Source organism: Epinephelus fuscoguttatus, linkage group LG2 (assembly GCF_011397635.1).
Source record: "Epinephelus fuscoguttatus linkage group LG2, E.fuscoguttatus.final_Chr_v1".
Classification (NCBI taxonomy): domain Eukaryota; kingdom Metazoa; phylum Chordata; class Actinopteri; order Perciformes; family Serranidae; genus Epinephelus; species Epinephelus fuscoguttatus.
The window spans coordinates 31,813,597-31,931,085 of NC_064753.1; the positions used below are offsets into that span (position 1 = coordinate 31,813,597).

The 117,489-nt window shown below is 41.3% G+C and overlaps 1 protein-coding gene across 3 annotated transcripts; it reads right to left on the bottom strand.

Annotated features, from left to right (window-relative positions):
* Positions 1 to 10,034: 10,034 nt before the first annotated feature.
* Positions 10,035 to 54,996, bottom strand: acsf3 (acyl-CoA synthetase family member 3). Of its 3 annotated transcripts, none has more exons than XM_049601479.1 (10): positions 54,686 to 54,705; positions 51,576 to 52,371; positions 45,895 to 46,050; positions 41,529 to 41,683; positions 40,312 to 40,457; positions 32,562 to 32,659; positions 32,045 to 32,171; positions 16,433 to 16,567; positions 14,892 to 15,003; positions 10,037 to 12,304 (listed from the first exon to the last, which is right to left on the bottom strand). In XM_049601479.1, exons 2-10 carry the CDS (start codon positions 52,296 to 52,298, stop codon positions 12,190 to 12,192), a joined length of 1,767 nt encoding a protein of 588 aa, XP_049457436.1. In that variant the 5' UTR covers positions 52,299 to 52,371; positions 54,686 to 54,705; the 3' UTR covers positions 10,037 to 12,189. The 3 variants fall into 3 exon arrangements, with proteins under 3 accessions (XP_049457444.1, XP_049457436.1, XP_049457429.1); XM_049601472.1 differs by lacking the exon at positions 54,686 to 54,705 and adding an exon at positions 54,899 to 54,996 and having other exon boundaries at positions 10,038 to 12,304; XM_049601487.1 differs by lacking the exon at positions 54,686 to 54,705 and having other exon boundaries at positions 10,035 to 12,304; positions 51,576 to 52,339.
* Positions 54,997 to 117,489: the final 62,493 nt, after the last annotated feature.

A 117,489-nucleotide genomic window follows, 5' to 3' on the forward strand; every position in this document is an offset into this window, starting at 1 on the left:
TTTTTTATAAGCTTATACCTAGTTTTTTGATGCTATAAAATGGTTGTTTGACGTCATGATTAATGTGCTTGATCAGTGGCACTGCTTGCGACTGGTTGGGCATCAGGAACTCAGTACCACTGACACTGCTGCTGTGCAAACATTGTCTCCAAATGCTGTCACCAGTTTGGCTTCGTTTTTGTGCAGTGGGATGAAGCGAAGGCATGTTATCCATCTTTATATACAGTCACTGATCCAGAGCAGACCCTGTTGCATAGAAGAAATTTGTGTAGATGTAATTTTCAGAAGGCAGGTTTGAGACATGGCACAGAGCTGGTGTTAGCTGGTGATCAGGCCATGAAATTGGCAGTTTTTATATTGTCACTTTGCCTAACTCTGCCTCATTTACTTCAGTGTTACTAAATGATTTCCAACATATCTCTTCTTCTTAGCCTTTATCCCATTTCCCAAAATGGTTTCTGACATGTAAACATGTGACGTTGCACTTTTCAGATGATGTGAAGGGCAAAAGAAACATAATAACAGAATACATCCATGTCACAGAGATATGGTGAAGAAAGCTGGAAAGTATTTCCATTTTTAAAAAAGTCAAAGCTGCAATGGTTGCGGGTGACAACAGTGTTATTACGACCACAGTGAGTAGAATGGAATAAATTGTCCTTTTAACCAAAGGCAATCCTTCACAAATAACTAAAATGAATTCCATGACTGAGGTGAAATAAATTAATCAGTTTCATTACACATGCATTTGACCTTTAAAAAACATTAGTTAAATGTGTTTAAGAAAACGTCTCCTATAGCCATGTACCACGCAGAGTGGTGCAGATAGAATATTGATGTGTGTCAAACAAAACAGACTCAAACCAGTGTTTTGAGAGGATAAGCAGCACAAACTAAGAATGTGGTAATAACGCTGCACGAGCAGAGCAGGGCAGAGTAATGCTGCACATTTCTCCTCTCAGCTGCCACTTTAATGAGCAGACAAAATGGCCACCGTTGAATAATTAATATGCGGGTCCATTAACAAGGCATTAGAATGCATTCTATCTCTTATTGATTTTTTCCTGTCTTTTTTTTTTTTTTTTTTTAAGTTGAAAACTTTTACTCCATCCGTAGACCACTCTGCGTCCAGCGCTGGCGAGAGTGAAATATGGCTGCTGCTGTTTAAATGTCAGCTTTGTAATTACACATGGAGCCACGAGTTGGGCAATTCCGCGGCCTGAAGGCCTCTGATTTATGGTCAGGCACTGATGGCAACAGCACAGACACATACAGACAAAATGCATTCACACATAAAACATCACACAGACACACAACCAACCTAAAGTCAGATTACACCCTTTTTTATTTACTGTATTAAGTTAATGCTTTCATGTATAAACAGTAAACACAACAATGAGAACAGTTGATAGTAGACGTGTTTTAATTTATCTATTTTACTAAATGCATCGTACTTTTATTGTTATTTTATTAGACACTTTGTATACGCTTTTGAGAGTTTTTGAGACATCTCTGGCACACAAATTTCCTTCAGGATTATTAAGTTCTGTCTTATTTTATCTTAATATCATAAAACCATTTATATTTTCCTAACCCTGAAATGCATACCTCAGGTCTTGAGACACCCTAAACTACTAAAATGATGCATATATTATACATAAAGTGTTTTTATGTAAGAGTATCTTTTTTTGTGATTACTATGTGGACCAATTTTTGGTAAGTCACTGACACAGTGAATACAGTAGATTATGTGTAACATAGTGCAATATATAAATATTAAACATAAAAGGCTACATTAAAATACATTTTTTGGCATCTGAAACAAGTCTATCCTCTGAAGATTTTAAAGCATTGAACATTTCATTTGTTGCTATATCTGTGTTACTTATGTATTGTGACCATAGACTGTATGATCGATTATGGACGTAGCCACTGTGACATCACCTATTGGTTTGTGGACCCTGTTTTAAAGTCTTGTGTTTGGCATTTTGGGTGTCGACATCTTGGTTTTTTGAAGCTGGAAGTGACCATATTTGGACAATAGGGTGGAGATAAACCTAATGCTAACTGCTAGTTCAGTTAGTATGGTGCATTTACAGCTATGGTTAAATGTGATAATGAGAATGCTAATTATAATTTTTGCTAGCAAAAACTAGAACTAAAAAGATAAAAACAAAATGAATTCGCCAAAAAAACTGAACATCTGACTTCTTAGTGGGTCTTTTAGTACAACTAAATGCTGAAAAAGACTTTTTTAAGATGACCAAAACATTATAATTAACTTTCATAAACTGAAAACACACTGAAATGGTGTCATTTACGACTACACCTACATTAGTCTTTGAATCCAGGTTTATGCCATGAGTCCCTTACGTACTGATTTGTCGAATGGTACCCACCTGTCACTCAAGGTGGCATCACTCTAAATTATGCATAACTTTAAGCCTAAGTAAAATTCAAACAGGTGAAATCAGCTTCAGAGACCAAAAGAGTATTTTTGTACCAGGCGTTAAACATGTTTATCTCTACTGTACAGTTGGGCATTTTAACATGGGGGTATATGGGGATTGACTCGCTTTTGGTGCCAGCCTCATGTGGCCATTAGAAGAACTGCAGTTTTTGGCACTTCTGCGTTGGTGTCATTTTTTAGCCCTGGAGGTTGTCATTTGACCCTTAAGACCTGAGGTTTGTACTGCAGAAATTACTGGCAAAACACCCATGCTTTTAAGGGTTAAAAAACCCCGCCCACATCCTGTTAACATACTTTAAAAAACAAGTCAATTAATTGATTGAAAGAAAATCAATCGACGTCAATTTTGATGGACCATTAACTGTTAAAATCATCTATCAAGCAAAAGTGTCAAACCTAATCTTGTTGCAGCTTCTCTAATGTGAGGATTTGCTGCTTGCTATGTGTTAAATAACACTGTAAATTAAATGTAGGCCTATTTAGATTTTTGAAAGTCTGTCGGACAAACCGAGAAACGTGAAAAAGTGTGCCTTGACTCTGGGAAACTGAGATGGCCATTTTTCATAATTTTCGGACATTTTATAGACTAAACAATTAATCAATAAATTTAAAAGTGACGATGAAAATGATGGCCCTGCACACCTTTATCTTTGCCACTGCATCGATTCATAAACTGATAAGAGTGTCACTCCTCTTCTCAGTGTCTGTTAGGTGTGTATGAAGTGTGACCTCACCCCCCATTTCCTCCTCCTCCTCCACCTCCTCCTCCACCCAGGGCTTTTTGCTTAGCGGTCTAACACACTCCAGTGGCATGTGGGACACCCTGGCTCAATACACGCTCCCTTACGCTCTCCGCCCATCAGTCAGATTCTAGGCACAGATACCTACTGGGAAAACCAATCTATATCTGGACGAATGGAGGAGGAGAGGCGAGGCCAGATCAATGTACAGATATTGATACACGCAGCCATGCGAGGAGACTACACTCCTTCTGAACTCATTCTCTCTCTCACTGAAAAGATTAGGAATCGAGATGAACTGCTGAGTAAGGTGTGTGTGTGTGTGTGTGTGTGTGTGTGTGTGTGTGTGTGTGTGTAGATGACAAAAGAGACACTGTAACACCGGCAGATACTACAGATAGAGCGGGGAGAAAGCAGAGAGATGAAGGAGGGAGTGGAGATACGTAGTAGAGACACAGATTACCACCACAGAGCTCAGTAATGGTGTGAGGGGAGCACGTCAATAATAAATACCTCCCATTACACCACGGTGGACCGCTGCAGCGGGCTGTACAGCACGACACCTGCTGACTCCCTGATCTACCTCAAATTACACTGATGCTCTCACACTGAGCTTCTGTGGACTACAACATACACTGACTGCATCAAATACAGAGATATACAGCAGAGCTACGCACTAAATCACACACACGGCTGCAATGCTGATTTCATTTTACAGCACAGTACAGAGGCTGAGCGTCAGGATTTGATCCCCTCTGACGACTCCCTGTTGGGCTCTGGATTTTTTTTTTTAAGGCCCTCTCCCCTCCCTCCCTCCCTCTCTTCAAAGAGACGAGGCTTGACATCCAGGTGTTTTATAGTATTTGTGGCTCTGATCATCCATCAAGCCGATCGATCACTCTCCCAGCAGCTTTTATTAATGATCTTGTCAGCCAGCCCGCTCTCGGGTGCAGCCGCTTGTCCAGGATGATAGATCATTAGCTAGTCTGCCTGCTATTTATTCTCTCATGACCTTGTCTCTCTCCATTGTTGAGTGGGCCGAGTTATGAGAGCTAGAACATGATAATTCACTATTGATTCTGTATTTTTTTTTTTCCAAAAAAAGTTTTTTTTTGGCTTTGTTCAACTACAAAGACGCAGATGGAGGTGGAAGAAGCTATAAGGCATTTATATAAGTAAAAGTAACAATACTGCAATAAAGAAACCCCATTACAAGGTCTGCATTCATAATGTCACTAAAACAAAAGTCATTATGCAGAATGGTCCCTTTAGTGTCACATTAAAGGGGTAGTGTGTAGGAACCTCTTCACATCCAGATCCTCAGCTCCCTCTCCATCTCATCTCATCACCACCATTATCACCACCAGCGTCTAGACTCCATAGGGGGTGATCCCTAATCTACGATGTCTTTACCACCCTCCTGGAACAGATGACATCACGATGGGGTCTAATCGCCAAAGACTTTTTACATTTCTCAGACTTATGTGCACTTGTAAATAAATATAATTTTCTCTCAGAACCAGTCTCTCCTGTTTTATCTAAGTAAGCTCTCTTCAAAGCCAGACTCCACTGAGACAAACACTAATTTTACCTTGCTGAACACGGGAGCTGCTGGTCTACCCCTGCCTCGATCAGTTAGTGTGTTTGCGTTATTGTGTGACTTTAGTGTTTTAAACGGTTTGTTCAGATTCACTAAAGTCACACAATAACACAAACAAATAAATGATCGAGGCAGTGGTAGACGAGCAGCTCCCGTGTTCACTGAGTTAAAATGGCTGTTTTTGTCAATGGAGTCTGGTGGCTTTAAAGACAGCAGTATGACGAATTCAGTTCCCGTAAGACAGGGCTGTCCAACAGTGAAGTAAGTGGTGAAAATATTTAAAATTTAGTGAACACTTAAACTGATATCAATGTTTTTAGGTGGTGAGAACACGTTTTGCTGTTGCGTCTGTCCACAGCAAACACAGCTTAGCGTCTGTGGCTGTACTCCTGCCTGCCTCTCCCCGCTTTAAAATATCCAAACTATTCCTCTGGCCAAATCTAATCACTTCATATACTGCTGTGTAGTTTAATCTGTAACACTGCACTGTTCTCTATGGGAAATCTTAATCTAAAAAGTAACTGCCAGATAAATGTAGGTGGAGTGAAATGTACAAAATCACCCTTCGAAATGTACAAGTGTAGAGGTAACGTAGCATAAAGTGGAAATATTAGAGTGACATACCTTAAGTGGTGCTTAAGCATAGTAATTGAGTAAACTAAGTAAACCTATACTCAGTTACTTTCCACCACAGGACACAAAAGTGCTGCAGCAGAGTAAATATGCACAACACCTCGTTTCACCTTCATTTAAAAAACATGTTGTGGAACATCACAGAAAATGAGACAAACATAATCAACAGATAGCAGTGAGGGACAGACAGGAACAGAAAGGGAAAAAAGAGAGTGACAGACAGAGAAAGAGGGAAAAAGGTCAACAGAGAAAAAGGCAAAGAGAAAACAGAGAGCGAGTCAGCGGGAGATTCACAGGAACGAAGCCCGAGGCTGAGCCAGTGAGGTGTAAGTAGCTTTAGAATAAACATGAGCTCCATGTAAACAACAACCTGCCACTACAAGCATCGGTTACGCACCCACACGGACCTGGTGGGGTTCTGGATTCAATGATGTGTGTTTGTATGTGTGTGTGTGTGTGTGTGTGTGTGTGTTGTGTATACTCAGGGTGTCCCTGGGGCTGAAGAGCCTTGCCTGTCATCCCTCCATCACTCCTGTCTCTACCCACTTACATGCATAAAGCCTGTCATGTTGATCAAGAAGCTACGGGCCCGCAGCCTTTTGTGATTGTCAAAAGTGTGCACATGTGAATGTTTGACTGTATAATTGTAGCCTGATTTTCTGTTTGTGACTGCCATGTACAACAGAGCAGCAGAGTACGAGTACTCAGACACCACTGTGTTCCTTTGGCTCATTACTTCAGTCTGACCTGTTTATTATGCAGTCAGTGTTCAAAGAGAGGAGGGGGAGGGGGGGACTTCTTTCTCCTCCAGAATCATTCATGATGGACGGCTTTCATGTTCACAGCAGAATGACGAGCAGACTGAGACCTCTGTGGAGTCAGAGTGACAGAGGATGAGCTTCAAAGTGACGTACTGTACGCACAAGTCCAAATGCAAATCCTCAGAGTACAGGGAGCGCATCACTACAGTGCTGACCTCTCTGCACTGGCTGCAAGTTTAAATATTACATGTTAGTACATTTCTGAAATGATGTGTCCATATAGTAACCCAAGACTCCCAGCTGGCTAACCAGCATGGATTTTCTCAGGGCTTGACCTCACATGAAGAAAGACTGCATTTGCTGTCTGTGCACAGACCTGGACTTGAACAGCAATGGCTTGTGACTTCACTGGGACTTGACTTGACAATACTTGATACAGGTCAAATTTATTTGAATCAATCCAACAACACCCAGTCAAGCTGCAGGAGATAACCACAAAGAACTTAAATTACATTACTGAGAACCAGCTGTAAAAAAATTATACTAAAGGTAACCGACCCTTTACTAAGCCCCGCCCCGCCCACAGACGCGGACTGGCCAATCATAACGTAGCATCAGGCCAGCTCAGACCAGGGTCCGACAACAACACAGCTGTGCTCCATTGACTCTAATGCAATCATTTCAGATTTCCTTCATTTTCAGGCTGGTTTTGTGGATTTGGAGCTAAATGTTGTGCCTGGGGCACGTCGTGTATTAATGATACTCGTTACCTGGAGAGGTTGGAAAAAGATATACGTTTCTTCCCTGTTCCAAAACCAAAATCAAACCCTGAAAAGTGTAGGGTTAGCTAGCTAGCTACTGAAGATATAGCCTACTGAATGTATACACATGCTGCTTTTGCTTTTTAATGATTATAACAGTGAAAAAAAGACCAACCCTGCTGTACAGGAACCAGTGAAGGGAAGCAGGGAAACTTTGCTGATATTCAACCAGCTGTGTGTCATCACATTGTGTGCAGATGAAAGTTGTTTGACTTCCCTTAAAGATCGTGGTCCGGGTGCTGGCAGCAGCACAGGGGCGAAGCCAAACTCTGTTCATCTGCACACACTGCGATGCCACACAGCTGGTTCAGTATCAGCAAAGCTTCCCTTTATATTCATTGTCTTGTGTGGCGATGAGCAGTGATGTGGTGGTTCACTTTTACACTGTGATCTGTAGCCTATAGTTCGGCTTTAGCTTCTAACTATCTTTGTCTTTTTAACCTGTTGTTGCTGCTGAGTCAGTTTGACATCCTGGATATATCCTTCAAACACAGACTGTAGACCCCTCTGTCTGCTTCTCTCTGGAATCACTCTTTCATTTTTCCAAAAATATGATAATATTTCTTCAGGGAGTGCAGTTAGTTACAGTGTGGGCTCCATGCTTACTCCAACAGCTTGTCGGACCATCACGAAGGGGCGGGGCTTAGCGAACGGTCAACTGCATTCGTGTACTATGTCACGGTCAATAAGAAATGACTTGCAGTATGCAAAATGTGGAGGTTGAAAATTACAGATGGAGATGCAACAACTTTCAACAAACTTGTTTTCATAAATAAATACAGTTTAAAAAGTATTCATGATTTTTGTGAATTTAATATATTACTGTTCTGTAGTTAAAATGGCATTATATTTGGTGGAGAGCCCATGATGAATTGTTTAAGACTTGAAAGTCAAAGTTTAGGTATTGGGACTTAACTAGGGACTTGCTTACTTAGAGACTTACTTGCAACTTTCAAAACAATGACTTTGTCCTGTCTCTAATATTCACTAAAAATAATCAAACATTTGACATGAGATGATGATGAGATGACTGAGACAACTCACCATCAGATCAGGTCATCCAGTTCTTGGTTATAAAGCAAATATTCCCTAAAATGTAAAACTCTCAACAGCATCACTGGGTGTGGTGAGAAAGGTTCTGTTACACCTGTAACCACACGCAACGATGATGTTTAGGAGCACTTACACACCCTGGAGTAAACTTCTACATCTCTACAGAGTGGTGGGATGGTGTTAAGTTGCTCTTTAATTGCTTTTATCCTGCAGCACTTTGTAACTTTTGCTTAGAAATGTTCTACATAGATAGATAATTCATACCTGTCCTTGTGTTCTTTGTTCTTTTTACACCACTTAATTGACTGTCACTTGATGTCTGTCAGCCCTGAGACGAAGTTGCAAACTGTCAAGCATCTCTGTCTGCCCTCAACCAGGTGCAGCCTACGCTGGGACACGACTCTGTAAAGCGGGTAGAGAAAATGAATCGATGATTGAATGAACTGACATTCAATCAGTGTGCTTGATGTAATAAAAAAATCTCACTTTGAAATCTAATACTATTTCAATCCTTTGTTAGCTTGTGATGCCAGCTGGCTGCCGTTATAACCTAATGTGTCCTTCATCTGAACAGGAAGCTGAACTAGTCTAGGAAAGTGAATAAGTATTATCATGCGGGCAGGCTTACATTGCAAGTGAAACTGTGACAAAGCAATGACGCTAAAAAACAACAGACATTATAAACGATCCCGTCATCTCGTTTTCACATCACCTGCTTCTTTTAAACCTTTGCCATTCTGCTCAATGTCTCCAAGTGTCTCAAACACATAAACAACCTCACCGGTGTCCCCCATAACCCACCACCCTCCAGGACCCTGGGGCCCAATAAGCAGACATCTGCAGACAACCTCTTCCACCACGCTCCAGCAAACACAGGCAGAGAGTGTTTGAATGTGTGTGTGTGTGTGTGTGAGAGAGGGAGGTGGATGTAGTTCAAGGGCACGAGTACTCCATCAAGCTTGAGTCCAGGGAATAACCACCAGCTTCCCCTCCCCCCTTTCGTGCACCAGAGAGGCACTGGAACCAGTCCTGAGTGCCCCTCTAAACACACACACACCTACAGTAGAGTGTATCTATTACTGCACACTAGCTCTACTTCAGTTTTGATTTTGACCCTCTGCTGTTAGCCGCAGCCTCGGCGTGGCAGCCCCAGCCTTCCTGCCCCTGGCCCTGGCCGAATCCCAGCTCTGGCGTGGGTGGTTGGGTGGGGCGGCGGGGGGCTTTGGGGGCACTGAAGCTGTCCTCTGGTGCTCCTGCAGCCCTGCCTGCTCATCCATCCTAGCCTGCCAGCCCACAGATCGATAGCTCTGCTCTCTTAATCAGGTCTCTGGTGACTGTGGGCGGACAAGTGTGTGTATGTGTGTGTGGACAGGAGGTTGTATCGGCTGGGGGTTGCACTTGTGTTTCTTTCCATCTTCACTTCTCTGGCTGTTCATCATGACTGTTTATCTCAACCGTATTTTAGTGCCTTTCTTCTTTATCTCCAAATCCTTTACATATCACTTGCTCAAAACCCTACGCTGACTTCTTTCGACATCATTTCTGTCATCCCCTTCTATCAACTTTCTCGAGCCAGCTCTTGTTAAGGCTCCAATCTCTCTGACAGTCCTGCTTTATATTTTTTCTCCTCTCTGTGCCTTTTCTTTCATCTCTTCACGTGCTCTCTGCTATTCTGGCAGCACGCCAGGGCTCATTCAAAAGGAGTCTTCACAGTCAAGTTGGTCCCGGTGCCACTGCAATCTGTTTTGACTTGTGATGAAGACAGAAGAGGTGAAGTATTGGAGAAATGGAGATGAGAAAGGATGAGAGGTGAGAAGAGCGAGCGGAGCGAGAGGGTTAGTCAGATGGAGTGCGGGGCATCCAGCTGTGGTGTTGTGCCTTGCTGGAGAATCCGCCTTCAGGCTCTCATCGCACCTGTGTAACCACAGCTGCACAGACACACACACACACATGCACAGAGAAAACAAGTGTGACAACACTGTGGTTTATGAAGAAGTCGCAAACAAAAATAACTCCAAAACACTTTTTGATTTCTATTTTGTAAAACTTTTTTAATTTTCAGATAAACATTATGTGTTATTTCAAGTGCATCAGTGTGTGTGTACAATGCTGAGACTTCATATTAACACTGTGTTCTCACTGATCATAATTCAAAGTTTGTCATGTCTCCTGTTCTGCCACCACATTTGTCATTTTAGCTTGGGTGTAATTAACCATGATTCCAGACACCACACCTCTCTACAATCAAAAGTCATTCTGTATTCTCTGATCACACAATTTAAAAAATCTGAATATTCCAGTAAGAGTACTCCAAGCACTCTTCAGCAGTAGGAGCTGCTGCGTTGAAGTGTTTCTAATGGAACAGTTGAGTCCAGTTCGTGGTGCATGCAATTATTCATTAAAGCAGACTACACTACCTGATCCCGTCTCACTAAGGCACTTTGAACGATCGGTCCTATAATTCTTCTGGATGCAGACATTCCAAAAATAGAGATACTGACTTTGAATATCACATGTTTAGTCCCACTTCTATACTACTTACCATAGACTAGTGGTTCCCAACTGGTGGGTTGCAGTCCAAAATTGGGTTGCAGGTCCACTCTGAGTGTGCAATGGACTTGCAAATTTATCAAGTTTTTAAAAAACACACACTGTATTCTGAAGTACAGTGAATTTGCGGTACACAGCTTTCATTTTGAAGTGCCGTTTCCTGCTGCAGAGAGAGGGACTAACGGACAGCTACTAATTATGACGCTGAATATATTTATTTGTGTGGACCTTGAGCTAATTACTAAGGAGAAACCCGGACCCCGTAGCCGGACCAGTTGGAAACCACTGCCATAGACTGTATAATAGAAATGAATGACATGACAGGTCCCTTAAAGTGAAGTCAAAACAGCTTGACCCACCACTCTGTAGAGATGTAGAAACAGCTGCTGGCTGCAGTATAGATCATAAAGCCCGCCACCTCCATGTTAGCAGACAGGACATAGGCCAAGCTAAAATATTGAAGTACACGTTAAATAAAGTTTCCCAAAGATGGTTTCTTTGATTTAAGGTAGTTCTTATAATGCTGGTGTATATTTAAGAGTTCATTTTGCCGGTAAATGTGGTTATAGCCAGTTATTTGATGCCATAGAAACTGGGATGACATCATGACTGATGGCTGTGTGTGTCCGTCGGTGTGCTTGCAATCAGCGGCACTGCAAGCAATTCAATGACAAGAAGAAGAGAACTCAATACCACAAAGATGATGTCACCTGTACAGGATGGCAGTGGCCGTATCCGGGGTATTTTGGCTTCATTTTTGTACAGTGGGAAGTGGAGATGCTTTGTCCATCTTTATATACAGTCATTGTTCAATTGTATGAGGTGTGTACTGTATATAAATCTTTACAGTACCAGTGGCTGTCAAGTGACAGTCAACTCACTAAAATCTGCATTTACTTTGTTCTTTACGCTGTGGGACAAAAGTGTCCCATTAGCACACTCAAAGTTTTTAGTCAGCATACTGACTGTTTAGCATTTTAATTCTGTTATGTTTCCAGTGTGAACATACCACATATTCCAAACTTGCATTCAGTTTGTATTACAGAATTGAGGGACTACTACAACTGCAAAAAAGTGGGTCATATGGTGCACACCAATTAACAGTACTTGGCAGCATCTGAGATATGATATGTCCGTCACATCCATGTTGGTTAGTTTAAATTTTTACCACTATTTTTGATGCTACTTCTGATAATGTTGAGGTTTTCATGATAAATACAGTCAGGAACACATTTTGTGTCCTCTTGGTGGAGTGCTGTTACATCTTGTCTCAATAAGTTACGTATCAAAGTGATGATTTCCAGACCTGCCTTACACAGTAACTGATAAACAATGCTTGGCATAATTGGCATTCAGTGTAACAGAATTACCTTCGGAGCAGTGTTCGTAGTTGTGATTAAGTTACCTCAGAGGTTAAGTCATTTTCCATGAGGTGTTTTTCCATTACTTTGTGTTTCCTCTGTACACGTGTCTGATCTAAGGACCAGATGGGGACAGTCAGGACATCTGCAATTCTTTAACCAGGATCCTGTGTGTTGTCATACATATCAACGTGGTCCAGTCATGGGAAGAAGTGTCGCAGGAGGTCCTTCTTGTTGACCTTGCCCATCTGATTCCTTGGCATCTCCTCCACCAGCACCAGGCCTGAGGGGATGGTGTAAGGCGCCATGTGCTCCCTACAATAAACACTGATGTTAATACACTGAAGACTGTTTACTGCAGAGAGGGAGATAAACACAGACAGCCATGCACAACGACACACACACACACAACACTGATCAGTGTGCACACATGGGCGAGAATATGCACACGCACACATATGCAACAACAGGGAGAAAAGAAAACAACAACAAAAAAACAGAAAACAATTGCAAAACAAAGGCTAGCCCCGTGGCAGAGTAGTCGAGATAAGAAAAGAAATGTCCTTCATACACTCTGCAGCTCTCCTCCCTAATATCCACACTTCGCCTTCCAGACACAGACAATTCCCTTCGTACAAAACAATATAATCACTGTGAGATGAAATAAAAAAAATAAAAAAAACAAATAATAAAAAGAAAAACAGAAGGCTGGGATAATTAAAAGTGTTTTATTTTTTCGGTTTTGAGTGCATGGCTGTTACGTCAAGTCTTGAAGCCTGGAGCTTTTCTATTATCTTCTAACCTAGTTTGTTTGTTTGTTTGTGCCTGAGTGTGTATATGTGTGTGTGTGTGTGTGTGTGTTCCTGTGTGCATGCTTGTGGTGCGAGTGAGCATAATGACTCATACTGCTGCCATCAAACACTCCTTTCAGCAGATGTCTCCGTCTCTCTGACTCAGTGAGTAAAGTGTGAGTGAGTATATGTGCATACATACACATCTCTGTAATGGGGCTTGCTCGTGTCACCAATTTCTCTGGGGCGGTGTGTTTGTGCGTGCGTGTGTGTGTTCGAGGCAGTGTGCGGCGCACAGGGTGTGATAGAGATTCAGACTGACAGCTGAAGCCAGGGCACTGAAGAGTGAGCATCCATCTACTTGTTTATGTCTCATTTTATCTCCCTCTCCCTCTCTCCCCTACACCCTGGCCTCAGCAGAGGGCTGTGTGCTGGCACTGCCTGTCCGCTGGCAGCACCCCTGGCTGCATACACTGTGTGTAAGAGTGTGTGTGTGTATGTGTGTGCAAGTGTGTGTTAACCTGGGTCACAAGCAGTCGCAGAAATCCACCATGCTGGACCAGCAGGCCACAGCAGTAGGATCTAAAAACCCCCACACCATATGGGGACCACAGCCGTGACACAGACATACAAAATGCACTCATACAGAATTCAGAGATGTGAATAAATGATAGTGGTGAGTAGTAGAGTTAGTGTAGGAGACAAAACAGATGGTGGGAAAGTAAAGAAAAAAGCAGACAAATGAATTAGACAAAATTATACGTAGAGAGGGTGGAAAATTTTAAAAAGTGCCTTCAGTCACTCCAAAGCGAAGGGCTGCAAGTCACCACCGACTTTCTGCGTTAGACAAAATAAACTCTCTTGACATTTAGAAAGGGCAGGACAAAAAAAAAACTGTTAGCACGTAAGACAAAGCCCTCCGTAACAATCATTTGTTCACTTCCTCCACATCTTCCTCTTTTTCATCTCCTCATTAGTCCACCTCTGGCCTCTCTTTCTCTCACATCCCTTCCTATTGATCTGAGGACTCAGGGGCGGGTCACTGGGGATGTGTGTGCTGAACTGCAGAGTCTGCATTAGAAGCCTTCATTTGTTTACCACAAGACTGACAAAGAGATGTGGAAATAGTCTTCTTGAATCAGCGCAATAAGGTTCAACCGAGGCAGGGTCAACACTCCTTTGCAATAACGGGATATGGGGATCTTTTTGTGTTGTTGTTTTTTTTTGTTGTTGGTGAATTCAGGATGGTGGATTGGTTGTAAGTTATTCAAGCCACAGTCTACACTGGCAGTACAAGTTGGAAACCACCTGCTGCTGCAAAGTTTACAAAACTATGAGAAAGAATTTTACAAAATAATTATAAACTTTACTTCTACCAGGAAAGTGAACTTGGACCGCTGCAAAAGTTGAGCCAGATAAAACTTAATCCTGTGTCTGTGTCTGTTTGTGGACTTGGTTTGAAGCCTTAAGTTCAGCATTTTGGCTGTTGCCATCTTGGATTTTTGTAGCCAGAAGTGACCTGAGATGACCATATTCCAACGAGAGGGTGGAACTGTGGAAGAGGGTTGTATCTGCCTCATAGTGTGTTGACGTATTGCAGACAGCCTGTCACTCAGCTTTATTATGCATAACTTTAAGCCTAAATGACATTAAAAAGGGCGAGCTATATAAAATTCACTCATGAAGGAGGAGGTTAGCTATAGAGAACAAAACAGTTTTTTGTTCCGGGCTGTAAACATGTTAATTTCTGGTGTAAAGTTGGGTATTTTAACATCGGTGTCTATGAGGATTGACTCACTTTTGGAGCCAGCCTCACGTGGCCATTCAAGAAAGGGCAGTTTTTTGCACTTCTCCACTGGCTTCAATTTCAGCCCCAGAGGCTGCTGCTCAGTCTGAACACAACCTTAGACTGAGGGATGCAGGATTATTACAAGCATCTTTCCCACTCCACAGAGAAAATAATAACAACATGCCTACAAAGGTCAGTTAGTAATCTATTATCAATGTGTGGCATGCTTTCACATCACTTCGAAAACACGGATACACACAACACTCAAATGTCATTAGAGAGCTAACCAACAGACAGATTATCTATCTGAAAGTCACAGTACCTCGCCCAGGTCTTCAGCTCTGCCAGGGTCATACTCTGCCCGTTCTTCAGCTGCACAACTGCAGTGACTTTCTGACCCCAAATGGCATCTGGGGCCCCGATCACAGCCACATCTGCAGATTAAAAATCACACAAGGCAGACATGCTGTTCAGTTAAAAAACTCAAATTTTATCATTTCGCAGTGCAGTGCTCAAGTAGTTAGACCTCTGCACGTCATTTCATTGTTCTATTTGTTGTGAAAAATTCAGAAAATGAGGCAAATTGTACACATTTGCTCCCTTTCTTGTCTCCACTGGAGTTACCTCCCTGGCTGTCGCCACTCTGCCCATGTCTTGTGTTTGGCACTGCAGCTACCTGAGTTAAGATGTAATACTGTGTGGCCATTACACTCTGCTGCATTACACTCACTTTTTAGTCAGAAGAATGTAATGATCATCAAATATGTTAAAACCTGAGGCAGAGTTGATGCAATATAAAATCAAGTTAAAATAATTTTTTCCATCACTGAACTTTCTTCACCACTTTTCTACTTTTTAAATTGAATTTGCATGTCCTGTTCTTGTTGGTGTGCTCAAAGGACGTCTTTTAAACTTTGTGGCCCTTTTTTGTTTCATTTTGGTTTTGTATATTGTTGTTTTTTGTTTTTTTATTGTGCTTTGTTGTATTATAGGTAGCCTTGTGTAACATCTTGGCCAAGGGACTACAGATGAAAAACAGCCTCTTGGCTTATTCTGACATTTTTAATTTGCACTGTCAAGTCTTAAATAAACGAAACTAAACTGAAACCGATGCTACCTTCTCTTTGTCGTGGAAGATTTCGAGAACAACAATGCCTCTGCTTCTTTTTCTTGCTGGTCGGCCATCCACTTCTTCCCTATTCCTCTCTCTCTCTTGTTGCGGTTATATTTGTCCCGCAGGTTACACCACATTTTCTTCACTGCTTCTTGATCAAACAACTGTTTAAAGGCTTTTGGATGGATGTGAAAAAAATGCCAAAAATGGAACCTGTTTTGAAAACTTTAATGACGGATTAAAGTTTTGGAGTTGACACAACATGAGGTATTTATTTTTTAAATGTGCAACAATTTCGTATGAAAAATGATTTGGTGTGCGAAGGCCTTTAGGATGCTGCCACCTTTTTTTGTTGTGTTGGCTCTGTCCTTCAGCTCACTGGTTTTTAAAATGGAACAATAACTGGGGTGAAAAGTGTGGACTCTAATCTTTAAGCATGTGCATCAGATGGAAAGCGTAGGACCTGTAGTCCTTTTATCTGGATATTCTAATAATTTTAGGGGACAGGTCTTCAATCATCTTTTCTGTATGTTTAGAATCATTGTCCTGCTGCACTGTCCTAAATTCTGAGATTATATAGTCTATTTACAAGGGGCTGAAAGTCCTGTAAGTATTGACCTAATTTGGATATGAACAACCTTAAATTCCTTGACACTTTAACTTTACTTCAATGTGCTCCAGAGCCAAGACAATTAAAAATGCATCCCAGTCTATCTACATACACGCTGAGACCAGTGCAGCACTCTTACCTATGATGTCTGGATGACCCAGCAGCTGACGCTCCACCTCAAGTGCACTGATCTTGTAGCCACCGCTCTTGATGATGTCAACGCTGGTGCGCCCCATGATCCAATACACACCGTCTCTATAGACCGCTGTGTCTCCTAAAAGACGTGTCCATACAAGGAGAAAGAGAGTACAGGTGATTTAAGAAAGGAAAGGAACTTTTTTTTTTGTTTATTATGATCAGGTAAAAAAGCGGATGCATTGATCAGAAAAAAATCTGTGACCTGATTGGTGTTTTGTATTTTTAAACAAGAGGAAGAGTCTACAGCCTCACTAGCTGCTCTGTGTCTGTATTTAATCACAGTGGCGTTCTGAGCGAAATGCTAACATGCACTAAATGGCTACTGCTGTTGCTGCAGGAAAGCTCAGGGAATCACCAAAATCATTAGAAATCATCGTCTGGACTTTATGGATATTGGTACTACTCTTCAAGGCAAGCAGGCCATTACATATTTCAGTTCAACCAAATGCAGAGATGGACCAACCGACCCACCAACACATTGAAAGACCAACATTGCCGTTGGCAAAAAACAACAAAAAACTAACATTTGCAGCAAAAACAAGCTGCAAATTGACCATTTACTGTTTTTAGTTACATTTATGGTGCAAAATCAGCAGGTTATTAGCATTTTCTCCTAATTATTGCATTTTCTTTCATGAAGTAAACTACGCTGTGCTTACAAGAAAACCTAATCGACCCTAATTGCTATGAGTGTTTTCTTGTAGCCAAAAAAACCACAACTTTAAGCTTTGTGGAGAAAAATCTGTTAATGTGTGTTTGTGACAGAGAAAGTCAGAGTGCAGCGAATGGATGAGTGTTAAGGATCCCCCCACATCATCCTCCAGACACACACACACACACACACACACACACACACACAGACACACACACACACACAGCTAGGTGTCTGGGGGACAGGTGTGGGGGAGGATGAGTACAGTATGTGGGATGTGGGGCTCAGCTGGGCCTGGGGATGACGAGCAGAGGAAATGGGTCAGTATGGATGAGTGGAGAGAGACGGAGGGAGAGAAAAATGGACAGAGGAGGGAAGGAGCGCAGAGAGGAAAAGGAGGAACAGGAAGGTGTCCTTCTGGATTATTACAGGTGGTGTGTCCACAGCTGGGACCGAGGGGAGGATGGATGTGTGTGTGTGCGTGTGTATGTGTGTGTGACGCTGTGATGAGGTTAAGTGGACACAGTAGTTAAGGTTGGAGGGCTGCATGAAGGTGGTGTACTAAGAGGTCAACAAAGGTCAGGGATAGGGGCCGTGTCTGTCGCTACATTACAAGTGAAAAAAACGTTCATCTGCAGGATGGAGTTTATGTTTCACAACTACATACAAATACACACAGTAAGTCATTAAGTTTTAAGGCATATTGCTAAACCTGCGCACTCCATACATTTTATTTAATTACTGCCACAATATTTTGGTTTGAGGAAACCTATTGTGCTTTACCTTATTATATATAATGTTACAATGTAGGATGTTTTAAATTAACATGGTCAAAGTTTCAAATGATGACATAAACATTTGTAAAAGTAGTCCCTGTGAGCCAAAACCTCAGGCGTCAGACCGCTCCAAATACTCTATTTCTAACATTTTTTTTCTACTTTTAAGACAAGATGACATCAGATCGTGACGAATTTCTGTACTTGGTCATCTGCTTCAGACACTGTAGACTACACTGCTACATGTTACTACACGCTAGCATCAACAAATATGCAATTTTCGTTGTTGACATTACTAATATCTCCCTGATTTCAGATCATATTCCTGCTGGAACATATCCAGTTGTGATGATTTTGATTCAGAAGATTTTACCGGTGATTTTACATTGTAAAAAGTGTTGATATACTCCGTTACAGTCAGACACTGGGAAACGAAAGCCCCGGAAAACCCGGAAATGCTGACTAATCAGAACAAACTGGGCTTTTTCAGGAGGAGGGCTTAAAAAGATAGATGCTAAAATTAGTGTTTCAGACACAGAGGATAATACAGGTGTTACAGCACAGACAGTGTCAAGTGTTTTTTTGAACACAGAAGCACGTAAAAAAGTTCTAACAGAAACCCAAAATACAAGTATGAACCTGAAAATGAGCGTAACAGGTCCCCGATAAAGATGCTCTTTAGACCTTTTCTTTAAACACCAAACAATAATTTGAAATAAATGAAAATAAAGGGATTTAAAAACTGGATTTTCAACTAGAATTCAATACCTGGCCTTGTGGAGGGACACTAAGACCACGGTGCAGGGAGATGGGATTTGGATAAATACAAAGAAAATTACTTTAAAAAACATTTTTGGTTGATAATCACTGAAGGATTTTGTGTAATACACTTACTGTAGTGTCAATCTTCTTATCTAACTAGTGTATCTCCCAAACTGTCTATGTCTGTAATTATCTAGTCCTTTATTTCTTAGGAGAGGTGCAGGGTTACACTGGGAGACTCTGGGCTCATTCCTTTACCTTAATCCCGAGTACTGCCCTGTTAGGAGCACTTCCACCAGGTTAATCTGTTGTGTTGCACACAATACAGCAGGACAAAGTCCACACCTGAAATATGGTATCATTAACAGAGAAGGACTGGCTCTGCCTCACCTGAAATCAACACGATGAAGCATTTTTGGAGAAGAATTGTATTTTGATGGTGGTCTGTTTTTACTGCCATCTTCCATCTCTCCACTACTCCATCATTTAATCTCATTTGTTCTCTACTCTAACCCTGTATCCCTCTATCCATCTTGTATTTCCCGTCCACTTTTTCAGTGTCAGCCAAACACACACAGCCATGTTTTTTTTATTTTTTTATTCTTGGCTTCATCCTTGTCCTCTATTTTTTTCTTCTGGAGCATCTCTCATCACATCTCCTGTTTCCTTCTCTCCACCTATTTTCCCTGTCTCTTCTTCCCCCCTCTTGCCTCTCCGCTTCAGCATCAATGGAGGGCCCATCTGTTCCCATACATCACGCACTTCATTTCAGTTTATTAGCTGGGATAAATCATAAATATTTCATTATACATCACGGGCGGCTGTCGCCTGCACACTGACAATTTATCACCGCTGCCCTCTCTGCCGGCTTGCCACGGCGGCTATAAGCTTTCCAGTCTATTAAACAAGATTGATACAGTGTGTAAATTTAGATATTGGGAATTTCTTCACAGACCACTGCTCCGCACTGATAGGCCAGGGTAACAGGAGAGGAGGGGGAGGATGGAGGGAGAGGGGGAGAGAGCAGAGGGAGGGAGAAGAGGAGCCTGGTTGGGTGTTAACACCACTAACAGGGTAGTTACAGTTTCCCCCTTTTCTCCTCCTCTTTTGGATGAGGGGGAAAAAGAAAACAAACTGTAGGAATAATTTGGTTACATCTTATGCAAATAGATATGGAGAAATAGCAGTTTACATGCACACTGATAATCTGTTAATGTGTCCTGTGTGTGTGTATGCATGAGCTGAAACTAATAAAATACCATAAATTTGGTCCATTTGGCTGCAAATGTTTAAGCGGCGGGAAGGAATCGGCATAATTGAGGCAGTGTTTGACAAAAGGGTTGAAAAGAAACACTCAGACAACATACTTGAATTGAGTTTGAAGTACTTATACAGGACTCTTTGACCTTGTCTCTTTGAGGAGGAGGAAATAACGAGGGAAAGAACAGCATGTTTGGAGAGAGGCACAAGTGGGAATAGTGATTGGAGAACACGGACTGATAAAAGAGGAAAGACGGGCGGGAGAGAGATTGTTGGGAACTGTGTTACTAGGACGTACGCATACACACAGGCTTGTACACATACACACGGTACATACATACACACACACACATACACACACACACACACACACACAAACACTACTTCAGGCATCAGAGACTCTCTGCCATTATGTGTTATGGCGTCGGAGGCAGATATGGCCGAATGGCTTTCTTAATTAAAACGATAAGAAGCCTAATTGCACTGGGCTTTCATCTCATTCTGAGGCATTAAAGAAAGTGAAGGCACACAGTGTGGGAAAAAAAAGAAATAAAAACAGATCAAGACTTTAACTGGAGGATGGAGAGCAGAGAAAACTTCCATCATGTCTTTAAGAAAACAAGAAAATGACATTAGCTGGCTCTGCAGAAAACTTCACTCTGTTACGGCGCAATTTAAATTTCAGGAAATTAACGCTAAATAATTTCGAGCCATTAATTATCATTTTCACAGGAAAAACAACATCGTGCAGAGAAGTGTGTTATCAATAGTGTTTTTAAAATTTCAGCTGCAGTATTTTTTTTCCAGAGTAACACAAAATTGCCTTGAGAGGAATTTCTGCTGGAGTGTGACATTTTAACATTTTAGCAGAACTCTGGTGATTGGCCTCCGTTCCTGCAGACTGGAAACAGTCACCATCGGTGTCATTCTTGACAGTTTCAATAGCAAACGAAGGAAATTACATTGAACAAACCAGAGGACAGAAAGAGGCGATGTATGAATTGTCTGCAGTGACAGGGGTTACCAAATTTCTAGACACAAAAACAGGGTGTCTACAGGTATCAGACAGTTAATATGTAATGCTTTTTAAGACCCACTGAAGACACCTTTTAACCAAATTTAGGACACTTTTGGACAAATCATGTTTTACTTATTTAAGCATCGCAGGTAAGCATTACAGGCAAGTAGTACAGTATATATGTGGTCTCGTGCAGAGGTGTTATGTGGGAATATAGTTATCAGAGTGAGTTAAGGCAGTCTATATTTTGCTGATAAGTAAGTGCAAGTATGAAGTAAAATGACAGTATTACAGTTTTTAAAGATTCGAAACATTAGAAATATAGGAACATTTGACTCATTTTCACAAGAAGAGATTCAAAATGGATAAATGAAATTAGATCAAATGTTAGTATTTGTGAATGTCGTAGTTAAGACCTCACAAATTCAAATTTAAGAATATTTAATGACTTTTAAGGCCTTATTGTTGCAACATTGAATTTAAGACTTTTTAAGAACCACACTGAAGACACACTGAAAAAACTCCACAAAACATATACTACTGTATGTGGATATATTTAAAGGAACAGTGTGTAAGATTTAGGGGGATTTAGTGGCATCTACGAGCAGTGAGAATAGCGGATTGCAACCAGCTGAAACTTCTCCAGGTTAGAATTCCTTTAGTGTTCATTGTGAGGTGAGGGAGCCGAATTATCTGCAGAGGTCTCTTTCTCTCCACAACAAACAGACAAAGTGACCAAAACCTGGAAAAACATTGAATTAAACAGTTTCATGCTACATATCAATGCTTCTTCTTTGCTGTTTGGCCTGTCTGCAATGAGCACCTGCTAATGTGTGCTCACCTTTTTTTTCCCGATAACCAGTGGTGGCCCTAACACACACCCTAGGCAAGCTGCTCAACAGTAAAAGCACTGCACGTTTATTACCAAAAAGCCATTCAGTGCTTTATCACACTACCTTTGAATGAGGAAAAAATCACTAATACACATTAATGAAACAACCTTTAACCTAACCTTCTTTCACATTGATAAAAATCTTTAAAAAAAAAAAAAATAGCAAAAAGCCTTTTTACTATATATAATACATCATAATTCCCTCTGTAATATCTGTTTTATATTGCTGTGAAAACATCAACAAAGTTCTCCTTTTAACAGCTGGATTTATTCAAATTTCTCTCCGAAAGCTACAGAGGGGCTGTTAACTACAGTGGCCAACGCAAAGACAGAAATGGCCCTACCTAGAGCCAGTGTTTGGTTTGTCCGTTCTGGACTTGTGTAGAAACATGACAGTACAACATGGCGCACTCCATGTCTGAGGACCAACAACCTTTATAGATATAAATAGCTCATTCCAAGGTAAGGAGAACACAACAATTATTTTCAGATGTTTTTACTTATTATTTCTTATTCCATTTCTGCCACTGCATCCCCCTAAATCCTACACACGGAAACTTTAACACAATTTCGATCGTGCAAAGTCTATTTGATATTTCGTTACAAGACTCCATGTGATGCAGGTAAGATCCCTCATGGCTGCACCAGGCTGTTGGCTCTTTACCCATCAAACAAACTGTTTGCCTCTCTCCCTGAGTACCCACTCATCAAACTCTCAGAGCTGGCAGGGAAGCAGCATGGGGGCTCCACAGCGATGGTGCCATTGCTGTTGCCTCAGAAAATGTGGAGTATGATTTGACAAGATTCAAAAGTAGCTATGGGATATTTTCAATGCCTTCCCAAAATCATTCATTGCTGTCAGTGATTCGATGTGCCTTGGTAGAAATGTAATTGTACAGACCTTGGTGCACACAACTATTCAACACATACACACACACACAGTCTGGACATGTTGCTTTGCCTGGACAAAAAGTGTGTGAAAGGAAAGGGCAGAGTGTGACATATGACAAAGGCCAACCTCACAAAACACTTCAGCCTGCTCGCCACTGGCGTCGCTGCTGGAGGTGTCTGGGAAGGTGAGAGGCGACTAAACATGCACAAATACAGTTTTTCTTTGTGTGTGTGTGTGTGTGTGTGTGTGTAGAGGAGACAGAAGTCAGCCGTTAGTTTGTCAGGACCTTCCAGTCCAATGTCTGCTGTTATTGAAATAAACTGAAATAACTGTTGTGAGTGTTTGCAACTGAATCTGATTTGAGTCTGACCTCCATCTAAGTACCATGCACTTGTATTTGTGTGCACACCCCACTCAACCCTGAAGATGTTTCTGCCATGCCGTCTCCTGTAAAGTGCATACTTTGTGTATGAAAAGGAAAACATGTCCACAGTCACATTATTATCTCACTCTGGCTTTGACTTACTGCACACTCTAACTCAGACTGCAACCGTTAAATTAAGAAGAGTGTGGCTAAAACATCCAATTCCAGACACCAAGTAGGTGGTTAGAAGTAGAAAGTATTTCACATAGATGGGCTACTACATTGTAAAAATCCACAAACACATATCTTCACATATAAATTACTTGAAATTCTAAGTTTAGGCAGTTTTAATCTCTTCGCAGTTAAACAAAGCAGATGTGTCCTTTTTTTATATAATGTTTATCATCCCATCTTTTGCACAAATTCCCTTTTTGGGATGAGTGAAGTTCTAATTTGTCTAATACCAGGGGTGTAAACCTGGACAATATAGGCAGGGTGGTCGCACTGGGGCCAATGGGGTGAGGGGGCCCATAGAGAGAGTGGGCCCTTTGACTACATGTTGGGTAGAAAACAGGCCCTTATGAGTGTTTTGGAGTGCTACTTTAGAAATATGCCTTTGGTCAAAGAAAAAGTCCATTTGCTATTTACTATATGCGCCTCTGAAAAGGAAAACCCATCTCATCCCATTTTTTTTTTGTAAAATAGCCAGTAGCAATCTATAACAAAATATGTTACTACTCTCCATAAACTAGAAATAAACTATAAAAAAAAAACCATACAATTTCCATTGGCATTTTTGTCACATATATATGCAATGATGATTTCTGGGTAATATATGTTAGTGTTATCCAATGTCAAGTCTCTATTCGATCGTGTGACAATAAAGCCCCTTTTACACTGCCAGATTTTTGGTGAATGTTGGGCCGTTTTGCCGGCAAGCTGCGAGCGTTTAGACACACAGAGCTGGATTGGCAAGTTGGTCCGAGGCGCCCAATTTTCCACCACGTAGGGTAGTCATATTGGCGGAACCCTTTTAGTTTAAACAGAACGAGGCGGCCTTCCACAATGGCAGGGGCTGTTGATGACGCCGCACGTGCGAGCCACTGGCGGTGGATAAACAGGAAACAGCTGATAGCAGGAATTAGCGAGCAGCTAGTAGCAAGAGGGAAACGCAAACCTGATGGACACTGTAAAGATGAGCAACTGGGAAGACAAGGAATTGCGCGCCCTCCTTGTCCTCGCAAACGAAGAGGCCATTAATCGTAAAGTGACGGGGACGGTGAAGGACGGGCCAACTTAAGGACTGACTAGCCGCGGCTTCCCTCCCATGTCACTGTTTACGTCACACGCTGAGCTACACGTTTTGTTACTTGCTCACGCCCGTCACCCCCCATTTCCCCGAAAAAGGAAAAAGCTAGTTCAGGCACATAACAAGTAACTAGTGCACCATAGGGTCTGTCATAATATCTTACACTGGGGCCCGTTGTAACTACCTTATGCCACTGACTTAGTGTTGTAGTCAAGACCACCTAAACCAAGACCAAGTCATCATGACTGAGACCAGAGTGTATCAAGACCGAGTCAAGACCACGACTTTGGAGGTCCCAAACTGCATGATACACTTACAATAAAATGTGGAACGTGGAAACCAGGCACTCTTTAAACTGATTTGAAAGATCTGCATTCCCCATAAAAACACCCACAGAAAACACATGACGATTCCTCTTATTGCCATATACTGTATATATGTGTATGTAAAGTCTACCATGAGAGATGGCCTGATAAAACAGCACAGGTGACATTTTCCTTTGTTTTCTATGAACAAACAAATACAAACAAACACTAAAGAGTTGAAATAAATTCAACCATCTTTATTCAACACTCCTTTTTAGCACAGGCAACTGAATGATATCCCCTCAGTCATGGTTTTGATCAGTCTCGAAATAACAGTCTGAATTTTCTTTGTTGGAGACCTTCAAAAAGAAGTCTTGAGACCAAGATCAATCTTGAATACTGCAACACTGTACTGTTGTCATGGGAAACTCTTAGTAACTTGTGTTTTCTCCTCACAGCATTTGAAGTTTCACAAAGATCTTCATTGACAAAAGAAGCCTGAATAACTCTTCTGTGTTAAGGTGTTGCCATACAGTAGCTACACTGTAGAGGTAAAGTCAAATTAAATTATTTTCATAATGTTCTAAGAGTTTTACAGGCTCAAGGTACCAACAATGTCCAATTCAACCCTATCCCTAAAATCAACCAAACAAGTATAATGAGTGATTTATACTCTTTATGCTTCGTCTATTAACTTTTAAAACCAGGTTCTACTCTTATGTCTAAGGTGATTCTCATTTTGTGCAGCCAATATGTTGCACTTCCATAGCGAGCTGCTCTTTGACCTGCTACTGTATAAACTATCTTCACTATCGACAATCATCACTCACTCCACAAAGGCAGAAAAACTGCTTCAAGCTGACCTGTTACAGCTCATGTGGAGATTGCATAAGCTGTGTGGGCGATAGCTGTATTTTAGTGTAGCTAATAAGAGCACTAAAGTTACAGTGTAGTCGTCTGAACATCAACTCTGCAGACACCTCGGAATAGCGATGGAAACTTTTTAAAAATCTGTTGAATGGTAGCAAAAATGACCCATCATCAACCAAAACCCAAAAGTGTTTTTCCTTTCCAGAGACACTTTTTGACAGCCATGTTGTGTTTATACACGTCTCTGCACTAGCAACACTAAAGTGTTTACAGTGAGCCCGATGAGGAGATGCTTCTCCTCGGCGAGAAGGTACAAGTGCAGTCACAGTCTTTCACCACAACCTAAACTCTCACACTGCGGGTTAAAGCTGAGTGTCCTTCATCACTGTGGAGAGGAGAGCCGGCACAATCCGCACAAAGATGAGAGAGACCTAGATGTGAGTCGTGCCTCTTCTCGGAGTGACTGTAAACACTTAGCATATATGAATATTAATGTTCCACATTAAAGCCCCGATGCCTAGATGGAAGAGTTAATGAGGATAAATAACAGACAGCCAAGCAGTGAAATCTCAGCTCTGACATTATTTATCATCCTTAACTTTTGTCACAGCTCTTTTTTTAGTAATTAATATCGTACAAGAAAGCACTTTGCACTTGGATGAGTGATCTAATTTGTTTAATATAATGCAATTAAAGGAGCTTGAATTGCTTTATATTCGCGTTGCTGATTATATTCCTTGCTGGGCTGTCTCTCCACCAGCAGATAACAAGCTGAACTTGAGGATTGATGTCTGTCTCAGATCTGCCATATTCATCAAGCAAACTACTTAACTGCCGTTTACATGCTCCCACTCTGCACTGAATCACACAAATCTGATAGTCAACCCAGACACATCGACTCCAGAAAACAGCCATCGATTATAAAGCCTGAACACCGAGGAAGCCAGATTTCAAGACGCAGATTAGTTTTGCTTTTGACCAGAAAAAAAGGAAGCAAAGTAGGAAGGGTAAATACAAGTTTTTCCCCTACAAAAATTTTAATGTTTCCTGCAGGTAAATACACAGAGAACAAAGTGGCAGCTGCTTCATCTGTTTGCCAAACACTCCTGGAGTTTAGTGGCTCACATGATGTAGTGTTTAACTACATCTACCTGCAACTGGTGTTTATAAAAACCCGGACCACCATGTGTTGACACCTTGGCTGTAAATGTTACAGGCACTGCTGGTTTGAACAAAGTGCTGCGGGAGCGTCGGGGGTGTTGGTGGATCCCACAGGGAGCTCTGACATTGGAGTTAGGAGGACACAATGTGACTCGGGGTGAAATATGACATTGGGAACACAGAGAGGGATAGAGGCAGGGAAGAGGAGAGCACAGCTGGGAGCAAAAGAGCGATGCACAAATGACTAGTGATGGCTCTGCAGGATATGAGCCACACTTCTGTTTGTCTGTGGAGAATTTACCCCGCAGACCTGGAGCTCACCTTTACAGCCGGGGTTACATGTCTGTCAGTCGCACACTAGCAGATACAGACAGACAAACACGTTTTCACAAAAGGATGCACACACACTCTCAGTGGAATCCGTTTTAACACATGTGCTTTGTCAAATCAGTTTTTAGAGACTGAGAAACCTCTGCAGCAACATACAGTGTGATCATAATGTAAGCCATACTATAAGGTGCATCTTAAAACGGTCGGAAATCGTTTTAACTGCAACAAAATCTGAACTTAAAAACAATATTTTGCCACATTTCTTGCTAACTCTGGGTCTACAAGGTTGAGTTGGCTCATATAAGTAGGTTCTGTGGGAATAAGCAATTAAGAGTGTAAAACTGAAGTAAAACGACAAAGATTTTAGCCTTCTTGTTAACTTTTCTCCCTCTCTGCCTGAGTCTCCTCAAGTTAATCAAATAAATAATTAAGCATCAGAAAAGGCAGGGTTAATAGTTAGCCCCCAAACACAGCTTCCGCTAAATCGCTAATGCCTGAGCTTCCCTCTCTTCCCACAAGTCCTTATTAATTTATGTATTCATACATTTATTTATGGTTTACATCAGAACCTCATCATTCATTCTGGCTGGAGTACGAGGCTCTCTTGGTTGGTAGGCACCGGCTAAACCCAAATCTACTGCACCAATTTTAGTTTATCTCTCACTCTTAGCTCACCTTTGTTGACTCCGACTTGTTGTATTTACATGTGTTCATCATATCCAACAACAAAACCCCTTCAGACTTGTCAACTTGAGCTGAACTTACATTCTCTGGACAGCAGAACACACTGTACTGTAGAACAAGCAGCAAAAAGAGGGTTTAAAAAGAAAGGCAAGAGGGGATCAATGTGCTCCGAGATGTTTGTGAAGATGAGTGGAAAGAGAGAGCACTCAGTAGAAGGTGACAGCTTCCCTATAGAGCTGCCAGTCATGCTACACAGCACCCGCTCGCACTACAGAGGACACCTCTGGCCAGCTGAGAACTTATTGATCTAAACTCTCACACTCCTTCTCCACTCCTTACACTCCACTTTTCTCCTCTCTCCCTTTGTCTCCTCTTCCTATTGGCCTGTCAGTCTCCCCTCCAAGCTTTATTTTCTTTTCAGACTTCATCTTGCACTCGGTGTCTGCCGCACAGGGCAAACATTTTCAACAGCGATAGATTTTAAACTATTTTTTTTATTTCAGCCCAAAGTCTTTCTGCTGGCTGATCTAACAAACGGCAGTTTTTAAGCCATGAACGTAGTTGAGGTGATTCATTTAATCTAGTCTTGGATAACAGGGAGGAACATGGCTCTCTGCAACTATTGTGCTTTTCCTTATTTTCTGTTTTATATATATATGTAATGTAACAAAGTGGGATGTTCATATTAAAGGTGGCCATAGAATAATCCCTAACTGTCCTGAATACTCTGCTTCTAACGCTTTCTTTACTTTGACTACAAGCCGATGTCGGCTTGTGAAAGATTTCTTTACACAGTCATCTGCTAAAGACAGGCTACTACATTATAGCCTACACTGCTAAATGGAGCTACATGCTAACACCTGGGAGACATGCAAACAACCGATTGTCGATGTTGTTAATTTCTCCCCAGTTGTGGATAACATTCCTGCTGGAACATTTTTTAAAAGATGTTTGTTAAGACAAATATTTGCAATTCATTTTAAAAGTTAACACATTGATTTTGACAAGTCCAAAGAAAGTACTTCTTAGTCAGAGCCCTGAAAAGCAGCCTAGTGCTCAACACCATTCATTTTTCCTCAGTGACCTGGAGGTCAAATCCTGGAGGATGCAGAAAAAGTGCGATACAGAAAGCTCCGTGGGAAGGTGACAAGAGATCAGCAAGAGTTAGCAAGTCAGAGATGGAGTGTGAGGACGAGACAGAGTGTTAGAGAGAAAGGTGGAGTGTGAAACAGGGAGCAGGTGTGAGGGTAAAAAGAGCAAGAGTGTGAGGGGAAAGCTAGGAAGCTAAGGAGAGGGTTAAGTGCAAGGAGTCTCCATCTAACACTTCTCCCCCCACCAGATATCCACATCGACAGTTTGTGTGGACAAGCGTAACTTATGTGGTGGCTTACTGTCGACACAAGCATGTGCCCTTCTATATACTAACTGTGACTCTTTGTGTGTGGAGTTGTGAAGTGGGATTAGCTGAAGAGGTATTTTTTTAACCTCACTGTAAAGTCATATTTAAAGTTTTTTTGATGATGATGTTCTCAAGGTTCCACAACAAAGACAGACAGGATAATTCAGCAGTACCACTGGTTTTTGTTACGGTCATCAGCCAGTCTAAACTGTCAGTTAACATCATTACAAATTTATTTCTGAGAAACTATCAAAGACTGTACTACAACAATGGATGAAGCCACCCTGACGTCACCCACTGGTTTGTGGACTCCTGTTTTAAAGCCTCCAATTTGGCATTTTTGCCACTGCCATCCTAACAGGAGCGAGGGAACCCCCATTTTTGTTGTGTCTGCACAGTGAGAACTAGGAATGATTCATAAAAAGCTGTTTTGAGGAACTTTATAAGCTGCTGTTTTAAGAGTAGGTACCTCCCAGCACAAGAGGAACCATGAGTGATGAAAGTGTACATTTATTGGTCGAACCCAGCCAATGCAGCACCAGCAAGCGCTTTGTAAACAACCGACAACATAAAAACACAAACAACAGTTCAGAACAAAAAAAAGGGAAGAAATCACAGACATATGTGCTGACAGTGACATCCAGACCATACTGAACATATATATTCAGCATGATTTTGACTCCATAAAGCAAAAGTGACATTGCTGTACCAACTGTTGTCACTTCAGTGTTCCTATTAGTGGTGCAAAGTTCTCAGGGGAGCCCCACAGTGATCAGTTCCTCTCAGGGAGTCCCCAGAAGTGTTTGGTCAGAAAATGCCTAAAGGCTGTGGTGACACCTCACAAACAGCCTGTCACTCAAAGGGTCCACACCCTTAATTATGCATAACTTTAAGCCTTAATAAAAATTAAATAGGTGGGTTGTATAAAAATTCATCCCTGGCTCAGTCGTCATGAATGTTGAAATTAGCTATACAGACCAAAACTGTTTTCTGTACCAGGCTGTAGACATGTTTATTCTGCTGTAAAGTCGGGCATTGTAACATGGGGGCCTATTGGGATTGATTCACTTTAGGAGTCAGCCTCAAGAGGCCATTAGAGGAACTGCAGGTTTTTGCACTTCTGTGTTGGCTTCATTTTTTACCTTTAGAGGTTTCTGTTTGGAAATTATGTCTTTTTCTATAGATGCATGATAATATTGTCTCGTTATCAGTATCAGCCTATATTGGCTTTAAAATGAACTGTTGGAATCGGCCAACATGCTGATAATATTGGTACGTCATCGATATCCGGCAATATTGGCTTTAAAAGGAACTATCAGAATCACCCAACTTCGATTCTCTTATTTTGCACAATGAATGACTGAATGACGAGTATGCATGCCTAATATGATATTGATTGCTTGATGAGATTTGATGATCACTAAAAGTAGGTGGGGGAAAAAGTGGATATATTGATATCGGTATCGATTATTGGCATATATCGGCATATAGGATATAGGCAAAAAAATCCAATATCATGCATCACTAGTTTTTTTTCTGTCACTTTACTATGATATATGGCTCTAAACCCTACAATACCAAGTGCTTCAACTGCACCTAACACTGTCTAAGCAAAAAATAATCTTAACTTTTACTTCTGTCACCCTGGATGCCCAAAAAAAAAACTCCTCCCACACCACACCTCTATATGTGTGCATGTGTTTAAGTTGGCATCGGAGAACATAGGCAGGTGGGTGGGCAAGGAATGTGTGTGATAGTTTTCTATTGAGTAGTCCACAGTGTGCGTTTGTGTGTGTGTGTGTGTGGCTTGAGGGACTGGTCTGTGGGGAGCTGATTGCGCGGGCTCTCATTATGTGGCCAGTGGCTGTAATGGAGTGTGACAGCAGCGTGCTGTGCTCTGGATCTCTGTCCTTCCAGCCTGCAAAGCCAATTAAACACACTCTGCCCTGCTCTCCCACTGCCTCACTCTGCATCGCCCTCCATCACTCGCTCCTTCCTTGCTTCTTTTCACCCTCCAACCTCACCACCACCACCACCACCACCACCACCGCCACCGCGAGCTCCCCATCCCCACCTTATCCGTCCCCACTCTCTCTGGGGCCTTACATGCCATCCTTTGTAGCTGACTCTCTCTAACCTCTCCAAAATCACCACATACTTCCAGCTCTTTCCTCACTCTTTTGCTTCTGGCTCTTATTTCCTGTTGTCTACATGACAATCAAAACTGCTGCCGATTGCTTCTACCCTCCCTCACGTCCTCAAGCCTCTCTTCACTACCCCCCCCCCCCCAGCCATCATAACGCCTGTCTCCCAGTGGCTTTGCAGTAAAGCAGAGCTCCTTTTGGGGAAGGGGGGCCAGAAAGAGAATTTCTGGGCTGTAGGGGGAGAAAGCCTCTGATGACAGCTTCCCTGTCTGCTGCCACACACTCACTTAAGGGAGAGGAAGAGAGAGGAAGAGGAAGAGGGAGAGAGCAATACTTGGTTTCTCAAGACCCAGAGCAGTCACAACCACTTAGGAGGAAAAATGCCCTGCAGCACCAAAAACACACATAGTCCATTTATCACTCCCTCATAGTCCCCAAAAATGTGCACACACACATGCAGTACACACATATTCAATTTCTGTGTGTGTGTGCTTCGTGGACTGGACTCCTGGTTTTTAAGTGTTTAAAATCAAGCCCTGAAAGTGCAGTCTGCGGCAGAGACGAAAAAACCTTTTGACATCTTTCCTCCTTACGTGAATCCCTCCGACAGTACAACTCACGTAGATGCAATTAGTGACAGAATTCACTCCCTCCGAGGGAATGAGTGTGAACATGTACAGTGCTGTGGTGTGAGTTAAGAGTAGAGAGAAGAAGACCAGGAAGAGGGTTTGGTACCTGTTTTGAACCAGCCATCATCGGTGAAAGACTCTCTGGTCTCTTGAGGTTTGTTCCAGTACTCCTTGAAGACAGACGGACCACGAACTAGGAGCTCCCCTTCTTTCTTCTCCAGACCTGGACGGACCTGCCATACATTGACAGAGAGGAAGGAGGAGGCCGAGATGGATGAGGTAAACAGTTTGAAAGAGTTGAGTGCAGTTCAGTTTAAAGTAGCCAGAATAACACTTACAGTAAATGACTATCCACTTAATGGTGAGTGATGTACTGGCCAACTAAACAAAGACAACGCATGCTAGACTGAATCTCGCATGCATGCAGAGTTATGAAGGCAAAATACTGTATCAAAATGGGTAATAAATACTAAAAAAATAGAATATCCCATATGTTTTATTTATTTATGGACCATCTGCAGTCACTATCTGTATCCTGGCTACACTTCTTCTTGATAAACTTCTGTTTTTCATCCACTGTCTGCAGATAAAATCAGCTTATGACTTGTTAGTTTAAAGTTTACCTGAGTCTCACGGTGACTGCCCTCCACAATTGTGGTGTTAGTTGTGTTATTCATGACAATCCGGACTTCCACACTGGGGAGCGGCAACCCTACAGCCCCTGTCAACAAATCAAGCAGAAATACAGACAAAAAACACATTAGTACAAAGGGAGAGAACACCATTGAAAGCAAGACGGGATGATTTTTGTCCCTTTTCCAGCAGTTACACACGTACATGAGCAATAACCAGTGGAGTGATCGTCACCAACCTTAAGTGCAGGATTTCTACCACAGAGGGAGTGCTCCCTCACCATGGCATTAACCTTCGTCTGCAGGGCATAACTGGTCACTAAATGGTTTGCTGAGCTTGTAAAACACTAAACTGAAAGCCATTCGTCTCAGTCACCACAAGTCAGCTTACTTGGACAGTAATGGGGATTTCTGAGGTAAAGCCTGATGCAGCTGTTTTCTCTGACATCAAGTAAACTCCAAATAAGAGAACTCTTAAAAACAGATGCCAGGCTGAGAATACACTCCAGGACACTGTGATCTATCAGGAAGTATTCTCAAAATTCTATTAAATGGCAGTATCCATGGCATTAAAAGGAGCAGTGTGTATGATTTAGTAGCATCTAGTAGATTGCAACCAATTCACAACCCCTCTGCTTTTCCCTTTCCAAGCATGTAGTATAAACTATGTTGGCCTTCAGGTAATGTAAAAATGCTTAAGGCCCTCTCTAGAGCCAGTGTTTTGTTTGTTGTTTCGAAAAATGGCGGTGTAACATTGCAGTCTTTGTGGACAAGGACCTACTCCCTATGTCAATATGAAGGGGTCGCGGGGGGCTGGAGCCTATCCCAGCTGACATTGGGCGAGAGGCAGGGTACACCCTGGACAGGCTGCCAGACTATCACAGGGCTGACACATAGAGACAGACAACCATTCATGCTCACATTGACACCTATGGACAATTTAGAGTCACCAATTAACCTGCATGTCTTTTGATTGTGGGAGGAAGCTGGAAAACCCGGAGAAAACCCACACTGACACGGGGAGAACATGCAAACTCCACACAGAAGGGCTCCCCCACCTCAATGCAAACCACTGCACCACTGTGTCGCCACAACAATTCTTATTTTGAGGTAATTATACACTAATAAAAGCATAATTATGATTATATTCCTTTTCTGCCAATAGATTCCCATAAACACTGGACCTTTAAGTCAACCCATTATTCAAAACATCCCTTCCCTCCGCACACACAATGTCAGTAATACTCCATGCGCCTCCAGTTAAATAACACACTCTTGACTTCTTTTTGTTTTACGCTGTTTCAGGCTCCACAGTAAAATCCAGCCATTTAGTCCAAACTACCGCTGAGTGCTTGACAAGGCTTTTTATTGCAGCACAGTTGCATAAAATTGTTATAACTGAGCTGCCAAATTATGAAATACAATAAGAGCTGAGCGTCAAAACCATTCATAACTGCGAGCTGCAGTAATGTTTAAGTGAAACTATTAATACGAAATATGTAAAAAGAAAAGACTTACAAATTGAAAATCCTCACATGTACTGACGTCACCTGCAGCCTCCATCTGTGTGTGCAAGTGTGACCTCCTGAGTTAAGTAATTATAGCAAAGAGTGCGCAGGGGGATGCACTGAGAAGGTCTCAGTGGTCTTTTCTGTGTGTGTGTGTGAGTGTGTGCGTGCCTGCCTTAAGGCTATTATGCCATTTCACAGACCACTGCTCTCCCAATAAAGAGCAGGTCAGGTCCTGATTAAAGAGTGATTCTCTCACTTCATATTGATCTTATCCACTCCACCCCTGATTGGCAATGTCTATCACACACCATCACTTGCACTCAGTCCAGCAGGGAAAACCACCTGACCACAGAAGTAACTGGGCTGCTTCTCAGCGGACGAGCAGGATAACACACACGCTTGAGTCAGAAGGTTAGACAAGCTGAATCTAGCCAAGTTATAATGATCAGTGCATCCTGAGCTGCTGTGGACGGTGCGAACAAGGTTAATTTAGACCTACGGCGTGAGGTAGCTCTGGAGGATAGAGTGGATCAGGATCGGCTACAGCTCAAGGACATTTCTGCAGGGTTAAACTGCCAGTATGTTTCATCAACTGCTTGTCGAACAGTCAAATAGCTGCAGAAACCTGCTCTCCAAAACACCGTTCCGACTGGGGCTGTGTCCAACGTTTCTGTAACTTTCCAAAACCGACAATCTAACATTCACACTCACTTTACGCTGTGATTGGACAGCTGCGTGGAGGTGAGAAAGGAGCCAGGGTTTGAACTTCACTGTCTAGCTCTCTTTCTGATCGAATCTTAAGATCACCTTTGACCACCATGTTACAGAGTTCTTCAAGTCCTGTTTCCTTGAGCTAAGAAATAAAGCAAAAATCAGATGTGTTGTTTTTAATGGATCTTGAACTATTAACTCACACTTTCATTTTCTCCCGTCTAGGTTATTGCAATTTCCAACACAAGCGCCTCAGTCAAGGAGCTCTAAATCATTTACAGCTGCTTCAAAATGCAGTTGCTGAACTATTAACTAGAACTTGCCGTTGATCCCACATTACACCCATTCTTGCATCCCTCCAATGGCTTCCTGTAACACTCTGAATAAACTACATGATCTTGTTGATATATTCAAAGCACTGCATGGCCTTGCCTCCAGTTACATTTCTGATCTTCCTGTTCCTTGTTCTACTTCTCAACCACTCAGATCCTCAGTTCTGCCTTTCATCCATCCCCCACTCAAACTGCAAAACAAAAGCTGATCTTGCATTCACTATTTTAGCTCCAGGCCTGTGGAATTATCGCCACCAATCTATCAGGTTTGCTGAATCTTTGGATTGTCTTAAGCAGCTACTAAAAGCCCAGCTTTATGGGCAAATCTTTCTGTAGATCTTCATCCCTGTGTTATGTCTTGTCTTCCTGTGCTATAGTTTTGTGTTCCTGTCATTGTGCTGTGTTCTATGTTCTGATTCATGTATACTTAATTCATAATTAATTCATTTGTTATTTTCACGTGTATGTGTCAAGCACTTTGTAATCGCGTTTTGAAAGGTGCTACATGCATCAAGCTGGCCTTTCACGTAAAGTTCGACCTTCCCACCCCCACAGTATTGCTGGGAACACAGCAATACTGCAGCGTTGATGGAGAATGAACAGTTAAGCCAGATTATCTACACTGATGAATTTATGATAAACACAGAGTTTAGGAAGTGATTCTGCTGTATTTCTTTGTTTTCAATCCAAATCTGTTTGGCTGATGTCTAATCATATGACAGCTTCAGTTTTTGTCCCATCAGACTATGCGATTATTAATGTTAATATAATTAGCAATCAGAAAGATGTCCGAAACCATGGAACTAATGCTGAAGGTCTAAAAGAACTGGATTGCCCTTTAAAACAAACCTGGTAAATCAGAGATTACAAAACACAAACAAAAAAAAAAAGTCTTGTCCACTTTTCCTTTGATCGAGTGAAGAGGTGTAGACAGAGCAATCTTGCTCGAGTTCTTCACCCCGTCCAGCAAAAACACTGCCATCTACGAAATGACAAAAACAGACTCGTCTCCCTCAATGACAAAGTCTCAGAAATCCATTTATGGTTCAACTGAGGGAATCTCTCTCCCCCATCTACGCCCTCCTCCATCATCATTTTTTTCCCTCTCATGTCAGGAGCTGTAGAAATCTCAGAGACTTTGTGGCATTCGGGCCGCGATGATTCAACAAGATTGAGGGCCATTTTGAGGAGTACAGGCAGCGTATAAATGCGACATGCTGGGTGGGAAAAGGTCTCTGTAGAGTGGAGAAAGAAGGACAAAGGTCCAGATAGGATTGTTCTGCAGTCATTCTTCCAAGAAGTTAATGAAAGACATAAAGCTCTGAGCTGGATTACATCTAGAGGAGGATAAGATCTCTCCGTCAGTTAAAAAGATGGCAGCACAGTGCGATAATTATAAGATGGAAAGTATGAGGATGAACTAACCTCACATATTTACATCTCAACAAGGGCAATATGACCTAGAAAGCCTCGCTGCTGTTAATCTGGAATGCTCTAAAACTGTAAGATACACAACAAAATCAGGCCAATTAGATGCCCTAAATACAGTATAACATTATTAATACAACTGCTGTCAATAAGTGTATTAAGAGCTGAGTTGTCTGCTACTAAGTTGGCAGAGGGCAGAAAGAAAAGAAAGTGAGTGTGTGTGTGTGTGTGTGTGTAACAGAGGTGGAGGGAGAGGGTGACTCCACTCCACTACTCTTCTGAGAGTGTTTCCTGTGGTTGCTATTGATCCATTTTAACCTACTTAAAGACAAGACAAGAACACACTGACACAAACAGGCACGAGCTCACGCCTGCATACACTCACACCTACACAAACACACACACATGCACACACGCATACACATGTCTTCCTCTGTGCTGCAGTGGAAACATCAATAGAACCACAGCCATTCTTAATAATCACCAGAGAGGAATCAAACACAGCCTGCTCAGTTTATGCCAAGCATTACCTGACAAACAAAACAAAACAATACCTCAACAAAACAGCAGACAGAGAATTACCCAAGCCACTTGCAAGCTAATTAGCTTTACCTGTAAGAGGAAGAGTTGGCTGGGGAACAGGGGGGAAGGAGGAGGTGGGGAGTGAGAGGGGAAGGGGGGAGGACAGGAGAAGACAGGAGAAGAAAGAAACCACCACTAGTCTGACCTCATTTCCAGACCTTGCCTTTGTTTCTGCATGTGCGAGGGAGGTGTCGTTGGGATCGTGGGGTTTTACCTGACATCACACCTGAGAGAACTGCCTACGATCAAAACACAACACATGAAGGTGAAGTGCTGAATCAAAGTGGGGAGGGAGGTGGAGCGATATCAAAGATATTTGAGAGATGTGATAGAAAAGAGGAAACTTACTAAGTGTGTGGTCACGCTAATAGTTTGGCTTCTTTTGTCAAATGTGTAGAATAATCAGGGAAAGGTGGCTGAATTAAACAAGCTGTCATTACTGCAGTGGCATCTCATTGGTAGACCCAGGCAATGATGTTGTAGTGTAGGCAAAAGTCTGCACTTTAAACTGCTATCATAAACACTCTGTCAAGACATGAATCCCGATTTACCCCTCCCAAGAAGCTCAGGAGAAATCCAGTCTGGGTCCTTGGTCGATACCGATGTTCGGCCCAGATTATCTGGTAATGTGACAGATTTTCAGATCCAGTCTTAAACCCCTCAAACTGCAAACTTGTTTGATATTTAGGATTAAAATCTGGATGATTAAAGTTAAGAATACGTCAGTGCAAAGCAGTTGACAGTGTTGCCAAGCAATGGTAAACCATCTAGACCTTGAGCTGATATTAGCTAGCACGCTGCTGTTGACACATAAAACTGACAGTTAAAATCTCTACTCCTGGTCTCGCTGAAGAGCAGACAACCGTGCTAACCGCATCTTTAACATTTTCTCATCCAGATAAATTTAGCCCTCTAACTTTTGCTTTTCTCATTGCAAAGCATTGTTGACAAAAAAATCAAGTTGTCTTACCACATCACTCTCCATTTTCTTTATATCAGCTTCCCCATGAGATCATGTGCAGTGGTGCATTTGTGCTCCCTCTGGCACAGTGATCTGAATAATATTCTGTTGTGTGATGAGCCATTATTTTCAAATCTTGCAGTGTGTACATGTTCAGAGGATTAGGGCCATGTTAAAGAAAAAAATAAAATCTTAGATTTCCAGAATAAAGTCGTAAATCTACGAGAATAAGTCAAAATATTACGAGATTAAACTCATAGTTTTAAGAAAAAAGTCACAGATTATGAACGGAAAGTCGGGTAACATGGTATAAAAAGTGACAAAGTGTGTACAAACAGTGTTGGGGGTTACAGTAATATACATTTTAGCAGTACCTAAGTAATATAATGCGTTACCAACAGGATTTAAGGTGATATTATTACATTTACAATGTCACGTAACGTGGTACCACCCGGGAACTGTTCACACTGAGCCACACCACTCCACTTATGACTTTATTCTTGAAATCTACGTTGGTTTTTTTTCTTTCACATGGCCCTAATCTTCCTTCAGATGTTTGAGATTGGAGAGAAGAACATCTGTGACGTTTCCTCTCATGTGCGTGACGCAGGCCAGTTGGTTAAAATTTTAAAGCAGTGATCCTAGACTTTAGGGGGCCTCAGGCCAAGAAGCTCATCGAGGCTCTGACAGTTATACCGTTGTTTGAATGATAGTTACAGGTAGCTAGCTGACTGTCTTAACTAACGGTATCCAGCTGTCCCACGGTTGCTAAAAATGGGCCGCATTTAGGGGGGTTTGGGGTAGTGGCAATGCGCTGTATAGTGCATCAAGGGGGCTCATTTTCCCAAATTTTTTTGAGGAGCCCCAAATATTGACTGGGTTGCCTCTTTTGATGATTTGATGCCGTAAGTCTGAGTTGGCTTTTGACGTGGGCCTGGGGGCCATTTTAGCAAAATGACAGAAAGCCAGGGGCCAGTTGATAAACAAACATTGATATTTAATATATAAATAATTTTCTCTGACCTCTGTCGGTGGGTCTGGGCGATCCTCCCCTGCACTTTTTTTTTTAAAATAAATAAACAAGCTCTATTTTGATGCTTTTTTAATGCACCCTGGCACCTTATTAACATTCAAAATACAAAAAAATTCCCAGTGCAAATCAATTTATTTTCATTTTAAATTAGAAAATGGTCGGCAGGCCATCTGGCATCCTATCAGGCCGTAATTTGACTATCATTGGTCTATAAACTAGACGTCCAGAGGCTCTGAATAAAAACTGGCCCTGTTTTGATAGACACCCAGCAGATTTCACCAACAAATCACCAAAACCACACATAATGAGATGTGCTATTAGCAGCTGCTCCACAAAAAGTTCAACTTTGGAAAAGAATGGAAAACAAAATCCCTACACCTCTGCTTTGTGAAGTCATTTTTATTTTAATTAATCTCCATGAAAGCCGCAAACTCTGTCTAAAACCATACTTCCTACCCACGTTTCTTGGACACACATTTTTTTTATCTATTTAATGTGATTATAGTGAAAGAAATCACTGATTGCAAGTTTGTTGATTGATAATCAGAAGCTAGCAAATTTTAAAAAGTAATGCCAGCTACACATAGGGCTTAATTACTACACAGCAACAACAAACTAAAGAGGTAACAATGATGTTATTTTTTTCCCTCTTTCAGCCTAAAATAACAAATTTCAGACTGATATTTTAGAAGTGCATAACATTCACATTTGGTTTGGTGCTGTAATTCACCTTTATTGATGTTCATACCAGTTAAGAGCACACGAGAAAATGTTGCCCTTGGTTTGTTTTGTCATAAAGAGGTTTTTAAGTTGCTGTAACTGCTGATTATCAGACGCCAAACATGCCTTGAAATGAACGCTTTGTTCTGGCTTCATTTCCTGCCGTTGATCCAGGAGCTGGGTTATAACCTCACCACAGCTGGCTTGGAGAAAGACCAAGACCTGCATCTTCAGCTGTCTCAGTGCCGTTAGTGTTTTTGATCCCTGAGGTCGCATGACATGATTGTTATCAACCAGTGTAAAGGAGTCAGAATAAGCAACTCTCAACACAGGTAGAGAGTGACTGTAGTTTACTCACATCTTACTTTTACTGGTAGTAAAAGAAGTACGTATGTGTGTGTGTGTGTGTGTGTGTGTGTGTGTGTGTGTGCATCAGTGTATCCAGCTGGTCAAACTTGTGTACCTGGGATGCGTTGGCCCTTAAGAGGGTTGGACAGTGCCATGCCGATCTCTGTCATGCCGTAGCGTTCTAGCAGTGTGTGTCCTGTAATCTCCTCCCAGCGCTGCAGAGTGGGCAGAGGGAGAGCAGCGGAGCCTGAAACCATCAGCCTGGGGAGGGAGAAAGAGAGAGAGAGGGAGGGAGAGGGTCAGACATGAGGGAAACACACCAGGCTCTGAAGAACATATTCCAGGGTTATTCTATTCTGACTTTGTGAAACATGTCAATTAAAGTCAGGAATGGAAATTAACTGGGAATCAGTGTAATGATTGATTTGAAAGTTTAGGAAATTTCTGAGAAATATGAAAAGAGGACTAAAAAAAAAAAATTAGGAAGGTCATTTTTGTACATCCACAGTTCATAATATGTGCTGCACAGGCACATCTGAAAAATCAATACAGCATAGAACATCACAATATTTTTGTTTGACAATATTGTATCTTCACACAGTGCCAAGTATTGATTTTTTTATTATTAATATTATAGATGCAAATTAAACTTTAGGTAGCCGACTTGAATAATATAATTAGCTGCTTTTTCAGTCCACTACATACATTTTGCTGCAAAAAATGACTGAAGTGAGACGAACAGACTGAAAACTTTTTCTTATTTGATGAAACAGATGTTGATTAAGTTTTCCTTTCGGGAAATAATTTGCAGGTGTAATAATTTGCAGCATATTTTATCGCAATGCTCAGCATGTTGCAGCACATTTAAAATTCACAATAATATTGCATCATGACCGAAGTATCGTGATCATATTGTTTCGCGGAGCCTCTGGTGATTCCCATTCCTAGTTATTTTGGGAGTAAAGAAGTTGGGAATTTTGTCCACAGTGTTCCTGGTCAAAAATGCTGCAGCATATCAAGAGGCAATAACATGCCATCTAAAAACAATAGCAAATAGCCATTTTGATTTGCATGCACACATATATACAGCCACCAACTTCATGGCTCCTTGACAAAGATTGTACCAGATGCCTTTTTTTGCAGGTGCCTCCTATCATTTCGTGACAACCATTTAATGACACTTTCAGCTGTCTAAGGAAGCAACTTTATATTTCCCCATGTCTTTATAACGGCTTTTCCATTAATTTGTCCCCATTCTGTACATACACACATGCACATATGTGTATCCATGCACCAACCCATGAGTAAGCAATCTGTCACTGATGCCAGTACCTGATCCTCTCTTTGCAGACCGCTTTGACAAAGTCCTTGACGTGAGGCTGTGTGAAGTGCTGATCATAGTACTGGATCAGCTTAGAGTATATAGTTGGCACGGCCATGAACACATTAACCAGGGGAGCCTTGGAGCTCAGCAGCATCTCCCACACCTGGGACACAGAGAGAGAGAGAGAGACAGAAAGAGAGAGATAAGCACAACATATAAGCGAACAGGGAGTGAGGGAGAGAGGCAGATAAGAAAAGGCGAAAAAAAGGAAAGAGGTGTATCTAATGGACGGGGCCATGCAAACTAAATTATTACATCCAGGTTCATCCCATTAGCACATGTGAAAAGTGCCATTTTTTTCATTTATTTGATGTAAATGGCAGAGTAAGGTCCAGACAGTACCCTCATATTAAACCTGTCAACACAACGCCAAAAAAAGACAAGAAAGAAAATCAAGATTTGTAAAGGTCAGGAGGAGGAAAACAGCAGACTGCTGAAGGGCAGAGCCGGCACGTCGGCCAGTTAAAAGGCCTTCTGTACGGCTACTTTTGACAAATGTGCTTTTTGACTGTTGCAGAGGGAGCCACTCACATCCTCCGCTGCGGCGAGCAGGCTGCTTTAAAACACAACGGCGTTAATGTACATAAACATACATCGTGAACTACGTGCACATATAAAAAATACTGTTCAAATATCACATAAACTCACTTGTTCAAGGACAAAGCTATTTTACACACCCCGCCCCACTCACTCCCTCTCATCCCTCACACACACACACAAACACACAGGCTGGGTACATCACAGTAGACGATGGGAGGATGGGAACGACAGCATGAATTAAGTGAAGGTGAACGACAGCTTCTCTAAGTCCTGTCGCCCCCCCCCCCCAGGAGACAAACGCTCCTCCCCAGCTGTCTCCGATTCCCCTCCCCTCTCAGTCTACTTATCCTCACTACTTCTTCTTCTTTCACTCTACCTCCATTCCCAGAGTGCTTCTTTTTCATTCTCTACTTTCATCTCTGACCCCCACATCTTCCCTTCATCTTTCTCTCTTTCTCTCTCCCCTCTCCCCTTCGCTCTCTATCTCACATTCACTTACCTCCTCTCTCCATTTCGTAATTTCCTGCTTCGCTGCCTCTGCAGTCTCTCTCACCCTTTCTCTATTTCACACACACACACACACACACACACACACACACACACACACACCTAGACACATACTCACACACAGAAAGATGCAGTCTCTCCCATCATCCCTCTCACCTACAGTAGCACCACATCCTTCTTAATGTGCCAACAATTTCTAAACTCTTTCTTCCTCTTCTCCACAGAGTCACCTCGTCGTAGACTAATCTATTATCTATCTAACTTCTCTCACCTCCTCTGCGTCTCATAAACAAACATAACTGAGATTTATAAGCCAATAGCGCTGAAATGATCAAGACTTTTCAACAGTCCAATTAGATCCCTATCTCGTTCCTCACAATATCATTATAAGTGAATCTTAAAAAACTGTGGGGGCTTCATGGTTCACCTGTACACACACAGAATAAAACTTTGTGCAGAGGGAAGGATTAGTGACTGAGTGTGCCCTGACCATTCTGGGTGGTGTCTATCAAGTGCAGTGGAGCGCTTCCACCAAGTCCAGACTGGAGGGGAGAGGAAGGCAATTTATGTCCGTCAAAGAGCTGGCCTCCACCTAGGGGACAGGATGTGATGAGAGCCGAGGGCCATGGCCTGCATCCTAAACAACTCTATGATCTGCTCGGGGCTCAACAGTAAACATGGGACTCAAATAGATTTGCTAATTCCTCTGGAGAAGGGCTGGATGTTGAACGTTGACATGACTGCAGCGCTGAATATTGAAAACTGTCAAGTATCAAAAGTTTGCATTAATGCTTGGTCAGATCTTTAATCTAATTTACTTAGTTGTTCATTAGCTATCATAATTGCATTAATTTTACACTGCGTTTAAATTAAGAAAGCTTTTGTGCAGTGGTTTGTGTTAAAACTAAATTAAACTCTTGTGTGTTTGGTTCATTTTGTTAAAAAGAAAAAAATCCTCAATGTAAGGTATCAAAAAAGGCATAGTTTTGGAATTGGCCATAGACTTTATAAAATAATCGACACAGCTAATGACTGATTAGTTGGTGACTGATTAGTTTATGTAAGAGTTCGGTATTTCTGCCATCTTGGTTTGTTGGAATCAGAGCCAACCATAGCTGGATGACAAGGTGGAGCAGTTGGAGGAGTGAGGGGTCGATCTGACTCACAAGAAATTACGCTATAGGGTCGCTACGAAGTCTCTTCTTCATGCTGCTTTTGCATTTTTACACAGAACCAAACCACGGCGACATCGTGTTGCTCCACTATGTGATTTAAGACAGCATGCCAGGGTCGTAGAATCAGAAGAGGTGTGACAGGTGTGACATGTAGCACAACAGCATCGGCCTCTAGTGTGACATATAAAATTTGCGTGGCAATAACAATCATTTACCATCCTTGTTATATGGAAGTCACACAGTGCCATGTATCAACTAATATGACAAATACAAATTAAACTTTAGGTAACCTGTGTGACCAATGTAATCAGTTACTTTTTCACTCCACTAGATACATTTTGCTGCTGCAAAAAAAAAAACAAACTGAAAACTGAAGTGAGATGAACAGACTGAAAACTTTTCCTTATTAGATGAAACAGATGTTGACAAAGTTTTCCTTTTGGGACATAATTTATAATTGAAAAAGGGTGATAAATTGTAATATATTTTATCTCAATACTCAGCATATTGCAACATATTAAAAATCGCAATAATACTGTATCGTGACTTATGTATTGTGATAATATCGTATCGTGGATCCTGATGATTCCCACCCCTAGAGTATAATAAAGGAGAGAACACTGGACAATGAAAATTAGAGTGTTTTAAACAACTGTTAGTACAGCTATGTGCTCTCAGAAGAGTTCTGGAAACAGTGAGCATACATTAGCGCTTTAAAAGCCATCCAGAGATGGCAAAAAGAGTTTGCAGTGGTCTTTGCAACAAATTCAGTGTTGCATCATCATTTATTCTCTGAATCTGTTTCCATTACACTTAGCTGCATTAACCTTTTATTGATACACCTCTCTCAAGCGTAATCGAATTTTTCTGTGATATTTCAAGACATTTTTTGTGTTCCTACTCAGGCTTTTTTTATGCCTCCCTTTAATTAGATATCACAATAATGTCTGTGACAACCTATTTTCTAATGTGTTAATAAATAATTTCCTCACGATTAATCATAATGTTAACTGCTGTGATGAAGTAGTCTGTGTTTATTCAAATGTAAAACAAGAAATCTGACCGGTGCTGTCGTGTGAGCCCCAGGAAGAGTCTCTGCCCCATTTGAAATAGACTTATAAGCGCTTTACTGGATCACAATTCCTGCACTGAAAATTTTTGTCACTATCTCCAGGCGAAATCAGAAAAAATCAATGTCGGCCTCTGCTGCCTAGGCTACCCTTCAGAGATCTTAGGGGATAGAAGAGACAGACTATCGATCACTTCATCAATGTACTGTTACTTCAGGAGGAGGAGAATAAAGGCTTTTTTCTGAGGGTGAGAGGAGGGGTTTTGTGGTTTGGTACACAAGGTCAGGGATAACAGCTGAATACTGATAGCTTTTACAGTGTAGCAATACCCATGTTGACAGATACATATGTCCTTTCAAGACCTTCCCTTTCCATCTACCTTTGCCGCCATTAAACTGCAGAGATCCTGACGTATAAACCAAAACACCCAACAATGCAAAATGTGGACATCTACACCCCTATATGTTCCAAAACTACACCACACACACATACACACACTTAGCACCCCATCTTCCCCTCCCTTCTCAGGGCCAAACAAGCACCATCATCCTTCAATGTCAGCTCATCGATTGATCCGCTGCTTAAGCCCCTGCCGTGAGTCGGCATTGGTCAGATACAAAGCCACACAAGGCAATTCATCACTGAGCCCCAAACACTTAGTTTGACAGTCAGAGAGGGAGGAGGAGGAGGGACTGACAGAAGGAGAGAGGAGGAGACGAAACGGGGGAGAGAGGAAGGAGAAGAAAAGTGGAAGGGGAAAGGGAAACACTGATAGAGAAAGAGGGAGTGACGTGGAAAGAGCTGAAGGTCTTTTTCAGCACAGCAGCACCCTGCCCACACATGACTTCTACATCTGAAATACTCCTTAGCCTCACTGTCAATGATAGCTGCGCTCTCATAGTCACCTCCTGAGCCTTACAGCTGTGCAACTGCCTCTTTTGTTCAGGTGTGTTAATGAAAATGTGTGCTGCACCAAGAGAAAGAGTAACAAGCTCGAGACAGAGACGGAGTGCAGTGGAGACCTTCTGAGGCTGGAATTCAGGCAGCATGATGCAGGTGGCGCCCACCCAGAGCGGGCACAGCAGCTTGTTAACGATGCCATGCACGTGGTGGAGCGGCAAGGTGTGGAGGATGACATCATCTCTGGACCACGCCCACTCTGAAACCAGACATTGGACCTGATGGTGACAGCAGGAAAGAGAGAGCGGGGTCAGCAACCTCAGTCAGCTTCCACTGCTGCAGACATTTGTTACAATATTTTGTGGTGGTGTGTTGCAGTTCAGTTGTTTAACTTCTTGTACCTATTTCCCTCTAAACTGCTGTATTCACAACTCAATTAGTAATTTCCTGCTGCTGTAAGAATGACTTCTGACAACCCCTGCGGACAATGAATTTGGTTACAGTTGAGAGCATAACAATAACTCAAAGTTATTATGAAATAACCGCATTATGGTCTACTGAGACTCCTGTTAGTGGAGAAATCTCCATACAGCTCTGCAACAATTAATTTCTCCCTGCGTGATGTGCAAACTGTTAGTATAGAAAGAAACACCAAAAATTTGATGTTAATTATTCATGTTTTGAAATGCTTTCATTATACCTGCTCTGAAATTGAGTGTCTCAGCATGATGTCATGTCACTGTATGTTTATAGCAGGTTGCAGGAATAAAAGAAAAATCCCCAGCAAACAACAAAATAGGCGCAATTCACTTAGGCATGTTTTCATTGTTTAAGTGTTGCACATTGAAGAAGCCAGTTATTATGCAATACCACGTTTTAAGTGTTATCATATAAGGCCTAAATAGTACATGGTGGATTGCTTGACTGTTTCTCACAGAAAATGACCCCTCAGTTACTGCAGGAATGAGGGATACTGAAGAAGGATTTCACAGCTGGAGAGATGCTCTTGTTATAAAAATGTCTGTGCAGTTGAATGATGCAAATACTTTTGATATTGGTGCTAAACAACAAGAGAAAACAGAGACAAAGGGTGATGGAATTTGCTTTTCCCAAGAGGTGGAAAACCTACAACTTCCAGATTGCACTATGCCACACTGGGCCAATAAATGCTGTTGGGTTATGTAATGCGAGTTGCTCGTCCGCACAATATGGCAGCCAGCCTCTGACAAACATTCTCATATTATAGTTAAACAGTAAGTTAAAACACATAAATAGGCAATGCAGTATGTATTTTAGTGTTTGATCTGAGTATTTTTAGCCCTCATTTTTCACAATAAAGGAAACAGTATGGCACCCACTTCATGTTCGCAAACTCTCATATTACAGGTAAACTGTGCACTAAAATATGATTCTAAAGGCATTATGGGTGATAAATAGGCAACAGAGAACCAAAATCTTGGTTTATTTTCGATCAGCACTGCCTGGTTTTGCAGTCTGATCAAAGTTTGAGACAGACAGAGCGAGTCTGTGGTGGCGGGCATACAAAACATGAGGAATTACAATCTGTAGTTTGGGCAACAGCCCTAGGGCCAGCAAAAATCAGCTGGATTATTGCAAATGAGCAGGGAGATCTGTGCACCAGCAGAATAGATGTAGGCTAAGTCTATCACAGATCATGTACTGTACACATACAGTGCCCTCCAAAAGTATTGGAACAGTGAGGCCAATTCCTTTATTTTTGTTGTAGACTGAAAATATTTGGGTTTGACATCAAAAGATGAATATGGGACAAGAGATCAACATTTCAGCTTTTATTTCCAGGTATTTACATCTGGATCTGATACACAACTTAGAAGATAGCACCTTTTGTTTGATCCCACCCATTTTTCATGAGAGCAAAAGTATTGGAACATGTCACTGACAGGTGTGTTTTGCTGCCCAGGTGTCTCCCAATTACACCGATTATTCAAACAATAAATAGCACTGAATGTCTGAACTCAGTTTCAGATTGGGTACGATAGATTTTGCCTGTGCAGACTGCATTTAGAGGTGGAACCAACATGAAAACCAGAGAGCTGTCTATGGGTGAAAAAGAAGCAATTGTGAATCTGAGAGAAGATGGACAATCAATCAGAGCCATTGCACAAACATTGGCCATAGCCAGTACAACCATTTGGAATGTCCTGAAGAAGAAAGAAACCACTGGTATACTAAGCAACAGGCGTCGAACAGGTAGACCAAGGAAAACATCAGCAGTTGATGACAGAAACATTGTGAGAGCTGTAAAAAAAGACCCTAAAACAACTGTTAGTGACATCAGCAACAACCTCCAGAGGGCAGGAGTGAAGGTATCACAATCTACTGTTCGCACAAGACTTCATGAACAAAAGTACAGAGGTTACACCAGAAGATGCAAACCACTCATTAGCAAGAAGAATAGGAAGGCCAGGCTGGAATTTGCCAAAAGGTACAGAGATAAGCCTCAAAAATTCTGGGAAAAAGTTTTATGGACTGATGAGACAAAGATTAACTTTTTCCAAAGTGACGGAAAGGAGAAAGTTTGGAGAAAGAAAGGATCTGCTCATGATCCCAAACATACAAGCTCATCTGTGAAACACGGTGGAGGTAATGTCATGGCTTGGGCTTGCATGGCTTCTTCTGGGACGGGCTCTTTCATCTTCATTGATGATGTAACACATGATGGCAGCAGCAAAATGAACTCAGAAGTCTACAGAAACATTTTGTCTGCTAATTTAAAGAAAGATGCAACCAAACTGATTGGGAGATCCTTCATCATGCAGCAAGATAACGACCCAAAACACACTGCCAAAACAACAAAGGAGTTCATCAGGGGCAAGAAGTGGAAGGTTTTAGACTGGCCAAGTCAGTCTCCAGACTTAAACCCAATAGAGCATGCATTTTACCTGCTGAAGAGGAGACTGAAGGGAGTAACCCCCCAAAACAAACAACAACTGAAAGAGGCTGCGGTGAAAGCCTGGAAAAGCATCACAAAAGAAGAATGCAAAAGTTTGGTGATGTCAATGGGTCACAGGCTTGATGCAGTTATTGAAAGCAAAGGATTTGCAACTAAATATTAAGTCTCATTCACTTCAATCTATTTTAAGTTTATATGTTCCATTACTTTTGCTCACCTAAAAATTTTGTGTTCCATTACAAATAATGCTATCTTCTAAGTTGTGTATCAGATCCAGATGTAAATACCTGGAAATAAAAGCTGAAATGTTGATCTCCTGTCTCATATTCATCTTTTGATGTCAAACCCAAATGTTTTCAGTCTACAACAAAAGTAAACGAATTGGACTCACTGTTCCAATACTTTTGGAGGGCACTGTACGACCCTCATTATTGTATTACAAAACTGGTTGAAATCTCCCTTTAATGTCTTATTTCTTCTTATTGTTCAGGATGTCACTTTACAGCGGTTTATGTGATTTCTAAAGGCTGCAAATATCTGATACATAATGGACCTCATCTTTTTTAAAACAAAAGTACAATATGTTCAGGCATATTTTTGTACAGCGAAAAAGGGAATGTTGTTGCCGTGCATTCAGTGAGTTTCAGGCACTTCTTCCCTTCATTATTTGCTTTTAGTCTTGGATTAAGGTAAATGAAAATTTGTATCAAAAATGCCTTGTAATTTCAAACTCATAAAGTCAATTTTATTTACATGACTCAAAACCACAAATATGTCTTATACAACACATAACACCTTCCATCCTCAGACCCCACCAACTCGCCATTCAGGTTCACGCTGTTACCAAAATTAGATTCGAGTATGGGGGGCATGGAAACTGACTGAACTTCATCCTGTATCTGTTTAAACACTTTTATGTTTCAGACTGTGAATATCAAGTTATGAAGAGGTACATTAAATTTAGTGTATTGCAATAGGCTTAATTTAAATACTGCTTTTGTGATACTGTTCAAGCCCTGTTGAGGCTGGGTGAGAAAAGCTGCTCAAGCAACTAGAATGGATAATTTGTCGCTTAGAGATGTATTAAATTGCATATATATATATATATATATATATATATGCATATTGTACATATTCTATATGATGTATATACCATAATGTAAATCATGCCAAAAAAATCAGTATATATATATTCATATCTCCAAGCTTAAATGTGGTAGTTATATAGTAAATTTATTTTCCTTTCCAGTTTGCCTCAAGTCTTTATCCACATTAACCTGACGGAGGAGCTTTCCAGGAACTCTGACAACCTGATGTTGCTGCCTTCCAGGAAAAAGGACAGACTCACTTAATCACTCACTCGCTCAGTCACTTCCCAGGGCCAACCAGAGACAAATCAGGATCTGCCTTCTTTCAGAGGGATTTCATTTTCCACACTATCGGACATGTAGGTCAGTTTCTCTTAAAAATATACAGGAAAATCTTCGGAGATCTCTAATGGCATAAATTAGTGATTATTCAGAAAACTCGACTGGAACAAAAGAGGGATGATGCTAATCAGGGAGTCTAATGTGGGTGTGAGGATGTCTGAATACTTTTTGCACTCAGAAACATGCATACATTTTATGTATCTCCATTTGTTGGAACTCAGGCTTCGTAATCTCTGCCTGTGCTGCATGAAATATCAAATGCCATGTTTTAAATAAATCAAACTCAGAAAACAAACGTGGACAGCATGAAAAAGATTATGTAAATTTGTTGAAAAACTAGATTTCTGACTTTGGAGGCGCTGGTGTCTGAGCTTCCTACAAGCTACTGAATGCACTGAAGCGTTTACACTTCCCACCCTCTAAATATTGTGGTGACTACAAACATTATATAACATTAAATCTTTAAAAAGGTAAGTTTAATAAAGTCCCCTTGTATAAATTTAACATTAGCTAACACAGAAACTATGGTGAACAAAAAACATCTTTTTCATTCATTTACTGTAACTGTTAATTCTGGTAGGGGTCATGGGGGGCCTGGAGCCTGTCCCAGCTGACACTGGGCGAGAGGCGGGGTACACCCAGGGCTGACACATGGAGACAGACAACCATTCACACTCACATTCACACATACGGACAATTTAGATTCACCAGTTACCCTTGGTTACCCTGCATGTCTTTGGCCGGAGTACTGGGAGAAAACCCACGCTGACAAGGGGAGAACATGCAAACTCCACACAGAAGGGCTCCCCCAAACACGCCATGTTGGTTGTGGGGTCTGTGTCATGTTGTGGGAGTGACCTTGTAGCCTCTGTTCCCCAGTATAGTGGAAGAGTAACTGCATATTTATGTGTAAAAATGTGAAAAGTCCTGTTAGTAACGTTAGAAATCAAACTATTTCAGCCACGTCTGCCTTTGAGCGAAATATTGTCTTATTTGTGTCACCTCATAAAGGAGTAACAGCACACACTCAAATAACATACCTGTTTTCCTTGTCTACATGTCAGCACTGAAAATGGAGTTTCTGAAAATCTAACCCTAGACGGACTTTTACAAAAGGTTTGTTTTCAGTGACCTAAAACTCAGTTTGCATGTGGACAAAAGGTAAAAATGCAGTGAAATGGCTGCATTGTAGAAAGACCAGAGAGTTCACAAACAACCCACACTGCTCATTACTTTAATTAGCCACAGCTTTTTTAGTCCATTAGCACAAGCTGTTCCATCTCCTGCTATGTCAAGGCTGTAAACCAACCATTTCACTGCTGATAAACATGACCTGTTCATTAAACTAGAAGCCTGTGAGCCTATGACAAAAAGGAGTTAAAAGATGTCATTTACTTTATGTTTCCAATGTAATTATGGTTTAAAAGACAACATTTACCATGGCTTGGATGTTGCTGTGTGTATGTAGAACTCCCTTGGGTCTCCCTGTGGTACCACTGGTGTAGATGATCATAGCTGGTCGATCGGCCCAGTCCGTGATGCCTCCTTTCTCCTTCTCCTGGGTGTCTACTTCATCTAAATTTCTCAGGTCAGAAGTCGGGGGCAGTGTCAAGCATGGCAGCCCCAGCCTCTGTGCCAGTGGCTCAAGGGTTTCAGCATAGGGATGCCCTGCCACCAGCAGTGAACTCTGGGAGTCAGAGATGATGTACTCCAACTCAGATTCAGGGTGCTTTCGGTAAAGTGGCACCGCCGTCCCACCACTCATCCAAGCCGCCCACTGTGCCACTGTATAGGAAGCATCATTGGCACACAAGAAGGAGATTCGTTTTCCTCCCAGACCCCCAAAGTCAGAGTTGAGAGCGGTGCTGATTCTACCCGCAAGACCTAAGCTGCTGCAATACAGCTGCTTGTAGCTGTGACTGCCACTGCTGTCTATGATAGCAAGCTTATCTCCAAATGCTGGGGCTTTAGTAAACACTGGCCTCTGGTTTATCCTTGATGACGGTGCTATAGTCCATCTATGAGCCCCTCTTTGAACCACAGCTCCCAGTAGCCATTGCCCTGGCTTTGATGGGATACAAGTTCTGTGAAGAGGGGCTTTCCAGTGAGGTAATGCCCACTTCAGAGAGTGACAGGCGGCAGCAACGACTCCTGACAGCATGTTTGAGCTGCTCAGACCCTCCAGAGTCAGAACCTCAGGATGGCTCCATCCTCAGCCTCTTGCATCCGGACATCTGTGAGTTGACAGGAAAAAGGATTAGTTTTATCAAGCAACAGACAGAGTTTGACATCTTTCCCTGAAGGCAAAATACCATATGAATCCAAGTATCCTCCTGACGTCCTTCTGTAATATTTAATTTGACCAATTGGCAATCACTTTTCCTTCACTTTCATTCATCTAGCATTGCACTAATTAACACAAGTTCAGTGCACATGGTTTCAATTTATTGCTTCTATCACTTAGCGAATAGAAAAAGGGACAGGTTGAAAAAATGATTAGTTAATTATTAGAAAAATTAAAGCTGGAGACATTACAAAAGATAGATTGCCAAAATCAAAGCAGCAGAGGCTGAGGAATGCTGACTATTATTCTAAAATATCCTGCATAATATTGGATCCTACATTTTCCATGATAAGACTCATTGCTCTGCATAACTCCAGGTTGTAACTCAGACTCCTTGACATCATCAAGACTGTTTTGGTCAGACTTTGGGAAGCTCCCACCAGAGTCACAGAGTTAATTATATATATATGTTCTCAGTGGCATGGGAACACTCTCTGTGATGATTAAACTGCAGTGAAGTGTCTCTTTCTGAGTTTTTGGACTGTTGATCTATCTGAGGAGAGCGTCTGTGTCTGTGTGACTGTCACCACTGTCTATGATCTTTTCTATTTCTAAAGACATGTTTTATGTGTTTCTATAAACATATAATAATCAGAATCACTTCTCCCGGCCAAGTACGTACACACAGAAGGACTGTGACTCAGTTTGCTTTTAAAGTGAAATAGATATTCAGCTAAAAACAAGGACAGCAAAGCTAAATCTGCTGATTTGAAGCTAGATATATAAACTAGTAGTTTTAACTACATTTTGCAGCAGCTTGCTGGTAGTTCAACTGCAGTTATTTGCAGTATGAATCAAATACTTAAGTTACATTTTCGCAATTTTTTTGTGTTGTTAACTGGTGAAACTGCAAAGAATTTTGGCCCATGAAAGGAAAGGAATGATTTTTTTAATTTTCATTTTACCATTGCTTCTCAACTGTAATTAAACCACCTGCAACAACAAATTAGTTGCTAGTATTTATTATATACTATTAATAAATGTTAGAATGCTATTTTAAAAGTTACCTGGCTCACTGAGTAAACCTCTACCTGGACTCCTGTTTATCTATTTATTTTGTGTTTATGAACTGTGAACTAGGGCTGGGAGATATGTCATGAAAATCATATCACAATATTTTTAGGCTATATCTCAATATTTGGTATATATCTCGATATTTTTAAATCTCCTTAAAAGCACTTCATCAACCCTAGGACTGGGTGAATCAAACATAATATTTCTGACTAAATACCCTCTCTGATGTGACACAGTTGTAGGGATGACTATTGTTTTGTTTTGTTTTTTCAGAAAATATTAACACAACGAGATTCTTGATCAATAATCACCAATAATGTGGATATCACGACTAAGTGGGTTAAGCCAAGTGTTAAAGCAAATAGAAAAGTCTGGTTAGAAATCACACAGCCAGTAGTAATTAATATTATACTTACATTGTGTGCAATTACTATTATTCATTTATTTACTTATGTGCGATAATGTCAACATAATGTTCATGGCATATGTTGGCACTGCTTGTGTGTGCATTTGTGTGTGTGAATGAATTATATCTTATCCCCTCCTTTATTATTAATTCATTACTTTTATAATGAGTTCCTTTGTATTCTGTGCATTAAATTTTGTTGTATTTATTTACAATGACAACAAAAGGAACTGACTTGAAATGAATAGTTGATTCATTTACATCACTTTACTGTAATGCAGACATTTTAAAGAACACCATAAATCCAAAATCATGCTACAACAATATCCAAAATCGAACACAATATATAGTCTCATATCTCCCAGACCTACTGTGAACAAGCAGGCACTTTTTACAATAAACTAAATTGAGTGGCATTTTTTCTGGCATGTGACTTTTAGTATTATTTAGTTAGAATTTTGTACAACATGCAATTTAGTGTCAATTTGATCAAGGTTACTTTCAACTACTTTTCTAAGTAGCTTCAGTTAACCAAACAAGACTTCTCCCCAGGGTAGACTCTGAGTTCAACTTCAGCTTCCCTAATACTGTTATAATGAATATATAAAAACAACACAATGACATTTGTAACCAGTAGATTGTGTTTAAACTTTTCAAACCCATAACGTTATTCAGTGTAACTGTGCCCACTGAAATTAATGAAACACTGTCGAGTTAAAACAGAAATTAGCGAACTGTTCTTTCTGTTGCTGCCACGAATGTTTGTCAAGTTCAGTAAAGTTACCTGTGATTAACCGTTAAGCTAATGTTGACTGCTTTTGACATAATGTTAGATAACTGACAGCGAATGACAGAAGACGACCCTGATACAGACCGGAACTCAGCCACAAAGTACGGACGAAAAAAATCCCGTCTTTACAACAAATAATGCGTGAATATTTATGTTATACCCGTGTTCCGCTGTACACATGTCCCCTAAAATTCATATTTCTCTTACCAATACATGAACCGTTACGTCTTGTAGTGAAGGACAGCGCAACGGCCTTACTCTTCCGACATGAAACAAGTGCTGCGTCAATGGTTCCTGCCTCGTAAGTACACAGTACGAGTACACAGTAGCTCTTGAGTGGTGACTGAGATTTTAAAAATAGTAATTGTTCGAGAACATTGTGTTTTGTGATTTTAATGACTATTTTTCCACTATTTGATTTAAAGGGGAACTATGCCCATTTTCAAAACTCATACACTTAGTGTCTATGGTCTGAGACAGCATAAAAATCTAAGTAAAAATTAACATCTCTTTCACAAATCCATAAACTAAAGTGCTAAAACTCAAGTTTATGGTGTCATAAGGCTCCCAATAAACACAAACTGGAATGTTATGGATCAGTGGTTCACAACTGGTGGGTCATGGTCCAAAGGTGGGTCGCAAGTTCATTCTGAATGGACTGCAAGTGACTCGAAACGTGTCAAGTTTGTAAAAAACACACTTTATTTTTAAGTACAGTGAATTTCCGGCACAGAGCTTTTATTTTAAATGTTGTTTCCTGTTGTAGATTGAGTGAAAAATGGACAGCTACTTAACAGACACAGCAAACTAGCTAAACGACATGGCCAAATGCAAGTATGATGCTGAATGTATGACCTTGAACTAAGACTCAGGAGGAATTCTGGATTACTGTTATAGATTACTGTTATAGATGACACTGAGAGCGCCCAGGGGAATGCTATGAGTATATGGGAACATTTTCTAATTAAGAACTGAGAACATTACAATGTAGTGTTCATTTGGGGGGGAAAGAAAACCAAGCTTTACGCCCTATGACATCACAAGTTTGAGACTTACTTCCTCAGTTTCTGGCTTTGACGGAGAGTAGCTTAGGTTCACAAATATTGATTACACCTTTCTAGGCCATGGAAATGTCACACTGGAATTCTTAATGTAGGTGGTGTTACCCTTAAATGAGCACCTGTGCAGATAATTATGACATTGCATTGCCTTTAAGATGAATTAATGTAGTTTTTTTGTATTAGATGAGGCCTATTTAACCTTTTTGTTGGAAATTTATGAGTTTAAATATTACACACATGATCTGATGTAGTACTTTCTGCTAAATGTAAGAGGCAACACAATCATTTCTAAAGCCACTGGAATACATAGTGAGTATACCCACTTCCTCCTCGGTAAGATATCCATCTACCTAGTAGTGCACCCACGTCATCAACTACAAGTGCACCACTGGGTAACTCTATCACTGATTACAGAGATATTAGCATTACTTGTTGTTTTTTGTCTGCCATCCTGTGGTCCCTAACTCTGCTAGGTAGTTGTTGGCAAGGCCTGCGCCCATTTTGGAGGACCTGCAGATCCAAAGTAGAGGCTGCTCACCAGAGATGAGGACAGGGGCAGAGAGAATGCAGCATATATGCAGCTACCCCACACAGAGCTGTGTTTGGCTTTAGATCGCATGCCAGTCCTACCACTCAGTGTGCCAACTAGCTTGGCTGGCTTCATCATCACAGTGCAAGTGGGCACATTCAGCCGCCAGCTGGCAGTCGCGTGCCTCAGATAAGAGAATGGTACAGACATGGCACACGTTCAAAAAGTTTTCACTTCCCTCCCCAAACCCCCTACACTGCAAACGAGGATGGCATGTTCCTAACGAAATTGGAGCCTTTGTTTCAGAGAACTCCCCTCCACTCTCAGGAATAGTATCGTCAAAGACCACTCGTTCCCATTCGTGGGGAAAACGCTATTCAAGGGGATGCTATGCTACCCCAGCAGCTATGTAATTTCCAGAGACTCCTTTTTTGTAGGATATTTGTACAGTCTTTAGTCTTTTTTGATGCAGATGGCACTGCCGCATTTTCTAAGGATTCAACCTAAAAAAGACCGAATGTCGTCTTCGATTAAACAAAATAAGGCACAGACGACCCATGTTTTTGGATTTGTTTCCTGGAAGTTGGCCATATTTTTGACATGCGCTATATGGGGACTGGAATCTGAGCCATTGAGGGAGTTATCTACAGCTACTGGAGACATGCAGGGATGGATGAAGAGTGGAGGATGATAAAGGGTATCATGTATTTGTTTGTTTGTCAGAGGTGAGAGGACAAGACATGGCTACCGTCAGGAGTTATGGTTACGGTTATGGCGAAAACACGATTAGAAAGAGTATCAAGCAGGAGCTGGCACTCTGATGCAATGGCCTGCTGCCAGCACACCATTCAGCAAAGACCACCTGAAAGGATCTCGCCGCTGATGGGCAGGATGGCCGCGAGCAGGCGCCAACTCCCATCTTGGCAAAGGACTGCATCTGAGGAAAAGAGAAAGAGGGAAAGAGGGGACCCCCCACAGATCTATGAGAGAGGCTGAGATGGTAACACAAACCGTGGGGAGTACCCAAGCATGTGTCAGGTTGGCATCAATGTGAGAATCTCTTGGCAAGCACTCTCTCCCCTCCCACCCCAGCTCACACACAAACACACTGTTGCCCTGCTTGGAACACATGGTACATCAGCAGCGGCATCTGGCCGCGCTGACTCCTGGCAGCTGCGCTTCGTCTTCGCCAGTTGGGAGTCTTGGCACTGCCACTTCATCAACTACCTGTGGCTCCTCCTGGGTAAAAAGGCGAGCGATGAATTATTCCGAGGCTGCAGCTGCAAACTTGACTTTCATCCAAGAGATTCACTGTAAACATATGACTGCCTCGCAGAGCACATGCCACCCACATACTAATGCACGGTTGACAACATGGCTTGTATCGTGCGCAGAGGGACTTGTGTGTCCTCATGTGATGGCACGGTTCATTTGAGGTGAAAGATGAAGGATGCTCTGTAATGATTCTCTTTGTGTTGTATCTGCACCAAGTGCTTTCACAGCGGCTCAGGGAGAAACAACTTACGGACAACTGGAAGCTCTTGGTTTACAAAAGGTGATTTTTTTTTTAAAGTATCAAATCAACAAAAGCACAGTGAGCAAAAGACAAACATAAGTGGCAGTAACACAACACTCAGAAAGGCAAAGCATTTTGGACTCAGTGCTCTTCACCAGGCAGCACCGGCCCATTTCTTTGTGTTGGGGAATGGTGGTGAAAGATCGAATCAAAAGACAGCCAAGGATTACTCTAAAAGGAATTTCTGTTCCCATTTTCATAATGAACAAATGGATGAGTGACCTTTCAACTCTGCAATTATTTCCTCACATTCAATTTCTAATGGAGGGTTTGACAACCAAGGACATTTGCCTGAAGCGCCCTGAATACATTATAGCTGTGACACCATGGATTGGAGAAAGAGTTGGACAGCTTTGTCTGAAGATTGCCTCATTATTTCACTGACACTATATATATATTTTTACATTTTATCTCAGAAAATATCTGGTGTGGATTAATCCATTTCATCACTGAGATGCATTAAATACGAACTCCTCTCCATCTGTCCAGAGATGTGTTTAGTGTCTCCTGCATTGCCAATTGATTTTTCTTAAAGCCCTCATGTTCCAAGGGCAAAAACACAAAGCTTTCAATTTATCCCAAATGTCAGCTATCAAAGTTTGATAAAGATACACAAAAAACTGTGTTTATCGTGATCGCACTTGCAGTATTAAAGGAATACTTCACCCAAAAAATGAAGATTTGTAAATCAATTTGTCGTGCCATGTTACCTTGAATTTGTGAAGAAAACTTATACTTATTGGGGACCATGTTTAAAAACAGTAAACTATATCAAAATACGCATTTTCAAACTCTCTCATAACCCATGTAGTATAATCCACGTCTCATTTATCCAGTCATATGCTCAGTACTTCCCAAACACATGCATATTTTGCTAAAAAAGCATGACTAATTGTTTTCCATGTAGTCATTTTATGGGTGAAGTATTCCTTTAAATGGCAGCTTGAGCAGAGACTCTTATTGATCATATAGTTTTGGCTCTGTTTATACATGAAGTAAAGTTAAGGGAAACAGTAGAGGGAAGAAAAGTTAAAAAAAAAAGAAGAAATAGAAAGCCGAATTTAATGTCAGGAATTTTTGACATCTTTCTCTAGAGTTTGTGGTTTGCTCTCGGCTACTTGTGCACAGCGTGACCTAATTTGAATTCAAAACTTGTTTTGTTAGTATTTATTTCTAGGCTTGTTTCAAGAGAAATGTTGGCAAGCTGTTAAAATCTGTCAAAATTTGACTACATCTCTCCCTTACACACACATATTCCCTCACTTTTTTTTTCTGTGGGTGTTAGTCATCTGACAGTGACCCAGTGGGAGTTTTTTCTCCATCTGTGTCGGTCTGACCCATTTTAGCCCTCGGCCACGTCCAACTGTTCCGTTTCCCAAACATATGTGTGGTGGCAGGGGGATAAGCGAACCATCGCCGCGCGGGACCTGCAGACACACTGCAGATATGACACTGGACCCTGCTTTCCTGTCTGTCTGCTTCCCACAGCATATGTCATCATCAATACTGGCTCCGAGGATTCACACCTTAGTGATTTGACAAAACAGCGCTACGACTGCTTCTTTTCCTCCTGCTCTGAGTCAAGAATGTGTGTTGTGAATTTTGCGTACCAGGAAAAGTGAATTTTTTAAGATTTGGATTATGTGTGTTTTGTTTTAGTTTTTACTTCTTACTGTTGATGCACCGTGTGTGTGTGTGTGTGTGTGTGTGTGTGTGTGTGTGTGTGTCTACTGTGAGACCATATGTGCTTGCCTCCACTGATAATCCAACCCTGCCTCCTAAAAATTATGTTTATGTTATAAAACTTCTGTCTTAATTACGTTGTGGCAACGTAATCACTGCCTGGATTCTTCAGTGACAACATTTCTGTTCGGTAATGAAACACTGTATTAATGTAGAGTGTAGGAGGTAGTTGGGGAGGATGGTGGGAGTTAAAAATGCAGGAACTTCACATCCAGACTCCTGTCGTAGATTTTGGCAACAAGAGCACTTTGGTTGAATTTAGAGAAAGATTTTGGTTAAATGTTGATTAAAAAAGGTCATAAAAATAATACTGTAGTCACTATGAGTGGATAGTGTATTGCAAAATGTTCTATTTTGGTGGAAAACAACTGATTTACATTGTCAGTAAACACTTTGCTGATATGTTCAGTATCAACATTTTTGTGACTTGCCAGATGTGTTAATTAGCAACATCTCCTCATTATGTTAATGGAAACACAATTTGCCAGGCATTACGTTCCCCTCAAAACATATTTATTGTTTCAAATTAGCTGTATATAAATATAATTTCTGTGAGGCAGGGCTGGATTTTCAGTTGCATCTCATAACCTCTCTTATTCACCTGTATATGTTCTGTTTCTGGCGGCCAAGCCTTTATTGGGTACTTGACTTGGTGGACAGACTGGCTGCACTCTCTGTGCAGATCATAACACGAGCCAGTGAGGGCAGAATAGGCCAACCAGAAGAGGGATTGGGGTTTTTTCCAAGTGGTCCATGCTGGCAGATGAGATGGTATCACTGCACAGAGCCAGGACCCACTGGGGACTGTGGGGTGTGAGGCACATATGGGCAAACAGGCTGCTGATGAGCTGCTTACATGAGCCTCTCATCATGGCCTTAGAGAGAGATGTCTCCACTAGAGGATTTGGAGTGGCTATATGCTGTGGGTCTTCACTGCTGGGGTTGGCACAGGATCTTTGAGTCAAGATACTTACTGTAGAGAGCAGTCTGTTTGCAGAATTGCTCCCTCTTTATATTTTTTTTATAAAATGTCATATTAATTCATTGGGGACAAGCACTGTATATCAATAAAGGTTATGTGAAAACGGCTGCAACTTGTTATTGTAATTTACACGTTCTCTGAATAACTGAGGCAGACGCCGTGGTCAAATGGACGGAATAAAGTTGATTTAACTGTAGTCTTAAGGTAACTCACCCTAAATAAATGATATCCAGCTTCCTGACCTACGGGCTGTAATAAGCTTCAGATCGCTGCAGAATTTTTTGATGGCTTTCCACTAATGCCTTATTGATTCTCCTCTTTCCCTTTTAACTCACACACATGAAAATGGAAACTATTCTGCTAGACAGACGATCAGGACTTCCGCTCAGCTCACTAACTCTGCCCTGCATCCTCAACATAATGCTGCCTCTGAAAGGGTTATAGCAGCTCATTCAAACAAGCATGCGAAAGCTGCATACGGTTGCACTTTATTACATCCAGATGTAATGGGAAATATTCCTCCTCCATCTTCTTTCACTCTTTAAAGCATGTTCATGATATGGCTTAGATAAAAATAGATGTTCTGAGTTCACATCAGGAGATGGTTGTTTCTAATCCGTCTGAAAGCCTTGCAAATGTTTGTCATGTTTAATGTCTGTTCAGCTTGTGCGGATGTGGAAGGGGAAACATTTTCCATACATCATCAATTTATTTCTTCTGCCATGCTAAGAAACTTGGCAAGCGTCTGTCTTGTTCCATCCTCTGAAAACATGAACATACTACAAGCAGGCACACGCATCCTCACTCGCCTGTACACACACACACACACACACATACACAAACACACACATTGAGGCTGCCAGGCTGCTTGGGTGGTGTGTTGTTCTCTGGGAGACAGTGCCATATGTTGTCTAGCCTCACAGGGAGGGCAGAGCCTACTGCTGTACCGTTGTCCTGACTACTGCACTACAGCTCCTCACCTCCTGGTAGTCCGAAAACTCAACCTATGTCATTTAATTTACATTTCTACAACTCTACAACAGATTTGAACACGCCCTCCTAATGCATGCACCCATTGTCATACTGAATAAATGTTTAAGGGCTTCAAAAAATTGCAACAATTCTCTGAACTTCTGTTCTGATTACAGGCTTATTTGTGTGGCTGAATATAATTTGTAGCTTCTTAAAATATGAATGAGGATAGTGAGATACTGGATACAGCTGCATTTGTAGTAGTAGTGATGAAACCGTAAAAAAAAAACAAAACATAAACAAAACGAGCATCAAATGGACTTTATTCATAATTAATTCACCACAATAATATCTGACATTGTAACACATGGTTGTCAATAACGTTTTGGCTTGTGTCATACTGATGAACTGATAAGGTGATCCTCACTTTCCTTCATCTAAAACTGCCATCGCTGGCGGGTGGCTGCCTAGTTAGCAAGTTAGCTTGCTAATTCCCCCATACTTCTATTTGTAACATTACAATGGCTACAGAAAATGAGCCAGACAAAGTTGTCACTTATCCGATGAAAGCAATGTGATTTCGTACACTGTGACAAGAGTGTATGCTATCATGCTATGCTACCCAGACAGCACCATACGTCGTATCGACGCTCATTACAGAGCAACATTGCCTTTATATTGCGTTTTGTTTCAGAACTACAAACTGCAAACCACAACTCATCAGCAGCACAACTTCAACAGCTGTAGATTCCTGATGTCGCTAATATGTTGGCAATATGTAGCATCTAATGAGGATGACTGCAAAAGTATTCCGATGGTGACAGAAAATGAGTAGTACAGTAATACAGGACTGTCAGTGTCAGCACCTATTCAGTGCCCCAGGAATGAGTCCCCAAAAATGAGTTAGCATTTTTGCGCTCAGGTTCTTTGTCACAAATTCAGTGGGGATTTTTAGTGGGTTTTTGGTTAGATGCCTGAAATAAGGTCTGTGATCTTCACAAGCTCAAGAGACTTTGGCATTCTTTTTCTATGACATATGTCAGCGTATCGCCCACTCGTGAATTCTGAAGATTGTACGTGTCCTAAGAAAAGGTGGTTGCTAACGAGTGGCTACATGAGACTACACAACATCATCATGCTGACCACAGCTTTACTGCCTTGTTGTGGTAGGGATGTTAAATAATGTAACTGCAGCGTAGTTTGTTTATGGCCTAAGTCAGGGATTGCATTTGGGCTGTAAAGAAAATAGAAGATGTTTTCATTTGTGAAGATTATCTGGCTAAACAAAACGTGTAAGAACCATAAACGCCATTGGCCCACAGAAAAACGTTCATCCCTGGAGCACTCTATTCATTTTGAAAGAGCAAAGGCCAATGGGAAAAGACCAATCCTCATGTCATCACTCAGAATTTTTAGACCAATGGTGTAACTTCATCACTTCATCACATAGGAGATTCTGGGTGGAAGCTTTCACAGATGGTTCTAGCTATAACTCTTTACCCTGGGTTGTCGGTAGAACCCTGTGAAAGCTTACCAGGTGAAACCTTTACAAAAGGTTTTATCGAAAACCAAAAAGTCCTCCTATGGGGACAAGCGGAGGAACCAAGGTTCTATAGTGCCTTAATTCTAAGATTGTAGGTATCTAGAATAAAAAATTAAGTCTTTTGAAAGTCTAAACTATCCAGATAATTTCATGGATTCTCATTCATTTATTTATTCAACCTTAGTTTACATTTGGAAAGACACACAAAGGAACAACGGCTCTCTTCACAAGTGTGCTGACACTTTCTCATTTCTTGTAATATATCAAAGAAAGAAGGAATACATACAAACATACTGTAAATGTATGTGTGCACTTAGCATCCTCATCTCATCGGACAATAGGAAGGAACCAGCAGTGCAGCCCGAACAATTCTGGCAAACTGTAAACAAGTAAAGAGCTGTTGAGATGGATTCTAGACAAAGGCTAACCTTGCAGTGAGAGGACCTGTCAATGCCTCTGCACACCTGCAGATGAGAAGTCTTGAAAAATTCATTACAGCCAGGCAAAGTGGGAAAAAAAATCTTTTGTTCAGTAGTGCCATCTTTGGTCTTTTAGAGCCCTTGGATTTGTGCTTTCTTCTCATTTTTTAAAAGGAGAGACAGAGAGGAGAAGAGAAAAAAGTCAGGCAGTGAAACCATGGAGTGAAGAGCAATTAAAGGAGTGTGTTTGGATACCTTTGGTCAGGAGTGCGGGAAGGTGATTGGGTGTGTTTGTTGAGCAGAGGATGAAGGAAAGAGTGTGTGTAAAGAGTGTGTTTGTGCATTGACTTGAGGGGTAGGGGATGCATGTTCAGAATTTATCTTATCTGTGTGTTCATTACTACTTTGCATTTCAGGCAGAGAGCTTGGGTGCTCCACTAAATCGCAGGAAGGATTGTTAGACACGCGTGTTATTAATTTTTTCAGGGTCCCTGTGGCGTCTGTATGAATCTTAATGCTGCTGACTGGGCTGCAGCTCTATCGACTTTCTTTAAAATATGAAGAAGCTTTGCTGGAAGCGCCTGGGGTCATTAGCTGAAGAGTAGGCGCAAATCCCTCACCGAGGCTGCTCTGGCTTCGCCATGTTAAATGTGCTCTTAAAATATTCATAATCATACTCTTGCCTGCACACACGCACATGCACCCACACACACACACACATGCACACAGACAATGCACCAGGGACATAAGGGGATCAATATTAAAATGTATTCCTGTTTTGGTGTGCGGTTAATTAGCTGCGGTTCTTTTAAACCATGAAGTTTGAGAACAGATTAACAGTATCTTTTTGTACACAAGCTAATATTTACTTCTGCTCCATCCGTGCGGACATAGATGAAATGCACATCAGTGGATGTTGACATATGGAAACCACAGAAAACAAGGACTTTTATTCAGCACTGTTGCTTTTTTTAATGTTTTACAAAAGCTTTTTAGTGTGATTAGTGGAGTGTGCGGCGGCTTCTGCTTCCCAGACACACTGTGACTTCTTCTGCGCTGCTGTAATTTGTGTATTTTTCATGTTTCTGTAATTCAGTATGGATTTGCATTAAATTTGCATGAAATGTTTACAAACTGGCATTTGATCCACTGTAATGAAATGGTGAAATTGTGCATTTCAAGTTAGTTTACTACAATGTATACTTCTTCAATAAATCTTTTGCTTTTATTATCTATACATGTTTTATATCAAAATAAAGGTTTGAGATAAAAGACAAACTCAGGAACTATATCATTATGTCTATTAGTAATATACAAATATTCATTTCGAGTCATGATGTGGACATAATTACACTTTGAAACTTGACAGGGTGTATTGTATTGTATCCTTTGACTGTTGACATGTGGGAGTTTATAGGGTAGCTGGTGTGATTTCAGCCAAAATAAGAGTCTTTTTGAGGCTTTTTTGGAGCACTGTGACCCCGAGAAACAACCCTGCAGGTCAGATTCTGGTCTAGACTCTAGCATGAGTCAGCTGTTATGTATTATTTCTGATTGTTACAAGTGCACATATGAGTTGTCCACATGTGCTGTGAGTGTCTGGTTCCTTTTTTAAGAACTCTGGCTTCTTACAGCCCTCTGCTCTGGCTTTCATTATCCAATCACTGCTCTCCACTTCCTGCAGTCTTTGTTCGCAGAGTCTAATATGTCAAAGTTCTTGGCCAAACCTAACAGAGGTGAATCCAAATAACAGTCCCATTATGGTACTAGTCAGGGCCTGCTACAATGCTTTTATTGTTTTGTTTATCCAGAGGAAACAATATAAAGTGAAATGATCTGCAGCGCTTGTAATTTTCAGAGTTGAGAGACAACATATTTTTGAAAGAGGTTCATATGCAGGACAGCATCTTTTGCTGGGGTGGTTTTATTAGAAAAGCAAGATGTGCAATGAATGCAGTTTGACTGGTTTGTGCTTTTGTGCCAAAACTCAGTTTCTTTACATTTAAACTTTGCCATGTCAACAAAAGCAAAACCATACTGTAGCAGTGAGCAGTACTGTATCTATTCAGCAGCACAGAAAGTCCCTTGAAACAGCATTCAGACTGTGGAGAATTAAACTGTAGGTAGTGCTTGAGACAGTTTTATAATACCTACTCAAGTATAGATACTGCAACTTAACTGACACTTTACAAGTCAATCTAATGAGCAAAACTAAACTGTAACCTAACCGTTGACAAAGTCTAGAGAGCTGGGATGCCCCGGCGTAAGGGGATTAAGGTACTGACCACGAATTGCAAGTCTCACGTTTGACCTTGGTTTGCGACTTCTGTTGAATGTCATTACCCATCTTTGTTTTCCCTCATTTCTTGTCATCTATCTATTGCCAACTATCTAATAAAGGCAGAGAAATGCCAAGGAATACTTAATGAGAAGTTAGTATAGTATTTCTGGATAACATTTTCAAAATTGTTGAAATGGGGTGGCAGTAGCTCAGTCTGAAGGTACTTGGCTTGGAAGTGGAGGGTTTAAGTTCCACGCAGACCAGATACAGAGTGTTAGCTTTCGAGGTGCCAGTGAACTTCCTGGGCAATGCAGAGGTGCCCTAGACCAAGGCACCGAAACCTCTAACTGCTCAGGGTGCTGTGCTGCGGTAACCGATCATCCTGAACATCCCGCCATGATGCATGCCTGTATGAGCGTGTACAACCTGGTCTCACTCCAGAATTATTGAAATCTGGCACTTTGGCAGTGACTTGCGGCGTCACACGTTGACGAAAAAGCTGTCTTTAACGTCATCATGATATGCGGCCGGTCGCCATTATAGTTTAGTGGCACTAGGGGGTGTGAGGGGGAAACACAGTGGGACAGGAGCGGAAGTTAAGGTGACAAAAGTACGGTGGGTGGATGGGTTGAACAAACACCGACCAACCACATGCTTCCGTTGCCTAAACCCAACCACGTGTTTGTTGTTGATGGAAAAAATAATTAAAAAAAATTCTCAAGGGGACAAATAAAATAAAGTACTTTACACACTATATATGTAAACTAGAGTTTGAAAACACTTTAATTGAACAATGTATGTATAGCTTTTTCTTTGCAGTTTGAGTGTTTACACTGAACGGTGCCAGTTGTTAAAATATGTGACTTGAAAACAAACGTTAGACAAACACACTAATGTGTTCAAAACTCTTGAACAGTCCCTGAGATAACAAAGATATCTGAATGCAGAGTCAATATATCTTAAAAAAGACACTAAATAAATAATGGAATAGTTGATGTGCCACAATGACATTCAATTTGATCATTCACAGATTCATTTTTGAAGCTATTGATATGACATCAACCTGATGTATAAGTAAATGGACATTCTGTGAGACCCTGTGATGCCTGTTATGATTCCATGCTCTATCATCAACTTCTCTCCTCACTCAGTTTAAAGTGAGCTCCACAGGGGCTGACCTTAATAATCTAAAAGCCTTTAAGAATAGCACTAATAATAAATAGAATGTTTAATAAGTCTTTTATATGTGTTAAAGGCCATGATGCCCCTCAACTGGGCCTACATGAAAAATGGCAATTGAGTCATAATTGTTGTATTGTAAAAGTTGGTTGTAATGTTTTGTACAGTAAAGAGGTCTTAAGTGAGCTAATCATTAGCTGAACATGTACACGCTATTTTTACGCCCGGGTAATTTGAACAGGGGTTAAATTACGGCCCATCAAAGGACACCAACATGTGTGAGACAGGTGCTGCGATGGAGACCAGGCCAAAACAATCACATCTCTACAGAAAGGGACGGCCTGCCTAATTGATGCCTGTCTGTGTGGCACGCTGCTGGACAATGGATCAGGGCTGGCAGATGTATCGGTGAAGCGAATGATACGCGCAAATCCACTGAGAACAATACCACAGGAACAATGGGAGAGGGCAGGCACACGTGTCGGTTTATTGTGTGGTTGTGTGTGTGTGTGTGTGTGTGTGTGCCCAGAAAAAGGCAAAAGGATAGAAAGAGGGAGGTTGCAAGGGAGAAAGCGAGGGGGTTCATGAGCCCATAAGTTATTTACCACTAATATTCTTTACTTTAACGAAGACTTACTGCATTAGCACAAAAGTATTGGTTTAAAAATTTTTTAAATTTATTTTGGTGAGGCTCTCATCATTATGTTTCAGATGGAAACATAGTGGGAAACATTTCTGTTCACATTTCCTTTGCATTAACATCACAATAACCCCCAAATTCAATGGGTAGTTTAAGTAGAAGTGCAAACTCTCAATCATTAAGTGAAAGGAACAACAGTCTATGGAAGATGGAAGAAACCAAAATCATAGATAAATAAATAAATAAATTTTAGAAAAATCGATAAATGCATTTATAACTGGATGAATATGTTTAAAAATACATTTAAAATAAAAAAAAACACTAAGATGAAAAAAATTTAAACAGTCATAAAATTAAATATCTAATAAAGAAATTGAAAAATAAAATAAATAGGGGCATTAATTCTAAGATAAAGAAATTATTAAGCAAATTCCAACTAAAAATATCAGTTGTCACATTTATTCAGTTAATAAATGACTACAATTATTTTCAATATTAGTTTTTATACATTAAATGGCATATTGATTTATCTATCAAGTCATTTATTTATTTGCAATTTTGGCAGCTTCCGGCCCATTAGTGGTCGAGCAGAAGTAAAAAGTAAGAAGAAGAAGAAAAAAGAAATACTATATTCTCTACTGTGGCACATAAAGGCTGTAGTTACCTGCTTTAACAATGTGACAGCTACCCATCAGGATATGAGTGCAGCACAGCTGTAAGATGTAGCAGCACCTGGACCGGCTACACCATCACAGTGCTTCTAACAAATTAAGACATTAATATTTAACAACGGGGAAGGAACCAGTTTCTGAATGAGTCATTTTAATAGTTTAATTCCCAGCTAGTGCTTCCTTTCTTTTTGTCACTGAAAGTTTGAATGAGGTTTTAAAAGATTGTTTGTACTTTGTGGTGCTTCTATTTTTTTCTCAGCTAACTTGAAGGATATGAATTATGTTTTGCCACTGCTGTCTGCTGTCCTTTCATCAAAGGCTGCCGGCAGTTTAATCACTGATGTTTCCTTTTCAGATTGTTTAATCACAAAGAGATATTCATATTTTACGGTCTATAAAAGAAAAATTACATAAAATAAACATAATTCGTGCAGCAAATGTGTAGGTATCTTGTTGATTTTCTGGTGGCCGCTCAGAGTCATGTTGTAATTACTGCAGCAGAACATGAATGCATCTCACAGAAGAGGCGTTAAAGGATGTTTTATATCCCTTAACATTTAACTTTCACCAAGGAAAAGGCTTCATCATGATATTACTCAAGATATTTCCCCCCACCCCCTTTCCAGTGGTATGTATTGATCTGTGTGTAGCTTAATGTTGGTCTTTATGGCTACACTGCGGTTAGACAAGCCAGTAGGAAAACTACTTACTCCAGCCCACTGTTATAACTGAATCAATCCATTAGGTGAGTATTGAAACTGTGGTTACTCTCCACAATATGTAGTGATTATATATGACTGCAAATTGAATTATTCAATATGCAATTCAGTTATGAGCAGCATGTAAAAACCCAGATAGAGATGGATGTTTTCCTCGGGCCACAATGCATTACATCTATACATTAAATTGAAAATGGGAGCCATGACATGAGGGCTACGAGAGGTAATTACAGGCCGTTCAAAAACAGTAGGGCATGGAAATAACAATGTGTGTGTGTGTGTGTGTGTGTGAGGGAGAAAGAAGCAGTGTGTGTGTCCCTGGGAAAGTGACTGCTGTTTGGCTTGGCCCCCTGTCCCCTCTTCCAAAAGACTGTGAAATCAGAAATTAAACGCTTCACCATCGTGAAGCAATTCAGCCTGATACGTCTTCCTCTCTTGTAATTGTTTGTTTATTGGACCCTGTTCAAAAGCAATATTGTGAAGGTCTCTGCAGGCTCTGGGAGCCAGCTTGTGTACTGGAGGAAGGTCACACCGTGTCACTTAGCATAAGTGGAAAGATAGCAAAGACATAAAGAAAGAGAGCGATGTGGAAGTAACAAGAGGACATGAGAAGATGAATATTTCGAGCCATTAAAAAAAGAATCAAATATCATTTTATTTGTATATTTTCCACATAGTCTGTATATTTTGTAAGCCTGCTGTGTGTGGATAAATGAGAGGGCAGACAGAGGTGACCCGATCAGCAGTAACAAGCTGCTTAGGTGGTGGCAGCACAGACCACATAGCTGCTAACTGGCCACAGGGGTCGCGACCGAAGTGACCTTTTAACCTTTTACTTCTGTGGTCCATTGTCCACTTTCATTCTAGTCCATTTGCTCTCCCTTGCTCCTCTTTTGTCCACAGTTTTGCACAATATAAAGTGGGGGGAAAAAACATGGCCGGGCATAACGTTTCAGTTAATGCGATGACAGAGAGAGGAGACATTAAAGACCGGAGCAAAGAGATACAGAGGTTTTAATGATTAAAGGAAAAGGGAGAGAAAGGCCAGCTGAGGGCAGAAGCAGCAGGAACAAGAAGCAGAGGGCAGTTATTTAAATTTGTTACATATGTTTGCTTTAGTGTTTGGATAAAAACATGATGTTTTAGGCTCACTGGAACTGTATGCAGCTAAGAATCTATTGTCTCCCAGGAGGACCACATAGAAATGTTCAAATTTAACAACTTTGGCCATTTATTTAAACACTGTCACATATTGGGATCTTAAAATATCAGTAAAAAAAATTGGCGTGATTAGTTATTGTGACTATACAGAAATAAAGAACACAGATAGATTCTGATGACTTTTAATTTTGTTTTTTGTTTTTTTTTGGCATTCAAGTTTTTCTGTTTTAGGAACATCAGCATGAAAAACAAATACATAAATACAAACAGCACAAACTAATCAAAAACACATTATCTGCAATGTTCATCTTACTATATAATGACGAAATCTCTGTCTGTGAGTGTGTCTGTGTGTCTGTTCCACGTTTTTCTCCTCACTGACTTGGTCAATCCATGTGAAATTTGGCACAGTGGTAGAGGGTCATGGGAGAATGGGATTGAAGCAATATTACATCAATTGGCCAAAGGGGGTGTTATAGCAACCAACTGAAATTGCAAACTTTGAATGGGCATATTTCATGCCCCGTATGTCGTAGAGACATGAAACTTTGCACAGAGATGCCTCTCATGAGGAACAAATTTGCCTCAAGAACCCATAACTTCCAGTTATATAGATTTTCCGCCCTTTTGAATTTTTTGAAAATCACTTAAAATCCATCTCTTCCTAGGAAGTTTGACCGATCTGCATGAAACTCACTGAACATAATCTAGGGACCAATATCTAAAGTTCCCTCTTGGCAAAAGTTGGAAAACTTACTAAAACTGAGCTTCTATAAGGCAATGAATATTGCGGAGGGCGTGGCTCAACTTGGTAGATATGTAGAACGGGACGCCTCAAGGTGACTGGAGAAATTTAACTCTAATTGGCAACTGGGTGGCGCTATAACAACAGAAAAATACTTAAAAATGGCTAAAATGTGACCAATCGCTGTGGCTCCCCCTGTGGCTGAATGTTTTGGGGGTTTTTTCTAATTTTTGGTATGACTAAGTCATGGTATGGTATGCTGTACATAATCACAGGAACTGTCAGTGTGTCATTCTGTCAGTCAGTCATTCTGTCTGTCTCATGTTTTTCTACTCACTGACGTGGTCAAACTATGTGAAACGGCACACAGGCAATGAGGACTGGCATAGGTAGAAGGTGACAAAGCTACCACTGGGTATGGACTAGTAACAGCAATGATTCAAAAGTCCATCAGCACAGCATCAGTCCTTATATCACCAGGTGACCTATTCTTCACACCAAGCCTGTAAACAAAGGAACAAACAAACAAAAAAAGGTCCCAATGACACAGCCAAAGCAAAAGAAGCAAAACCCCAAATCCCTCCATCTGTATGTTACAATTGTAGTTCATTTCAGCACAGTGTCTAGCTCCTATTACACGTTAAGTCCTTTTTATAAAAGACAAAAACTGATTCCAGACAAGAAAATATGATTCTCCATGGTTATGCAGATTGGCTATAATTAACTCACATAATGCATTCTCTGTCATTAACTTAACCCACTCTCTATATCCGGGTCTAACTTGACTTTTCCAGTTGCAAAGGATGACCCTAGCAGCTGAGATAAAGCCTGTGAGGGCTTGAGCAAATGCTGGTTTGGAGATCTTGGGGAGACATGACTTGTCCCCCAAGAGGCAAAGTTGAATTGATATAGGAACAGGCACACCTACTGTAGCCACTCTTGAGCTGTTTCGCTTTCAGTTTCTCTTAAATAGATGCCTTGTACTTATATAAAAATATGTTTTTCAGACATTGTTTAAAATATGTTCATTGTTGTTAATGTTGCCCACATATTTCACTAAAATAGTTGTGTTAGTGGCAGCAGTAATTGCGGTACCAGCTGCATTAGCTTTAATTAGTTCACTGTAAAAAATACTCTTGTGTGACCTGCATTCAACATTTTATTTAAGTATCCAAATATTAGCAACAACCAAAATTACTTGTTATCCAGAAGGATGCTCCATCCAAGTGTATCAATAGATTGTTACAATTGATGCAGTGACATCTAAGGACCATGTTAATGTTATTGCTGGTCCAAATTGAGCTAATTTAATATTTGAAATATTGTTGGATCGGTTATTTTTATCTATAACACATCAGTTTATGAGACAAAGAAACCTACAGTGGAAAGTATCTTAAGTCAGTTAAATGTAGTCGAGGAAAAAGTGCAATATTTTACTCTGAAATGTAGCGTAGAGGTATAAAGTAGCAGAAAACTAAAATAAAATCAATAAAATTAAAGCTTAAGTGGCTCAACATTGGTAAAGAGGAACAGAACTGGCTGAAAACCAGTTTTAATTCAACTGGATTATTAAATTCGAATCATGATTATTTCTGAGTCCAAAAAAAAAAAATTGATTACCTCTTCAAACAGAAGAATGCACTCAATTGGCATAATGTGCAATTGATGCATCAATGCAAGGAATGAAACATTAAACCCCTAAAAGACAGACAGATGAACAGACATGAGCTTAGTGACAGCTGCAGGGTCTGAGAGCAGGTGTGATGGATAGAGGAGACTAATTTAGCCACACACTTGTGGTGCTAACAAGACCTTTACCACACACACACACACACACACACACACACACACACACACACGACATACTACCAATCATCTGTTCTCAACCTCTAACACCTCCCACCTCCTGCATTTGTGTGTGTGTGTGTGTGTGTGTGTGTGTGTGTGTGTGTGTGTGTGTGTATCCAGGCCCACGTGCCATATGGACTCACCTAGACACCTGCCTGTCAATTGAAGGTGGAGAAGAATGGCAATGACGTGTTATGAATAATTCAACCGTAGCAGCAAGTTCACCTGAACCTTCACAGAGAGACAGACCACTGCATCCTACATCTTCTCTCACTTCATTGTCAGACAACACAATGAATTATCCGACACTATAGAAAATAATCTTTCTGCAGACCCATTATCAATTGCTGTTCATTTCCTCTCTGACAAGCAAGCACAGCAAGCCTTTCATAAAACTTACTGTAAAGGTTTATTTAGAAATATAATATGTCTCTCACAGAAAAAGGTAAAGGTAATCAACATCAATTAATGGTGTAATGCTGAAAATGATTCTGTTTCCAAATTAAGTGATACAAGAAGTCCTGAAAATAAAAGCTTTGGTTCTTTTAAGCTACAGTAAAAGAACTGAAAACAAAGCCTAATGTCTATGTAATAATGTATGTTATGCCTTTGAGGGAACATTGACTGTATAAAAATATTGGACGTAGCAACTGTGGCATCACCCAGTGGTTTGTGGACTCAAGGTTTGAAGCCTCCAGTTCGGGCATTTTGTTTTTTGGAGACAGAAATGACCGTATTTAGAAGAGAAGGTGGAGTTGTGGAGGAGTGAAGGGTGGATCTGACTCATAGACTGTAGCCACGCCTCGCAGACCCTTAATTATGCATAACCTTAAGCCTAAAAAAATGTAAAAAACAAAATTTAATAGGTGCGTTGTATAAAAACATGCCTTTTAGTTGTCACGAATGGGGCAGTTAGCTTTAGAGATCAAAAATGTTTTTGTAACATGTTTTTGTAACATGTGAAGTTTGACATTTTAATATGGCGGTCTGTGGGGATTGAGTTGATATTGGTGCCAGCCTCAAGTGGTCATTTGAGGAACTGCAGTTTTTTTTTGCACTTCCGCATTGGCTTCACTTTTTTCATTTTTCCCCAGAGCCTGTTGCATTGGAAAGAATGATACACCTACATGTAAAATGAACCTTTCTTGTTGTTCCCAAAATGAGATTTTACAACCCGGTCTGAGTGTGAAGTCAACAAAATCCGGCGCTTGGTCAGTGACTTCCTGCGTCAGACACTGACAAAATGAGCTGTCCCTTTGTGTCGGCATGATACACAGCCAGTTGCCGTTATTGTTTAACAGCAGCCAGCGGTATGAGTGGGAAACGTGGCAGGAAAAGCAGAAGTCCGAGTAGCATGGGTGGGAAGGATGGTGGATGGTCCAACAACCACCGACTTTCATCTGGGGAGCCAGTGTTCGCTTCCCGTATGAATGTAAAGCCAAACCCTGTTCTTTTTCCCTAAACTTAACCATGTGCTTTTGTTGCTGAAACCCAACCACATGCGTGTTGGCACAACGAAACCACGTGTGTTTGTTGCTGAAGGAAAAAAGATGTCAATTTGCGGTATTGTACCAATGTAGTGCATTGATTATGAAAGAGACTGTATGTAAACAGTAAATTTCCTGTGAAAACAAAAGTGTATTTTGAAAACAGAGGATGCATGTAAGAGGCACAACTTGACACCACGTCACAGAAAGTCAACATCCAAGTCACTCAGGGCATCACATTGTCACTCCAACCTTGTCAGATATTGACATTTGATCATGGACTTTCCATGTCCACATATGACGTGCAAAGTACTCTGGGTGCATTGGTTGTTGACGTTCTAGGACACTGTTTCAAGTTATGCCTGTTAGATGCATGGTCTTCCTTCAAAATACACTGTCTTTACAAGAAATTTCACATTTACATACAGTGTCTTTGAAAATAAACGCTCTATGTTGATACAAGATCGCAAATTGTTGTTTTAGGAAAGAAGAACAGGGTTTGGCTCTAGAATCTTAGGGGACGCGAATACCACTTTCTCAGGTGAAAGTCGGTATTTGTTGGACCCCTCTACCACGCTGCCTTAACTTTCATCTTTGTCCCACTGTGTTTCCCCCTGACACCACTGGGCGCCGTTAAACTATAACGGCAACTGGCCGCGTATCATGCTGATGTTAAAGAAGGCCTTTTTTTTGTTTCTGACGCCACAAGTCAGTGCCCAAGCGCCGGATTTCAACGACTTTGGAGTGAGACCAGGCTCTTCAGGGTGCCTTGCACATCATATCCATGACTAAACGTTGATGTGTGACAAGGTCGGCGTGGGAATGTGTTAGATTTTAAGGGGTAACTTGGAGACTAGTTCTCTACTACAAAAAGATGAGAGAAGGATGATCATCATGTTGGGTATCATACCCATATATCAATGTCTTGCTGTTTCTTTGTTGTCTGCTTACCACATTGAACACTGCTGGGCTTTGGATAATGTTACCCATCTGATTCAATTCATTTTAAAAGTTGTAAATCTGATACATTTCATTTTTAAAGAAAATTTAATATTCATAGTAGCTATTTTAGCATCTAAATTACACAGTACAGTGGCTAATCATGCAGGTTCTTTCAGTAAGCCAGATAATCATCGCTATCATTCATGCTACCCACATATGCTAGCATATGAACAATTATGCAACATATTTGCAAAACACAAAGCTACTCCACCAGGCTGTTGTCAATATGCCAGGAATAATTAACATGCTCTTTGCTTTGTTTTCTTTCTTTCAACCAAATCTGTCCCCTTATGACAGGCAAGAGAGTTGGAACAACATGTGCACTGAGTGTTTAGAGAAAGCAACAAACTGAGTATTGTACTTTACATATTACTCACTTCAGGAGAAAACAGTCTCCCTCTGATAAACCCTGTTTCCCATAGTGTTAAGGTCAGTCACATCTCTTATGTATCATCACTCTTATATAAGCAATTAAATTAACATAAGTAAACGAACAAGCACAAGGCTACACACAATATATCTCTGTGGTGGAGCACAAACAGATACAGCTAACTCAGATTATGAGTAAATGAAAATAAAATAAAACAAAAGGCCTGCGAATGGAACCCATATTCACTCTTTGCCAGTTCACGACAATCCAAGGCCACACAATACATGCTAATGAGCTGTCATTGTTTGAAGCCCGAGCCATGGAAATGAGCACACACCGAGCTGTGATGTGTGAGATGAGTGTGAAATCTGATAGAGGAAACAGACAGACAGGAGGAGGCTGAGCCCCAGGGCCCCCCGACATCTCACTACAGCAGAGATGTAGAACAGGCAGGGAAAAGGTGTTGCTGCAAACTACTCTGTGCTACTGTGTGCAGTGTGTGTGTGTGTGTGTGTGAGGGGTTAGCTGTGGATGGCAGATGTCAGACCTCTCAGCCCCACCCCCACTATGGGACCACCTGTTGGACCAAGACCATCTGGAGGGTGGGCTATCTCTCTGGACTGATACTGCCAGGGTCTGACCGAGCATGCTGACCAAGGATACATGATCACATGACAGGAAATGTCCCGCTTGCTGAGTACTCATCTTTCTGTCTGTCTGTTTCATTCTGTCCTTTTATGTCTTCATCTTCCTCTACATCAGTTTCTCCCTTTGGATGTTTTCTGTATACTAAATAATGTGGTTATGAGAGGCATGACAGTCAAAAATACACTTTTTTACACTTTACACTTTTACCCTTAACAAGTATACTTTAAACACAAAATTTGAATTGCAGTCCCAGTGACCTGACACCATGTTTCAATGCAAATCCTCCACTCCTTATTGATTTTTCTTTTACAATTACTTTTTTGTAAGATGAACCTAAAATAAAATAAAATAATAAAAATACTGAGGTTTGATGTTCCACAATAATGTAAAAAAAAGAGCAACTGTGTCAGCTGTTTCCGTCGGTTCAGTTATAATTCTCAGCCAATCTGACTTTTTCCTTCAACAGGCTGTTTTCAAAAAGCACAGGTGTAAATCATCAAATTAACGATGTGCATGTTGGCACACTGTCACACCATTGCTACTGTTCACCAGGTTACCTGAAAGGAACTTTAGCCTCGTTAATGTTTTTAGTAGCACCTGTGCTTTTTCAGCAGTTGCAAGTCAAAATGTTGCAGGTCCTATACGGTCAATGGTTTATGCCATTAGTGTCAACCTGATGTTTTATCAAACGTTAAACATGTCCAGTTTGTGAAGTATCCCCTGTTTTTGGCTTAAAAAATCATGTCAGTTCTTTGACTGGGACACCCTGATCTGGAGCTTAAGAATAGAGGCTCAGATGCTACTGTAAGCAGATAGTGTTGAAATACATATGTTTACTAAAACATTGTCTAGATTTTGCATGTACACTATTATTTACTATCTACAACACACCCAAGGGAAAAACAATCCATAAATACCTTCAAAAGGAATCGTAAAATTTCTCTTTTAAGCCAAGCCTTTTCTTACACTTATCCATTTTAATAAAAACTTCTACTTCTATTTCCTGAATGAAATTTTCCGTATATTGCATTTGCCATTGTATTGCTGTATTTTTCTCATGATGTTTGATTTTGTTTTATTGTTAAGCACCTTGTATTGCAATTTTGCACAGAAAGGTGCAACAAAAATAATCATAATCATCATCCCTGCAATCATAATTGCATATCTGTCAAAAATATCAAAGAAAGTAAGACAATAATCATTTAATTTAATAGTTTTTATTGTATATTTATAGATTTTATCACTTATATTAAAAAGCATACCATTTTCTTTTGAATAGCTTCTGACTGTAAAAAAAAGAAAAAGAAAAAGGAAAACCATGACGCAGATGGATTTGCCTTTTTGAGGATATATATATATATATATATATATATATATATATAGCAAATGACATCATTTTTAAATTAACAATATTCTTTTTTTAACCATTTATCTTTGAGCATAAGTATATTTCCAGGGTGGCAATCTGAATCACTTGCAAGGTCCTGCTCTCTTTATGGGCCCCTCCACCCCACGGACCCCAGTGCAATCGCACTGCTTGCACTGTCTACATTTACACCCCTGAACCTAATGAATATCTACCTTGACCCTAACTACTAAATGGCTGCAAGACATTTATTCAATCAGTCTAAACATTAGCTAAAATTAGATACAGTAGAGAAACTAGTTTTATATACCATCTATATTATATAGTTAAATAAACATTTTTCCTGGAGGGACAATCAGTCTCTCCACCAGCCATAACCTCTTTATCCTCATTGTGACCTTTATGAAAGTTCACATCATTTCTGCCCCACACATTATTTGTGTTTGGGAGTTTGCTGTTTCTTTCATCTTGACATTTAAAAGGAGTAAAGACACTTAAGCTGTTGAGCCGAAGCATGAATATTTTTCTTTATGGTGTGTTTTCATCCACTTTCCTAGGATAGTTTTCTGGCACTAAACCTTCACACTCCTAATCGGAGAGAGGGAATATTGACAGGTTGTGAAGATTACAGGGACATCACCCAGACAGAAGGATCGGCTGCAACAGCCTGCCTTCCGAGAAGTGTTAAAAAAAGAGGTGTGCATATTCCAAACAACTATGCGAGCACTATATTGGTAGCTCAGGTGAAAAGGTGTGTGTGTGTGTGTGTGTGTGTGTGTGTGTGTGTGTGTAGGAGATTGCATAGCCTTTGAAAACTCTACCTGTTAACATCAATGCCTCGTGGTAGCATGCTTTGACTGTAAATGAGAAAGTCACTGTAGAAAGTGTTCACTTTGGATTCTTTGTTGAAAAGGAAGACGTGATTAAATACAGTGAGCATGATTTTCCCACCTCTGTACTCAGCATTTTTAAATCTACTGATGAACCCGCCATTTTTTAATCTGAGTGTTGTGATTCCAAACATAGAGCAACAGCATAACACTCACATTTCACCTCTGAAATTCAGTAACTAACACGATGCATCTTGCCAAAACTGAAGTATAAAAGTGATACAATGTGGTTTTGGAGTTTTGGACAGACATTGCCTTTATTTCAGTCTTTATGCTAAGCTAAGCTAAGCTAAGCTAAGCTAAACCAAGTTATCTGAATGTGGCTGTAGCTCCATATTTAGTGTACAGATACAGTTTATGGTCTCTCTGAAAGAAAACAAGTACGTTTATTTTCCCAAATGTCACATCAATTCATTTAGGAAGCCAGTGTGTGCTTGCTTTTCTCAGATCCATTCTCATATTTTTTTAATGATCTCTCAAACAGTATTGTGCATGAGAAACATACCTCCAGTATAAAAGTTACTTCAACCGATCCTCACTTTATGTACTTTCTTATGTTTTTCAGCCCTTTCTCAACCTGCTAATAAGCTACTTGTATTTCTGAAACTAAATACCATGCCTATTTTATTTATTTTATTTTATTTTTTATTTTTACTCATTGATTCTTATTTTTATTGTTTTATTTTAAAGGGACCACATATTTCTGAAACTAAATACCATGCCTGATTTATTTATTTTGTTTATTTACTAACTTTACTTACTCTAAAATTACATACCATTGCTTATATATTTATTTTATTTATTTACTTATTTATTTTTATTTTGTTTGTTTTAAATGGACTATGTATTTCTGAAACTAAATACCATGGCTTATTTATTTATTTTATTTATTTACTTATTTATCTTAATTTTTATTTTTTAATTGAAGGGGACCATATATTTCTGAAATCAAATACAATGCCTTATTTTTTTATTTACTTGCTTTATTTCTATTTTTTATTTCTTTATTTAAAATGAATGTAATTTATTTCTTTTATCTATTAACTTATTTTTTATTCTATTTTAAAGTGACCATGTATTTCTGAAAAGTAAATATGATGCTTAATCTATTTATATTATTTATATATATATTTAGTTTATTTAAAAAAGACCATGTACATTTTAAATGCAAATGTCACCATCTGATATACTACATAAGAGTTTTAAGCTGATCTGCCTCTGTAGTACCTTTACAGATCAAAACAGAGAGACAGCACAGCAACAAACAATACAAAGCAAAAACATACTACGTTGTACAAGACATACAATACAAAGCTACTCACAACAGCACATCAAATCACAAGTGTATGCTTGTCAAATAAAAGCGAGCACTGTGCGTATTCATATACACTAAATGTATCGCCTGCTCTTCTGTTTTCATGTTTATAGTCTTCCCTCCTACTTCCTCGTGGAGCTCACAAAAATTTTAACAGCTTTTTACAGCTACTATAATATTTGCCAGACTGTTGGGGGACTCTGTTGAGTAAAAAATCCCTTTTGGTCAAGAGTGCTTTTAATTTGGCATCCCTGCGGAGTAAGTTTGAATACCATTCACCTTGCTGTCAAAAATAAAACTAGATGTTAGGCTACATGAATACCTTGTGAACAATGGCAGGCGATTTGAATGAACGTGCCAGAAAAAAAATGTTTTATAAAGCAGGTTTCAAGTTAAGTGGTGCGAAAGAGTTGACCATTAAGCACGTGTAAAGAGGGCTTTATTACGTGATAGGTTTGCAATTATGTGGAAAGCATATTTTGATTTATTACAGGAGGGGTGAAAAAACACAATGCTATCATCTTGTATGCTTTTATTCTGCCCTATTTATCTGCACAGTAAATCATGGCCCCATCAGAGGCACAATAAAAGGACTGTATGTGTCAAAGCAACAACACAGCTGAAGATACTGATCCACGTGAAATAGGCCTGATGTTACACAATTAAAAACGATGCTGGAGTTTTTTTAAATATATATTTTTGGTTGATCTGAGGAGACAAAAGAGAAACAATAATAAGGATTTCCATAATAGCACTGCTGAGTTTTACAGTGGCTCTGAGGTTTGTGACTGTACCCACTGATGCTTGTGAAGACGCCTGTGTGTCATAATATTCACACACATGCGCTTAAGTGTGCAAGCATATGTCTGTGTGTCCACGCCTGCACTGTACGTATTTTTGTGTGTGTTTGTGTGTCCAACTCTGCCTGTGTGTGTATTACCGCTTGTCTATTTTGGGGTCATATTTGATAAGCCCCTGAGTGATGTGGCAAGACGAAGTGACAGTTTGTCAGAAAGCGGGTCATGGGGCAGTCACTGTGTAGGCGGCCCTCTGCGCCCGTGTACCGGGTATAATTAGGCACTCATTACCATATCAGTCAATTACCAACAACCACTCTGGGTGCTTTCTCTCAGGAATCTGCCCTTCTGGACACCAGTTCTGGAGAAGGACAGATTTTTCCTGGCTACAGAAGTAATTATTTTTTCTCGTCTCTCTCTCTCCCTCCTTCCCTTTATTATGATTGCTACTGGTAAAACAATGGCTTAGGTTTTGTTGTGTTGTGTTGCTGCGGGCACCATCTGTGGTGGTGAGGGGGAGGCACAACAATACCCGTCCATATGGTCAGGGCATCAGCAGCGGGCTATATCTGCTCATCAAGTCCTGTCATTGTCATCAGCCACTCTGCTCATACACTAGTCCATGTTCATCTGTCACACTCGCGCGCACACACACAGACACGGGACTGACACAGCAAGATGTGGTCGTATACTTATTTATGAGGGGAAGATGAGGTTGGATGAGCAGCTGTCTTGTTGGAGCATATATAAATGTCCTCCTCAAACACTTAATTTTTAAGAAACACTGCACGGAATCTCTCACTGGAGTCGAAGTGTTCGCCTGATGATGAGCCATTTTTGCGATCTCTCAAAAGATGTCACGAGAGGACAAATAAGTCTCGTTATAATAGCTGTTGATGATTTTTTTTTTCACTTGTCTGAAACTGACACTAATGTGTTGTGATTTTGATATCTAATAATCAGTTTTCATCTGCACCAATGAAATAATTTGCCACCTCAACATCAATCCCAACCCGCAACCGTTGATTGGTGTTGGGAGCTTGGGGCTTTTTTAGACATACCCATCTGCTGTCTCGCACCTCCTAATCTGCAACATAGAGCGCACGCACACACACACACACACACACACACACACACACACACACACACACACACACACACACACACACACACACACACACACAAAGCCATTACTGGTGCCATTCTGTCCCACATACTGTACATTTATTAAAGCATTTATATATTTATCCGTCAAGCATTGGTAGACAATAAAGATTCATATAAACTGGATGATATCTGTCTTGGTTATGGAGGACCCGCCTTACTGTAATTGGCCAAATCTGTGTACTTCTTCCAGGTGAGCATCTGGCCATCCTCATCAAGATAACAACAAGATGAAGAAGACACAGAGGAAGAAAAGGGGAGGGGAAGAAAAGAAAAGCTGCATTATACATACGCCGTATAGAAAAGAGGTGTAAAGAGATGGTGAGATTATGGGTATTAGATGCAACATACCAAAATAAGCATGTTATATTGAAAGAGAACAGGAGGACACGGGCTTGAAGAAAAACAGATTACTTGTGAGAGATCTAAAAGCGATATAAAGAGGCAGAGATAGAGAGTGCAAGAAGGAGGGTAAGGGAAGGACAAAGCTGAAGGCATGTGAAAGCTGAGATAACCGGTTATCCCTGCGTCATCATGGTCGGTGTTTATCTTCGTCTGCCTTGCACCGTATCTTTCCCCATCTTCCAGTCTCACCAAATAATAGAAACCTTGAAACAAAGCCCAGAGTGACTGTGGTTTTTAATTGGTCCTCAGAATCCATAATTAACACAGCGCCTTAACGTGCAGACAATATGCTGCCTGCCTTTACTTGCTCGTGCATTTTCGCATCCAACTCTTTGCGTTGAGGAAGAATTGTGAATGTTGCATTTATTCCTCACTGGATTTTGATTCATTTGGTGCTTTGTCTGATTAGACAACTAGCTTAGCATCCCTTTTTGTACAAAGAAAATAAATAAATTAAAAATAAAGGGTGGTGTCAGGGCATGAAAGATAATAGATGGTGGAAAAAACAAAAGGTCCAGAAGCTGAATATCAATGACCTTGTCATGAGGAAATAAAGAGGGGCTTTATAAATCTGGCCTGTTTACTTTGGCTGGTTTGTCTTGCTGTTAAGCAGGGAGGCCCGTATGGACGAGCTAATACTCAGCAGATCACAGGGATTGGGATATTGTTTATAGGATCAGCTGAACAATAGGAAGGGGAGCTCCCCTCTATGCACTCTGTCTCTGTTTTGCCTCAGGCGGTGCAGAGGACTGCCCTACCCACTCCTCTCACTCTACTCCTTCAAACCAACACTTCTCATCATCTTGACCTCTCCCTTCCTGTCTTTCACCCCGTCCTCTTGCGTCCCCTCCAATCTGTCCCCTTCTCCTCTGCAGCAAGGGGACAATTTCAGGGGCTGCTTGTGCTGATTGTTGTTGCAGACCAATCATCCTCTAGAGCTGTTTGCCCTCTGGTCACCTGGCCCCACACCACAGCAGAGGGGATTTGGGGCTGACAGTCGCCCCTGGCAAGGCAAAAACAGACTGAGGGACAAAGTGGGTGATGGGATAGGAGGGAGGAGGGTTTGCACGGCCGCTTCAGTCAGTTTCAGCCCTGGGAGACAGCTGGACTCCCTCTAACCTCCTGGCTTGTGGGGGTCAGCAGCCATAAGGACCAAATCCTTGGCCTGGAACATGACCAACGTCTATTGCATCTAGCCAGGGGAGCGGCCTTCTACCAGAGCCCAATTAAAGTAGATCAGAAAACAGCCCGAGACTACAGCCCTATAGGTCACTAGTTTATCTACACAGATTAGCATATTGTTGCTCGCAGTGGAGATAATTAATATCAAACACAGAACAAAATATATCCTGACAAAATTAAAGCAGTGAAGGAAGTAAGAAAAAAGAGTTTCAAGGAGGAGGAAGAAGAGAACACAAACCACACAATCAATAGCCCATAAAACTTCCCTTTATTATAGTATCCAACTTTCTAAGAGTGTAGCACAAGCTTGGCAGCTGTATTTTGCATCTCTGATTGTCTTACACATATTTCCTTTTTATCAAATTTCATGAAAGGTGTAATTATGTCGGCCCCCTTGAAATATCCCCGGCGTGTTCGCTCGTGTTCGTGTGGTGCTCGGCACATATAATTTAATTTGAATTCATTACTCCCCCTCCTGTCAGTTAATATATTCATGACTTCCAATTCCCTCAGAGCTGTCCCACCACCTGGAGTGTCCTCCCTCATCTGTGTCACTCCCCCCCCCACCCCCCCCTCCTCCCCCGTCCCTTCCTACTCCTCACCCCTCCTGGCCCTGCGGGTTCCCTGGGGGCCCATGAAGGGGTGTTAGGGCCAGGGTCACAGAGGCTGGGGGGCCCGCTGTCATTAGGGTGCAGTGGAATGTGTTAGCAGGGACCAGCTGGGACCAGCCAGCTCTGTTCCGGCCCTTTCTCTGCTGGTGCTGGTGTGTGTGTGTCTACTACTGTATGTGTGTGCTGGTAGGGAGTTGGTGACGCTTGTAAATGACAGTGATGAGGCGGCAGAGGTGTGTATTTACACTGCTGAACTCGGCGTTCTTTTGCAACAACTTCTGTCTTTGTGCAGTCTTTGAAAAGGTTCAACTGAGAATTGCAGAGCACTGATTTGGGAGTGGATGTTACTTTGTTCGCATTTCTATTTCTGAGTCATGACTTTGACAGATGCAAGGCTGGAGTCTTTAGATTAAGATACATACTTTTATGCTTGATTTCAACAATAAAAAGAATCTTACAGCAGTATCAGCAATATGTGTATTGATGGATAAGTAAATATTGTAGTTTTTTATAGCATAAAGTGTATTAAAGTTAAAACATGCAAAGGTGGTAAAGTCAAAGACAAAGGTGGATGATGGTGAAATGCTTTCATATTTCATCTGTTTGACTTCCTCCTCTTTGGGAATAAGATGCATTATTTATCCTCTGCACAAAAAATATTACATCATTCACTGAAATGCTAACTGAGTAGTCATGTTTCTCCGCAGTTTCATGCGAGAAAAGACAGAGTTTCAGCTTCAAAATGCTCCTCTCCTCCTTTCATATTCTCTCTGTCTTTCATGTTGCACCTTTGTACCAGCCTCTCGACCGACACTGACTGAATATGTCCCTTCTGTGTGGTAAATATTTCATGGCGGGGAGCAGCTCGAAGTTTGATCGTTGCAGGGTGCCGGTGTAGGAGTTCAAAGGAGACGGTGGGTCCTCTGACAGCCAGCCAGAACAGAGCGGAGGAGGAGTAGAGACTGGGGGTAAGACAGGAGGTGGGGGAAGAGAAGAGAAGGCAACTGGGGAAGGGGGGAGCAAGGGAGGGAGGCACTGCTGTGTGCTCGGTTTAAATTCAGCACCACCGATTTCCTGGACAGCTCCCTCGGTCTGCAACACAGTGGAAAACAAAAAGTTGAGCAGGTTTTTTTTGTTGGAGTATTTGGAAAAACTTCTACACTTAGACAAAATGTATTTTTACCCATACATGTGAATAATTATCTAACTGAGGGAGCCAGAGCAACAGACTATTTCATTGCCAGTCATTAGAATTAAATGAGCATGTGTGTGTGTGTCATACATGTGCATACTCATCTTGCAGTGTATGTGTGTCTGTGCATGTCATGTGTATGTGTGTGTGTGTGTGTGTGTTGGAGGGGGGGGCTTCATTATTAATCAGGGCCCTTCCCTTAGTGTGAGAGCTGCTCACACTCCATGGCTTAATGACTGAAAATGAGCCGTAATTATGGGCTGTCAGTCCAGCCCCTGGCACCCCCTCTGCTCCTCCATCTCATGGGTCCATGTCCTCCCCTCTGCTGCACCACACCCAGCCTGCCATCACTTACCAACATCACTTATCACATATAACAGAGTTACCTACCCCTACACGAACCCTAATCCACTACTAGACCAATCTAAAGTCTTGGAACTAATTTTAGTGCAAGATAAGGAAATATAAAGCGGAAGTCTGATACAATACTTTATTAGAACTGTGCTGCGTATCAGCCCCCCGTCACCCTATACACACTTTACACCGAAGACACAGTAAAGTAAATTGCTAATTAGAAGATTTCCATCATTCAAAGCTGACCACATGATCGGAAAAAATGTTGGATGACAACATGGTTGAACTCAACGTCCTGCAACAACACCAACAAATTAAGGATGGATGCATGATGGTGACCACTGCTTAGTGGTTTATATATATATACCTCCTGTTTTCCTGCTATCTGTGCCTTGTCTTTCACACTCTAACCCTCCCTTGCTTTTGCTCCGTGCACTTAAGCTCATCGTTATGCGGCGTGTGGTTTGTCAGAGCTGATGATGAATTTGTTTATGAGTGGAGAGAGCTGATTTCCCCTGAGTGGTCTTTCTCCCTCCCTCTCTTACTCCTTTTCTTTCTCTTCCTCTCCTTCTCTTTGCATCAGTCCATCCAATCAAAGACAGCCTCTCACCCCTCCACTTCCCCCTCCAGCCCTTTCCACCCCTGCAGGGGTGCTTCACCAGTCTGACATCAAGATTTAATTCCAGCCAGTCCTGAGCTGGAGGGGTTACTGACCACTGGACGATACAAAGGGACACGTGGATGCAATTGAGTACCTGATTTTCTTTTAACCATGTTTAGAGTGTGAGGAATTGTTTGCACAACCCTGCCAGTTGAAACCCTTTAATCATGCTCAGTAGAAGTGTTAATGTCATCTTTTCCCTCCTGCAGCAGCCACTGTGAGAGAAAAGCACCAGGTTGTACGATGAATGGATTTTAGGCAACACACAAAAGCAAACAAGGACAAAAAGCCACAGTCAAGGAAACCCACATTTAACAATAGAATCCAGCAGTGCCCTGAAAGCTTTCATGCATGAGTAATGTGTTGCTTGTTTAACTCTTCAGCATCTCCTGCAAGATGGCAAGTTTAAAAATGTAGGCATGTTGATGCTACAGACAATACAAACCATTTTGTCTGACAGGTCCCCCTCCTGGGCCTTTCAATATAAGCATGCTGTTTGAAATCTGCTTGCATACACACACATACTGCATGCATATACACAGGCGCCTTCACACACACGCATACACGCACTAATATCCCTGTTGGAGGTGGTGGAAGTGCCAGCTATTATCAATTAATCTTTGCTGTGTTTTTTCTCTTGCAGAGAGTGCTACCATATGGTTCTCTGTCAGCCACTGCTTTTAATTTACTCCTTGCGTCTGCTGTGAAAACAGACCAACATCCTATCTAAATTGCTGATTTGATGGAGGGAGTATAGGGGGACATGAAGGAGAGCACTGTATACACACAATATGTATAATAGCTACATGTTGTGTATGCAGTGGGCTGCATGAGTTTACACACTCTAAATCTTGTAGTATCTCTCCTACACTTCATGGCACACTGATGTGCAGATGCTCATACTCCACACACAAACTTGGAGAAAAGAAAACTCGAACATTTAACATTTATTTGAAACAAATAATGTAGGCCTATAAACAGGAAAATCATAGTTGTATTGGATCAATTAAGATTTTTTTCCTTGTGTGAGTTAGGGTTAAGGGAAAGTTTAATTAATTACAGTCATTCATTTTTTAAGGTGTGGTAGCAAAAGAGCATGTGTAATCAGTCAGCCTACTGTACTGCAATAATAAAATAGAGAAGCAAAAGTAACAAAATGTGTTACTGATGAACACTGTTCCACAAAACACTGCACAAAAGGAAATGAAGAAACATTACACAGGTGTAAAACATTTTTGCAAATTGTGGTCAGTAATAAGACATCTCAGAAAACAAACAAAAAGTCATCTTTTCACTGTTGTGTAGCCAAAGTTTAAGCTAGCCTACCTTAAAAAAGCTACTGTTTTGGCTAACATGCTACAGCTAACACGCTTATATTTGTACTTGCGATTAACAAGCAAGGTGGTGCAGTGGTTAGCAATTGTGCCTCACAGCAAGAGGGTTCCTGAAATGAATCCTTGGGTGGCGGAGTCCTTGGCTTGTTGGCATGTTCTCCCCCACCCAGCATGTCAGCGTGGGTTTTCTCCTGGTTCTCCAGCTTCCTCCCACAGTCCAAAGACACGCAAGTTAGGTTAATTGGTGACTCTAAATTGCCCATCGGTGTGAATGTGAGCATGAATGGTCGTCTGTCTCTATGTGTCAGGCCTGTGATAGTCTGGTGACCTGTCCAGGGTGTATCCCATCTTTCACCCAATTTCAGCTGGGATAGGCTCCAGCCCCCCCGCAACCCCTAACAGTATAGACAGTTACGGAAAATAAATGAATTAACTAACAGCTATACAGCAAATCGCATAAACACGTAGGGCCTTATCTTAGACTTAGCACAGCACAGTGCACTGCAGCTGCCAGTTCTAGTTTCAGACCAATACAGTTGCCATTAGCACGTCCAGTGTCCACGCTGTGTAAGTAGCAAATGTACTTGAGCCCATTTCTGCGCCCATGAGCATGTAAGTATTAAAATGAGGTGTGGTAAGGTGCATTGCTATTCTGAGGCTGCATCACTGACCAACAAAAACCTGGTCTAAAGTCACCGGTGCATTACTTTCCTGCTGTTTAAAGGGCGCATATTCATATAGTAAGCTGCATCTACATAGATGGGTTCACAACCCATGTGTACACTCTGCTTGTTACATACACACACGGTGTGTGGATGGGTTGCCGGTGGTTAAAATGATATATCATTAATGAGGAAAATATTATTTACATTCTCTAAAATGTCAGAGGAGCTGCTGACCGCCTCAGCTCCACAACAGACTCCCCATCAAGAGAGATGCTGTGCTTATTTACACACAAGGAGCAACTTCATTGATTATTTCAGAAGCTAAAAGTTTAGTTCTGTTTACTGTGTTTATAACCTATATAACCCACTGTATTTGCTGCAGTGATATTACTGCTCTTGCTGCATTACTCTCAGCAAAGGGAATGGGAGACGACACTTGGTTGAATTCATGTTAAAATACATCTATGACTAATTAAGGGACTAACTACAACCCCCGGCCCATTGCGCCTTACTTTCCACTCAGATAAGGTATTGTTTAGCTCGCAAAAGTGGAGTAGGACACACCCTAAATGCACTTATGTTATGCAGTTTACACCATGCACTATAGATTCTTTAAATAGGGCCCTTGGTAGTATTCATTTATTTTGGTTCATCAGTGAGTCAGCAGTTCTAGCTAATCAACTTGGATAGTGTCTATGTGTTAGCTGAATGCTTTTTGCTGGCACAGCCCTGCAACCAATAGACATTAGTAACTTAATGAACATCATTCTGGTATTTCTTTTCCTCAAGTTCTACCAAAGATGTACCATTAACTTTGTGTCTTAAATCAGCTCCTTTACAACTAACCTTAATGTTCCTTGTAAACGCCGGAACAAGAGAGCGCTCGACATTGTTCCGGTTTTTGTAAATTTACGCTACTCAAGCAAAAGTATGGCCTGTAGCCAACTGTGATGCATTCGGATGGTATCTAAATTTGTGGCAATTTTAAAATCACTACAAGGCCAAGTGTGGGTCCTCAGAGCTCAGTGTGGGGAAGACATCTCTGAATGCTCCTCTTAATGAATACTGCTTATTCACACACACCTACTTGACTGTAAGCAGAGAATGATTTGATCAACCAATGCAGAGTAGGTCTGAATGATTTCAGCATCTGTAAAACTGTAACGTTCAAAATTAACAGCCACGATAAAAAAGCAGCGGAGAATTTCTTACAAATTTTCCAACCCAATTAAATTTGGCTTTGTGGCCTTTCTGTTCAAATTAACAGTTTTCCACACTATCACAGCTTGTAATAATTAGTACAGCTCGATCTGAATAGCTCAAGGTTACATACTTTCAACAGCAGTGGAGTGCCATACACTGCTTAGACATGTTTATAAAGCACTGGCAAAGCCATGGGGGGCAGGAAGCGGAGCTATTCTCTCTGCCCTGCTGTGTGTGGGTGTAGAAAGGGTAGAGGTGAAGATGAAGAGGTCATCTCTGTTGTGGAGGAGGGGTTAAGGACAGATGTGTGTGTTTTTTTCCTGGATGTGAAGGTCCCAGGTGTTAAAGGAAATATGTAGGTTGGAGTGATGTTAAGGTGAATTTGAGTGTGTGTGTATGTGTGTTAGTGATGGATGAGGTGCGCTAATATGGTCTCTCACCACAGATATTATGGTCAAACCCACAATCCATCAGAGCATACTGGACTAGGGGATTCTTCCACTCCCATCAGTCCTGTGCACTGCAGAGTAAATGTGTAATGTGTTCTCTATACTGTACACTCTCTAAGATTACACATTTATAATATATATTTTATTATTAAAAATGTAACACATGAAAAAACTTGTGTTTTCTACAAGACACATAACATATATAGTGGGTTGCAAAAGTTTGGGCACCCATGGTCAAATGTTGTTTACTGTGAATAGTGAAGTAAGTAGAACTGATTTCCAAAAGGCGTCAAGTTAGAGATAACACATTTCTTTTATATTTTAAGTAAGATTATTTTTTATTTCAATTTCAAGGAAAAGAGTCTGAAGCAAAAGTATGGGCACCCTGCCTGGTCAGACCATTGTAGCGCCCCCTCTGGCAAGCATCACAGCATCTAAAGAGGACGGTCTCAATCCGAACTCAACGAAATCCAATGCTTGGGCAGTGACTCGAAGCATCAGAAACCAACGATTAAAGGTGTCCTTTATTGTCAACCTGATACGTAGCTGGTTGCCGTTATAGTTTAACGGCAACTGACTTTTGTTGCCTAAACCCAACCATGTGTTTGTTATTGAAGGAAAAAAAAGGTCAATTCGCGGTGTTGTACCAATGTAGTGCGATGATAGGGCATAATTTTTTTTTAATTCTTTGGAAGGATTAGTTTTATATTATTTGACCATGTATGTTGTGTTTCAGAGTGATTCACCCTTTCTGCAGCAAACAAGCATGTGAGTACTGTACAACTGCCATGATAATGATGCCTTCTGAAAGAACATGGCAGGGAGCAGCAGCAGCAGCAGCGAGCCTGGCCGGTGAGAAGTGCTCAGGTGCTCGGTGGTGAAGGCCAATCACCACAGGGTTGGCTCTGCCTAATGAGGGGATCTCCATGATCCAGTGTCCAGGACAGGGTACCCTGACCCTCATCTACCAGTCCTCCCAGCTCCAGGCTCCAGATGCTACTATGCCCTACTGGTACAGAATGAAAAGAAGGAAGAATGAAAAAACAGAAGAGACACACATAGGTCATGCTGGCCTTTCCCCATATAACCTCTTAAGAGCTAAAAACAACCTTTTAAATAGTGCTTTTAGTGCTGGTGTTTTTTTAAAGTAGCTGGCTGCAAAAAGTCTAATTACTGTAAAAACAACGTCATCATCATCATCATCATCATCATCATCATCATCACCATCATCATGTATTAAAGGAAACAAACTGTATTTCACTATTTTCATTTTGTACAAGCTTCTGTCAGAATGATTTCTAAGTGTCCCATATACTGGATAATAAAGATGGTCAATGCCTCTCTACTTACTCCCACATTACAAAAATGAAGCCAAAATATCCTGGCTACAGCCACTGCCATCTTGCTGTGGTGATGTCATTTGGAGCCGGAGCCTGCATTGAGTTCCCACCCATGCGAGTAGCACTGATGACAGTCAAGGACTGAAACGTTTGCTGCTGTTCTTAATAACTTTTTCTAATTTTTTTGCACTTTGAGCACCTTTCTCTTCGTGCATGGATGTTCTGAATAAATTTACATTGTTTGGCATTGATTTCAGTTGGTGTGAGGGTATTTCTCTTGCCATCCTTTCTTTGTTTCCCGCCCATGTACCCATTTAACCAAACACAGGAGTGCCATTGATTGTGAGCGCACCGACTGCTACACATAGCTGTTAAAGCTGTTAACGATCTTTCCATAGTATCAACTAACTAACCAAACTTATCAGGAATTAGGAAAAATTTTATTGGCGTGTACTTTGATTTTTTAGTTTGGCCCATATCCCCTTCACATGGTGGGGGCGGGGTTTGTGACCTGTACTGCAGCCAGCCACCAGGGGGCGATGAAGACGTTTTGGCTTCACTTATTGGGAGCTGTCATTTCGTCCATCTTTATTATGCAGTCTATAAAGTGATGATGTGTCCAAGTTGAGTGTTTTTTGCAACAAGGTGGTTGGGAGGATGGTGGACACCACAATCTCGGGTTTGCGTCCAGACTCCTGTCTTAGGTTTATATAATAATAATAATCATAATAATAATAATAATAATAACAATAGTAAACTTTATTTATATAGTACCTTTCAAAACAGAGTTACAAAGTGCTGTACAATAAAACTGAACACATTTAAAAGTTTAAAAGTCAAGGAGAATAAAACAAATAACATGTTGTAAATTGTCATCTAAGTAAAGTAGATAACATACGGAAGGCCAAAGCTAAAATCAAGATCAAGATAATAAATGGGAAACATCAGTAAGATAGCAATTTAATAGACAGACAGCTCAGGATATGCTACAAATGAAGCCAGTGACTCAAACAGTTGTTAAGGCAACAACGGCACTTTGGTTAGGTTCAGGGAAAGATCAGAATTTCAGTTTAATGTTAATAAAAACAGGTAATAAATATTGGAGGATACTGTACAGCTGAAATACATGTTGATGAACGTTTTATCTCAGCTGTTCCATTTTATTAAGTGACGGTCATGTTTTCACTGAGACTTCTGCAGTTGCCATGTTTTCTTTCTTTCTTTCTTTCTTTTTAAACGGCGACAAACTCAATCAATAGCCGAGATCCAGCATGCAGTGCACAGTGATTGAAGAAATATGATGTGGATGCAGACAGCAGCAAATATGCATTAACTCTAAATAATAGTGTTGATCTTGTGTTAAATGTGTACAATATGTAAGTCTTATGCTCGCTGCATTACATTCAGTGTAAATAAAAGTCTGGTAAACTAAAGTAACAAAAGAGTGATTAAAAGAAAAACAAAGAAAGGCATTCACAGAAATAAATGAAGATTTACAAGACCTGAAAACAAACAAACATTTTTTTTCTTTCATTGAAAGTCACTGGAGGACTCACAAAGAGTCATACAAATTAATTAATTTCAACGTGCTATCTATTGCTTCTTTGACAGTTACTTTCAGCACGCAGACGTTTTGTGCAGGGGTTTCTAACTAACCTTGTGACTACTGTATTGCAAAAAGGGTTGGTATTTTTTGTTCTTGAATAGGAATGTCAGATGCTTTCAAAAGCAGAAAACCTTGAGGTGTTGCAGTGTGGGGAACTTCATTATACCATTCAGAGCATTCTCCTCCACTTAGAAAGTTAGGATTTATTCAACATTAAGAGTAATCTCTTTTAAAAAAGAAAAAAATATTGGAATTGCTGCAGAAAACAAGAACTTTTTAACACCCATACAGTACATGCGTACAGTGTGAGTGGCTGTAAGTGTGTGTATGTGAGTCCACCACAGTCCACACATTCTGTCAGTATCAGTGTGTGTAGCCAATCTCAATTGTTCACATTCCTACAAGTCCTCATACCAGAAAGTTAAAATAGGTTATTTGTTCCTCTCATCTTTTTCTTTAAGATTAAGAAAACAAAATTACCTAAGGTTTAGAAAAGACTGTGTGTGCAAACAGGCAAAGATTACCTTACTGGTTCAAAGAATCCAAAGTTGGCTGTAGGTGAAATGACACTTTCAATGTCCAGGGTCAAAGTCACACATTTGTATGTTCAACAGTCCACACTGATCTTTCCTACCAACACATTCTCACTCTGACGTCGTCACATATTGACTGTTGATCGTTGATCGTGGACTTTCCACATCCAGATACGACGTGCAAGGTATCCCGCATGGTACCCATACACTTATGTTTCACAGGAAATGTACTGTTAGCATAAACTCTCTTTCAAAATAAATGCATGACATTGGTACAATACCACGGAATGATGCAACTAACGCATGTGGTTGGGTTTAGGAAACAAACACAGGGTATGGCTTTATAATCTGACGGGATGTGAACACTGCTCTCATTTGTTGGACCCATCCACCACCTCTCCCACCCACTCTACTCAGACTTTCACCACTTTAACTTTTGTTCTTGTCCCACCACGTTTATCCCTGGTGCTGTGGGTCGGTGCTAAACTATAACAGTGACTGGCCATTGGATTTTGATGCCTTCAGAGTGAGACCGGGTTGTTGGGACAATTCCTAGCATGTAGGTCAGGGAAATGTACTACTAGGCAGGGCTTACTTGACTCAGAGTCATGTCAGCTAAATTAGATTTGGCTTTTCAATAAGAATATTCAACTTTCTCTTTTACCATAAGAGTTTGAGAGTTTGAATGAGGTTCAGCAGGCCGATCAGTGAAACTGTGACTTATAATAATCAAGCTAACTGTGCTAACAACAGATGGGAAATGTGCAACAGTATTTTTTGCCAACACTATAACAAACAAGAGCTAGTAACTGTATCCTATTAAGTTGCTGTGAACCGTAAATTCAGCATGTCTGAGCAGGCAAAGCCTATACTCTAGCGGAGAGCAGCATGAAAGCGAGGTGTACACACTCTTCAGCTAAATCTGGGGACCGAACATTTGTCATAATCCTAACCCTAACCAAGTAGTTTTATTGCCTCAACAGAACCACACACTATTCACCATCCAACATACCATTCACTCATTCACACACTGGTGGCCGAGGCTAACCTACATGGTGCCACCTGCTATTCAGTAACCATTCACATGCACTCACACATCCATGGAACATCTATCAGGAGAAAGTTAGGGTTCAGTATCTTGCCTAAGAGTGCTCGGTCGATCTACTCTACCTTTTGGGCAACACCCTCCCTACAAATATGATCTGCCTCTAATAATATTTGTCATGCACAGATTTGACGTAAAAATGTAACTAACCATATTCAGGAGTTTGCAGAATCGTCGTCAGTGATCTTTCTATTTTCACATTCATTATCGAGTGTCCAGTGTTTGGACCGCTCCAACAATACAGGTGACAGGAACAAGGCCACAGTCATTGTGCATTTGCTTTGCATTGTGCCATGTGCATTATACTTGTGACACCTCTTTGCCTCGCTCAGCACTTCATCATTTTCATTTCCATCCTAACAGGTTTCTTCACATTGAGCCCTGTTGAATTGCAGCTTTGCATGTTCAACCCCCCCAACCAACTCCTCGCATACTAATATAATATAGAAGTGGACAACACAATGAGCACCAACATAATCACACATGCAATACACTAAGTCAAAGTGGTTGCAGAATAAAAGCAGCACAAACTCGATGACTCTTTCACAATGGACATCTAACTGTATTGAGCCTTGCCAATTTGAATGCTAATTTATCAGCATGCAAACAAGTGCCTCATATACACATGCAGTGTGAAATACATGTTTGATCACACACAAAGCCGAGACTGAAAAAAGATGACCCTGATGATGTGGTGCAGGATTTATTTCGCTTACTGAATTCATTCATTCAGTTTGTTTTGCACTGGCTGGGGCCGCTGGTCTTAAAATCAAATTAGCAAAACAAATCAACCATATGATGCGCAGGCTTGCTGATTGCTGCTGTTTTTTTTCTCCCTTCATTTTATTGGCATTTTTTTCCCTCCTTTCCTCCTTTCTTCCTGAAGTTGCAGCTTTCTCGCCACGAGGGTCCCTGTGGACCGGACCAGATGTTCCAGGCAGCACACTTCCCCACTCTCTGCCTCATGGAATATTCATGGGCAACCAGGCACCGCAGCACAGCACCGCGCCGCACAGACCAGAGACCACTTATTTATTTATTTAATCACCCTGCTGCCTGGCTGTCTAATGCACAACAACAGTTCAACATGCAAGAGCATCTTCTCACCTTCCTGTTTCTCTCAGAGTCACTCACCACATCCTTTTTCCTTTATGGTCTTTCTTTTCATTGACATGGTTCCCCTGGATACATAAACATGCCTTACTCTATATCTGTGGGTATTTTGATGGATCATTCCCCGCGCTGCCCCTCCTTCCTACCTTTCTTTTACCCTGCTCTTGATTTCTCTCTCTCATTCTCTTGCACTCCTTTGCTCTCACTCTCTCCCCCACTTTTATTAGGCAGATGGGTGGGGAGTGAATGGAGTGTTGAATAACTGATGTTTGTCTGTGAAGCCTAATGGTAGTGCTTAAATACAATGCCATTATTTACAACCCTGCCTAATGCATTGGGACACTTAAATTCTTTGTTTGGTGGTGATAATTGGGCTAAATGCTCCACAGTAATGCATCCTGTTGGGCTGTTAGTGGCATGTTTTCCGTGATGGATTGGCTTGTTGTTTGGACAGAGGTTTGGAGGCCATTACTAATCAGTAAACGCCCAAGTAACATTTATGATCTGCCTCAATCGCCAAGATGTGGCACTTGAAATTCTGGCAGAAGGAAACTGGAATGGTACATATTGCGTATTTCCTAAAACCCTCCCAAAAATCTGTGTTTAAAGGAAGTCAGGGTTCAAGAGCCAAGAAATGAGAGGAGGGCTGAAGGAAGGAGAAGAGGCTCATTTTCAAAGCTGTATAAAGACAAACCAGCTTTCTCGGTGCAAAAGGAGGCAGGGAGGCAGAGAGCCAGGCGGTACCTCTGCTCCACTTGACTGCGGTCCAAAATGACAGCTGACGGCTGCCGCACAGACATCATGGACGAGCAGATGTGGCGGCAGCTTTCCAAGTGCAGAAACACTTCATCCCTCTTTTCCTACTCTCTACTCTTCTTCTTCTTCTTCTTCTTCTTCTACTTCTTCTTCTTCTTCTTTGTAAAAACGTAAACAAGAGAAGGTTTGTTTTTTAGAAAAAAGGGAAAATGTTCTGATGTCAAACAGTTGTTTAGTTTCAGAGACCAATTCCCCTGCAGTCTCCCAGCATGCACCTGTGGAAAAGAGGTTATTCAGCTCGCTCCCAGCTGAGACACAGCTGACTACTCTCTGGCCCACATCCGGCGCTATTTCCACTCCAGCTAATCAAATTGCTTTTACATCATCAGCTAATTAGCAGCTAATATAATTCTTCAATTATTAGCTACTCTAAACATTTCATTTTTAACATTTTGGCTGTGAGTGCTACCTTGAATGTCCTTCTCTTACCCGCATTTCTTGCTTTCATTTTCTCGGCGTCCCTGCAAGTGTGTGTATCTGTATCTACCATCTCTTCCCAGGTTGACTTTATTCCGATCACTCAATGTTTATGGTCTCCTCTGGTCCAGGAGATAGTAATCCGCAGCAGCAGGGAGAGAAAAGCAGGGATCCTCAGTGGGATGAGTTTATCAGGAGTGTAGGTCAACTAGGCCAGTTAATAATGCTGTTATCTTGGAGGCAAGGAGAAGGAGGAGGAGGAAGGGGGAGCAAAGAAGAGGAGATGTGGGGTGTGTGTGAGAGAGGGAGGGAGGGGTGCGGAGAAAATAAAAGTAAATAAAGAAGATGAAGAAGGGGTGAGAGGGAGGGAGGTACAGTGGAGGGAGGACAAGAAGTGCAAAAGGGAATTAGCCCATGGTTCAAAAGGAGCTGTGCCCACAGAGAAAGAGCCCTGCTGGGTCTATGCAGGGGGGGGCAGGTGGCAGTCTGGAGGGCTGTGTATCCATGCATGTGGCTGTGTTCCTTTGTGTGCAGTATGCAAAGGCAGGTCTGCCATATTCAATATTCCTGTCAGCCCGGACTTAGAATACCAAAACAACCTGTCTGGGAGTATACAGATGCTCCTGCCTCTCCACACCTTCCTCCCTCCCCACCACCTTTCCTCCTCCTCCTCCTCCTCTGCTCTGTTTTCTCCCTCCGCTCTCCTCACACATATGGTCTGCTGTTTCAACTGCTATTCCTCTGACAAAACCGATATTTGTTTCTAATGGGGGTTTAAGTTTGAATAAAACATTTGTTTTGAGAGATCATTGATGTGTGCTAATGGATAAATAGTACGGCTGCAGCATTTTGTCTAAGGCGACATAGATCTCAGCAGTTGCACAGATGTTGGCTGTTGTAACAGAGACAATTTACACAGTTTGATCTCTGTCAGTGGTGGTGAGTGGAGGCAAAAGACTGTCTGTTGCTGAAGGCACAACTTTGCAGAGATAAGACAGAAGCAAGGTTTGCAATCTCTTGTGTAAAGGCTGAAAAAAACCCGTCACTCTGAGATGTGTTTTGGGCTTGTATCTGCTGTGGATTTGAATAGAGAATGGGGGGGGGGGGGGTCCACACAACGACATTGTAACATTTCTGTGGATTTCTCTTTCCTGCTCCCTCTCACATTTAGACAAACCTCATAAGATATGCTTGTAGTGTTGAGAAGAAGGCATGCTCCGCAGAACAAATGGTGTTAATTTGCCGCGCCTCTCTGAAGCTGCACATTAGAGAGAAGCCTTCAGGGAGAGAGGGAGGGAGGAGGAGACGTGGGGTTGAGGGGGTGGGTGGGGGTTGGCGGAGGGAGGTGGGGGAGAGGATGGAGGGAGGAGGAGGCAGCAGCTGTGCTGGAATTAATGTCTGCATGCCAAATTAGAAACACCATGCATCTCCGTCAGAGATTCACAGAAAAAAAAAAAAAATTAGGGAGGGGATGGAGGGAAAGAAAAAGAAACTGAAAGAGAGTGAGACAGAGACAGACATAAACATAAAAGATAGATAGATAGATAGATAGATAATATACATGCATGTATACAATACAAAGATTGATAGATCCCATAAGTAACCTTTAATCCTCTTTCATCACTTTGTCTCTCCACAGTGTAACACTTTACTGGCAGAGTATCCATCATGCCACAGTCACACCTATGCATTGTTTAGGTATGCGTATCACATGCCTCTGTGGCATGGAAACTATATAGTATGTGTGTGTGTGTGCATGTGTGTACTGATGTGTCGTTGATGGAACACCCTTACGGCAGCGGTGCAGGGGCTGGTGGAGGCCACCGTTCCCAGTGGTGCCCCCTAGGGACCGAGCATGCATAGCATTATCAGGCAGGGGATCAATAATGAGAGTACAGGCCCTCTCTAATGATAGCTGCAGGCCACAGGGCCAGGGGCCTCAGGGTAGCGAGCTGGCAGGACAGCCCTCATGAATACAGGATAAGACTGGAGGAAACTGTGTGTGTGTGCGTGTTGTGTGCAGCTCGAGTGTGCATGTGCATGCGCCTGTACGGGCCAATATGGGTGAGAAGTATGTCAGATGAAGGACACAGAGAGCAGATGGCTGGTTGGAGCTGTATGAACACCTCACCTCATCTCTCCCTGCCTCTGTGCATCATTCAGCTTGGACTTTTTCCTCTGCAGCAATGTGCCTTGCTGGTCTCGCTCACTTCCACACACCACACAAGCTTGAATCCTACTATACACACACTCAGAGCCTAGTCTGTGCAGCACACAACAGTTCTGGCACCCTGAGGTTGTTGTAAGGTTCAATATTTACACCTTCTCACTCAGTGATATAGCCCTGAGATGTATGCACAGATGCATGCCTGGTTGGTAATTTTCTGTACTGTTTGAGTGCAGGTGTGTCGTCAGAACTCTATCAGTCAGCCTCATTGTTGTCCTCTTCACACGATTCCTCGCAGACATGAGCTGCAGCAGGTCACATAGCAGAGCGACCATATAGAGCGACGACAAGAACAACAACAACATGCTCATTAGCTCATTTCTGTTTTTTTCTCTCTTTCTCTGCTGAGCTAAATTAACCATCCCATTTCTCTTCTTTGTGTGTCCTCTGCAGAAACAAAGCCATGTGCCCCCCCCACTCTCACCCCTCCTCCACATCACCCCTTCCTCCCTCCCTGTCTCGCTTCCCCTCCCTACTCCCCACCCATCCTGTCATTGTAAAGTGTGCGTCTCCTGTCTGACCGTGCTCCCCCCCCTCCTTACCCCTAGCCCACACCCCCACCTCCACCACCACCACCTCCTCCCCCCTCTTCCCCCTTCAGCCATTGCCTTCCTACCTTACCCCAACCCCCTTCCTCCCTGAGCACACACCTACTCTCCCTCTCCCACCCTGCCTTCCAATCACCCCCCGGGAGGTGACATCTGCCGGGATGTGCTCGGCTGGTTCCAGATGCACCACCGCCTCTTCCACCACCGCCACCCGAGCGAGTGAGCGAGCGAACGACACCCCAGCACTCATTTCAATTCCATCACCCTCTCCCAATCATCTTGCCTCTCCCCAGTGCAACATTAACGAGCCTCTTTCATTTGAATACATAATTAGCCGCCCGAGCACTCTGCTTCACTAATTTTGAGACAAAAGGATGGAGGAGACGAGGGGGGTGGGTGGTGGGGATGGAGGGCGAAAGGGTGGGGGTGGCTGTGGGATGAAGAGGATGAGGCAAATAATGATAACAAAAAAAGAAAAAAAAAACATTTGCATTTTAATTTGGAAGCAGAGGGGGGACTGTGTTTTTTTTCAGTCAGGATTTTTTTTCTTTGTCTTTGTCTCCTTTCTCTTGTCCTTGCTCTCTCCATCATATCTGCATTTGTTATTTTACAGTTTATTTTGTTCCGTATACATTTCACAGTGTTTCTGTCACAAATCCCACCTACAGTTATCTCTTTGGTTTTTTTTCGCCATTTCACAAGCTCTCCTGTCATTTCAGATTCCTCTTCTCCCCCCAGCCACGCCTCCTCCTCTTCCCCCTCACCTGGCCCTTCCTGCACATTGCCTCACCTGCAGCTCGCGTCCCTTTCTTAGCCCTCAGCAAATGATGTATACAAGTGCTGTTCACTACTCATTTCTCAGATTGTGTGGTGTTTTGCTGCCTAGCTTCTCAGTTATTTTGCTGTTCCTGTTTTGCCTCACCTACCTGTGTTTGACGAGTGACTCATCACCTGATAATCTGACCTTTGCCTGTCTAAGTAAACAGAAATTGCTTGCTACATTTCCTGTGTCATTCAATACGTTTACATGCACCCTAATACTGCATTACCAAATTTCATGAGGGTCATATAAACAGCTCAAGACGTGGGATATGCTGGTATCATTCAGGTCTCAGCAGCATTCTGTGGACATGTATAGAGCACATTTGGAAATGCATCTCAGTTAGAATTTCATAACCGCAATTTGCATCACATAGCCTCTTGCTTGTTTACAGTTAGCTCTGTGCATTGTACACAAACCAACTAGCCAACATTTTGCAAGGCTTTAATAGAAATGTATGCCCAAAAGAAAAGCCAACATTTCTGGTTGGAAGGAGAAACTTTCACTACTTTTAAAATGATTTTTTCAGCAATATGGGGGAAAGAGAGAAAGGAGAGGGCATGCAACAACGGTTCCAAGGCAGGAGTCGAACCAGAGACGCTGCAGTCATATAGCATGCACTATAACCACTCGGCTTCCAAGGTGCTCCAAACGCACCTACTCGTCAGCATCACAAGAGACTTGGAAATCAACAGGTTTTTGAATATGCACAAATATTGCAATGCCGACCTTTTCAAGAAGGTCATGGGGGAATTGAACATTAATTGTAGTATGCAAGGCTGCACGTTAACAGGTATATTAGTGGAATATTCAGTTTCATTAGCCATGTAAACTGCTTAATAGGAAGATGATCATTTTCAGAAAGAAAAAATGTAAATGTAGTCACTATTGTGCTTTTGGGTTCTTACCTGCCTGGTTTCCTGTGAATCACAACATAATAAAGCGACCGCATCTGCCTTTAAGTTGGTCTGTGTGTGTGTGTGTGTGTGTGTGTGTGTGTGTGTGTGTGTGTAGCTCTAAATGACAATGCATGCATGTGTGAGTGAATCCATCACCAGCCCTGAGGGCATGCAGCACTCCCAAGCCAAAATAAACCCCACTTACTCCTGCACGATAAATCATTCTTCTCAATGAGCTGAAGCCAGCTGAGACGCTCCTTAGTGCATTACAATATCATCTACATTCAATAAACATCGCTCCTATTGCCCTCACTGTGGGTGATTTCAGTTTGCAAGAAATAACGGCCTTGAGGCTTTTCCAGTGGCTTGACGGAACATTCAAACCTAAATGAACACGCACTGGGCCTATATTGTAATCCTGACTTAGATTCCCATAGTAATCTGGAGCTTCATCAGCTCTTTTGTATGTTTTGTTTGAATATTTGTGTCTGTAAAATAAAAGTAGGGACTGAGAGATACACGAGGAAGAGATCTAAAGCAACAAAGTAGGGAGACACAGTGCCAAAGAGGGAACGAGTAAGGCACAGTGAAAAGAAAAGAGGCTGTGTTTGCCTATGTATACTTACGTAGCCTGTGAAAGTGATGTTGTCTCTCTTCCTTCTTGGTGGCGTGCCAGGCCTGGCCTCCTGTCAGCCATCGAGGGAGCCAAATGACAGCTTTGATCCTATTAGGATCAGCGCCAAATCAACACTTTGCTCATTAAGGGCCTGCACACGCCAGCTAACAACGTGCCCGCCTTCCATGCCGACCCTCTGTGCCAACCAGCCATGCCCTGTGAGTGCCAGACTCACCTGTCGTCACTGGGTGAACACAGCAGCGTGGAGGAAACGCTCAGTGCTGACTCAACAGACTTTAAATGACACAATTTAACTACAATTTCTCTGTTATGTGTAAAAAACATCTATAATGGAAAAGGTTGCTTGTCACAGATATCACCATGAAACTTTCCAAAATTATTACCCACATTAGGACAATTCTTTTTTCATTTCTTTTGCATGAATATGCACTAATTCACGTGAATTTCCAGAACAGAAATTTGAACATTGGCTAAAAGCTGCATTCAAAATTCTTGTTTAATTTTGTTGACACATTAGAGTCAAAGGTTTTTACACATTTAACACACACTTAATGAAACAGAAAATACTATCCGCAGCCATTAAAGACAAAAAATGCCATGTTTTAAGGGAAAAATTGTTTAATAAATCTGGCTTTGAATGATATATGAACAAAACTTCCATGACATACAAGATAGCCATAAAACTACAAAGTTTGGTTTATGCAAGTGCTACTTATGTTGAAATTTAATTTAAGTATGAGAAATGGCCATTAAAAATACATTTTTAGACCAAAACAGAAAAACTAAACAGGTGAGTAGCTTAACAAATTTAACTGATAGATATCACCACATTCAATAGCAGAGACTACAAAAATATAGCTAGCATGAGGTCAACCATTGGTTTGTGAACTCTCATTTTAAAGCCTCGAGTTTGGCATTACGGCCGTCACCATCTTGGTTTTTTGGAGCCTGAAGTGACCATATTTGGAAGAGAGTCTGGTGCTGTGGAGGAGCGAGGGGTGGATCTGATTACGGCCTGTCGCTTAAAGCGGCCTGCTTCTAATTATGCATAGTGGGTTACATAAAAATTCACCTCCCTGTACAGTTGCCTTGAATGTTGAGATTAGCTACAGGCACTTAACACCATCTCTTGTACCAGGCTGTAAACATGTTTATGGTGATTGATGGGCTTCTGGAGCCAGCCTCAAGTGGTCATTCAAAGAACTGCAGTTTTTGTCACTTCCGCGTTTGCTTCAGTTTTCAGCCCAAGAGGTTGCCGCTTGATTGAGACAATTATTCTGAACTAGCCTGGTTCCAGACCATAGACCCCGCCCACTCAGCTGAGTAGGTTTGCATCTCTGGTCTGGCATACTGCAATGAATTTGCGATTTATCTCGTCCAAAAGATGGAAGGACCAATGAACGCCGGGGGTGGGGGCGGGTCTAGTGATTAGCCAATCAGTGCCACGCTGATGTCAAACTGTCCGCCGGTGGGTAACTGGTGAGGATAGTAACAATGGCGACCTCTACAGATCCTACAGACCACATTAACGATGCTATCGAGGTATTTCGCCACTACTCGCGTTAATGGAGGACCAAATTAAGGAAGCTGCTAAACTGGTTTTAACGGCGATGCAGCTGGGTGTGCACGATGATGGAGACATTTTAAATGGGCAATGCTCGCTTGTTTTCGGCACCCCCGAGGCATGGATACTAATGATGTCAGATTCTGGGTGAGTCGTTGATCTCTACTGATTGGTTAGGGAAAAATCAAATTCCCTCCCCCTTGTAAATCGCCTTCAATGGAGGCCATGTCAGACTGAAGGTTCTGGGAGCTTCAGTCTGACACTCAGGCTAATTCTGGACGTTCCTGAAATTTCATGTTTACATGTACAAATGAGGCATTATCAAATTAAATCATGCATCATATTCAAAACAGAAATCTAAACTAAAATAAACACCTAAACACGTACTGTATTTTGGATTTTTTTCTTTTCATTAATCTGAAAGAAGACACAAAAAAGCAAAATAGCCCAAAAATCTCAAAAATGACCACTGCATTAAAAAACTTTGTAGTGTCTCCTCTTAATAGTTTGCACAGCATTTACTAATGTACAAATCAAGGTTACTTGTTTACCTTCAGCAGACACCAGCTAAAGAATTTCAGAGAGGTAGCTTTTAGTACTTTATGGTAATAAAGATGCTGAAAACAGATTTGTTCCTTTATTTCGAGCCGACTCGACCACTGAGCTCCTGAAAAAAAAAAGCACTGAGTGACTTTCGCTCATTTAAAACTCTGCAGCCCAGCTATTAACCAGAACCAAGAGGAGAGGGCTCATCAGTCCAGTTTTAGCTCCTCTGCACTGGCTTCCTGTAACATTTAGAGTTGTTAACTATTTCCCTTTAAGAACACTGCGATCATCTGCTGCAGTGGAAAGAAAAGTGAAGATGCAGCCTTTGTTAATTACACCCCAAAGCTATGGAACACACTACTTATAGATATCAGGGAGGCCAGTTCGCTAAAGAGTTTTAAATGAAAGCTAAAAAAGTACTCTTTACTTTAGCCTTCAACCAGCTATGACCTCCTGACACAGGCCTGAAACACTTTCTTTTCACACTTCACACCGCTGAAATTCTCCTGAAATGTTGAATTACTAGAATTTATGATTTGTGATTGAATAATGGATGTTTTTTCTGATATTGTGCTTTGATCCCTTCTTTCCTTTTTGGCTGGTTTTATGTTCATTTTGAGTTCAGGGCTCAGTGCATGTCATCCCCTTATTCTAAAACTCTTTGTGCTGCATTTCTTGTATGAGAGATGCCATGTACATAAAGTTCATCCCTATTAATACCTAAGGTTCTGCTGTGAATTAAATAAATGCTCATATCGACTAACTGTACCAGAATTATGCAGAACAAATTTGTTTCGCACTCAATGAACTCTCCACATGTGCAGATTCTTGCACACAGACTCCCCACCGTGACCCGTCCACCAACCCCCCCCTCCTCTAATGGAACGCTCCAGGTGAGTGTGTCATTTTATTGACTTGTTATTGGCTATTGACAGGCTGGGAGGCCGGGTCAAGGAGGTCACGGGTTCAGGTTGAGCTGACACACTCTTGGGAGATGCAACACAAACACACAGCGGAGATGAAAGCTCAGTTCCATCTTATTTACTGCTCGACCCCAATCTTTGCTGCTCACCTCTGACCTCTACCTGGGGAATGTACGTATGGATCCCGACTGCTTCACTGAGTTATCAAGCTGAAAACACTCCTGCCAAACTCTGGACACTTACATAACGTACACATAGACCCACACACTCACACACACGAGTCTGTGAGTCAGACCTCTAGGTTTAAGACTGGAGTAAAGCAGCAGCTCAGGCTTGGAAAGAGGACGCGGAGAAACATTTCTAAACACACATAATTTTGATGTTGTTGGTGACATTACTGATATTTTTGTATGATCCAGTAAACCCTTAATGCCTGTGTGAGTATAATGCTGCTACAGTTTTATTTCCTAACAAACAATACGCAGTTATTGTTATTGTGAATTGTAACGTATTGTTTGAAGTGTTCTTTGTTTATGATTTAGACTTAAGGATTCCCCGTATTGTTACTAAAGGGTTAAGTCCATTTTCAGTGTGTTGTCTGCTCCGCATCGATGTACATTATGTACTCCTAATTTGCATACTGCAGCGCGAGCTCAATTAAAATGAACTTTTAATTTCTTACAAGTAAATTAGTTTTGCATGCGATGCGTGCAAATGTCGGGATAATGGGTGCTTTTTAATGAGCTCACAAGCTGAGTGCACCCGATCAACTCCCGGGGTGGAGGAGAATGACGCAAGGGACACAGCACCCAACCACCTTACCTCGCTGTCGCCACCCACTCTTCAAATCTCTCTCCTCTTTTTTAACCACCACCCACTCTAACTCAGTTTTAAACCAAATTTTTGTTCCCCAAGGCACCCTAAACCTGTTCCTAAAAACTTTGCATCTCCCACAATCCTTGTTTCTCTCCTTACCTCCTCCCACCCTGCATCCCTCTGTCTCCACATGACTCACATCCAGCCTTTCAACATCCCTCCTCCATCTCTCACTCATTCTTACCTCTCTCTCTCTTACCATCGCACTTCCCTTCCCTCCAGTCTGCTCCTCCCAAAGCCCTAATTCATTCTCCCCTCCTGCTGCTCCCCTCTGGGGTGCAGAGGTGGTCTTTGTGCGCTGAGTGCTGCTGATGTCAGGGCTGCTGAACAGGTGCGCAGACAGAAAGAGCCCCGTTGTTGTGGCAGGACGGCTGGGTAAACAAGCGCGCCAGAGGTCCATGCCACATTGTCACACACACCCACCCATCCAACCGCCAACACACACACACACACACACACACACACACACAAATTCACCAATCAGATGCACACCCACAGATATCTAACATCTCAGTTCAGAGGAGTAGGAGTGCAGAATGGAGTTTAACATGGCTGGGGGGGACTCACAAAGCTGGATTACAATGATGAAGTGACACACACTCACACACACCTGCGAGCACACACGCTATTAGAGCAGAAAGTGTGTCACCACAGTGTGACCCTCGCTGTGCTGCAGGTGCTCTCTGTGTGAACTGCTACGGGCTAAGAAGCCGCTGAGGGGTTATCTGAAAGCCACTGCCCTCACCACACACACACTCTCACACACACATGCAAACTTTGTGCCCTCAGTATTTCTGCCTGTGAGGTTTTTCATTTTTCTATTTTCACTTTCTCTCTCCACCTCTCCTTTGTTTCCCTCTCTTTCGTCCTCATCCCTCTGCCAGCATCTGTTTCTCTCCAGTCTTCTCTTTGTCTCACCAACATCCTCTCTCCAGGCCGCCCTCTGGCTCTCCGTCTCACCCACCTTCCCTCCATCTCCCCTCTCCATCTCTTTCTTCATCCCTTCCAGCCCTTCTCCATTTTTCCATTCTGCCCTTGCTCTCTTGCTTTTTTCCTCTCCTCCCTCCTCCACCGAGCTGCACAGCTGTGCAGAGGCAGATTAGTGTGTTAGTACCTGTGAGGCAGAGGCACGGCAAGCTGCATGCTAAAACCCAATCAGCTAATGCTGATAAAGGAGGCGGGGTACGGACATCTGTTCACACAAAACACCAAACTCATTTGAATCACAAGATGAAATGACTCACATCTGCTGAATTGGAAAATATCTTTTTGCCCTCCTTGTTTTAATTTGGGTGGAGGTGGGTATACTCCAGATGCCAGGGTGATATTCTGAGTGACAGGCCTCGAGGAATATATCTGAGTGCGTTTGTGTGTATAAATGTCTTATTTTTATGAACATAATTATTGCATGTACTCTCTAAATTTATAGATGCATATGTGAGGACATGTTTTAGCAAGATGAATGTGTTTCCATGTTGAGGAGTGTTTAGTAAATGTGCTGTAATGTGTAGTGTGTGTGTTGCAACCCAGTTTCAATCCCAGGCCAGTGGCGTTTGGTTTCTGTATCTGACACGTAAGGCACCTCACAGCCTCTCTGTGAGACTCCCCGGCCTTTCAGGTAACTCCAATGTAATCCCGTGCACTGCAATAATGGACTACAAAGAGAGAGACAGTCCAAGTAGAGAGGGATGGAGTAGTGGTGGATGGGTCAAACACACACCAGACTTACCCAAGAGACAGGTGTTTGTTTCCTGTGTGAAACCACTTGTGTTTTTTCAATCATATAACAAAGTTACTGGTGTATGTCACATGACATAGTTGTCAGGGGGCAGTGTTGGGCTCGTTACTCTAAAAATATATTACTCATTACTTGTTACTCTTTTCAAAAGTAATTTATTACCTTACTAGCAACAGTAATTCATTACACTACTCGTTATATTACTTTTCCGTTACATCCCATAAGGTTGGTAATTGTGTATTTCCCCAAAAGTCAGATGTGTGCCTCTGTGAGATCACCAGTAAGTGCAGCAAAGGCTAGATAGCATGCAAATTATTATTTATTTTTTTTACCTGGGGGTCTTCAGTTGCCTGTAAATGGTATTTTCAACACGCTCTGCCTCAAAGACGAAGAGTCACTCATGGAGCAACATTTCATCCACCACATATCCAGCCACAAGCTTCATTACTTCTTGGTAGCCTGCAGCTGTCCACAAGAAAAATCCAGTTCAGGTTGTTTAGCCACATGGCGCTACAGCTGAGCTCTGCAGCCAAGAAGGGCTCATCTTTGGTGGGGTGTATTTCCTGGAGCTTCATGTTGTTGTACTGTCTGTCCTAGTAGCTGAGGTGTTTCAGACCGGAGGTTTGAGGACGTGTCTTTCGCAGTGGAAAGAGTTTTAGTCCGACTACATGCAGCAACAGTGTTCTTAGCTGTGTTCGAAACCATCCACTCACTCACTCACTCACTCCCTCACTCACTATTCCCTATTTCGTGTTTATTATGGGGCACTACATGGGGAACAACTGAACGAGATTTCGGACACTAACTGAAATTTTCTGAATGTTGTTGCGTCAGTAGCTGCGCCGCATACTCCTGTGATGCAAGTGGACGCGCCGAGCATCATGTAAACAAACCGGCGCTTTAAGGATGATCGAACTGTATGGTGGTTGTACTTTTTTGTCAATAAATTGTTGAAATGTCAATGGTGTGGACGTTTGGTTTTGTCAGCTATGGTTGTGTGTCTGTGAGCTGTAATAGCCCACGATAATGCACGAGCTACAAGCTACCTGGCTCGTGCGAGCTAAGTGGCTATTAGCTCGTGAGCTAACATTACCGGCTAGCATCCTATTCGTTTCTTTTCTTTTTGTATATTAAAATAATGATTCCGGTGATTGTCTGGATGCTGCTGACCCAAGTCCTGCTCCTCAGGCAAAGAAGGAGGCGAAGGCAAACGTATCTTAGGCATTTAAGGTGCCTTTTGTTGATTCGCCGACGTCAACTGGTAATTAGCCTAAAAAAATCTAAACTAACACGCTAGCTGATATAAGCAAACTATTGGCTTGTTGAGCCTTTCTTCTTCTCCTCTAGCAAAAGATGACCACATTGCATCGTGGTATACGGGAGTAAAATGTAGGGTACATTGCACTCACATTTGCTGTGCATTGTGGGTATTTTATAGTCCACTATATAGTGAATGAAATTAACGGCAGAGAATACGAACAACACTACAAAATGGCGAACACACTATATAGTGCACTATATCCGTGAATCAACATAATAGGAATATTTCTAGGCAGCTAAGGTCAGTGTTTCCATCTTCCAAACTAACTTGCTGCTTTACGGTGTGCCTGTGCAGCAGGACATTACAAAAATGAGTCCACTAGTGTGACACTGTATTTCAAGTCAGAAGTGATAAGTAATGAGTTGTTTGGTTTTGGACTAACTGTAATGTTGTTACTGAAATTACTGGCTTCCCAGTCCGAAATTATAGTTATTTTAACTCAAACTATGATTGTTTTTCTAAACTTATCCAAGTAGGTATGCTGCTTAAGTCTAAAGTAGTTTTGGTGGCAAAACCTACGTTTCCTGTGAGGATGGAATTTTATTTCAAATGAAACTGTAGCATGTAACGAACTGAAATTGACACAGAGAATGACAAGAGCACAACTAACACTGGAAGAGTAGCCTACCTAGAGCTTCACAGTTTGAAGAGCTATGCCACTGACAAAGCTGCTGAGTTGGAGGTGTGAACATGTAGTGTTATTGTTGAGCATAAGCTGACTCATAAAGCAGATTGAAGCAAGATTAAAGAAGCACTCCACCAATTAACCATTCACCCCTATAATATCTTCAGACTCATCATGGACACGGAGTGTGCAATGCTAGTACTGTGGCCTTAAGCAGAGATGAGGAGCATACTAACTTCTTTCTCACTCCTCACTGCCACGGTTTTGTTTTTTTAAAAAATCATTTTCAAACTTGTAGTCTTCAGACCCAGCCAGCACTGTCTTAATTGACATCCAACCCAGTGTCACTCCCAACTCATCAAATACTGGCCAGTGGCGTCGGCATCAGACACCGTAGCGCAGAGGAACCCTCTAGGTATGAGGGATGAGACGACCCTAACAGTGGCCTTTGTGGATGCTCCAGGCAACTACTGTGATAAAGAGTAAGAGAGTCTGCAGTGGGCAACTGTGAGGGGAGGTGGATGGGTCAAACAAACTCACCAGACTTCAACCTGGTGACACTTGTTATGATTTTTATTGTTGTCGTACAGCATGTGCTCTGTGTGTTGACCTCCTTTTTCTTGGAAATCCAAAATATTTCCATGCTGCTGATTTATTTCTGAGTAAAAAACATTATCCTTATCTTCTTTCTCTTAACTGCTTACCATCTGCCTGCCGCTGTTTGACAGTGACACAGACTTTCAAAAGAAAAGCGTATCCTTAAGATGAAGATATAGTTTTCACTTTGCATTGATGATACTGGATCGTCAATCATTTAATCGATATATGGATCCAGATCCATTGTTACACCGCACTATATAATATATCCATATACCATATAAACACTTACAACTCAGACAGAAGTAAAACACACCCTCATCTTCTTTTACTTTCTCCCTATCTTTTTCTCCTTCCCTTTTTCTTTCTATAAACACACACAAACACTCACGCACTCCGTCTCTGGCCACTTACCCTTTGACCCGATCACCACTTACAGGCACTAAACACGCAGCACAAGTGTTTACAGGCCAAACACTAAAGGAACAGGAGAAGCTGTTAGGGATTCTGGATGTGGCTGAAGGACAGGAGCGAAACTCAGCTACTGGTAAAGAATTCAAACCAAAATGCTCTCAGTGTGTGACAAAACTGATTCGATATAAACACTTGCATTCTGATTTTCAAAGATTATGTGTTGAGGTACCACATTCCGGTATATAATAAAAGTAAGACGCCCATTTAAGTTGATGGGGTAGGTGCAGAATGATGCATCTCAGTACTGACACTTTGATTTGGTTTACAAATCTCACTCATCTGCTGCAGGGGTATGGGACTGTAAATACTACATCATAATGTTAAACATATTCATCTGTATGCTAAATAATTAAAAGGTTTTCACACCAATATTGTTTTGGAATATGATTTTCACATCACCTCAGATTTCTAGATATTTCTGCAATTTTCACTGACCCGCGGGATGAGACTACATGTAGGCCAATGATGACTCAGAATTTGTGGTTTGAAATAATATTTAATAGCTGTATTAAATAAACAGGCATGAGTATGAAGCATGAACTTTGGTAAACAAAACTAAAGCCAACTTTGAATTGGATCCATATTGATAATTTTTGGTCCTCGATTACTCCGACTGCAGCACTGTGACATTAACAACAAGTGTGAGCATTTTGTGAACGTGTTCCCGACAGAAGATGATCAACAGTTGTCATAACAGTTGTGAGAAATGCTTTTTAATATTATCATCTGAACAGGATGATTTTGTTTGATGTGTGCAATGAGTCGGACCTGCTCAAGAAGGCAGAATCTGCGTGTTGGTGGCTGTTTCACCGCACTTGTGGCAGATGTTAGGATAGAATGTGCCTGCAGATGTTTCGAAAATATTTCAAAGACATTTGTTCATTACACGTTTTTATTGACACTGAATAGAACTGGAAATGTTTTTGATGTTGCGTTGTCTATTAAATCAAACACACACACACAAACAGGCTGAAACAAGAAGTCAGTAACTTAACATCTCATGAAATTAAACTTCTAGCCCTTATGTAATTCAATAGTCAGAAATCTGCAGTGCCACTGTCACTCAATGAGCTGTGCTACTCCATTGCTCCCTTCAGGGAAAGAATGGAATAATTATTCAATACATCAAACAAGCTCTTCACAAAAATAAATCTGAGGTGCAGCCAGTAGTAACCAAAGTCATTAGATACTCAGAGAAAATTAAGTGGCGGTGAATAAAATCAAATTCAGCATTTTTCAGCATTACCAAGCAGTGTAAACATTTAATAAATATTAAAAACAGACTTCAGTGCAGCTATGAGTGACGTCTTTACTAATATATTTGTCAATGACTTTAACCATCCTGTGAAACACTCATAACTAGATGATGGTATATAAACAGATACTGAATGGAAAAAAATAACACAGTTGTAATAATATGAAATATGTAGTCATGTGAGAAGCTGTAATTGTTGAAAATTAATTCACACTTAAGATGTCCTTATACCTGCTGATACCTACATTATAATGTAGGTAATAAACAATTTACAATAGATGTTAATAGGGGAGGTTAAAGTAAATAAAGAGTACAAAGAAATCTGAAATAACATCTGGTCTCACTATGAAGTCATGAAAATCTGGTGCTAGGCCAGTGCCGTTATTTCGCGTTGGCATGATCCACAGCCAGTCATCATTATTGTTTAATGGCAGATGAGTCCGATAATCACCGACTTTCACCTGGGAGGTTGGTTGTTCACTTCCTGTAAGATTGTAAAACCAAACTCTGTTTTTTATTCTAAACCCAACCACATGGTTTTGTTGCCTAAATCTAAGCACATGTTATTGTAGGCTAAACGTAACCATATACGTTTTTTGTTGAAGAAAAAAAAAAATCAATTTGCAGTGCACTGACGTAGTGTACTTTGAAATCAGACAATGCGTGTAACAGGCAGAAGTTGACGTCCCAGACAGTCAACAACCAATGACGGACCTTGCATGTCATATCTCGATGTGGAAAGTCCATGACCAAACGTAGAAATGTGACAAGGTCTGAGAGAGAATTTGTTTATTATAATGGAAAATGGAAGTGGTACTAAACACAAGTGTATGAAATGTACGTGATGGTTTTGGACTAAGTAACACGTGACATATGTCCAAGGGTGGTAATCAGAGGGGCGTAATTGGCATTTGACCAGCTTTACAGGACAACCAAATCAAAAAATATGACCAAATCTTTAATTTTAAAACTTCCTAAGCATGTGGATGACAATATACTCAATAAAAAATATATTGACATTAATTGAAAAAAATATTTTTTAAGTGAGTAAGCGCACTTACACCTTTTTTGGCCCTAAACTTCAGTGTGTTTAAGTGTTTTGGTTTTTGATTAATACATCTGGATTGGTCAAGTACCCTTGTGGCAATAGAAAAAAACAAGGGTTCTCTCTACATATATGTATTTCACTGGTTTCACCTTTGGTTCTCAACGCTATACTTGCGCTATATGATATGAATGTAAATTATTCAAACAAATGACAAATATGGAAATGCATGCCAATAAAGAGGCAACATAAAGGCCAAAAATGTGTGTAGCATGGACTACAAGTTACAAAAATGTTGTAATGAAATGTTATTTTATAAACACAATTCATAATTTTAAATATATCCAAAGGGGAAAATCAGAGGGGTGTTATTGACATTTGGCCAACTTTACAGGACAGCCAAAACAAAAAAAGTTAGAACTCCATAAGAATTTGGATGACAATATACTCAATGAAAAATATATTCATATTTATTGAAAAAATATTCTTAAATGAGTAAACTGCATTTATAGTTATATACATGGTTCTCGCTGCTATACTTGCGCTATATGATATGTTTGCCATTAATTCAAACAAATGACAATTATGGAAACGCATGTCATAAAGAGGCCACATAAAGGCCAAACATGTGTGTAGCATGGACAGAAAACGTTGTAATGAAATGCTATTTTATGCTGTTTTATTGTCAGAATTATCAGTTCTGTACTCACTACAGTATGTTTAATGTTGCTTATTTTTTTCTGTTGCTCAAGGACCTGTGTGTTTGTTCATGCATTTTACATTAATCTTTGTGCGCGTCTGTATCTGTCCGTTTTCTGATGGTCTGTTTATCTGAGCTGCTCCCTGTGCACTCGCACAAGCTCGAGGCATGCATATTTTCTTTGTACATGAATGGCGATTAGCGCAGCTCTGCCAATCACTATAATTTACATTAAATTTGAAATTAATTTCACACTTTTTTCTCTCTGTAATTATGTCAACAGCTGCTGTGAAACCAAGCTGCACACATGAATTTTAATGGCTGTTTCTTTTAAATCCCTCTGAACTTTGGAGAGAAAAACACAACATTATGGCAATATTTCTGTTATAAGCTCGCAAGGATTTAGTGTTAGGGAGGGGAAGAAGAAACTGATCATTAAGTATCCTCTGCTTCAGTCTCACAAAACCACAAGATTGTCCCTCGATCCATCTGTTCATCCATCTGTCTGTCAACCACTGAACATTGAAACTTAAGAGTAGATTTGTCTTTTTTAAACGCCTTCGTGAAGTATAACTAAATTTTAAACGACAACACAGATAATATTTTACTTTAAGTCATGATATCTTGTCATGGTTTTCACTGACAGTGCTGTTTTTCTAGGTTTCTGTTTTTTTAAAAAAAAATCTAATTCATGTGTCAAATAGAACTTTAAAACGGCAAATGTATAAATTGAAATGATCTCTTCATCATATGTTTTTACGATCTTTACAGTGAGGGCCACTGAACCATTCACAATACGCGATGCCCTGCATTAGATGACCGAGGAGCCCCATGCGGTGACAATGGATTAGGCCTGCTTCTCTCTTTATCTCCATGTCACTGTTAAGGCTTTAAAGATTGCACCTGCTAGGCCTCCACACTCCTGTGCATTAACAAACCTGGCCCATACCCTGCGTGTTTCCACCTCCCTGCTGGTCCCGGACATTAGACTATTCACCACAGACAGAAATGTTTCTGTGCGGCCAGTATGCATGTTTCAATGTTTGCGTGTGAAAGAGAGAAAAGGACGGAAATTAAAAAAGATACAGCGAGAAAAAGAGAGTGAAAAAGACAGAATGAGAGGTGGGATCAAGGGGTCAGGATTGAAGCAGTCAAGCTCTCATCTCCACACAGCAGGAGCCCACAACCAGCAGCCCTGCAATTACATAGCCATTTAGGACAGGCACAGAGGGAGGGCGGACCCCAACACTTCAGAGCTCTCCAACCAGGGCCTTTATGGGGCCAAATGTTATGTCAATTTGTAAGACAAAACTGTAAATGAAAAGCCAGGATTTGACGCTGAAAGCTCAAGTATTGATCCTGAACCTCTAAAAAGATGACAGCATAATGAAACATGAACAGCTTCTGCACTCCAAATGTAATTTACATTCAGTTCTTTGCATAAATCGTGGATTTATTTTTTCATTTCATAAACATTTTTATATGTCAGAGCTATACAGTCTCTGATCCTTTTCTTTTTTTTTCTTTTTTTTACAGTTTTAGATCTCATCCTAAGCCACATACACATAAAATACCTTTTCTAGGCTCTGGATAAGCTCTACAAATATGAATTCTTAATGGTTTAAAATTCATGATACAACTGACCTACAGTTGGGGTGTCCTGTTAAAGTTTTACAGGCATTTCTTAAGTAATAAATAGCAGTCCTTGGAGAAATTGCTTTCTGTGTGGCAGAGATTTTTCTTTTCTCCACTGAACTACAGTTATTTCGTTGGGATAAACTAAGCAGCAACCTCCAGGGATGAAAAATAAAGCCAAAGTTCAAGCGTCAAAAACTGCAGTTCCTCTAATGGCCACTTGAGGCTGGCTCCAAAAGTGAGTCAATAGACCCCCAGTTAAAGTGTTCACAGCTTGGTACAAAAAAATGGTGTTTAATATCTGTAGCTAATTTTAACATTCATGACAACTGCTGTTTTTATATAACTCATTGGTTTACAGTTCTAAATTATGCATAATGAGATGGTAAATGGACTGCACTTGTTTAGCACTTTTCTAATCTTCTGACCACTCAAAGCACTTTAACACTACAGGTCACATTCACCCATTCACGCACTAATGGCCGAGGCTAGCATACATGGTGCTCCCTGCTACTCAGTAACCATTCACTCGCACTCACACACCGATGGAACAGCCATCAGGAGTAATTTGAGGTTCAGTATCTTCCCCATGGACACTTTGACATGCCAGCTGGAGGGGCCAGGGATTGAACTACCGATCTTCCAATTGGTGGACTAGCTTCTCTTCTAGGCCACAGCCATAGGGAAGACTACTTGAGTGACAGGCTGTCTGCAAGGCATCACCACAGTTTACAAGTCAGATCCACTTTTGCTCCTCCACAGCTCCACCCTCTCGTCCAAATATGGTCACTACTGGCTCCAAAAAACCAAGGGGATGATGGCTAAAATGCAGAAGTCAAGGCTTCAAAATGGCAATCCCCAAACCAATGGGTGACATTATGAGCTACGTCCATTATTTTATACAGTCTATGGACAATCCCCATATACAACATGTTTACAGCGTGGTACAAAATTGGTGTTAGGTGTCTGTAGCTAATGTCAACATTCATGACAACTGTACGGGGGTGATTTTTTACATAACTCATCAGTTTACATTTTATTAGGGCTTAAAGTTACTACTACTACCACGGGGACAAAGTTGGTTAGGTAACATAACCATGGCATAACCCCAGATTCACAGAGTATAGCCATATCTGTAGCTATTCCACTATGTTTTCAGTTAATGAATTGGCACGTGTGTCACCTCAAAAAGTCTTGGTTAGCGTTTTGTTGTATTAAAAGACCCTATAAGGAGTTTGATGTTCAGTTTTCCCAATAAGTGCTTTTTGTTTCAATGGTTTTAACATTGTTTGTTTTTCACTAGCAAAAATTAGCATTAGCACACTTAATCATTCTGTAAATGCACCGTGCTAACCAAGGTGGCAGATAACATTTTGTCGTAGCTCCCCTCTCGTCCAAGTATGTTCACATCTGGCTCCGTGTGGGCTACATCCATTAATCTTATAGTCTATGGGATGAAGTGGCACCAAGGCTGACTTACTAGCAGCATCCAGCTTTCACACAGTAAAACATCCACTAAATAAACCTTTTGCAAACATGGCCGATGTAAGTTTGTCATTTCTGTGCTTAAATATAGATTATTTTACACTTCAAGTGCACTCATTGACATGTCTTTCTATCCCTGTATAAATTATTCACTTGATCAGAGGTGTTCATTCATCATGCCAGAAATCACTGTTAGCTTTGGTGAACAGGTATTTTTTTATGCACCTTAATAACAGTTGTGACTCATATTGTTGGGATGAGATGATACTGGATCTGTTACTACTGAGAAAACCACGTTATTGTTGGTTACAATGAAATCAAAACAGGAAATTTGAAAGAGAACCATTAAAGAATAACAGATTGAGTTTGGCTTCTCAGTCTGAATCATGTTTCTCTTTTCCCTCCCGCTGTTTCTCCACCTAACACATACTCTCGCAACCTATTTTTGTCCTCATACATGTGTGTGTGTGTGTGTGTGTGTGTGTGTGTGTGTGTGCGCGCGCGCGCGCAAAGGTGGAGGCAGAGGGATATCGATGTGAGGTCGGTTGATGAAACGAGCAGGTCATCAACTTCTTCACAGCCGCCTGCTCCTCTTGAAGACTACGCGGTAACCAATCAGAGCAAAGATCTATTGATTAGCGGGGTAAGAAAATGAGGTGCTGGTGGTGAGTCACGTGCAGAGGGGTGCCTCGCGGGAGCAAAGCCCAGGTGATAATGACTGCGGCCTCCTCTGCCCTCCCTCCTTGTCTTGCTTCATCACAATCACACTGGCCTGCTTAAACATCTTCT

What these genes read in the sequence shown, in the direction of transcription:
- acsf3 (XM_049601487.1), bottom strand. Translation starts at nt 52,298, where the DNA reads ATGCTGTCAGGAGTCGTTGCTGCCGCCTGTCACTCTCTGAAGTGGGCA. An exon ending in CTGAATTCCAGCCTCAGAAG is followed by an intron (nt 41,684 to 45,894) that starts GTCTCCACTGCA and finishes TCTGTGTCCCAG; the next exon opens with GTGTGGGAGATGCTGCTGAG. An exon ending in TAAGGGCCAACGCATCCCAG is followed by an intron (nt 32,660 to 40,311) that starts GTACACAAGTTT and finishes ATTTGTTGACAG; the next exon opens with GGGCTGTAGGGTTGCCGCTC.